This window comes from Pyrus communis, chromosome 7 (genome assembly GCF_041283825.1).
Source record: "Pyrus communis isolate YQ-2024b chromosome 7, ASM4128382v1, whole genome shotgun sequence".
Classification (NCBI taxonomy): domain Eukaryota; kingdom Viridiplantae; phylum Streptophyta; class Magnoliopsida; order Rosales; family Rosaceae; genus Pyrus; species Pyrus communis.
The window spans coordinates 15,509,033-15,653,211 of record NC_142571.1 but is presented as its reverse complement, the minus strand read 5'-3'; the positions used below and the strand labels follow the sequence as shown (position 1 = coordinate 15,653,211).

General features: G+C 38.7%; 1 protein-coding gene across 1 annotated transcript; it reads left to right on the top strand.

The window, feature by feature from the left end:
- The first annotated feature begins 28,786 nt into the window (after window positions 1-28,786).
- Window positions 28,787-105,469, top strand: LOC148695766 (uncharacterized). Its single transcript, XM_088697392.1, has 5 exons — window positions 28,787-29,044; window positions 91,378-91,974; window positions 92,239-92,598; window positions 104,836-105,019; window positions 105,426-105,469. The coding sequence occupies exons 1-5, from the start codon at window positions 28,787-28,789 to the stop codon at window positions 105,467-105,469; spliced, it is 1,443 nt and encodes a 480-aa protein (XP_088553518.1).
- Window positions 105,470-144,179: the final 38,710 nt, after the last annotated feature.

Sequence of the window (144,179 nt, the reverse complement as noted above, 5' to 3'; positions counted from 1 at the left end):
GTTTTAAACATAAATGCACACAAAACACAAGTAAACACACAAACAGCAACTAAACAACATAACATGGCAGATTAGAAACAACAACAAAGATAAGGGTTTGAGGAACGCAAATCTGGAATTTGGGGGATTCTTAGGGCTTCCTTTGTTGAATGGATGGGTTGCCTCCCACATAGCGCTTGCTTTAACGTTGTACAGCCGGACGAAGAACATTTTCACTCCAAGTTGGAACCCACGGCATGCAAGGGAAGTTCTTCCACAACATGCTCCATAAAGTTCTCATAGTATGGCTTCAATCTATGTCCGTTCACCTTGAATTCTTGCCCTGTTCTCAAACTCTTAATTTGGACTGCACCATGCACAAAAAGATTAGTAATAACAAAAGGACCAACCCACTTGGAACGTAACTTACCAGGGAAGAGACGAAGATGGGAGTTGAACAACAACACTTTCTGCCCTATTGTAAAAGTCTTGCCTCTAATCATCTTATCATGGAATGCCTTGGTCTTCTCTTTGTAAATTCTAGCATTCTCATAAGCTTCATGTCGTATTTCATCAAGTTCACATAATTGAAGCTTCCTATGAATTCCAGCTTGGTCCACATTCAAATTGAATGTTTTGATAGCCCAATGAGCTCTATGTTCTAATTCCATAGGGAGATGACATGGTTTACCATAAACAATACAAAAAGGAGACATACCAAGGGGAGTTTTGTATGTTGTTCTATATGCCCAAAGAGCATCATCCAAACGCAAGCTCCAATCTTTTCTATTTGGCCCAACGATCTTCTCCAAAATCTGTTTGATCTCTCTATTGGACACCTCGGCTTGGCCATTGGTTTGGGGATGGTAAGGTGTGGAAACCTTATGCGTCACATGGTACTTCTTGAGTAAGGCTTCAATGGTACGGTTACAAAAGTGAGACCCCGCATCACTGATTAGCACCCTAGGCATCCCAAATCTTGAAAAAATATTAGTTTCCACAAAATCTGCCACAACTTTAGAATCATTAGTTCGAGTGGCTTTCGCTTCCACCCACTTTGAAACATAATCAACGGCAAGTAATATGTAATTGAAACCAAAAGACGAAGGAAACGGACCCATAAAATCAATTCTCCACACATCAAAAATTTCAACAACAACAATGGGTACCTGCGGCAATTGATCTCTTTGGCCTATATTACCTGTCCTTTGGCATCGATCACAAGCTAAACAAAAGGTTCTTGCATCTTTAAACAAAGTAGGCCAATAAAAACCACATTCAAGAACTTTTAAAGCTGTCCTTTGGGTGCCAAAATGACCCCCACTAGCATATGTGTGAGAAAAACTTAAAATTGAATGAAAATCTGATTCATGCACACATCTCCTTATAATCTGATCTGGTGATAGGAGCATATTTAGGCGACTTACTTAGCTTGTTTTCGTGCATTTATATTGTTAATTCATAGTTGTTTTTGGCGTTTAAGCCATTTTCGTGTGTTTTTAGGTTCATGTGGCTAAGGAAGCAAAAAGATGCATTTTGGAGCATTTTGGAGCAAAATTGGAATTGGAAGGGATAACTTATACTTGGAGCAAAAGGAATGGACGAAATTGAAGAGTTGATGTCACAAGGATTCCTACTTGAAGTAGCCACACACCTTCCACATTTCAGCCACATGCACTTGTTCCTCCATCATTGCACCAACAACAACATTGCACATGCACTCCCTTTAATTAATTAACCCACATGCACCCTTTATTCACTTCATCATTGCAGCCACCCACATCCATTTAATTCACATGCTTTCACATGCATTTTCAGCCATGCACATTCATCTTGCATTTGCAGAAAATCCACTTCCTTTGCACATGCATTCATCATCATCACTCTAGCTTTAATCACATGCATAAATCAGCCACATGCATCTCCCATCACCATTTCAGATTTCCACCCACCTCCTAGCTGTCATGTTCCCTCTTATTTACCTATAAATAAGCATGCATTTCAGCCACGACTCATTCACACACTCATTCATACACATTTCATTCACTCCTCCATTTCAGAAATTCATCCATTGTACATACCACAAACACTTCCCCCTTTTGTGCCGTGAGTTTCCCTATTAATCCAAACACCATCCTTCCATTTTCACCACTCCCCAAACCATTCACACCATCAAACTATCCTTAGACCTTGTGCTACAACGAAGAGGAAGAGAAGAGTGCCTAAACGTTCATACAATTCAAGTTTGAGTTGTTGGAATGTTTAGGTGTTTCTTTGATTTCAATGTTAATTTCAATACTCTTTGTTTTGTACGTATGAGGAATGGAAGAGAAGAGTGCCTAAACGTTCATACAATTCAAGTTTGAGTTGTTGGAATGTTTAGGTGTTTCTTTGATTTCAAAGTTATGGGGTGATTCGAAATATATGTTTATGCTTGCATTTTGATTTGATTACTTCTAATTGCGTTTCATAAGTTGTGGATTCAATTCGTTTAACTGTTTGATTGATAACTTATTTATGTATGTTTTATTGAGAGTGCACGCTTAATTTTCATGCATGAATATGACGCTAGAATATAAGTGAGTTTCACCTAATAGTTACGAACTTATATTCACAAGTAGTGGAGGTTGCTTATAAACAATCGCGTTAAACGAATTCTTGGCATAAGTTTCATGCGTATTCCATAGTAACGAATGCCTCGTCAACACTTATAATTTTCATAGAGCGTAATGATTCTTGCTTGTATCTCTATTATGCAATCATGTAGGGGACTTGTGGGGAATGTTTTGAATTGTTGTATGCGCTAACCCATCCAATTCAATAACGTTAGGAAGATTTGAAGGTTAATTAGTGCATCACGGTTAACTTGGGGTGTTGAGAATTCATGGTTTATTAAAATGCAATTGGAAATCATTTTATTATGCAAGTGTAACATGTGTGGAGAAGAACCTTCTAGCTAGCATTCATCCATTCATTTTCATCGCATTCATATTTACATTCTGTCTAGTTTATTAAACTTGTTTCGTTATTTCAATTTTCGTCAAATTAAAATCCCCCTTTACTTTATTGTCTAATTTAGTTAGAAAGTGTCTTAGTTTGTGTTTATAAGAGTTTTGAGTCATTTTGTTACACAAATTCGTCCAGATTTGTGTTTGTGCTCAAATCTGCCCAGAAAGTGGTTTTTAGGCAGATTTGAGTGTGTTTGTGTTGTTTTGAGTCTTTTGGTTTGTTTTAGTGTTTTAAAGTTTAGTTTTGCATTCTTTGAGTCTAGTATAGTGTTTTATATTGTTATTTTACGTTTGAATCAAGCCATAATCTTAAATTCGTCCAACATTGGGTTTAAGGTCAGAAACTGCCTAGTTAGTGTTTTTAGGCAGTTCTGAGTCTTTTGAACTTGTTTTGAGTCCTTTGAGTCTTTGTGAACGTTTTTAACTTTGTTTTTATGTTTTTGAGTCAAATCCAAGTGATTAACAATCCCTCCTAATCCCCGGTCCAGAACGATCCCTACTTATACTTATACTACAATTGACAAAAAGAGGGTTTAATTTGTGTGCGTATAATTCACGCATCATCTGGGCAATGTTTCCACAAGTATGGGTCATCCAAAACATAAAATCTAGCATCCTTTTTAAGTTTATCACGTTGGAATTTGTTTAGGGTGCTAGGAACTTGTCTAGATACCAAATAATTGACCAAATCGGCATACCAAGGGGTACTAACCTGAATGGACAAAAGTTGCTCATCGGGAAACGTTTCTAAAATGGGAATGGGCTCTTCCTCACGCACCATTCTACTTAGGTGGTCAGCCACCACGTTTTCACACCCTTTCTTGTCTCGAATTTCAAGATCGAACTCTTGAAGTAGGAGCATCCAACGAATGAGTCTTGGCTTGGCCTCCTTTTTGGTGAGAAGATACTTCAAGGCTGCATGGTCAGTGAAAACAATTACTTTAGTACCAAGAAGATATGATCTAAACTTATCTAATGCAAATACAATAGCCAAGAGTTCTTTTTCGGTTGTGGAATAATTTAGTTGGGCATCATTCAACGTCCGTGAGGCATAGTAGATGACATGCGGCCTCTTGTCTTTCCTTTGCCCTAAAACAGCCCCTAGAGCATAATCAGAGGCGTCACACATTAACTCAAAAGGGAGGCTCCAATCAGGAGGAACAATGATTGGTGCCGTGGTCAACAACTCCTTGAGTTGATTGAATGAAGCCGTGCATTCCTTGGTGAATTCAAACGCCACTTCTTTTTGTAGGAGACGGCAAAGAGGTTGTGCAACTTTTGAGAAATCTTTGATAAACCTACGATAGAATCCTGCATGGCTAAGAAAAGAACGAACCTCTCTAACCGAAGTTGGAGAGGGTAAGTGACGTACAAGATCTATTTTGGATTTATCAACTTCAATGCCGTTTTCGGAGATGATTTGACCTAAAACTATGCCTTGTCTAACCATGAAGTGACACTTTTCCCAATTAAGAACAAGGTTAGTTTCAACACAACGTTTTAGAATCAAACTAAGATTATGCAAGCAACCATCTAAAGAATCACCAAAGACGCTGAAATCATCCATAAAAACTTCAATGATTTTCTCAACATAATCAGAAAATATGCTCATCATGCATCTTTGAAATGTGGCAGGTGCATTACATAAACCAAAAGGCATGCGACGATATGCAAATGTACCAAAAGGGCATGTGAAAGTTGTTTTTTCTTGGTCCTCGGGTGTTATGACAATTTGATTATAACCAGAGTAACCATCAAGAAAACAATAGAAAGCATAACCCGCTAACCTTTCAAGCATTTGGTCAATGAACGGCAATGGGAAGTGGTCCTTCCTTGTGGTGGCATTTAGCTTCCTATAGTCGATGCACAACCTCTAACCAGTTTGAATGTGCGTAGGAACAAGCTCATTCTCGGCATTTTCAACCACAGTCACTCCGGACTTCTTTGGAACACATTGCACGGGCGAAACCCACCTGCTATCAGAAATAGGATAAATCACTCCACAATCAAGTTATTTGATTACCTCTTTCTTCACTACTTCCATCATCGGAGGGTTGAGACGGCGTTGAGCCTCTTGAGATGTTTTGGACCCCTCCACTAAAAGTATGCGATGCATGCACATAGTAGGGCTGATTCCCTTTATGTCGGCCAAAGTCCATCCAATTGCCGTTTTGTACTCTTTAAGCACTTGTACCAATTTGTTCTCCTCTTAAGCCGTGAGTGAGGATGAGATGATGACGGGCAATGTCTCATCCTCGCCCAAGAACACGTACTTCAAGTGACTAGGTAACGGCTTAAGTTCAAGTGTAGGTGGCTACACAACTGAGGGAAGCATCTTATTAGCCGAAACTGAACTTAAAATAGGGTCCAAAAACTTACTTGAATGTGATGGCAATGACTCGAGGGCAGCCACCATCTCAATCATGTCTTCACTAGGGGGCACGGCCAAGGATTCCTAATGCATGCCGTGGAGGATGGCCTTCCAAGGAGCAGTTTTCATGAATGGCCTTCCAATAAGGATGGGCAATGAAGGGGTATGGTCGGATTCATCCATTTCAAGCACATAGAAATCTGCCGGAAAGATTAAATGATTGACCTGCACTAACACATCTTCCAAAACTCCCTTTGGATAGGCATTAGATCTATCGGCCAATTGTATAATAACACCATCGTTTCTCAATGCTCCTAGATTCATAGATGCATAAATTGAATATGGCATGATGTTTATTGATGCACCTAAATCTAACATGGCAGATTCAAAACGAGTGTTACCAATGACACATGGAATTGTAAAACTACCTGGATCTTTGCATTTTGGGGGTAGTTTTCGTTGCAAGTTGGCGGAGACATTTTCACTTACCTTGACAACCTCCTTGGTCGAAATCCTTTTCCTAGTGGTGCACAACTCCTTCAAAAACTTGGCATAGCGTGGAACTTGCTTGATTGCATCCAAAATGGGTATGTTAACTTGAACTTTCCTAAATGTCTCAAGAATGTCTTTTTCAGCTTCCTCCTTCTTTGTTTGCATGAACCTACTAGGAAAAGGAACATTCGAAGGAAAAACATTAGTAGGAACTGAATTTGACACATTCTTACCTTTATTGGACAGATTGGATGGTGTAGGGTCACTAGAAACTTTCGGCAAAGGGAGTTCCATCCTTGCCGTGGGTTTGGTTGCTTCCCCCTCTTCAAAATGCAGTTTTTCATCCTCTTTGTGACCTGTTTTCGATGAACAACCTGCCCCAACTTCTTTTCCGCTTCTCAACACTATGGCTTTTGCAGATTCGAATCCACGTTTCGGATTCACCTGCGTTGAACTTGGTAACTTACCTTGTTCTCTACTAAATTGCCCCATGAATTCAGCCATTTGTCCCACTTGTCTCTTCAACTCAGTCACCTCTCGAGCTTGATTTTGCACCTCATTGGCGTAATTGTGCATGTCCTTTGCTTGTTTTCCTTGCCCCTGCGCCAATGTAGTTAGCAATTGAATAACTTGAGAATTATCAAAAGACGAACCTGAGTTGTTTTGGGACGATGGTGGTTGGTTGGATTGGTATGGCCGTGGGAACCCAGGGGCATTTTGTTGAAATCCCCTTTGTTGTGCAGATTGTTGGGTCTCTCTCCACTTGAAATTAGGGTGATTGATAGGAGCATATTTAGGCGACTTAGTTGGCTTGTTCTTGTGCATTTACGTTGTTATTTCTAAGTTCTTTAAGTCTTTTAAGTCATTTTCGTATGTTTTCAGGTTCTAAGGGCTAAAGGTGCAAAGAAGTGCATTTTGGAGCCTTTTGGAGCATTTTTGGGCTAAGGATGGATAGCTTATGCTTGGAGCCAAAGCATTGGACGAAATTGAAGACTAAGTGAGCCTAGAATCGAAGGAAGAAGGAGGAATCAAGAATTGGAAACTAGTTTGCATTATGGGGAGTTTCTATTCTTGAAAGGTTTCCAATTATGCAAGTTTCCAAATAATGTGGTTGCCTAAATCACATGTTCTAGAAGCCCTAGACATGTGCCGCACCTTACTTTCGTTAAATCAAAACCCCCCTTTACTTTCTTGTTCTATAGGGTTTAGAATCTGTTTAGTTTGTGTTTTAAAGTGTTTTGAATCAAACCATAACCTTAAATTCGTCCAAAATTGTGTTTAAGGTCAGAAACTGCCTATTTAGTGTTTTTAGGCAGTTTTGAGTCTTTTGAACCTGTTTTGAGTCCTTTGAGTATTTGTGAACGTTTTTAACTTTGGTTTTATGTTTTTGAGTTAGTTTAGAGGTTTTAGCAAGCCCTCCTAATCCCCGGTCCAGAACGATCCCTACTTTCATCCTTACTACAATTTGACAACAAGAGGGTTAATTTGTGTGCTTAACTATTTTCGCATCAGAATGCACTCTATTTTCACACAGATTTTCTAACTTCACACCCTACACTAGGTATATGTGAGAAGATTGATGTAAATATGAAGACTAACACTCACATATGTTAAATCAAAGAAAGCATTTTCTGGATTTACGACAATGACATGAATATGATCTCATGAATGGAATGCTACTACTTAGAACGAGAACCAGTGATTCCATATGCTCACACCAAATTCAAACTCCACATATTGAACACATAACATCAAGATAGAAGTTGAGGGTTGTAACGAGGCTAAGGTATTGGCTAACAAAGAAAGGTAAGGATAAACAAACGTTCTTAAAGCAATAGTAAGCAAAGTAATGAATTTGACACTTAAACTCACTTCTAATGGCAAAAACCAACTTTTAAACACAAGGGAAGATTCATGCAACATTTAGGGTCAAATTCACTCTTTTGGACCCTTCCTTCAACAACCAACACTTGTGAGTTCATTCTCACTTATTTTTCAACTCCTTTTCTTTCTTTTGAACACTTTTCTATTTTCTTTTGATTTTTCTACGAATTTCTCTTCTTTTCTTCTTTTTTCTCTTTCTTTTTTTTTTCTTTTTCTTTCTTTCTTTTTCGTGCCCTATTATCTTCCCCCACACTTGTTTTTCGCCATATATCGACCAAAGGAGTTCACTCTAAGTCGTGCTTCACTATCCTTTAAGAACCGAGGTATGGAAAGTCCTATTCTAGGCTAGGTGAGGATAATGTGGCTAAAAACGAAAATAGGCTTTGAAAAGGCTCAAGAGGGTTAATCCTACAATACATATGAAAAGGGATAGGCTTTTTGGCTCTGGCTTGACTAACAACTTTATCTTATTATATGTTATGCAATCAATACCATGCTTTGAATGAAATGGGCATGAGTTCTAGTATTTGGAACTATAATGAAATGCATTCTAAATAGCAACCAAGCGAAGAATGATGAGATCATGCAACGACTTTAGAAAACAAGAAATCACATATTATACTCTCCAAAGAACGTTATAGGCTCAAGTCTCTAAAGGATGTAGCGTTAGTTTGAGTTTCTTCCTTCAAGCATGTTACAAAAACTGATTTTATCTTTGTAATTACATGTGAATTCATAAATTATAACCATAACCAAGCATAAACCAAAGCATAAATCAACTTTCAGCCATGTTTACAACATTGTTTAATAGTCATGCAATTAAAAACCAAATCCTCATCATTGTTTTGGAAGGTGACCTAAGACACAAACAAACACACAAAAACAACTTAAAAACAACTCTTTTCGGGTTGTTCAAAATTATTTTGTAATTTTTTTGTAAATTTTCGGATTTTCTTATCAAAAGACATAAAAACACTTCAAAACACTCTAAAAACACTTAAAAACAGTGTGAAACAACTTTAGAAATGATGGGTGATAAAATCCCACGAATTTGCATGAAAAACACTTTGTCCCCCCCCCCCCCCCCACACTTAAATCAAACATTGTCCTCAATGTTTCACACAAAGACTCACCTCCAAACAAACAATATAAACGAACTAACATGACAAAATAAAAATAATAAAGAGATAGAGATTGAGGAACGCAAATCTGATTTTGTAGATTGAATTGGTGAATTGCCCACATCCTCTCTCGTTGAATGCATGGGTTGCCTCCCAAGAAGCGCTTTCTTTAACGTCGTGCAGCCGGACGAGCATTCTTCTTATCCTCACTTTGAGCCCACGGCATGGAGTGGGATGTCCTCCACAAGTTGCCCTTCAACACTTTCGTAATATGGCTCTATGAATGGGAGGGGATAGTGATCCTCCCTAATGGTGGTATTTTCGTTCCGGAAGTCCATGTAAATGCTCCCACCACCTTGAAATCGATTTGGAACCTGCACCAAAGAAGGTAACAACCTATTAGTTGAAATGGGAATTGGAATTGGGATTGGAGACTTACTAGGATGTTGTGGCAATGCCCCTAGGGCAGCCACCATCTCGCAAATTTTATCCTTAGGTACAGCCAGATTGGGTGTTTGTAGGGTAGTGGCGTGCTTCTTGTGCTCTCCTTCAATTCCTTCCTCGATGGTGGTTCTAAACGCATCCTTCTTGATTGGTGTTGAACGTTCCTGCCCTATATTTTTAATTGTACCAATGGCAAAACAAGAACGAACATCATTAGGAGTCTCAATGTATTCAGAAACTTTAAAGTTAATCGTATCACCACCAAACTCCATAGTTAAGGCTCCCTTGGCCACATCAATCTTGGTATGGGCTGTTTTCATGAAAGGTCATCCAAGTAAGAATGGCGATGGTGGAGAGTGGGTTGAATCCTCCATGTCAAGCACATAGAAATCTGCAGGAAAAATCAAGTGGTCTACCTGCACCAAAACATCTTCCAAAACTCCTCTCGGGTATGCATTAGATTGATCGGCTAATTGAATAATAACACCATCATTTTTAAGCTCTCCTAGATTCATAGATGCATAAACAGAGTATGGCATGACATTAATTGATGCACCTAAATCTAGCATAGCATGTTCGAACCTTGTATTACCAATTACACAAGGGATAGTGAAACTACCTGGATCTTTGCATTTAGGTGGCAGCTTTCTTTGCAACATTGCAGAGACATTCTCACTTACATGTACCACCTCCTTCTCCCGAATCCGTTTCCTTGTTGTACAAATCTTCCTCAAAAACTTAGCGTACTTCGGAATTTGCTTTATTGCATCTAGGAGCGGGATATTGACATGCACTTTCCTAAACGTCTCCAGGATGTCTTTTTCATCCTCCTCTGTCTTAGATTGCATAAACCTGCTAGGAAAGGGCACATTTGGTGGAACGGGGTTAGAATTAATCGAATTTGAACCCAACTTACCTTTGGTGGCCGAATGGGATGCATTGGATGAAGTAGTGTCCTTAGGTGCTTGCGGCAAAGGGGATTGTGTCCTTGCCGTGGGCTTGCTTGCAGCCTCCTCCTCATGTTGCAACGTCTCGTCTTCATTAGGACTTGTTTTGGGTGGTGTGGATGTGGTGCCAACTTCTTTTCCACTCCTCAAAGTGATTGCTTTGGCAGATTCGAACTCTCCCTTTGGATTGACAATGGTTGAACTTGGAAGCTTGCCTTGGTCTCGGAATTTTCCCACAAACTCCGCAATCTGCCCTATTTGTTTCTCTAAGTGGTCCACCCTTTTGTCTTGGTTTTGCAGCGCCCTTTCTTGATTTTGCAATGCTTTGTTTTGATTCTCTAGCCCCTGAGACAAATTGGTAAGTAACTTAAGAATTGTATCATTGTCCAAAGACATACCTTGATGGATTTGGGCAGATTGGGATTGTGATGCTTCTTGGCCGTGGGTTTTGGTGTAAAACCCCGCGGGTTGCTGCCTAAAGCCTCCTTGTTGGTAAGGTTGTTGAGGCTCCCTCCACTTGAAATTTGGATGGTCTCTCCAACCCGGATTGTATGTATTGGAATATGGATCATTCCTTGGCTGATTTTGGCTTGGAAATCGAATGGCGTTTGCACTCTCCCATCCCCCATTCTCAATCAATTGAGGGCACTTTTCCGAAGGATGACCTTGAATAGAACATACGCCACATACAATTGGACCTTGGATCCTCATTCCTTCGGCCATCTGAGACACAAGAGAAGTAAGATTAGCTAATTGAGTTTGAATGTCGGATTGAGAACTTACCTCATTCACTTGTTGCCGTAAGGGGTCCCTTTGCCCAATTCCTTCGTATTGTTGTGCATTGAGAGCCCGGTTCGCAATGAGGTTCTTGGCTGCCATAGGAGTTTTATCCACCAACGCTCCTCCCGCCGAAGCATCAAGCATTTGCCTTTCAATGGGAAGAAGACCTTCATAGAAGTATTGAAGTAGAAGCTCCTCCTTCATTTGATGTTGAGGACATGATGCAACAAGGGTTTTAAAACGCTCATAGTATGTTGGAAAAGACTCCCCTTGACTTTGTTGAATTCCGCTAATCTTCTTTCTCAAGAGAATGACTCTTGAAGTAGGAAAAAACTTTTCAAGAAACGCCCTCTTCATGCTCTCCCAAGAAGTGACCGTTCCGGGTGCTAACTCATATAACCAATCTTTGGCCTTCTCCAATAGTGAGAACGGGAAAGCCTTCATCTTCAAAATACTACCATCAACGTTGATTGGAGTCATGCTCAAACATACCACCTCGAACTCTTTCAAATGCTTGTTGGGATCCTCCATGGACAATCCATGGAACTTCGGAATGTGGTGCAACAAACTTGACTTGAATTCAAATTCATCGGTTTTGTCTTGAGCTGCCCTTGGGTATTGGATGCATAAGGGTGCGGCATTGTCCATTCCCGAGGCGGAAAGCTCCTTGATTGTACGATTGTCCGCTGCCATGGTTTGGACCTCTTCTTCCTCCCTTGTCGTGGGCTCTTCTTCCTTCTCAAGGTTGGAAGCCGAACTAGAACTTGATGGGTGAAGTTCTGGGTTCTTCTTCTTCTTTCTCAAAGTGCGCTCAAAATCGTCGTCAAAATCCAAGATGTTTGCACTTATAGGTTGAGAACTACGAGTCATAAACTAGTACCTACAAACAAGAAAATAAACTAGGTCAGTAGCTAAAACAAAAAGAAAACAAAAAGAAACAAAAAGAAACAACGGGGGATTAGCAAACTTGCTAATCCTCGGCAACGGCGCCAAAAATTTGATGTGATAAAAGATAGCACTCAAATTAAACCCTCTTTTTGACAATTGTAGTATAGTTATAAGTAGGGATCGTTCTAGGCCGGGGATTAGGAGGGATTGCTAATCTAATGAAAATTGACTCAAAGATGTGAAAATATGCTTTAAAACACTTTAAAGGACCTCACAAGACTCTTACTAACTTATATGACCAAAAACAAACTTTAAAGACTCAAAACAACTTAAAACAACCAAAAAGACTCAATTTAGACTCTAGGACTTAATTTGGACGAAAATACACTTGGTTTTGACTCTAAAGACTCAAAAAGACTCTTTTGGACAGATTTGGAACAAATAAGAAAGGGGGTTTTGATTTTGGACGAATTTAAAAGAAAACAAGTAACTTAAAACTTTAAAACAGATTTTGGACAAATTTAAGAAAAACTAATGGATGATGGGATAGCCAAGGGATACTTCTCCACACATGATACTTTCTCACATAAATTGATTTCCAGTTGCTTTTCCGATAAACCATGAACCTCAACACCCCAGATTAACCGTGACATCACTAATTAACCCTCAAATTTCCCTTAAGTTAGTGGATTGGATGACATCATACGACAACCCAAAGCATTCTTCAAAACGTCCCCTACATGACATCATAATAGAGATACATGATGCAAAAATAGTTAAGCACACAAATTAACCCTCTTGTTGTCAAATTGTAGTAAGGATGGAAGTAGGGATCGTTCTGGACCGGGGATTAGGAGGGCTTGCTAAAACCTCTAAACTAACTCAAAAACATAAAAACAAAGTTAAAAACGTTCACAAATACTCAAAGGACTCAAAACAAGTTCGAAAGACTCAAAACTGCCTAAAAACACTAAATAGGCAGTTTCTGACCTTAAACACAATTTTGGACGAATTTAAGGTTATGGTTTGATTCAAAACACTTTAAAACACAAACTAAACAGATTCTAAACCCTATAGAACAAGAAAGTAAAGGGGGTTTTGATTTGACGAAAATTGAAATAACAAAACAAAGTATAGAACTAGGCAGATTGTAAAACGAATTTTGAAAACAAGATGATGGATGGATTAGTTAGAGGTCCATTCTCCACACATGACACATTTATATATGAATCGATTTTCCAATTGCTTTTCATTAACTATGATGCTCAACACCCCAAGTTAATCGTGATGCACTAATTAACCATCAGATTTCCTTAAGTCATTGAATTGGATGATGCATGTGACAATTCAAATCATTCTCCAACGGTCCTCAACATGAATGCATAGAAGAGATAAAGTGAGAGATCATTATGCTCTATGAGAATCATAAGTGTTGACGAGGCAATTGTAACTATGAATGCATGATACTCTTGCCAAGAATTCAATTAACGCGGTTGTGACTAGCAACCTTTACTACTCATGTTTATAAACTTGTGACGATTAGGTGAAACTCGTTTATAAACTAGCATCGAGTTTATGCATGAAGACTAAGTATGCATCCCTAATCAACATACAAAAACAAGTTTTTAATAAACAGATAATTGAATTGCAATCACAACTTAACAAATCACAATTGGAAGAAATCAATTCATATTTCAAACATGTTCATGGCTTCAAACTTTCCCCTAACCAATTAGGGGTTTAGCCACTCATGATTACAGCAAACTTAGAAAGTAATAGCAAAGTGAACATTGAAAACAAGAACGAAGTACACCTGATAGGAGCATATTAAGGCGACTTACTTAGCTTGTTTTCATGCATTTATGTTATTAATTCATAGTTGTTTTAGTCTTTTAAAGTATTTTCGTGTGTTTTTAGGTTCTAATGGCAAAGGGAGCAATAAAGTGCATTTTGAGGCTATTTGGAGCATTTTTGGGCATGGATTAGATAGCTTAACCATGGAGCAAAGAGGATGGACGAAATTGAAGACTAGAAGAGTTAGGAAAGGCTACAAATCTGGTGGAAGAAGTCCTAATACAATGAAGATAAGGAAGAAGCAAGAAACAAGGAACCTTATCCAACCTTATCTTATCCTATCCTATCTCTAACATTATCCTATTCTATCCTATCCAAATCAGATTGGGACCTAAACCTAGCTACTTAGGGAGAATCAATTACACATTTAAACACCTATTTCAGTTTCTAGAAGACTCATCCATACCAATGCCGCAAATCACCATTCCTTGTAGGTTTAGGAATCACAATCCTTTTCCTACTCCTATATCACATGTCCTAGGCCCTTTAGGATTAGGAAATATGCCTTAAACACAGTTTCTAGAACACCTAATCCTAGCCCTACATGTGTGCCGCACCTAGCCATCTAGAACTCCCTAATTCCTAGCCGAAATTCCTATTCCCTATCCCACTTGATTTCTGCGTTGAGTTAACCTTTTTACAATGGGATTAGGCAATCCTTTTTGATAGGAGCATATTCATGTGACTTAAATGGCTTGTTCTCGTGCATTTACGTTATGTTTCTTTAGTTATTTTAGTCCTTTAAGCTATTTTCGTGTGTTTGGAGGTCCAAAGGGCTAAAGGAGCAAAAAGATGCATTTTGGAGACTTTTGGAGCACTTTTGGGCTAAGGATGGATAGCTTATGCTTGGCGCCAAAATGTTGGACGAAATTGAAGACCAAAGTGTTGGAACTTTGTTCCCTTTAGTTTTAGGACATTTAAACCTTTCCAATTCCCTTATGCCGTGCATCTCCACCTTTCTCCCAAAACCATACACATGCATTCATTATTCATTCCCTCACATGCTCCCATTACTTATCATCACCACTTATCACTTATCATAACCACATATCATATCACTTATCATTCACCACTTATCACTTATCATATCATTCACCACTTATCATTCATTACTTATCATCACCACTTATTACTTATCATCACCACTTATCACTTATCATAACCACATATCATATCACTTATCATTCACCACTTATCACTTATCATATCATTCACCACTTATCATTCATCACTTATCATTCACCACTTATCATTCATCAAACACATGCATTCACATGTTTTCACAATCCAACTCACATGCACATTCATCCACCTTTCTCCCTAAAACCGTGCACATGCAAACACATTCACCCACATGCATTTCCACCCACATGCTATCCCATTTCAGATTGTCATTTCCCCTTTAATCAACACATGCATCCCCTCACCAAGAAATCATTCATTCCACATGCAATCAGAAAATCCACTTCATTGCACATGCATTCCTTTAATCCACATGCATCTCCATAATCAATCAAAAACACCCATGCCGTGGCTCCTCTCCCATTTCCAGATTTCCCCTTTGCATTTCCCCTTCATAAATCAGCCACATGCATTTTAATCATTCAATCACACCAACACACAACCTTTGCCGTGCATTACTCATCAGATTTCCAACATTTCACATGCATTCCATCTTTTAATATTAATCACATGCACATTCACCTTGCATTTGCAGAAAATCCACTTCATAACACATGCATCTTGGCAGATTTCACATGCACTCATGCACATTCACCTTAATCATTCACATAGCTTTAATTCACATGCAAACACATTGCATTACCATTCAAAATCACCATCATTGCCGTGAGTTTCATACACTTTCCAGCCATTCCACATGCCATTGTCATTCCACTTCATTTCACCTTGCATTTTCAGATTATTCCTTCATCATTGCACCACACATTCATTGCACATGCTTTCACATTCAACATTCCAGAAATCCTCTCAAAACCGTGCATTCCCTTTCATTTCTGTCAACACACATGCAATTCCAGATTTCACATGCACACACAAACATTAGCACATGCAACCTAGCTGTCATGTTCCCCCCATTTCACCTATAAATACTCATTCATTCATTCTCATTCATACACAATTCATTTCACAACAGAAATTGGTCCCTTGGGGCCGTGCCCTTCACAAGTCCATCCATTCCATTCATAAACACTCATCCATTGCAGAAATGTAGACCATAAAACTCCCTTGTGCCGTGCCCTCCCTTAGAATCCAAACACCATCCTTCCATATTCCACCACTCCTCTTCCATTCCTCCACCACTCCCCAAACCATTCACACCATGAAACTATCCCTAGACCTTGTGCTACAACGAAGAGGAAGAGAAGAGTGCCTAAACGTTCATACAATTCAAGTTTGAGTTGTTGGAATGTTTAGGTGTTTCTTTGATTTCAATGTTTAATTTCAATGCTCTTTGTTTTGTACGAATGAGGAATGGAAGATAAGAGGGCCTAAACGTTCATACAATTCAAGTTTGAGTTGTTGGAATGTTTAGGTGTTTCTTTGATTCTCTTTGTTTTGTACCATGAGGAACTAAACCCCCCTTGGTTAGGGGGTGATTCGAATATATGTTTATGCTTGCATTTTGATTTGAATACTTCTAATTGTGTTTCATAAGTTGTGGATTCAATTTGTTTAACCGTTTGATTGATAACTTATTTATGTATGTTTATTGAGAATGCGCGCTTAATTTTCATGCATGAATATGACGCTAGAATATAAGGAAGTTTCACCTAATCGTTATGAACTTATATTCACAAGTAGTGGAGATTGCTTATAAACAATCGCGTTAAACAAATTCTTGGCATAAGTTTCATGCAATCCATAGTAACAAATGCCTCGTCAACACTTATAATTTTCATAGAGCGTAATGATTCTTGCTTGTATCTCTTCTATGCATTCATGTTGAGGACTTGTGGGGAATGTTTTGAATTGTTGTATGCGCTAACCCATCCAATTCAATAACGTTAGGAAGATTTGAAGGTTAATTAGTGCATCACGGTTAACCCGGGGTGTTGAGTTTCATGGTTTATTGAAATGCAATTGGAAATCATTTTATTATGCAAGTATAACATGTATGGAGATGAACCCCTTAGCCATTCTATCATCCATTCATTCCATTCCATCAAATTCGTTTTACAATCTGTTTAGTTTATTAACTTGTTTTGTTATTTCAATTCTCGTCAATTTAAAATCCCCCTTTACTTTCTTGTTCTTTAGTGTTTAGAATTTGTTTAGTTTATGTTTTGAAGTGTTTTGATTCAATTTTATTTCCCAATTTCGTCCAAATTCACCAAAGTGCTCAAAACTGCCCAGAAAGTGATTTTAAGGCAGTTTTGAGTGTTTTGGGTGATGTTTGAGTCTTTTGGTTTGTTTTAATGTTTTAAGTGTTTAGTTTTACATTCTTTGAGTTAGTTTAGTGTTTTATATTGTGTTTTTACGTTCTTGAGTCAAGTTATTACTTAATTTCGTCCAAATTTGTGTTTGTGCTCAAATCTGCCCAGAAAGTGGTTTTTAGGCAGATTTGAGTGTGTTTGTGTTGTTTTGAGTCTTTTGGTTTGTCTTAGTGTTTTAAAGTTTAGTTTTGCATTCTTTGAGTCTAGTATAGTGTTTCATATTGTTATTTTACGTTTTTGAGTCAAATCCAAGTGGTTAACAATCCCTCCTAATCCCCGGTCTAGAACGATCCCTACTTGCACCTATACTACAATTGATAAAAAGAGGGTTTAATTTGTGTGCTTATAAATTTCGCATCACTTTTCCTTCACTAAGTGTGCCAAACTAGCCTATATAAACAGCCTTGCCGTGCCATTTAATGACCGCCACCCTTCACACAACAATCATTCATTCATAAACACAACCATCCTTTGTCGTGACCTCACAACCATCCATCCATCATTCCCCTACTTCCACACCTCCATCCCAACCTCCATACATACCTAAATCCATCCAAAAACCCAGAAAATCATCCACAAACCCACCATAGACCCTTTGCCGTGACTTAGCAAGGAGGAGGAGAAGGAAGACCAAGCCTTGGGCGTTTGTGCATTCAAGTTGGAGTGTTGGACGTTTCTAGGTGTAATCTATCCTTTATTGTTAATGTTTAAATCTATGTTGCTTTGTTTTGTCATGAACATGAGAGGCTGATAGGAGCATATTCATGCGACTTAAATGGCTTGTTCTCGTGCATTTACGTTATGTTTCTCTAGTTATTTTAGTCCTTTATGCTTCTTTTGTGTGTTTTCAGGTTCTAAGGGCAAGGTATGCAAAAGGATGCCTTTTGGAGCCTTTTGGAGCAAATTAGAGATTGGAATGGATATCATATGCTTGGAGCCAAGAGGATGGACGAAATTAAAGACTTGAAGTAGGAAAGTTAAATCCTAAAAGACCTCATGTTTAAGCATCATTGAAGACTCCTACGCATTTTAGAACACAAAAACAACATTCCTTGCAACCTTAGGACATTGTCGTGTGTTTCCTTGTGTCTCCCTTCCTTGCCATGCAAGGAAGGGCTTTGTTCCCTATTTTAAACACTTAAAGCATTCACTTATCATATCATTCACTTATCATAGCATTCACTTATCATATCATTCACTTATTATAAGCATTCACTTATCATATCATTCACTTATCAAACCATTCACTTATCACTTCCATTCACTTATCACTTATCACTTCCATTCACTTATCACTCACCACATATCATTCATTTATCACTTAACATATCATTCATTTATCACTTAATACATCATTCACTTATCACTTATCATACTCATAATCATCTGCACATTTCAACCATTTAAACATATGCATGTCAACTCACATGCATCATCATCATGCAACCAACCTTGCCACATGCTTTCCAAGCTTTCCCCCTTCATCATTAAGCCACATTCACTCCCATTTCTCTCCCCTTAACAGCCCTAAACCGTGCATAATTAAAGGACACCATTCAACACACACATGCACCAAAAGACAACATTGGCATGCATCACATGCATTTCCAACACTTCCCCCTTTGTGCCGTGCCTTCCCTTCCACTTTCCAACCACATTCTTTCAATTCCCACTTCATCATTACACCACCTAAGCCACATGCACTCCCATTCTTTAATTCAGCCACTTAATCATTCAACCACAAAACAATCACACAACACACCAACACACATGCATCCTGAAATTCTTTGCCGTGCAATCACATGCATTTCCCTTGACATTTTCAGCCATCATACTTCATCATTACACCACCATTCACTCTTTAACCCACACACACTTCACACAAACAACATTCACATGCATTCACATGCATTTCCAACACAAAACACACTCAAAACCGTGGCCACCTTTGCATTTCAGCATTCCCATTTGCATTTTCAGATTTCCAGCTTTCCAACCTAGCCACATTCACATGCATTCACTCATAATCATTCACCAAACTTGCAGCCACATTTCCACCCACCTCCTAGCTGTCATGTTCCCTCCATTACTCCTACAAATACCCTTGCATTCATTCATTCAAGATCATCTCATTTTCATACACAACACACCACAAACACACCACCAAACTTCCTTTGCGGTGGCTTCCCATCTCTCCCTTATAATCCAAACACCATTCCTCTTCCATTTCAATCATTCCCCAATCCATTCAACACACCAACAACATCCCTTAGACCTTATGTTACAATAAAGAGGAAGAGAAGAGGGCCTAAACGTTCATACAATTCAAGTTTGAGTTGTTGGAATGTTTAGGTGTTTCTTTGATTTCAATGTTTAATTTTAATTCTCTTTGTTTTGTATGAGGAACTAAACCCCCCTTGGCTAGGGGGGGATTCGAAATATATGTTTATGCTTGCATTTTGATTTGATTAATTCTAATTGCGTTTCATAAGTTGTGGATTCAATTTGTTTAACTATTTGATTGATAACTTATTTATGTATGTTTATTAAGAGTGCACACTTAATTTTCATGCATGAATATGACGCTAGAATATAAGTGAGTTTCACCTAATCGTTATGAACTTATATTCACAAGTAGTGGAGGTTGCTTATAAACAATCGCGTTAAACGAATTCTTGGCATAAGTTTCATGCAATCATAGTAACGAATGCCTCGTCAACACTTATAATCTTCATAGAGCGTAATGATTCTTGCTTGTATCTCTATTATGCAATCATGTAGGGGACTTGTGGGGAATGTTTTGGGTTGTTGTATGCAATCATCCAATTCAATAACGTTAGGAAGATTTCAAGGTTAATTAGTGCATCACGGTTAACTTGGGGAGTTGAGAATTAATGATTTATTGAAACGCAATTGGAAATCATTTTATTATGCAAGTATAACATATGTGGAGATGAACCCCGTAGCTAACTTTCCATCCATTTGTTCTTTCTTTTCTTGTTTCTGTTTTCATGTTTAATTTAACTTGTTGTTCAATTATGTTAAACATGTGAAACTAATTTCTTTTTAGTTAGAGGCGAATTTGAAGCCATGGACATATGTTGGTTATGATTTGATTTACTCCAGTTATGAACTCATGAACTTTAGATGTGGTTTACTTTTCTGTTTTGATTAAGAACTTGTTTATGTATGTGGGTTGAGGGTCGACACTTAATTTGCATGCCTAAACTTGATGCTAGGATATAAGGGAATTTCACCTAATCGTTATGAACTTATATTCATGAGTAGTAAAAATCGCTAGTCACGATTGTGTTTAGTAAACCCTAGGCTGGATTAACATGCGTTTTCCATAGTTATGAATGCCTAGTCGATGTTTATGATTTCCGTTGAACTTAATGATCTTTGTTAAATGTCTCTATCATGCGTATTCCATGGTTAGGGACTTTGATTAGGAATGCTTTGGATTGTCGTATGCAATCATCCAATCCAATGAATCTAGGGAAATCTGAAAGTTAATTTAAGCGGACCTAATTAACTTGGAGCATTGTCATTCATCGTTTGTTGAAGTCATAACTGGGAGTCAAATTATATGCTTATGTTCATGTGTGGATAAGGAACCCCCTTAGCTATTCTATCATCCATTCATTCCATTTCATCAATTTCATATTTACATTTTGTCTAGTTTATTAACTTGTTTCGTTATTTTAATTTTCGTCAAATCCTAAATCCCCCTTTACTTTAATGTCCAATTTAGTTAGAAAGTGTATTAGTTTGTGTTTATAAGTGTTTTGATTCAATTTGTTTCACAAATTCGTCCAAATTCACCAAAGTGCTCAAAACTGCCCAGAAAGTGTTTTTAAGGCAGTTTTGAGTGTTTTGGGTGATGTTTGAGTCTTTTGGTTTGTTTTAGTGTTTCAAGCATTTAGTTTCGCATTCTTTGAGTCTAGTTTAGTGTTTTAAACTTTATTTTACGTTTTTCAGTCAGTTTCCAAGTGATTTGCAATCCCTCCTAATCCCCGGTTAAGAACGATCCCTACTTATACATATACTACAATTTGACAAAATGAGGGTTTAATTTGTGTGCGTATAAATCTCGCATCAGAGGCTAAACTCGTTTTAGCCTAGGGATGCTTTGAAACCATGATTACATTTATAATATGAGTTGATTAAGTCCAGTTGTGATTTCATAAATTGTGAACGCAATTTACTTAACCGTTTGACGGATAACTTATTCTTGTATGTTTATTAGGGAGGCCTACTTAATTTGCATGCTTGAATTTGGGGCTAGAATATTAGGGTGTTTCACATAATCGTCACAAAGTAATATTCACAAGTAGTTAAGGTTGTTTTCACAATCATGTTAAGTAAATTCTTGGCATAAGTTTCATGCAATTCATAGTAACGAGTGCTTCGTCAATGCTTATGGTTTTCAAAGAACTTAATGATTCTTGCTTGTATCTCTATTATGCAATTCATGTAGGGAACTTGTGGGGAATGCTTTGAGTTGTCGTATGCAATCATCCAATTCAATAACGTGAGGAAAATCTGAGGGTTAATTAGTGCAATTCACGGTTAATCTGGGGTGTTGAGGTTCATGGTTTATCGGAAAAGCAACTGGAAATCAATTTATGTTAGAACGTATCATGTGTGGAGAAGTATCCCTTGGCTATCCCATCATCCATTAGTTTTTCTTATTTTCGTCCAAAATCTGTTTTAAAGTTTTAAGTCACTTGTTTTCTTTTAAATTCGTCCAAAATCAAAACCCCCTTTCTTATTTGTTCCAAATCTATCCAAAAGAGTCTTTTTGAGTCTTTAGAGTCAAAACCAAGTGTATTTTCGTCCAAATTAAGTCCTAGAGTCTAAATTGAGTCTTTTTGGTTGTTTTGAGTCTTTAAAGTTTGTTTTGAGTCATATAAGTTAGTAAGAGTCTTGTGAGTCTATTTAAAGTGTTTTAAAACATATTTTTACATCTTTGAGTCAAGTTTCATTAGATTAGCAATCCCTCCTAATCCCCGGCCTAGAACGATCCCTACTTATATCTATACTAGAATTGTAAAAAAGAGGGTTTAATTTGAGTGCTATCTTTTATCACATCAACACCTAAAACACTCCAATCTGCAAGAATGAACCGTTTTAGGCCTCCTTCCTCTCCTAGTTGCTGCGGCACAAGGGGTTATGGTGAGTTTTGGGGATTATGGATGATGTAGAATGATGCGTTTAGGATAGGGATGGATGTAGGGGACGGCAAGGGTTGTTTTTGGGCATAAAGTATGAAGAATGGTGAAGTATGGATGTGTTAGAGGGAGGGGATGAATTTCTAGCGTGAATGGTGAATGAATGAATGTTTTGTGGCTGCAACAAGGAGGTTTATTAATAGGATTTCAGGAATTAAAACCCTAGGTTATTTAGGTAATCAGAAATTAAGTCAAAGGCTCTAGAAATAGGAAAGAATCCTCCCCCTTGCACGGCAAGGAAGAGGAAGGGTCCAAGGAAGTGCACGACAAGGGTTTTCAGAAATAGGTAAGTGTTTAATTCCCTAAATCAATTCTAGGAATCAGGAATTAAGTTAAATCCCTTTAGAATAGGTAATTGAAATCAGGAATTAGGGGAAAAAGGCTAAGTCTTGCGGCACAAGGGAGGAAAAGAAGGGGAAAGTGCAAAACTTGCAGATTTTGGGAGAAAAGGAATGTATAGGTTCGGCTAAGGCTTTTAAGAAAGGGATTGTGGCATAATCTTGCAGATTTTGGGAGAGAAGAGGAAGGTAAGGTGCGGCACATGTCTAGGGCTTCTAGAACATGTGATTTAGGCAACCACATTATTTGGAAACTTGCATAATTGGAAACCTTTCAAGAATAGAAACTCCCCTTAATGGAAACTAGTTTCCAATTCTTGATTCCTCCTTCTTCCTTCGATTCTAGGCTCACTTGGTCTTCAATTTCGTCCAATGCTTTGGCTCCAAGCATAAGCTATCCATCCTTAGCCCAAAAATGCTCCAAAAGGCTCCAAAATGCACTTCTTTGCTCCTTTAGCCCTTAGAACCTGAAAACATACGAAAATGACTTAAAAGACTTAAAGAACTTAGAAATAACAACGTAAATGCACAAGAACAAGCCAACTAAGTCGCCTAAATGTGCTCCTATCAATACGGTCAAAGATCATTACGTTCAATGGAAATCATAAGTATTGACAAAGCACTTGTAACTATGACATCATGATACGCATGCTAGGAATTTACTTAACATGATTGTGAAAACAACCTTAACTACTTGTGAATATAAGTTTGTGACGATTATGTGAAACACCCTTATATTCTAGCCCCAAATTCAAGCATGCAAATTAAGTAGGCCTCCCTAATAAACATACAAGAATAAGTTATCCATCAAACGGTTAAGCAAATTGAGTTCACGACTTATGAAATCACAACTGGACTTAATCAACTCATATTATAATTGTAATCATGGTTTCAAAGCATCCCTAGGCTAAAACGAGTTTAGCCTCTCATGTTCATGACAAAACAAAGCAATATAGATTTAAACATTGAAAATAAAAGATAGATTACACCTAAAAACGTCCAACACTCCAACTTGAATGTGATAGGAGCATATTCATGCGACTTAATTAGCTTGTTCTCGTGCATTTATGTTGTGTTTATTTAGTTATTTTAGTGTTTAAGGCCACTTTTGTGTATTTTCAGATTATAAGGTCAAAGTGTGCAAGAAGATGCAAATTGGAGTCTTTTGGAGCGAAAGAGGAATGAATGAGTTGAAGACGTGAAGAAACGACGAATTCCTACTCCAACGATGAATTCTTACCAAAACGAGGAATCCTACTCAAACAAGGTTTCCTACTTGAAGTAGGAAAGTTAATCCTAAGTTTCCCGTTTTGGTAACCTTTCCTAATCTAAACGTCCGTATTTTCTAGCCACTTTGAAGACCTTGTAGTTACTTTAGGACACAAAACGAAGACCCTAGGCTCCTTATCCATCCTTGCCGTGCCCTTTTATTTTCTTCCCTTCCCTTGCCGTGCAAGGGAGGGCAATTTTGTCCTAGGCTTGCACTTAAAACACATGCTTTTAAACCCTAGCCGCACCTTTATATTTCTGTTTTAATTTTCTATTTTCGTAAGCCTTTGATTTAATTTTAAATAAGCTAGGGTTAGTTTTCTGAAATCATACATTTTCCTAATCCTAGCCGCACCCTTCCACAATCTCCCTTGAATCCGTGGCCTTTGATTCATCCAAAATCCATCTCAGCCATTCACTAAAATAAACCCTAAACTACAACCTTGAAACCGTAGCTACCTTCACATCCTAATTCCTTATTAAGCCGTGGCTCCCATTCTTGGGGGATGCACCCTAATCACCCTATTTTCCCTTTTAGCCGTGAAGACCATCCCCCATAATTCATGCTCTCCAAAAGCCGCAAGATTCTCTTCCAAAAAACCTAATAGCAGCAGCCACTATATTCCTTATTCTAATAAAATCTGCCATTCTCTCACATTCCTTCCCATAAGCCGCAGCCACCATCATTCATCTTTTCCATCATCCGTGCATGGCAGAATCATTCAGCCGTGGCCCCCCCATTTAATTATCACCCTAGCTATTCCAGCCGCTGCCACCATATCCCACTCTTTCCCATTCCGCAGCCAACCATCACAAATTCACACACAAAACAAAAAAAAAAACTGCCGCATCCCACCACCCAAAAAACTGAACAGCCGCAACCCTTCTCCACCCTTCCAGCCATTATACCAACCTTCCTCCATCACTCCACCACCTTCCTACACAACCACACTTCCCTAAATCCATCCCCAACCCAAAATAACATCCAAATCATCCATTTAAACTCACTGCCGCAGCAAGGAGAAGAGGAAAGAGGACTTAGACGCGCAGAAATTCAAGTGGATTCGTTGGGCGTTCTAGGTGTAATCAATCCTTTGTGCTTTATGTTTAAATTCAATTTTATTTTTCTTGTTGTGAACATGAGAGGCTAAATTCCTAATTAGCTAGGGGGTGATTCGAAGCCATGTTTATGCTTGCAATATGAATTGATTACTTTTGGTTGGAATTTCATGAATGGTGAATTCAATTTGTTTAACTGCTTGATCGATAACTTATTTATGTATGTTGATTGAGAGTGCACGCTTAATTTTCATGCATGAATATGACGCTAGAATATAAGTGAATTTCACCTAATAGTTATGAACTTATATTCACAAGTAGTGGAGGTTGCTTATAAACAATCGCGTTAAATGAATTCTTGGCACTAGTTTCATGCTCATCATAGTAACGAATGCCTCGTCGACACTTATAGTTTTCATGATGCTTAATGATCTTTGATTGTATCTTTATTGTGCTTTTCACGTAAAGGACTTTTGGAGAATGGTTTGAATTGCGTTGCGCTAACCCAACCAATTCATTAACTTAAGGAAAACTTGACGGTTAATTTAAGCGGACCTAATTAACCCGGGGTGTTGAGTTTCATAATTTATCGAAAGACCAACTGACAATCAAATTGTATGCAAGTGTGACATGTGTGGAGAAGAACCTTCTAGCTAGCATTCATCCATATTTTCATCACATTCATATTTATATTCTGCCTTTAAATTACAATCTGTGTATTTAGTTTAATCTCGTCCAAAACCAATCCCCCTTTACCTTAGTGTCTAATTTAGTTAGAAAGTGTCTTAGTTTGTGTTTATAAGTGTTTTGTATTCTTTGAGTCTTTTGATTTGTTTTAGTATTTTATTGTTTAGTTTTACATTCTTTGAGTCTAGTTTAGTGTTTTTAACGTTTGTTTTACGTTTTTGAGTCAGTTTCCAAGTGATTTAGTAATCCCTCCTAATCCCCGGTCTAGAACGATCCCTACTTGCATCTTTACTACAATTGTCACAAGAGGGTTTTAATTTGTGTGCTTAATTAGTTAGCATCAAATTTTTGGCGCCGTTGCCGGGGATTAGCAACTTTGCTAATCCCTTGGATTGTTATTTTTTTTGTTTAATTTAGTTTTTGTTAAAGATTCTGACCTTGTTTTGTTTTCCTTGTTTTAGGTACTAGTGTATGACTCGGAGTTCTCAACCGATTCGTGAGCATATTTCGAACTTTGACAGCGATTTTGAGAGGACTTTGAGACGGACGAGGAAGCAACACGAACCAAATCCACCAAGCCCGGAATCTGACCTCGAGGAACAAGTCCTAGAGGAGGAGGAGGAACCCACGGCAGGGATTTTTGAGGAACCACAAGTCATGGCCGTGGACACCCGGACACTCAAGCAGCTTGCGGCTTCGGGATTGGGTAATGCAGCACCTTTGTGTATCCAATATCCCCCACCTGCCGAAGGGAAGACAGAGGAGTTCGAGTTGAAGTCAAGCTTGCTCCACCATATTCCGAAATACCATGGGTTGGCCATGGAGGATCCGAACAAGCACCTGAAGGAATTCGAGGTGGTGTGTTCAAGCATGACTCCCGTCAACGTCGACGGAAGCATTTTGAAGATGAAGGCTTTTCCATTCTCTTTAATGGACAAAGCCAAGGATTGGTTGTATGATTTAGCTCCCGGAACCGTCACATCATGGGAGAGCATGAAGAGGGCATTTCTGGAGAAGTTTTTCCCAACTTCTCGAATCATCCTTTTGCGTAAAAGGATAAGTGGCATTCAGCAAGAAGATGGTGAGTCTTTTCCTACGTATTACGAACGTTTTAAATCTCTTGTTGCGTCTTGTCCACAGCATCAGATGAAGGAGGAGTTACTTTTGCAATACTTCTACGAGGGGCTCCTACCAATCGAACGTCAAATGCTCGATGCCTCGGCGGGTGGAGCATTGGTGGACAAGACGCCCATGGATGCCAAGGTCTTGATCGCTAACCGAGCGTTGAACGCTCAACAATACGAAGGAGTAGGCCAAAGAGGACCCCCACGGCAGCAAGTGCATGAGGTAAGTTCCACACCCGATATTCATTCACAGTTAGTTAATCTTACTTCCATTGTGTCTCAGATGGCCGAAGGAATGAGGGTGCAAGGACCGATTGTATGCGGGGTGTGTTCGATCCAAGGACATGCTTCTGAGAAGTGCCCACAACTCATAGGAAATGGTGGATGGGAAAGCGCCAATGCAATTGGATTTCAGGGCCAAAACCAACCAAGGAACGATCCGTACTCGAACACTTATAATCTAGGTTGGAGAGACCACCCGAACTTCAAATGGAGGGAGCCCCAACAACCACCACAACAAGGAGGCTTTAAGCAACAACCCCCGGGCTTCTTCACCAAGCCATTCGCACCCACACAAGCACCTCCACAATCTGCCCAAACAAGTTCAGGTAACACCTTAGATAATGATACACTTCTTAAGTTACTAACTAATTTGTCTCAGGGGCAAGAAAACCAAGCCAAAGCCATGCAAAACCAAGATAAGAGGGTGGATCAATTGGAGAAGCAAATTGGGCAGATTGCGGAGTTTGTAGGGCAATTCCGAGACCAAGGCAAGCTCCCGAGCTCAACCATTCCAAACCCGAAGGGAGGCTTTGAAACCGCCAACGTAATTACCTTGAGAAGTGGCAAGGAAGTTGGAACCACCCCACAACCACCAAAATCAAGCGAAGAAGAGGATGAAAAGCTGCAACATGAAGAAGAGGAGGCAAGCAAGCCCACGGCAAGGGTACAAACACCCTTGCCGCAACTACCTAGGGACATTAATGCACCCAACTCATCCCATTCGGCCACCAAAGGTAAGTTGGGTTCAAAATTGATTAATTCTAACTTTGTTCCACCCGATGTTCCTTTTCCTAGCAGGTTTATGCAAACAAAGAAGGAGGAGCAGGAAAAAGACATTCTGGAGACGTTTCGGAAAGTCCAAGTAAACATTCCTTTACTTGATGCCATTAAGCAAGTGCCCAGGTATGCAAAGTTTTTAAAAGAGTTATGCACAACTAGGAAAAGAATTTCAAACAAAGAAGTTGTGAAAGTAAGTGAAAATGTATCTGCGGTTTTGCAACGAAAGTTACCTCCAAAATGTAAGGATCCAGGGAGTTTTACTATCCCATGCACAATTGGAAACACTAGATTTAAACAATGCATGTTAGATTTAGGTGCTTCTATTAATGTCATGCCATATTCCATTTATGCATCTATGAACCTGGGTGAGTTAAAACAAGATGGCGTTATAATTCAATTGGCCGATCGTTCTAATGTTTATCCCAAGGGAGTCCTTGAGGATGTTTTAGTGCAGGTCAATCATCTCATCTTTCCTGCAGATTTTTATGTCTTAGAAATGGAGGATTCGAGCGATGCTCCATCATTGCCACTCTTGCTAGGCCGTCCGTTCATGAAAACGGCCCAAACAAAGATTGATGTGGCCAAAGGAGCACTAACAATGGAGTTTGGTGGTGATGTAATTAAATTTAATGTTTATGACTCTATTAAGAATCCTAACGATAGCCGTTCTTGCTTTGTCGTAGATGTGCATAAGGACAAAGGGCCGAAAGGATCCACACTTACCACGAAGGATGTATCAAGCACCATCATTGGAGAAGAACTTGGAGTGATTGGTCTACAACCACCCAATATGGCCGAAAGTAGCCATAGTAACATTGTTGAAAGGGCTGCCATTTTTGAGCCCTCACCACACTATGTTTGTAAGTCTTCAATTCCAATCTCAATTCCTATTTCAACTAATAGGTTGTTACCTTCGTTGGTGCAGGAGCCCAATCGATATAAAGGTGGTGGGAGCAGTTATATGGATTATCGGAACCGAAACACCACCATCAGGGAGGATCATTATCCCCACCCATTCAGTGAGCCATACTACGAGAAATTTCAAGAAGTATACCGTGGAGGACATACCCCTCCATGCCGTGAGCCAGAGTGAAGATTAAAAGAAGGTTTCGTCCGGCTGGAAGACGTTAAAGCAAGCGCTACTTGGGAGGCAACCCATGCAATCAACAAAGGAAGAATTTGGGAATCGCTCCACACTCAGATTTGCGTCCCTAAACCCTTTCCTTTGTTGCTTACTTTATGTTATGTGTAATGTGTTTAATTGTGTCTAAAACATTGAGGACAATGTTTAGTTTAAGTGTGGGGGGTAACATTCTGTTTTGAGATATTTTTGCATGAAATCGTAGGGTTTTACCACCTAACATGTCTAAACTTGTTTCCCACTGTTTTTAAGTGTTTTTAGGCTATTTTAGAGTGTTTTAGAGTGTGTTGACTTAAAAATCCGAAAATACCATAAAAATTTGAAAAATTGTTTTGAAAAACCCAAAATGAGTTGTTTTTGTGTGTTTGTTTGTGTCGTAGGTTACCTTCCAACACAATGATGAGGATTTGATTTTTAATTGCATGATGGTTAAGAAAGTTACAAACATGGATGGACGTTTGATAGACTCTTTGGTTTATGCTTGGTTGTAGTTATAGTTTACGAATTCACATGTAATCACAAATGATAAAAATCAGTTTTTGTAACATGCTTGAAGGAAGGAACTCAAACTAACGCTACATCCCTGTGAGACTTGAGCCTAAACGTTTATTTGGAGAGTAATAATCTGTGCATCATTGTTTTCTAAAGTTGTTGCATGATCTCATTATTCTTTTCTTGGTTACTACTTAGAAGGCGTTTCATCACTTAGTTCCAAATGCTAGAACTCATGCCCATTTCATTCAAAGCATGTTATTGATTTGCATACCACATATTCAAGATGAAGTTGTGTAGTGACCACCATCAAAGCCAAACAGTCATGTGCCCTTCACTCATTTAGTGTTTAAGTTTAACCCCATTGAGCCATGTTAACCCATGTTCTTTGTTAACCCACATTATCCTCACCTAGCCTAGATTAGGACCATCCGTACCCTTGTTCTTGAAGCATAGTAAGCAATGAATTCCTTTTGATTAATGTGTTGCAGGAAATAAGTGTGGGGGAAGAATGATAGATGTGAGTTTATGTGCCATAGGCACGGTTAGAAAAAAAAAAAAAAAAAAAAAAAAAAAAAAAAAAAAAAAAAACAAAAAGAAAAAAAAAAAAAAAAAAAAGAGAGAAAAAGAAAGAAAAAAAAGTGAAAAAGAGTTGAAAAGTATTGTTTGTTGAAGTAAGGGCCCAAAACAATGAATTAGGCCCTAAGAGTTGTTTGAATCTCCCCTATTTGTCTAACAGTTGATTTCTGCATTCTAAGTGGATTCTAAGTCTCAATTTCATTTCTTTGCTTGCTATTGCTTAAAGAACTTTTGTTTATCCCTACCTTTCCTTGTTAGCCAATACCCCAAGCCCCGTTACAACCCTTGACTTCTATCTTGAGTGTTGTGCATTTCAATTGTGGAGTTTGAATTTGGTATGAGCATATGGTGTCACTGGTTCTCGCGTTTAAGTAGTAGCATTCCATTCATGAGATCATATCTAAACACGTTTAATTACTCCAGAAATTGTGTTCCTTGTTATAACATATGTGAGTACTAGTCTTTCATGTTTACATCTATCTTCTCACATATAACTAGTGTAGGGTGTGTAGTCAGAAAATCTGAGTGAAAATTGAGTGCATAACTAGTGAGGAATTGAGGGAATTCTCTAAGGCATGTGACTACATTCAAAATGTGTTTTAATTGATTAAATGCGAACTAGTGAATGGTGACTATGATTAAGTATGTGCTCGAGGGGAAGGAAGACTAAAAGCTATGTGAGTAATGATCTTTGATATGTCATGTTTCATTGGAAATCCCTGAGGCAAACGTTGGAAGGTTTAGGTTATGTTTTGTTTGTTTTGTTTCGTTTTGTTTAGTTTAGTTGTTTAGTTTTGCTCGAGGACTAGCAAAAGTTAAGTGTGGGGGAATTTGATAGGAGCATATTCATGCGACTTAATTAGCTTGTTCTCGTGCATTTATGTTGTGTTTATTTAGTTATTTTAGTGTTTAAGGCCACTTTTGTGTATTTTCAGATTATAAGGTCAAAGTGTGCAAGAAGATGCAAATTGGAGTCTTTTGGAGCGAAAGAGGAATGAATGAGTTGAAGACGTGAAGAAACGACTAATTCCTACTCCAACGATGAATTCTTACCAAAACGAGGAATCCTACTCAAACAAGGTTTCCTACTTGAAGTAGGAAAGTTAATCCTAAGTTTCCCGTTTTGGTAACCTTTCCTAATCTAAACGTCCGTATTTTCTAGCCACTTTGAAGACCTTGTAGTTACTTTAGGACACAAAACGAAGACCCTAGGCTCCTTATCCATCCTTGCCGTGCCCTTTTATTTTCTTCCCTTCCCTTGCCGTGCAAGGGAGGGCAATTTTGTCCTAGGCTTGCACTTAAAACACATGCTTTTAAACCCTAGCCGCACCTTTATATTTCTGTTTTAATTTTCTATTTTCGTAAGCCTTTGATTTAATTTTAAATAAGCTAGGGTTAATTTTCTGAAATCATACATTTTCCTAATCCTAGCCGCACCCTTCCACAATCTCCCTTGAATCCGTGGCCTTTGATTCATCCAAAATCCATCTCAGCCATTCACTAAAATAAACCCTAAACTACAACCTTGAAACCGTAGCTACCTTCACATCCTAATTCCTTATTAAGCCGTGGCTCCCATTCTTGGGGGATGCCCCTAATCACCCTATTTTCCCTTTTAGCCGTGAAGACCATCCCCCATAATTCATGCTCTCCAAAAGCCGCAAGATTCTCTTCCAAAAAACCTAATAGCAGCAGCCACTATATTCCTTATTCTAATAAAATCTGCCATTCTCTCACATTCCTTCCCATAAGCCGCAGCCACCATCATTCATCTTTTCCATCATCCGTGCATGGCAGAATCATTCAGCCGTGGCCCCCCCATTTAATTATCACCCTAGCTATTCCAGCCGCTGCCACCATATCCCACTCTTTCCCATTCCGCAGCCAACCATCACAAATTCACACACAAAACAAAAAAAAAAACTGCCGCATCCCACCACCCAAAAAACTGAACAGCCGCAACCCTTCTCCACCCTTCCAGCCATTATACCAACCTTCCTCCATCACTCCACCACCTTCCTACACAACCACACTTCCCTAAATCCATCCCCAACCCAAAATAACATCCAAATCATCCATTTAAACTCACTGCCGCAGCAAGGAGAAGAGGAAAGAGGACTTAGACGCGCAGAAATTCAAGTGGATTCGTTGGGCGTTCTAGGTGTAATCAATCCTTTGTGCTTTATGTTTAAATTCAATTTTATTTTTCTTGTTGTGAACATGAGAGGCTAAATTCCTAATTAGCTAGGGGGTGATTCGAAGCCATGTTTATGCTTGCAATATGAATTGATTACTTTTGGTTGGAATTTCATGAATGGTGAATTCAATTTGTTTAACTGCTTGATCGATAACTTATTTATGTATGTTGATTGAGAGTGCACGCTTAATTTTCATGCATGAATATGACGCTAGAATATAAGTGAATTTCACCTAATAGTTATGAACTTATATTCACAAGTAGTGGAGGTTGCTTATAAACAATCGCGTTAAATGAATTCTTGGCACTAGTTTCATGCTCATCATAGTAACGAATGCCTCGTCGACACTTATAGTTTTCATGATGCTTAATGATCTTTGATTGTATCTTTATTGTGCTTTTCACGTAAAGGACTTTTGGAGAATGTTTTGAATTACGTTGCGCTAACCCAACCAATTCATTAACTTAAGGAAAACTTGACGGTTAATTTAAGCGGACCTAATTAACCCGGGGTGTTGAGTTTCATAATTTATCGAAAGACCAACTGACAATCAAATTGTATGCAAGTGTGACATGTGTGGAGAAGAACCTTCTAGCTAGCATTCATCCATATTTTCATCACATTCATATTTATATTCTGCCTTTAAATTACAATCTGTGTATTTAGTTTAATCTCGTCCAAAACCAATCCCCCTTTACCTTAGTGTCTAATTTAGTTAGAAAGTGTCTTAGTTTGTGTTTATAAGTGTTTTGTATTCTTTGAGTCTTTTGATTTGTTTTAGTATTTTATTGTTTAGTTTTACATTCTTTGAGTCTAGTTTAGTGTTTTTAACGTTTGTTTTACGTTTTTGAGTCAGTTTCCAAGTGATTTAGTAATCCCTCCTAATCCCCGGTCTAGAACGATCCCTACTTGCATCTTTACTACAATTGTCACAAGAGGGTTTTAATTTGTGTGCTTAATTAGTTAGCATCAGAATGCACAAACGCCCAAGGCTTGGTCTTCCTTCTCCTCCTCCTTGCTAAGTCACGGCACAAGGTCTATGGTGGGTTTGTGGATGATTTTCTGGGTTTTGGATGGATTTAGGTATGTATGGTGGTGCGGCAAGGGTTGATGGTGGTGTATGGAAGTAGGGATGGAGGTGTGGAAGTAGGGGAATGATGGATGGGTGGTTGCAAGGTCACGGCAAAGGGTGTTTTCTGAAGGAATGTATGAATGTTGTGTGAAGGGGTGGTGAACTAAATGGTGCGGCAAGGCTGTTTATATAGGCTAGTTTGGCACACTTAGTGTAGGAAAAGGATTGCCTAATCCCATTGGAAAAAGGTTAACTCAAGGCAGAAATCAAGTGGGATTTGGAATAGGGAATTCGGCTAGGATTTAAGGATTCTAGAAGGTTTTGGTGCGGCACATGTATAGGGCTGAGATAAGGTTTCTAGAAGGGAAGGTTTAGGGCAGATTCCTAAACCTAAAGGGCCAAGGATACATGATATTTGTGTAGGAAAAGGCTTCTAGAAACTGAATTATGTGCTTAAATGTGTAGTTAATTCCCTATTATTAGCTAGGAATAAGTCCTAACCTGATTTGGATAGGAGAGAAAAGGATAATGTTAGAGATAGGATAGGATAAGGTTTCTAGGATAGGATAAGATAAGGTTGGATAAGGTTCCTTGTTTCTTGCTTCTTCCTTATCTTCATTGTAGTAGAACTTCTTCCACCAGATTTGTAGCCTTTCCTAGCTCTTCTTGTCTTCAATTTCGTCCATCCTCTTTGCTCCTATGTTAAGCTATCCAATCCATGCCCAAAAATGCTCCAAATAGCCTCAAAATGCACTTTATTGCTCCCTTTGCCATTAGAACCTAAAAACAAACGAAAATGGCTTAAAATACTAAAACAACTATGAATTAACAACATAAATGGATGAAAACAAGCTAAGTAAGTCGCCTAAATATGCTCCTATCAGGGATTGTTCAAAACCGGGGATTAGGAGGGATTGCTAAATCACTTGAAAACTGACTCAAAAACGTAAAACTAAACTAGACTCAAAGAATGCAAAACTAAACACTTAAAACACTAAAACAAACCAAAAGACTCAAAACAGGACCAAAACACTCAAAACTGCCTTAAAAACACAATCTGGGCAGTTTTGAGCACTTACACTAATTTGGACTAATTTGGGTGATAAATTGAATCAAAACACTTAGAAACACAAACTAAGACACTTTCTAACTAAATTGAACACTCAAGTAAAGGGGGATTTAGTTTTTGACGAAATTAAACAAAGTGCACAGATTGTAATTAAAACAGATTGTAAATATGAATTTGATGAAAATATGGATGGAATGCTAGCTAGAAGGTTCTTCTCCACACATGTCACACTTGCATACAAGATGATTTTCAGTTGGTCTTTCGATGAATCATGAAACTCAACACCCTGGGTTAATTAGGTTCGCTTAAATTAACCTTCAAGTTCTCCTTAAGTTAATGAATTGGATAGGACAGCGCATACACAATTCAAAACATTCTCCAAAAGTCCTTTACGTGGAAAGCACAATAAAGATACAATCAAAGATCATTAAGCAATATGAAAACTATAAGTGTTGACGAGGCATTCATTACTATGATGAGCATGAAACTAGTGCCAAGAATTCATTTAACGCGATCGTTTATAAGCGACCTTCACTACTTGTGAATATAAGTTTGTAACTATTAGGTGAAACTCACTTATATTCTAGCATCATATTCATGCATGAAAACTAAGCGTGCACTCTCAATAAACATACACAAATAAGTTATCAATCAAGCAGTTAAACAAATTGAATCCACAACTCATGAAATTTCAACCGAAGGTAATCAATTTATATTGCAAGCATAAACATGGTTTTGAATCACCCCCTAGCTAATTAGGGATTTAGCCCCTCATGTTCACAGAAAGAGAAACAAAATTGAAATTAAACATAGAGAACAAAAGATTGATTACACCTAAAACGCCCAATGATTCCACTTGAATTTCTGCACGTTTAACTCCTCTTTCTTCTTCTCCTTGCTGCGGCAGAGAGGGTTTAGGATGATTTGGGATGTTATTTTGGTTTAGGAATGGTTTTAGGGAGGTGAAGGGTTGCGGCAAGGGTTGTGGAAGGTGTATGGAGGTTTGAATGGTGGCTGCAATGGTGGGAATGGTTGTGGTAGAGAAGGGAAGTGGCTGGAATGGTGAGAAGCTACGGATTGAAGGGAGAAGATGGAGGGGTGGCTGCGGCAGAGAGGGTTTTTGGCTGAATGATGAAAGAATGAATAATAGAGACCACTAGGGTGCGGCTAAGGTTTAAAATATATATGGTTTCAGAAAATAAAACCCTAGCTTATTTTATTAACTAAAATTAAGTCAAAGGCTTCTAGAATTAGGGAATTAAATCAGAAATTAAAAGGGAAGTGGCTGCAAGGTGCGGCTAGGGTTTAGTTTAGGCAGGAGCATGTGTTTTAAGTGCATAAAATGGGACAAAGATGCCCCTCCCTTGCACGGCAAGGGAAGGGAAGAAGGGGAAACCCACGGCAAAGGTTTGAAAGTAGGCTAGGGCCTTTGTTTTGTGTCCTAAAGTGCATACAAAGCCTTCAAAGTGGCTGGAAAATACGAACGTTTAAGATTAGGAAAGGTTACCAAAATGGGAAACCTAGGGTTAACTTTCCTACTTCAAGTAGGAATCCTTGTTGAAGTAGGAATCCTCGTTGAAGTAGGAATCCATCGTTGAAGTAGGAATCCATCATTCTTCAAGTCTTCAACTCATTCATTCCTCTTTTGCTCCAAAAGATTCCAATTTGCATCTTCTTGCACACTTTGGCCTTATAATCTGAAAACACACAAAAGTGACTTTAAACACTAAAATAACTAAGGAAACACAACATAAATGCACGAGAACAAGCCAATTAAGTCGCATGAATATGCTCCTATCAATTTTCACACAGAATTTCTAACTACACACCCTACACTAGGTATATGTGAGAAGATTTATTTAAATATGAAGACTAACACTCACATATGTTATATCAAAGAAAGCATTTTCTGGATTTACGACAATGACATGTATATGATCTCATGAATGGAATGCTACTACTTAGAACGAGAACCAGTGATTCCATATGCTCATACCACTTTCAAACTCCATATATTCAACACATAACATCAAGATAGAAGTTGAGGGTTGTAACAGGGCTAAGGGTATTGGCTAACAAAGAAGGGAAAAGGATAAACAAAGGTTCTTAAAGCAATAAGAAGCAAAGTAATGAAATTGACACTTAAACTCAATTTTGATGGTTGAAATTAAATTTTAAACACAAGGGAAGATTCATGCAACATTTAGGGTCAAATTCAAACTTTGGACTCTTTCTTCAACAACCAACACTTGTGAGTTCATTCTCACTTATTTTTCAACGCTCTTTCTTTCTTTTTACAACTTTTCTCTTCTCTTTTAATTTTTCCACGAATTTTTTCTTTTATTTTCTTCTTTGCCATGCCCTATTACCTTCCCCCACACTTGTTTTCTGCAATGTGTTACTCAAAAGGAATTCATTCTAAGTCATGCTTCACTATCCTTTAAGAACAAGGGTATGGAAAGTCCTAATCTAGGCTAGGTAAGGATAATGTGGTTAACAAAGAAAATAGGCTTGAAAAGGCTCAAAAGGGGTAATCCTACAATACATATGTAGAGGGGTTAGGCTTTTTGGCTTTGGCTTAACTAAACAACTTCATCTTATTGTATGTTATGCAATCAATATCATGCTTTGAATGAAATGGGCATGAGTTCTAGTATTTGGAACTATAATGATGAAATTCATTCTAAGTAGCAACCAAGCAAAGAATAATGAGATCATGCAACGACTTTAGAAAACAAGAAATCACATATTATACTCTCCAAAGAACGTTATAGGCTCAAGTCTCTCAAGGATGTAGCTTAGTTTGAGTTCCTTCCTTCAAGTATGTTCCAAAAACTGATTTTCTCTTTGTAATTACATGTGAATTCGTAAACTATAACCATAACCAAGCATAAACCAAAGCGTAAATCAAACTTCCATCCATGTTTACAACATTCTTTAATAGTCATGCAATTAAAAACCAAATCCTCATCATTGTGTTGGAAGGTACCCTAGGACACAAACAAACACACAAAAACAACTTTAAAACAACTCTTTTGGGGTTTTTCAAAACTATTTTGCAATTTTTTTGTAAATTTTCGTATTTTCTGATCCAAACACATAAAAACACTTCAAAACACACTAAAAACACTTAAAAACAGTGAGAACCAACATTACAAGTGATAGGTGATAAAATCCCACGAAAATCATGCAAAAACAACTTGTTTACCCCCCCCCCCCCACTTAAATCAAACATTGTCCTCAATGTTTCAAACAAAGACTCACATTCAAACAAACAACATAAACTAACTAACATGACCAAATAAAAACAATAAAGAGAAAGAGAGAGTCAGGAACGCAAATCTGATTTTGTGGAATGAATTGTTGAATTGCCCAAATCCTCTCTAGTTGAATGCATGGGTTGCCTCCCAAGAAGCGCTTGCTTTAACGTCTTGCAGCCGGACGAACTCTCTTCTTAGCATCAATTGGAACCCATGGCATGGAATATATCTTTGAATGGAAGGTGATAGTTGAAATGACACGGTAATGGTTTAAATTCAAGATTGGGTGCTTGAATCATCAACAACCTGTTAGTATAAAATGAAATTGAAATTGGAGGAGGTGGCTTACCTATGTGCTCCAACAAGAACTCAATGATAAACACATCTTCTTTCAACGTTTCAGGAACTTTGCACTTGGACAGATTTGGTGTGAGGATTGTTCCTTGTCCTGTGTCATAAAATTTAACTTCATTGGGGTTGTTTGTCTCAAGAACATCCTCTTTGATGAATTCTTGATATTCCCTACTTTGCACCTTTGGAAGGGCTTCCAAGATGTCTTTTTCACTTTCTTCTTCCTTGGAAATCATGAACCTGCAAGAAATAGGGACATTGGGTGGAATGAGGTTAGAATTAATCAAATTTGAAACAACCTTACCTAAATTGGATGGCGTAGGAGTAATAGGTGCCTGCGGCAAAGGTGTTTCCACCCTTGCCGTGGGTTGGGTGTACTCCTCTTCCTCAAATTGCAATCTTTCATCTTCCTTATGATTTGATTTTGATGGTTGAGGGTCCGTTCCAACCTCCTTGCCACTTCTCAAGATGATTTCCTTGGCAGTTTCAAATCTTACATTTGGATTTGCAATGGTTGAACTAAGCAGTTTGCCTTGGTCTTGAAACTGTCCTACGAACTCCGCGATCTACCCAATTTGCTTTTCCAAGTGGTCCAACCTTTTGTCTTGATTCTCTTGCCCCTGAGACAAATTGGTAAGTAACTTAAGAAACGTATCATTATACAAAGACTAACTTGAATTTGTTTGGGCAGGTTTTGGTGGCTGCATAGGGCTTGAATAGAACTCCTCATATGGCTGCCAATATCCTTCTTGTTGAACTTGTTGAGATTCCCACCACATAGAGTTTGAATGATCACTCCAATCTGAATTGTAAGTATTGGACAACACGTTGTTCCTTGATTGATTATGATCAAATGTACCAACTCTTTGCATTTGTGACAAAAGAAAAGTAAGATTCGCTATTTGAGCTTGAATATTAGCAAGTACCATGTCTTGCTTCTCTAGTACCTAAAATCAACAAAAACAAAATAAAAATCAGAAACTAAAACTAAAATACATAAACAGAAACAAAGGGAAACAACGGGGGATTAGCAAAGTTGCTAATCCCCGGCAACGGCGCCAAAAATTTGATGTGATATATAATAGCACACAAATTAAACCTTCTTTTTGACAATTGTTGTATAGATATAAGTAGGGATCGTTCTAGGCCGGGGATTAGGAGGGACTGCTAATCTAATGAAAATTGACTCAACGATATAAAAATATGCTTCAAAACACTAAAACAAACTCAAAAGACTCTTAACTAAACTTATATGACTCAAAACAAACTTAAAAGACTCAAAACAACACAAAACAATCAAAAAGACTCAAACTAGACTCTAGGACTCAATTCGGATGAAAATAGAAGTGGTTTTGACTCAAAAGACTCAAAAACACTAATTAGGACAGATTCGACACAACTAAATAAAAGGGATTGGGTTTTTGACGAATTTGAATTAAAACAAAACAGAAACTAAACTAGACAAAGTTATGAACGAATTTGGGTATATGGATGGGTGATTAGCTAGCTAGAGGGTCCTTCTCCACACATGACACACTTGCATACAAATTGATTTCCAGTTGCTTTTCGATAAACCATGAACCTGAACACCCCAGATTAACCGTGACATCACTAATTAACCCTCAGATTTTCCTTAAGTTATTGGATTGGAAGACATCATACGACAACCCAAAGCATTCTTCAAAAGTCCCCTACATGACATCATAATAGAGATACAATCAAAGATCATTACGTTCTATGAAAATCATAAGTATTGACAAAGCACTTGTAACTATGACATCATGATACTCATGCTAGGAATTTACTTAACATGATTGTGAAAACAACCTTAACTACTTGTGAATATAAGTTTGTAACGATTATGTGAAACTCCCTTATATTCTAGCCCCAAATTCATGCATCCAAACTAAGTGTGCACCCTTAATCAACAAACAAGAATAAGTTATCCATCAAACGGTTAAGTAAATTGCATTAACAATTTATGAAATCCTAACTGAAATTAATCAATTCATATTGCAAATATAATCATGGTTTCAAAGTCTCCTCTAGCCAAAACAAGTTTAGCTCCTCATGTTTACAACAAAACAAGGAGAATATAAATTAAACATTGAAAACAAAGATTGAATACACCTAGAAACGCTCCAACAATCCAAGCTTGAATGGCCAAAACGTCCAAGGCTTCTCCTCTCTTCTTTCTCCTTCTCTGTTGCGGCACAAGGGTGTTTGGGTATGAATTATGGTGATGGATGGATAGGTTGGATGGTGGTAGAGGGTGGATGATGGCTGAATGAATGGGGAGAATGAGGAATAATTCGTATGGATGTGTATGGCTGTCTAGAATCTCCAATATGTGCAGCAGATTATGTATATATAGAGGGAGAAAGGTTAAGGCAATAAGTAATTAATTTGGGAAGGTTTTTAGCTCCAAATCCTCAAGGAAAAAGGGTAACAAATCAGAATTCTAAGAGGAAAAGGAAAGGAAAGTTGCGATATTGACTAGAATAAAAGGGGACAGAAGATATATGGCAGATTTTGGAAGAAAAGGGTAAGAAAGGTGCGGCTCCATCTTGGACTGGGATTAGAGGTTTTAGGACATATATTTAAGTGTCCTAAATTGATTAGGAACCCCTTTTGATAGCTGGAAATTAAGTAGGAAAGATTAGGATTAGGAAAGGTCAAACAAAAATAGGAAACCTTGGCTTAACTTTCCTACTTCAAGTAGGAAACTGATAGGAGCATATTCATGCGACTTAATTAGTTTGTTCTCGTGCATTTATGTTGTGTTTCCTTAGGTATTTTATTGTTTAAAGTCACTTTTGTGTATTTTCAGATTATAAGGCCAAAGTGTGCAAGAAGATGCAAATTGGAGTCTTTTGGAGCAAAAGAGGAATGAATGAGTTGAAGACGTGAAGAAACGATGAATTCCTACTCCAACGATGCTTGTTGCAGTAGGATTCATCGTTGGAGTAGGAATTCATCGTTTCTTCACGTCTTCAACTCATTCATTCCTCTTTTGCTCCAAAAGACTCCAATTTGCATCTTCTTGCACACTTTGGCCTTATAATATGAAAATACACAAAAGTGACTTTAAACAATAAAATACCTAAGGAAACACAACATAAATGCACGAGAACAAACTAATTAAGTCGCATGAATATGCTTTTATCAAATTCCCCCACACTTAGCGTTTGCTAGTCCTCGAGCAAAACAAAACAACTAAAGAAAACAAGACGAAACAAATTAAACAAAACATAACCTAAACCTTCCAATGTTTGCCTCAAGGATTTCCAATTAACAAGACATGTCAAAGATCATTACTCACATAGCTTTTAGTCTTCCTTCTCCTCAAGCACATACTTAATCATAGTCACCATTCACTAGTTCGCATTTAATCAATTAAAACACATTTTGAATGTAGTAACATGCCTTAGAGAATTCCCTCAATTCCTCACCAGTTATGCACTCAATTTTGACCCAGATTTTCTGACTACACACCCTACAATAGTTATATGTGAGAAGATTGATGTAAACATGAAAGACTAGTACTCACATACGTTATAACAAAGAAAGCAATTTCTGGAGTAATTAAACATGTTTAGATATGATCTCATGAATGGAATGCTACTACTTAGATACGAGAACCAGTGACACCATATGCTCATACCAAATTCAAACTCCACAAATTGAAATACACAACACTCAAGATAGAAGTCAAGGGTTGTAACGGGGCTTGCGGTATTGGCTAACACGGAAAAATAGGGATAAACAAAAGTTCTTTAAGCAATAGTGAGCAAAGTAACGAATTAGACACTTAGAATTCCCTTAGAATGCAAAAATCAACTTTTAGACAAATAGGGGAGATTCAAACAACTCTTAGGGCCTAATTCATTGTTTTGGGCCCTTACTTCAACAAACCATACTTTGGAACTCTTTTTCACCTCTTTTCTTTCTTTTTTTTTTTCTTTTTCTTTCTTTTTTTTTTCACAACTTTTCTTTTTTTTTTCTTCTTCTAGCCGTGCCTATGGCACATAAAATCAATAATCCTTCCCCCACACTTAGTTTCTGCAACATCTTAATCAAAAAGGAATTCATTTTCAGTCATGCTTACTATGCTTCAAGAACAAGGGTATGGGTGGTCCTAATCTAGGCTAGGTGAGGATGATATGGGTTAACAAAGAACATGGGCTAACACGGCTCAATGGGGTTAAACTTAAACACAAAATGAGTGAAGGGCACACGACTATTTGGCTTTGATAGTGGTCACTACACAACTTCATCTTGAATATGTGTTATGCAAATCAATAACATGCTTTGAATGAAATGGGCATGAGTTCTAGCATTTGGCACTAAGTGATGAAACGCCTTCTAAGTAGTAACCAAGCAAAGAATAATGAGATCATGCAACGACTTTAGAAAACAATGATGCACAGATTATTACTCTCCAAATAAACGTTTAGGCTCAAGTCTCACAGGGATGTAGCGTTAGTTTGAGTTCATTCCTTCAAGCATGTTACAAAAACTAATTTTCCTTTGTGATTACATGTGAATTCGTAAACTATAACTACAACCAAGCATAAACCAAAGAGTATATCAAACGTCCATCCATGTTTGTAACTTTCTTTAACCATCATGCAATTAAAAACCAAATCCTCATCATTGTGTTGGAAGGTAACCTACGACACAAACAAACACACAAAAACAACTCTTTTTGGGTTTTTCAAAACAATTTTTCAAATTTTTATGGGATTTTCGGATTTTTAAGTCAACACACACTAAAACACTCTAAAATAGCTTAAAAACACTTAAAAACAGCAAGGAACAACATTGGAAGTTATGGGTGATAAAATCCCACGAATTTGCATCAACAACATTAGTTACCCCCCCACACTTAAATCAAACATTGTCCTCAATGTTTTAAAGCCTAAAATCACACCACACAAAAGTAAACACACAAACAGCAACTAAACACACTAAACATGGTAGAATGTAAATAACAAAGATAAGAGGTTAGGGACGCAAATCTGGTTATGGAGTGTAGATTCCATCTTCTCCTTGGTGATTGCATGGGTTGCCTCCCACGAAGCGCTTGCTTTAACGTCGTGTAGCCGGACGATGGTGTGCTCATTCCCCATTGGAGGCCACGGCATGCAATGGAATCTCCTCCACAACATGCTCAACAAAGTTCTCGTAGTAGGGTTTCAACCTATGGCCATTCACCTTGAATTCTTGTCTAGTTTTCAAACTTTGTATTTGGACTGCACCATGCACAAAAACATTAGTGATAACAAATGGACCAACCCACTTAGAATGTAACTTACCAGGGAATAACCGAAGACGGGAATTGAATAACAACACTTTCTGCCCGATTGAGAAGGTTTTGCCTCTAATCATCTTGTCATGGACGGCCTTGGTCTTCTCTTTGTAAATCCAGGCATTCTCATACGCCTCATGTCTAATCTCGTCAAGCTCGCTCAATTGTAGCTTCCTATGGTTTCCAGCCGCGTCCACATCCATATTAAAGGTCTTGACCGCCCAATGTGCCTTGTGTTCAAGCTCCACGGGTAGATGGCATGGCTTGCCATAGACTAGCCGAAATGGTGACATACCAATGGGCGTTTTGTAAGCCGTTCGATAGGCCCACAGTGCATCCTCCAAACGCAAGCTCCAATCTTTTGTATTCGGCCTAACGGTCTTTTCCAGGATTTGCTTTATTTCTCGATTTGAAACTTCGGCTTGGCCACTTGTTTGGGGGTGATAAGGTGTGGAAACCTTATGCATCACGTTGTACTTCATGAGCAACGCCGCAATGGTGCGGTTGCAAAAATGAGACCCACCGTCGCTTATGAGCACTCGAGGCATCCCAAATCTAGAGAAAATGTTAGATTTTACAAAATCTGCAACAACTCTAGAATCGTTAGTTCGGGTGGCTTTAGCTTTCACCCACTTTGACACATAATCAACGGCAAGTAAAATGTAAGTAAAACCAAAAGACATAGGGAAATGACCCATAAAATCAATACCCCAAACATCAAAGATTTCAACAACAAGGATTGAGGTTTGCAGCATTTGGTCTCTTTGGCCTAAACTTCCGGTCTTTTGACATCGATCACATGTTAAGCAAAAAGCCCTAGCATCTTTAAACAATGTAGGCCAATAAAACCCACTTTCAAGAACCTTAAACGATGTGCGTTGTGTGCCAAAGTGTCCACCACATGCATATGTATGGCAAAAACTCAAAATGGAATTAAACTCAGTTTCATGAACACAACGACGCACAATCTGATCCGCGCATATTTTCCACAAATAAGGCTCGTCCCAAACATAAAAACGTGCATCTTTTTTTAGTTTATCCTGTTGGGCCTCGCTTAAGGTGTTAGGAACTTGCTTAGACACCAAAAAATTAACCAAATCGGCATACCAAGGGGTACTTACCTCAACGGACAGAAGTTGTTCATCCGGAAACGTTTCTACAATGGGAAGGTCCTCTTCTTCATGCACCATTCGACTTAGGTGGTCAGCCACCACGTTTTCACATCCCTTCTTTTCCCTAATTTCAATGTCGAATTCTTGAAGTAGGAGCATCCAACGAATGAGCCTTGGTTTGGCCTCCTTTTTGTTGAGAAGATACTTCAAGGCTACATGGTCAGTGAAAACAATTACTTTAGTACCGATGAGATATGATCTAAACTTATCTAATGCAAATACAACGGCCAAAAGTTCTTTTTCGGTTGTAGAATAATTCAACTGACCATCATTTAAAGTGCGTGAAGCATAATAAATAACATGTGGCTGTTTGTTTTTCCTTTGGCCCAAAACAGCTCCAAGGGCATAATCCGATGCATCACACATCAACTCAAAGGGAATGGACCAATCTGGTGGAGTGATGATTGGTGCCGTGGTGAGGAGGTCCTTGAGGTGGTTGAATGCTTTCTCACACGTCTCGTTGAACTCGAAAACCACCTCTTTTTGGAGCAATCGGCATAGTGGCTGCGTAATCTTGGAGAAATCCTTTATGAAACGCCTATAAAAACCTGCGTGACCAAGAAACGAACGAACCTCTTTAACCGAAGTTGGAGAAGGTAAGGGACGAACAAGGTCTACCTTAGATTTATCTACTTCAATGCCTTTTTCAGAAATAATATGTCCTAGAACAATACCTTGCTTAACCATGAAGTGACATTTTTCCCAATTAAGCACAAGATTTGTTTCAACACAACGTTTCAAAATTAAGGTCAGATTATTTAAACAATGATCAAAGCAATCACCAAACACACTAAAGTCATCCATGAATATTTCAATAATCCTCTCAACATAATCAAAAAATATGCTAACCATACACCTTTGAAACGTGGCAGGAGCATTGCACAAACCGAATGGCATGCGTCGATATGCAAACGTTCCAAAGGGACAAGTAAAAGTGGTTTTTTCTTGATCATCCGGGGCAATAACAATTTGATTATAACCAGAATATCCATCAAGAAAACAATAAAATGAATGACCCGCTAACCTCTCAAGCATTTGATCTAGGAATGGCAATGGGAAGTGGTCCTTCCTTGTGGTGGCGTTTATCTTCCTATAATCAATGCATACGCGCCAACCGGTTTAGATTCGGGTGGGCACAAGCTCATTCTCCGCATTCTCCACAATCGTCACTCCAGATTTCTTGGGAACACATTGGATAGGTGAAACCCAACGACTATCGGAGATGGGGTAAATCAGTCCACAATGAAGAAGTTTGATTATCTCCTTTTTCACCACTTCCATCATCGGAGGGTTGAGACGGCGTTGAGCCTCTCTCGTTGGTTTGGCCCCCTCCTCAAGAAATATGTGATGCATACATATGGCGGGACTAATACCTTTGATATCGGCCAAGGTCCAACCTAGGGCAGATTTGAACTCCTTCAAAACACGCACTAGTTTCTCTTCTTCTTGTGCCGTGAGTGATGAAGAAATAATGACAGGTAAGGTCTCCTCTTCCCCCAAGAAAATGTACTTCAAATGGCTAGGTAGTGGTTTGAGATCAAGGGTAGGTGCCTGAACTATAGATGGAAGCAACTTGTTAGTGGAAATGGGAATTGACTCAAAGTTAGGAAACTTACCCTCGTGCTTAGGCAATGACTCGAGGGCAGCAACCAACTCAAGGAACTCCTTCCTAGGATGCACGGCATGCAATGGAGTGTGTGCGCCGTGGGTTATCAACAATCCTCCTCCCTTGGTTTTGAGTTCCATGCTTCGTGTAATGACGTTTTCAAGTGCATCAGCGTTCAAATCTTGAAGGTATCCCTGCGCCAAAGAGTCAATTATGTCAATGGAGAAACATGAATGATCCTCACTAGGATACTTAATAGAATCAGAAAGATTAAAATTAACAACTTCCCCATCAAATTCCATGGACAAAGTTCCATTAAACACATCGATTTTCGTCCGAGCCGTCTTCATGAATGGCCGTCCAAGGAGGATGGGCAACGTAGGGGCATGGTCAGATTCATCCATCTCGAGCACATAGAAGTCCACCGGAAAGATTAAATGATTGACCTGCATTAACACATCTTCCAAAACTCCCTTTGGATAGGCGTTAGATCTATCGGCCAATTGTATGATTACACCATCATTTTTCAATACTCCTAGGTTCATAGATGCATAAATTGAATATGGCATGACATTTATAGAAGCACCTAGGTCTAGCATGGCAGATTCAAAACGAGTGTTACCTATGACACAAGGAATGGTAAAACTACCCGGATATTTGCATTTGGGGGGTAGTTTGCGTTGCAAGATGGCGGAGACATTTTCACCCACCTTTACCACCTCTTTGGTCGACATCCTCTTCCTAGTGGTGCAAAGCTCCTTTAAAAAATTGGCGTACCTCGGGACTTGCTTGATTGCATCCAAAAGGGGTATGTTTACTTGAACTTTCCGAAATGTTTCAAGTATGTCCTTCTCGGCTTCTTCTTTCTTTGTTTGCATGAACCTACTAGGAAAAGGCACATTCGAAGGAAAAACATTAGTAGGAACTGAATTTGACACATTCTTACCCTTTTTGGACAAATTGGACAATTTGGAGTCACTTAAAGCTTGCGGCAAAGGTGTTTCCACCTTTGCCGTGGGTTGGCTTGATTCCTCCTCTTCAATTCTCAGTTTTTCGTCCTCGTTAGGACCTGATGGTGATGGTGTAGGACCTGCCCCGACTTCTTTTCCACTTCTCAAGAGTATGGCCTTTGCACTTTCGAAACCTCCCTTTGGGTTTGGAATGGTAGAACTAGGAAGTTGGCCTTGCTCACGAAACTTCCCTACAAAATCCACAATCTGCCCAATTTGTTTCTCCAATTGCTCCACCCTCTTGTCTAAAGTGTTACCTGAACTTGTTTAGGCAGATTGTGGAGGTGCTTGTGCGGGTGCGTATGGCTTGTTGTAGAAGCCTGGGGGTTGTTGCCTAAAGCCTCCTTGTTGTTGGGGTTGTTGTGGCTCCCTTCACTTGAAGTTTGGGTGGTCTCTCCAACCTGGATTATAGGTGTTAGAATACGGATCGTTCCTTGGTTGGTTTTGGCCTTGAAATCCAATTGCATTTGCGCTTTCCCATCCACCATTTTAAATGAGTTGTGGGCACTTCTCAGAAGCATGTCCTTGGATAGAACACACTCCGCATACAATTGGTCCTTGCATCCTCATTCCTTCGGCCATCTGAGACACAATGGAAGTAAGATTAGCTAATTGTGAATGAATGTCGGGCGTGGAACTTACCTCATTAACTTGCTGCCGTGGGGGTCCTCTTTGGCCTACTCCTTCGTATTGTTGAGCATTCAACACTCGATTAGCAATCAAGACCTTGGCAGCCATGGTAGGAGCCCCTCGTAGAAGTATTGTAGAAGTAACTCCTCCTTCATCTGATGTTGTGGACAAGAAGCAACAAGGGATTTAAAACGTTCATAATACGTAGGAAAAGACTCACCTTCTTCTTGCTGAATTCCACTTATCCTTTTACGTAAAAGGATGATTCGAGAAGTTGGGAAAAACTTCTCCAGAAATGCCCTCTTCATACTCTCCCATGATGTGACGGTTCCGGGAGCTAATTCGTACAACCAATCTTTTGCTTTGTCCATTAAAGAGAATGGAAAAGCCTTCATCTTCAAAATACTTCCATCGACGTTGACGGGAGTCATGCTTGAACACACCACCTCGAATTCCTTCAGATGCTTGTTCGGATCCTCCATGGACAACCCATGGTATTTTGGAATGTGGTGGAGCAAACTTGACTTCAACTCGAACTCTTCGGTCTTCCGTTGGGCAGGCGGGGGATATTGGATACACAAAGGTGCGGCATTATCCAATCCCGAAGCAGAAAGCTCCTTGACTGTCCGGTTGTCCATGGCCATGCCTTGTGGTTCTTCAAAAATCCTTGCCTTAGCCTCTCCTTCCTCTTCTAGAACTTGTTCTTCAAGGTCAAGTTCCGGGCTTGGTGGATTTGATTCATGTTGCTTTCTCTTTCGTCTCAAAGTCCTCTCAAAATCGCTGTTAAAGTCCAAGATATGCTCACGAATCGATTGAGAACTCCGAGTCATACACTAGTACCTAAAACAATAAAACAAAACAAGGTCAGAATCTTTAACAAACTAAACAAAACAGAAAGTAACAATCCAAGGGATTAGCAAAGTTGCTAATCCCCGGCAACGGCACCAAAAATTTGATGCGAAATATATAAGCACACAAATTAAAACCCTCTTTTGACAATTGTAGTATATGAATAAGTAGGGATCGTTCTAGACCGGGGATTAGGAGGGATTGCTAAATCACTTGAAAACTGACTCAAAAACGTAAAACAAAAGTTAAAACACTAAACTAGACTCAAAGAATGCAAAACTGATAGAAGCATATTTAGGCGACTTAGTTGGCTTGTTCTTGTGCATTTACGTTGTTATTTCTAAGTTCTTTAAGTCTTTTAAGTCATTTTCGTATGTTTTCAGGTTCTAAAGGCTAAAGGAGCAAAAAAGTGCATTTTGGAGCCTTTTGGAGCATTTTTGGGCTAAGGATGGATAGCTTATGCTTGGAGCCAAAGCATTAGACGAAATTGAAGACCAAGTGAGCCTAGAATCGAAGGAAGAAGGAGGAATCAAGAATTGGAAACTAGTTTCCATTAAGGGGAGTTTCTATTCTTGAAAGGTTTCCAATTATGCAAGTTTCCAAATAATGTGGTTGCCTAAATCACATGTTCTAGAAGCCCTAGACACGTGCCGCACCTTACCTTCCTCTTCTCTCCCAAAATCTGCAAGATTATGCCACAATCCCTTTCTTAAAAGCCTTAGCCGAACCTATACATTCCTTTTCTCCCAAAATCTGCAAGTTTTGCACTTTCCCCTTCTTTTCCTCCCTTGTGCCGAAAGACTTAGCCTTTTTCCCCTAATTCCTGATTTCAATTACCTATTCTAAAGGGATTTAACTTAATTCCTGATTCCTAGAATTGATTTAGGGAATTAAACACTTACCTATTTCTGAAAACCCTTGCCGTGCACTTCCTTGGACCCTTCCTCTTCCTTGCCGTGCAAGGGGGAGGATTCTTTCCTATTTCTAGAGTCTTTGACTTAATTTCTGTTTACCTAAATAACCTAGGGTTTTAATTCCTGAAATCCTATTAATAAACCTCCTTGTTGCAGCCACAAAACATTCATTCATTCATCATTCACGCCAGAAATTCATCCCCTCCATCTAACACATCCATACTTCACCATTCTTCATACTTTCTGCCCAAAAACAACCCTTGCCGTCCCCTACATCCATCCCTATCCTAAACACATCATTCTACATCATCCATAATCCCCAAAACTCACCATAACCCCTTGTGCCGCAGCAACTAGGAGAGGAAGGAGGCCTAAAACGGTTCATGCTTGCAGATTGGAGTGTTTTAGGTGTACTTCGTTCTTGTTTTCAATGTTTACTTTGCTATTACTTTCTAAGTTTGCTGTAATCATGAGTGGCTAAACCCCTAATTGGTTAGGGGAAAGTTTGAAGCCATGAACATGTTTGAAATATGAATTGATTTCTTTCAATTGTGATTTGTTAAGTTGTGATTGCAATTCAATTATCTGTTTATTAAAAACTTGTTTTTGTATGTTGATTAGGGATGCATACTTAGTCTTCATGCATAAACTTGATGCTAGTTTATAAACGAGTTTCACCTAATCGTCACAAGTTTATAAACATGAGTAGTGAAGGTTGCTAGTCACAACCGCGTTAATTGAATTCTTGGCAAGAGTATCATGCATTCATAGTTACAATTGCCTCGTCAACACTTATGATTCTCATAGAGCATAATGATCTCTCACTGTATCTCTTCTATGCATTCATGTTGAGGACCGTTGGAGAATGATTTGAATTGTCGCATGCATCATCCAATTTAATGACTTAAGGAAATCTGATGGTTAATTAGTGCATCACGATTAACTTGGGGTGTTGAGCATCATAGTTAATGAAAAGCAATTGGAAAATCGATTCATATATAAATGTGTCATGTGTGGAGAATGGACCTCTAACTAATCCATCCATCATCTTGTTTTCAAAATTCGTTTTACAATCTGCCTAGTTCTACACTTTGTTTTGTTATTTCAATTTTCGTCAAATCAAAACCCCCTTTACTTTCTTGTTCTATAGGGTTTAGAATCTGTTTAGTTTGTGTTTTAAAGTGTTTTGAATCAAACCATAACCTTAAATTCGTCCAAAATTGTGTTTAAGGTCAAAAACTGGCTATTTATTTTTTTTAGGCAGTTTTGAGTCTTTTGAACCTGTTTTGAGTCCTTTGAGTATTTGTGAACGTTTTTAACTTTTTTTTTATGTTTTTGAGTTGGTTTAGAGGTTTTAGCAAGCCCTCCTAATCCCGGTCCAGAACGATCCCTACTTGCATCCTTACTACAATTTGACAACAAGAGGGTTAATTTGTGTGCTTAACTATTTTCGCATCAAAAACTAAACAATAGAACACTAAAACAAACCAAAAGACTCAAAACAGCCCCAAAACACTCAAAACTGCCTTAAAAACACAATCTGGGCAGTTTTGAGCACTTACACTATTTTGGACGAATTTGGGTAATAACTTGAATCAAAACACTTAGAAATACAAACTAAGACACTTTCTAACTAAATTGGACACTAAAGTAAAGGGGGATTTAGATTTTGACGAAATTAAATAAAATGCACAGATTGTAAAGATGAATTTGACGAAAATATGGATGGAATGCTAGCTAGAAGGTTCCTCTCCACACATGTCACACTTGCATACAAGATGATTTTCAGTTGGTCTTTCGATGAATCATGAAACTCAACACCCCGGGTTAATTAGGTTCGCTTAAATTAACCTTCAAGTTTTCCTTAAGTTAATGAATTGGATGGGACAGCGCATACACAATTCAAAACATTCTCCAAAAGTCCTTTACGTGAAAAGCACAATAAAGATACAATCAAAGATCATTAAGCAACATGAAAACTATAAGTGTTGACGAGGCATTCGTTACTATGATGAGCATGAAACTAGTGCCAAGAATTCATTTAACGCGATTGTTTATTGATAGGAGGATATTCATGCGACTTAATTAGTTTGTTCTCGTGTATTTATGTTGTGTTTCCCTAGTTATTTTAGTGTTTAAAGTCACTTTTGTGTATTTTCAGATTATAAGGCCAAAGTGTGCAAGAAGTTGCAAATTGGAGTCTTTTGGAGCAAAAGAGGAAGGAATGAGTTGAAGACTTGAAGAAACGATGAATTCCTACTCCAATGATGAATTCCTACTCCAACGAGGATTCCTACTCAAACGAGGTTTTCTACTTGAAGTAGGAAAGTTAACCCTAGGTTTCCCGTTTTGGTAACCTTTCCTAATCTAAACGTTCGTATTTTCTAGCCACTTTGAAGGCCTTGTAGGCACTTTAGGACACAAAACAAAGGCCCTAGCCCATCCAAACCCCTTTGTCATGCCTTAACCCTAATCCCCTTCCCTTGCCGTGCAAGGGGGGGTAGTTTTGTCCTAGGTTGTGCAAATAAACACATGTTCCTCTCCTAATTTAAAACCCTAGCCGCACCTTGCAGCCATTCCCTCTCTAATTTCTGATTTTATTTCCTTTTTCTAGAAGCCTTTGATTTAATTTTAATTAACCAAAATAAGCTAGGGTTTGTGATAGGAGCATATTCATGCGACTTAATTAGCTTGTTCTCATGTATTTATGTTGTGTTTCCTTAGTTATTTTAGTGTTTAAAGTCATTTTTGTGTATTTTCAGATTATAAGGCCAAAGTGTGCAAGAAGATGCAAATTGGAGCCTTTTGGAGCAAAAGAGGAATGAATGAGTTGAAGACTTGAAGAAACGATGAGTTCCTACTCCAACGATGAATTCCTACCAAAACGAGGATTCCTACTCAAACAAGGATTCCTACTTGAAGTAGGAAAGTTAACCCTAGGTTTCCCGTTTTGGTAACCTTTCCTAATCTTAAACGTCCGTATTTTCTAGCCACTTTGAAGGCCTTGTAGGCACTTTAGGACACAAAACGAAGGCCCTAAGCCCACTTACACAACCTTGCCGTGCATTAACCCTAATCCCCTTCCCTTGCCGTGCAAGGGGTGGCATTTTTGTCCAATGTTGTGCACTTAAATCCTATTTCCCTCTCCTAACCTAAACCCTAGCCGCACCTTGCAGCCAGCCCCTTTAATTTCTGATTTAATTCCCTAATTCTAGCAGCCTTTAACTTAATTTTAATTAACCAAAATAAACTAGGGTTTGAATTTCTAAAACCCTAGGTTTTACACCACCTAGCCGCACCCCATATTCTCTTCTTTGATTCATTCTTTTCATCTTGCAGCCACCATTTCATACTCGTTCTAAGCCGTAGCCTCCCATTTTAATTATTCACCCTAATAACTCAAAAATCCATCTCAGCCGCACCTAATATTCACCCTAAAGCCTTTCCATTCATTGACACTTTTGATTCATTCACCAAACCCTATGAGCCGCAACTCCCATCCCTTTTCTCTCATCATTCAGCCACCATAACCCTAGTTCCCATATCAGCCGCACCCTATTATTCTACCCTAGTCTCTCTTGATTCATTCATTATTCATTCTCTCAAATCAGCCAAATTCTTTCTTTTGCCGTAGCAATCCATTCATCTTCTCCCTTTGCCGCAGCCGTCCCTCACCAATTCCAGCCACTTCCCAACCTTGCCGCAGCCATCCCCACCCTTCCAGCCACCATACAAACCTTCCTCCATTATCCCATCACCTTGCCGCACCACCAAATCCCCATAAACCTATCTACAACCCAGAAATCAAACCAAATCATCCATAAACCTTCTCTGCCGCAGCAAGAAGAAAGGAGAAAGAGGACTTTAAAACATGCAGAAATTCAAGTGGATTCCTTGGGCGTTTTAGGTGTAATCCATCTTTTGTTCTTTATGTTTAATTTCAATTTTATTTCTCATTCTGTGAACATGAGAGGCTAAATCCCTAGATAGCTAGGGGGTGATTCGAAACCATGTTTATGCTTGCAATATGAATTGATTAGCTTTGGTTGGAATTTCATGAGTTGTGGATTCAATTCGTTTAACTGTTTGATTGATAACTTATTTGTGTATGTTTATTGAGAGTGCACGCTTAATTTCCATGCATGAATATGACGCTAGAATATAAGTGAGTTTCACCTAATAGTTACGAACTTATATTCACAAGTAGTGGAGAATGCTTATAAACAATCGCGTTAAATGAATTCTTGGCACTCGTTTCATGCTCATCATAGTAACGAATGCCTCGTCAACACTTATAGTTTTCATGTTGCTTAATGATCTTTGATTGTATCTTTATTGTGCTTTTCATGTAAAGGACTTTTGGAGAATGTTTTGAATTGTGTATGCGCTGTCCCCATCCAATTCACTAACTTAAGGAGAACTTGAAGGTTAATTTAAGCGGACCTAATTAACCCGGGGTGTTGAGTTTCATAATTCATCGAAAGACCAACTGAAAATCAAATTGTATGCAAGTGTGACATGTATGGAGAAGAACCTTCTAGCTAGCATTCCATCCATATTTTCATCAATTTCATCTTTACAATCTTTTTTAATTAGAATCTGTGCATTTTAGTTAATTTCGTCAAAAACTAAATCCCCCTTTACTTTAGTGTCCAATTTAGTTTGAAAGTGTCTTAATTTGTGTTTCTAAGTGTTTTGATTCAATTTATTACCCAAATTCGTCCAAAGTAGTGTAAGTACTCAAAACTGCCCAGAAAGTGTTTTTAAGGCAGTTTTGAGTGTTTTGGGGCTGTTTTGAGTCTTTTGGTTTGTTTTAGTGTTTTATTGTTTAGTTTTGCATTCTTTGAGTCTAGTTTAGTGTTTTAACCTTTGTTTTACGTTTTTGAGTCAGTTTCCAAGTGATTAAGCAATCCCTCCTAATCCCCGGTCTAGAACGATCCCTACTTATTCATATACTATAATTTTCAAAAGAGGGTTTTAATTTGTGTGCTTAATTAGTTCGCATCAGTTTTTTTTCTAAAACCATTTATATTGTAAACCTTAGCCGCACCTTATATTGATTATTATTGATTCGTCCATAAGGCAGCCACAAAAATCCTTTTTAGCCGCACCCTAGATTCATAATTTTCATTGATTCATCATCTCATCTCAGCCGCACCGTTTAATTCATCCCTAGAACCTGATTCATTCATTCATTATTTTCATTCAGCCACCACAAACCCTAATTCCCTCTCTTAGCCGTAGCCTCCCATTAATCATTCACCCTAAAAACCCTAAGCCGCAGCCTCCATCCCATTTATTCTTCTCTGCCGCAGTCTATTCCCTCCATTTCCAGCCACTATCCACACCTCCATACATCATCCAACCACCTTGCCGCACCACCATATCACCCTAAACCCATCTATAACCCAGAAAACCATCCAAAAACACCATAAAACCTCTCTGCCGCAGCAAGAAGAAAGGAGAAAGAGGAGCTTAAACGCGCATAAATTCAAGTGGATTCGTTGGGCGTTCTAGGTGTAATCAATCTTTTGTGCTTTATGTTTAATTTCAATTTTATTTCTCTTTCTGTGAACATGAGAGGCTAAATCCCTAGTTAGCTAGGGGGTGATTCGAAACTATGTTTATGCTTGCAATATGAATTGATTACCTTTGGTTGGAATTTCATGAGTTTTGGATTCAATTCGTTTAACTGCTTGATTGATAACTTATTTGTGTATGTTTATTGAGAGTGCACGCTTAATTTTCATGCATGAATATGATGCTAGAATATAAGTGAGTTTCACCTAATAGTTACAAACTTATATTCACAAGTAGTGGAGGTTGCTTATAAACAATAGCGTTAAATGAATTCTTGGCACTAGTTTCATGCTCATCATAGTAACGAATGCCTCGTCAACACTTATAGTTTTCATGTTGCTTAATGATCGTTGATTGTATCTTTATTATGCTTTTTACGTAAAGGACTTTTGGAGAATGTTTTGAATTGTGTATGCGCTTCATAGGAGCATATTTATGCGACTTAATTGGCTTGTTCTCGTGCATTTACGTTGTGTTTCCTTAGTTAGTTTGGTCCTTTATGCTTCTTTTGTGTGCTTTCAGGTTCTAAGGGCTATAGGAGCAAAGAAGTGCATTTTGGAGCCTTTCGGAGCACTTTTGGGCTAAGGATGGATAGCTTATGCTTGGAGCCAAAGCATTGGACGAAATTGAAGACCAAGTGAGCCTAGAATCGTAGGAAGAAGGAGGAATCAAGAATTGGAAACTAGTTTCCATTATGGGGAGTTTCTATTCTTGAAAGGTTTCCAATTATGCAAGTTTCCAAATAATGTGGTTGCCTAAATCACATGTTCTAGAAGCCCTAGACATGTGCCCCACCTTACCTTCCTCTTCTCTCCCAAAATCTGCAAGATTATGTCACAATCCCTTTCCTAAAAGCCTTAGCCGAACCTATACATTCCTTTTCTCCCAAAATCTGCAAGTTTGGCACTTTCCCCTTCTTTTCCTCCCTTGTGCCGCAAGACTTAGCCTTTTCCCCCTAATTCCTGATTTCAATTACCTATTCTAAAGGGATTTAACTTAATTCCTGATTCTTAGAATTGATTTAGGGAATTAAACACTTACCTGTTTCTGAAAACCCTTGCCGTGCACTTCCTTGGACCCTTCCTCTTCCTTGCCGTGCAAGGGGGAGGATTCTTTCCTATTTCTAGAGTCTTTGACTTAATTTATGATTACCTAAATAACCTAGGGTTTTAATTCCTGAAATCCTATTAATAAACCTCCTTGTTGCAGCCACAAAACATTCATTCATTCACCATTCACGCCAGAAATTCATCCCCTCCCTCTAACACATCCATACTTCACCATTCTTCATACTTTCTGCCCAAAAACAACCCTTGCCGTCCCCTACATCCATCCCTATCCTAAACACATCATTCTATATCATCCATAACCCCCAAAACTCACCAAAAACCCTTGTGCCGCAGCAACTAGGAGAGGAAGGAGGCCTAAAACGGTTCATGCTTGCAGATTTGAGCGTTCTTAGGTGTACTTCGTTCTTGTTTTCAATGTTTACTTTGTTATTAATCTCTGAGTTTGCTGTAATCATGAGGGCTAAACCCCTAATTAGTTATGGGAAAGTTTGAAGCCATGAACATGTTTGAAATATGAATTGATTTCTTCCAATTGTGATTTGTTAAGTTGTGATTGCAATTCAATTATCTGTTTATTAAAAACTTGTTTTTGTATGTTGATTAAGGATGCATACTTAGTTTTCATGCATGAACTTGATGCTAGTTTATAAACGAGTTTCACCTAATCGTCACAAGTTTATAAACATGAGTAGTGAAGGTTGCTAGTCACAATCGCGTTAATTGAATTCTTGGCAAGAGTATCATGCATTCATAGTAACAATTGCCTCGTCAATACTTAGTTTTCATTAAACTTAATGATCTTTGATTGTACCTTTATTGTGCTTTTCAGGTAAGGGACTTTTAGAGAATGTTTTGAGTTGTTGTATGCGCATTCCCATCCAATTCAATAACTTAAGGAAAACTTGAAAGTTAGAAAAGTGCTGTCCACGGCTAACTTGGGGTGTTGAGCATCATAGTTAATGAAAAGCAATTGGAAAATCGATTCATATATAAATGTGTCATGTGTGGAGAATGGACCTCTAACTAATCCATCCATCATCTTGTTTTCAAAATTCGTTTTACAATCTGCCTAGTTCTATACTTTGTTTTGTTATTTCAATTTTCGTCAAATCAAAACCCCCCTTTACTTTCTTGTTCTATATTGTTTAGAATCTGTTTAATTTGTGTTTTAAAGTGTTTTGAATCAAACCATAACCTTAAATTCGTCCAAAATTGTGTTTAAGGTCAGAAACTGCCTATTTAGTGTTTTTAGGCAGTTTTGAGTCTTTTGAACCTGTTTTGAGTCCTTTGAGTGTTTGTGAACATTTTTAACTTTGTTTTTATATTTTTGAGTAAGTTTAGAGGTTTTAGCAAGCCCTCCTAATCCCCGGTCTAGAACGATCCCTACTTGCATCCTTACTACAATTTGACAACAAGAGGGTTAATTTGTGTGCTTAACTATTTTCGCATCAGCGCTGTCCCATCCAATTCATTAACTTAAGGAAAACTTGAAGGTTAATTTAAGCGGACCTAATTAACCCGGAGTGTTGAGTTTCATAATTCATCGAAAGACCAACTAAAAATCATCTTGTATGCAAGTGTGACATGTGTGGAGAAGAACCTTCTAGCTAGCATTCTGATAGGAGCATATTTAGGCGACTTAGCTAGCTTATTCTTGTGCATTTGTGCTATTATTTCTTAGTTAATGTCGTATTACAACTCATTTTCGTGTGTTTGCAGGTCCAAAGGGTTAAAGTACCAAGAAAGTGCATTTTGGTGCATTTTGGAGCAGTTTTAGGCGCTATGTGGATACCTTGTATATGGGCTAACATGGATGGACGAATTTGGAGTTCAAGAGGCTAGAAATATGATAAGAAGATGAAGAAATTACACTCAAGACAAAGTGGATAAGGAATCAGCTCAAAAGAGGAAACATTATCCAAAACCTTATCTAACCTTATCTAACCTTATCCAACCTTATCCTATCTTATCCTAACCTAATCTTGTTCCACTTTAATCCTAGCTGCAAGTGGACCTAAAAACCTAATTTCTAGAAGCCTTATCTGACCCTAAAAGGGTGCCACACCCTTACCCCTTTTATTTCTTCTAGAAAACCCAAAATCAGCCACAAAACACTTAGTTTCTAGAAGGCCCAATTTTGGACGAATTTCCTAAACCTTTTTCCTTTTGGATTCTGATTTGTTAGGCTTTAATCCTTGTGGATTTGGGTATACAAATCCTTTTATGAAACTAATTGGGCCAAACCCTATCCTAAGTGGATTTAACTTACTTGTGCCAAACCCTAGGGCCCTAATCCATAAAATCTGCTAAGTGTAACCCTAATCTAATTAACCCTAGGACTATATAAACATACTTTCAGCCATAAATTCGAACACCCCCTTATGCTATTCAAAAACCCTTGCGCCGCACCTCTATTCTCCATTCTAGACCTCCATACACCTCCCTACACATCCATAAACATCTGCCGCACCCTTCCCACAATAATCAACCATCCTCCATCCCTCCAAACAAGGAAACACCATCCAAAACCCCCAATTCCACCACACACAACTTGTGCCATAGCAAGGAGGAGGAGGAGGAACCAAATCGTGCATCAATTCCATCTTGGAATTGCTGAGCGTTTAGGTGTAATCTTTCTCATGATTTCAATGTTTAAATTCAATACTTTTTGTTGTGCAAGCATGAGGAACTAATCCCCTTTTGGCTAGGGTGGAATTTCGAAACCATGGTTATATTTGCATGATGATTTGATTACTTTCAGTTGTGATTTCATTAATGATGAATTCAATTTACTTATCTGTTTTAATTAAAACTTGTTTATGTATATGAATTGAGAGTGCACACTTAATTTGCATGCATAAATATGATGCTAGGGTATAAGGAAACTTCACCTAATCGTTGGGAACTTATATTCATGAGTAGTTAAGATTGTTGGTCACAATTATGTTAAGTAAATTCTTGGCATAAGTATCATGCGCTTTCATAGTTACGAATGCCTCGTCAACACCTATGATTTCCATAGAACCTAATGATCTTTGATTGTCTTTCTTTTTTGCGCTTTCATATAGAAAACTTTTAAGGAATAATTTGATTGCAATGCGCTAATTCCATTCAATTCAATGGCCTAAGGGAAATCTGAGAGTTAATTTAAGCGTACCTAATTAACTTGGGGTGTTGAGGTTCATAAATTCATTGAATAAGCAACTGAAGATTGTGTTGTATGCAAGTATGCCATGTGTGGAGAAAAACCTCCTAGCCATCTCACCATCCACTTAATTTTATCAATTTCGTCCAAATCTGCCTAGTTTACATATTTGTTTCGTTTGTTTGATTTTCATCCAAAACCAAATCCCCAATTGTCTTAGAGTGTCTAATTGGTCCAAATATGTTTTAGATTGTGTTTTTAAGAGTTTTGAGTGAAGTTAGAACCAATTTTCGTCCAAGTTTGTGTTTAGGCTCAAAACTGCCCAGATTGTGTTTTTAAGGCAGTTTTGAGTGTTTTTAGCCTATTTTGAGTTTTGTGAACGTGTTTGAGTCTTTTTAAGTGAGTTAAGTATTTTAAAGGTCAGTTTTATTTATTTGAGTCAGTTTTGAGTGTTTAGCAATCCCTCCTAATCCCCGGTGTAAGAACGATCCCTACTTATTTATATGCTACAATTGTCAAAAGAGGGTTAATTTGTGTGTTAAGTTAATTTTCACATCACATTCCATCCATATTTTCATCAAATTCATCTTTACAATCTGTTTTAATTACAATCTGTGCATTTTATTTAATTTCGTCCAAATTAGTGAAAGTGCTCAAAACTGCCCAGAAAGTGTTTTTTAAGGCAGTTTTGAGTGTTTTGGTGCTGTTTTGAGTCTTTTGGTTTGTTTTAGTGCTTTTATTGTTTAGTTTTGCATTCTTTGAGTCTAGTTTAGAGTTTTTACTTTTGTTTTACGTTTTTGAGTCAGTTTTCAAGTGATTTAGCAATCCCTCCTAATCCCCGGTCTAGAACGATCCCTACTTATTCATATACTACAATTGTCAAAAGAGGGTTTTAATTTGTGTGCTTATATATTTTGCATCAAATTTTTGGTGATGTGAAAATTAACTTGACACACAAATTAAACCCTATTTGTGACAATTGTAGTAGATATGTAAGTAGGGATCGTTCTAGGCCGGGGATTAACTAGGGATGCTAATCTATGTAAATAAGACTCAAAAACACTAAACTAGACTCTATGGACTCAAAACTAACTTTAGACACTTAAAACAGCAACCAATACTCAAAAAGACTCACTTTTAGACTCAATAAAGGTTTTGGACGAAAATAGGACTTGACTTGACTCAAAAGACTGAAGGAAAACAAGTTTTGACTCAAATATGAAACTAAATAACATGGGGATTGTTTTTGACGAATTTTAGACTCAAAACAAAAACTTAGTAGAAAACACTTTTGAAAAACGAATTTAGGTAAAATAAATGGGTAAAAGGCTAGTTAGAGGGTCCTTCTCCACACATGATATATGCATACAAACCAATGTCCAGTTATTACTCCTTTAGACTATGAATGACAACGCCCCAAATTATTTCATTATTTCATTGAATTAGATGGAATATGCATCTAAACCAAATTATCGTTTTCAAGTTCTTTATATGAGACGCATAATAAAGATACATATCAAAAGTCATTAAGTTTTGTGAAAACTATAAGCGTTGACAAGGCATTCATCACTATGAAACACATGAGACTCATACCAAGGATTTACTTAACGCGATTGTGACTAGCAACCTCCACTACTTGTGAATATAAGTGAATAACAATTACGTGAAACCCCCCTATACTCTAGCATCAAGTTTATGCATGCAAATTAAGTGTTAACCCCCAACCCACATACATAAACCAGTTTTAATAACTTAGATAAGCAAATCACATTCATGCCTTAAGAAATAATAACCGGACGTAATCAATTCATATAAAACATATAATCATGGCTTCAAATTCTCCTCTAACTAAAAAGAAGTTAGTTCCTCATGTTCGCAAAACAAAGATAATTAAATTTAAACATTGAACTAAGACTAAGGATAGAATACACCTAGAAACTCTCCACACTCCAATGGCAGATTTCGAACCCTCCTTGGATGGCAGATTGCACAAGTCCTCCTCTCCTTGCTTCCTTGCTTGCGGCACTAGGGTGGTGTAGAATGGATTGTGGTGTTTTATGGATGAAAGTATGAATGAATGAATGAGTAAGTGGATGGATTAAATGGTGAGGCATTGGCTGTTTATATAGGCCAATTATGCACACTTAGTGAAGGACAAGGATTGCACAATCCCATGGAAAAAGGGTTAAGTCTTTGTAGAAACCAAAAGGGAAAGGGATAGGGAATTTTCGCTAGAAATTAAGGGCTTCTAGGAACTAGGTATTTTTTGGTAGAATTTAGACTTCTAGAAGGGGTAAAGGGTAGATTTCTGGACCTAAATGGATAAGGACTCATGATATAGGTGTAGAGGAAGGATTGCAACTCCTAAACCTACAAGGAATGGTCCACATGCGGCAAACAAATGGATAAGGCTTCTAGAAACTGAAATAGGTGTTTAAATGTGTAATTAATCCCCTCTAATTAGCTAGATTTAAGTCCTAACCTGATTTGGATAGGATAGAATAGGATAATGTTAGAGTTAGGATAGGATAAGGTTTCTAGGATAGGATAAGATAAGGTTGGATAAGGTTCCTTGTTTCTTGCTTCTTCCTTATCTTCATTGCATTAGGACTTCTTCCACCAGATTTGTAGCCTTTCCTAGCCCTTCTTGACTTCAATTTTGTCCATCCTCTTTACTCCATGGTTAAGCTATCCAATCCATGCCCAAAAATGCTCCAAATAGCCTCAAATTGCACTTTCTTGCTCCTTTTTCCATTAGGACCTAAAAACATACGAAAATAACTTAAAAGACTGAAATAAATAGTAATTAACTCACTAAATGCAAGGAAACAACATAACTAAGTAGCATAAATATGCTCCTATCATTTGGCACCGTTGCCGGGGGTTAGCAACTTTGCTAATCCCTTGGATTGTTATTTTCTGTTTATTTTAGTTTGTTAAAGTTTCTGACCTTGTTTTGTTTTTCTTATTTTAGGTACTAGTGTATGACTCGGAGTTCTCAATTGATTCGTGAGCATATCTTGGACTTTGACAGCGATTTTGAGAGGACTTTGAGATGAAAGAGGAAGCAACACGAACCAAATCCACAAAGCCCGAAACCTGACCTTGAAGAACAAGTTCTAGAAGAGGAGGAGGAACCACGGCAAGGGTTTTTGAAGAACCACAAGTCATGGCCATGGACAATCGGACACTCAAGGAGCTTTCTGGCTCGGGATTGGATAATGTCGCACCTTTGTGTATCCAATATCCCCCGCCTGTCCAAGGGAAGACCGAAGAGTTCGAGTTGAAGTCAAGTTTGCTCCACCATATTCCGAAATACCATGGGTTGTCTATGGAGGATCCGAACAAGCATCTGAAGGAATTCGAGGTGGTGTGTTCAAGCATGACTCCCGTCAACGTCGATGGAAGTATTCTGAAGATGAAGGCTTTTCCATTCTCTTTAATGGACAAAGCCAAAGATTGGTTGTACGAGTTAGCTCCCGGAACCGTCACATCATGGGAGAGTATGAAGAGGGCATTTCTGGAGAAGTTTTTCCCAACTTCTCGAATCATCCTTTTACGTAAAAGGATAAGTGGAATCCAGCAAGAAGAAGGTGAGTTTTTCTCTACGTATTATGAACGTTTTAAATCCCTTGTTGCTTCTTGTCCACAGCATCAGATGAAGGAGGAGTTACTTCTGCAATACTTCTACGAGGGGCTCCTACCAATTGAAAGTCAAATGCTCGATGCCTCGGCGGGTGGAGCATTGGTGGACAAGACACCCATGGCTGCCAAGGTCTTGATTGCTAACCGAGCGTTCAACGCTCAACAATACGAAGGAGTAGGCCAAAGAGGACCCCCACGACAGCAAGTTAATGAGGTAAGTTCCACACCCGACATTCATTCACAAATCTTACTTCCATTGTGTCTCAGATGGCCGAAGGAATGACGATGCAAGGACCAATTGTATGCGGAGTGTGTTCTATCCAAGGACATGCTTCTGAGAAGTGCCCATAACTCATCGAAAATGGTGGATGGGAAAGCGCAAATGCAATTAGATTTCAAGGCCAAAACCAACCAAGGAACGATCCGTATTCTAACATCTATAATCTAGGTTGGAGAGACCACCCGAACTTCAAGTGGAGGGAGCCCCAACAACCACCACAAAAAGGAGGCTTTAGACAACAACCCCCGGGTTTCTTCACTAAGCCATACGCACCCACACAAGCACCTCCACAATCTGCCCAAACAAGTTCAGGTACATCCCTAGACAATGATACACTTCTTAAGTTACTAACTAATTTGTCTCAGGGGCAAGAGAATCAAGCCAAGGCAATGCAAAATCAAGAAAAAAGGGTGGATCAATTGAAGAAACAAATTGGGCAGATTGCGGAGTTTGTAGGGCAATTCCGAGACCAAGGCAAGCTCCCAAGCTCAACTATTCCAAACCCAAAGGGAGGGTTCGAAACAGCCAATGCAATCATCTTGAGAAGTGGAAAAGAAGTTGGGGCAGGTCCTAAACCATCCAAAACAGGTCCTAATGACGAAGGGAAGCTGCAACATGAAGAGGAGGATGTAAGCAAGCCCACGGCAAGGGTACAAACACCCTTGCCGCAACTACCTAGGCACCCTAATGCATTCAGCTCATCCAATTCGGCCACCAAGGGTAAGTTGGTATCAAATTCGATTAATTCTAATCCCGTTCCACCCAATGTTCCTTTTCCTCAGAGATTTTTGCAAACAAAGAAGGCGGAGCAGGAGAAAGACATTCTTGAGACGTTTAGGAAGGTCCAAGTAAACATTCCTTTACTTGATGCCATTAAGCAAGTGCCCAGGTATGCAAAGTTTTTAAAAGAGTTATGCACAACTAGGAAAAGAATTTCAAACAAAGAAGTTGTGAAAGTAAGTGAAAATGTATCCGCGGTTTTGCAGCCAAAGTTACCTCCAAAATGTAAGGATCCAGGGAGCTTTACTATCCCATGCATAATTGGAAACACTAGATTTGAACAATGCATGTTAGATTTAGGTGCTTCTATTAATGTCATGCCATATTCCATTTATGCATCTATGAACCTTGGTGAGTTAAAACAAGATGGCTTTATAATTCAATTGGCCGATCGTTCTAATGTTTATCCCAAGGGAGTCCTTGAGGATGTTTTAGTGCAGGTCAATCATCTTATCTTTCCTGCAGATTTTTATGTCTTAGAAATGGAGGATTCGAGCCATGCTCCATCATTGCCACACTTGCTAGGCCGTCCGTTCAAGAAAACAGCCCAAACAAAGATTGATGTGGCCAAGGGAGCACTAACAATGGAGTTTGGTGGTGATATAATTAAATTCAATGTTTATGACTCTATTAAGAATCCTAACGATAGTCATTCTTGTTTTGTCATAGATGTGCATAGGGACATAGGCCCGAAAGGATCCACACTTATCACGAAGGATGTATCAAGAACCACCGTTGGAGAAGAACTTGGAGTGATTGCCCTACAACCACCCAATATGGCCGAAAGTAGCCATGGGGACATTGTTGATAGGGCTACCGATTTTGAACCTTCACTACAATATGTTTGTAAGTCGTCGATCCTAATGTCAATTCCCATTTCAACTAATAGGTTGTTACCTTCTTTGGTGCAGGTGCCCAACCGATTTCAAGGTGGTGGGAACATGTACATGGACTTTCGGAACCAAAACAACACCATCAGGGAGGATCACTATCCCCTCCCATTCATTGAGCCATATGATGAAAGTGTTGAAGGGCAGGTTGTGGAGGACATCACCCTCCATGCCGTGGATTCTAAGTAATGGGGAATGAGCATACCATCGTCCGGCTGCAAGACGTTAAAGCAAGCGCTTCGTGGGAGGCAACCCATGCAATCACCAAGGAGAGGATGGCATTTACACTCCATAACCAGATTTGCGTCCCTAACCTCTTCTCTTTGTTAGTTACTTTCTGCCATGTTTAGTGTGTTTAGTTGCTATTTGTGTGTTTGCTTTTGTGTGGTGTGATTTTAGGCTTCAAAAAATTAAGGACAATGTTTGATTTAAGTGTGGGGGGGTAACTAATGTTGTTGATGCAAATTTGTGGGATTTTATCACCCATAACTTCCAATGTTGTTCCTTGCTGTTTTTAAGTGTTTTTAAGCCATTTCAGAGTGTTTTAGTGTGTGTTGACTTAAAAATCCGAAAAACCCATAAAAATTTGAAAAATTGTTTTGAAAGCCCTTGGCCGAACCCTAGAGTATCATTCACCACAGAAAATCGTCCATTCACTCACACACACATCCATTCATCCCAAAACACCAATCTGCACTCCAGAAACACAACCAGCCGCACCACCTTCTTCCACCCTCTTTGCCGAGTTCTCCACCACCTTCCAACCATCAAACACTCATCCACACCCAACCTACACCCCTTGCCGTGCCTCTAACCACCCCAAAATCCATTCTACATCATCAAAATAGCCCAGAAACAACCACCATCCAATCTGCCGCAAGCAAGGGAAAGGAGACAGATTCGCTCAATTGTTTGGCTCTTCATTCTGAGTTGTTGAACAATTTTAGGTGTATTCTATCTTATATTTCAATGTCTAATTCATGTAATCTTTGTTTTGCTTTGAGAATGATTGGCTAAATTCGTTTTGGCTAAGGGTGTATTCAAAACCATGATTATATATATGAAATAAGTTGATTACTTCCAGTTACCGTTGCATAAGTCATGAATACAATTTGCTTAAGCGTTTAATTTAGAACTTATTCTTGTATGTTGATTGAGAGTGCACGCTTAATTTGCATGCTTGAATTTGGTGCTAGGGTATAAGTTTGTTTCACCTAATCGTTATGAATTTATATTCACAAGTAGTGAAGGTTGCTAGTCACGATCGTGTTAAGTAGATTCCTCGCAGGAGTATCATGGTTTTCATAGTTACAAATTGATGCGAAATATATAAGCACACAAATTAAAACCCTCTTTTGACAATTGTAGTATATGTATAAGTAGGGATCGTTCTTAACCGGGGATTAGGAGGGATTGCTAAATCACTTGAAAACTGACTCAAAAACGTAAAACAAAGGTTAAAACACTAAATTAGACTCAAAGAATGCAAAACTAAACACTTAAAACACTAAAACAAACCAAAAGACTCAAAACAGCACCAAAACACTCAAAACTGCCTTAAAAACACAATCTAGGCAGTTTTGAGCACTTACACTAATTTGGACGAATTTGGGTGATAAATTGAATCAAAACACTTAGAAACACAAACTAAGACACTTTCTAACTAAATTGAACACTAAAGTAAAGGGGGATTGAGTTTTTGACGAAATTAAATAAAATGCACAGATTGTAATTAAAACAGATTGTAAAGATGAATTTGATGAAAATATGGATGGAATGCTAGCTAGAAGGTTCTTCTCCACACATGTCACACTTGCATACAAGATGATTCTCAGTTGGTCTTTCAATGAATCATGAAACTCAACACCCCGGGTTAATTAGGTTCGCTTAAATTAACCTTCAAGTTCTCCTTAAGTTAATGAATTGGATGGGAAAACGCATACAACAATTCAAAACATTCTCCAAAAGTCCTTTACCTGAAAAGCACAATAAAGATACAATCAAAGATCATTAAGCAACATGAAAACTATAAGTGTTGACGAGGCATTCATTACTGTGATGAGCATGAAACTAGTGCCAAGAATTCATTTAACGCGATCGTTTATAAGCGACCTCTACTACTTGTAAATATAAGTTTGTAACTATTAGGTGAAACTCACTTATATTCTAGCATCTAATCATGCATGAAAACTAAGCGTACACTCTCAATAAACATACACAAATAAGTTATCAATCAAGCAGTTAAACGAATTGAATCCACAACTCATGAAATTCCAACCAAAGGTAATCAATTCATATTGCAAGCATAAACATGGTTTTGAATCACCCCCTAGCTAACTAGGGATTTAGCCTCTCATGTTCACAGAAAGAGAAACAAAATTGAAATTAAACATAAAGAACAAAAGATTGATTACACCTAGAACGCCCAACGAATCCACTTGAATTTCTGCGCGTTTAAGCTCCTCTTTCTTCTTCTCCGTGCTGCGGCATAGATGTTTTTGGATGATTTGGGATGATTTTCTGGGTTGTAGATGGGTTTATGGGGATATGGTGGTGCGGCAAGGGGTGTGAGTGGTGGAGGAAGGTTGGGAATGGTGGCTGGACTAGTAGAGTGGCTGCGGATTGAAGGAGAAGGAGGATGGTGGTTGCGGCAAAGGGAGAGAATTAGGGTGATGGTGGCTGAATGATGAAAGAATGAATGAAAAGTATTGGCTCTAGGGTGAAATAAAGGGTACGGCTAAGATGTGGAATTAGAGGGCTTAGGGTTTATGGATGGGAGTTGCAGCTGAGATGCTTTTGTGGCTAAGTGGTGGAATACCTAGGGTTTTCAGAAAATCCAACCCTAGCTTATTTTTATTAACTAAAATTAATTCAAAGTGGCTAGAAAATACGGACGTTTAAGATTAGGAAAGGTTACCAAAACGGGAAACCTAGGGTTAACTTCCCTACTTCAAGTAGGAATCCTTGTTGAAGTAGGAATCCTCGTTGAAGTAGGAATTCATCGTTTCTTGAAGTCTTCAACTCATTCATTCCTCTTTTGCTCCAAAAGACTTCAATTTGCATCTTCTTGCACACTTTGGCTTTATAATCTGAAAATGCACAAAAGTGACTTTAAACACTAAAATAACTAAGGAAACACAACATAAATGCACGAGAACAGGCTAATTAAGTCGCATGAATATGCTCCTATCAAATTCCCCCACACTTAGCTTTTGCTAGTCCTCGAGCAAAGCAAAACAACTAAAGAAAACAAGACGAAACAAAACAAACAAAACATAACCTAAACCTTCCAACGTTTGCCTCAGGGATTTCCAATGAAACATGACATGTCAAAGATCATTACTCACATAGCTTTTAGTCTTCCTTCTCCTCAAGCACATACTTAATCATAGTCACCATTCACTAGTTCGCATTTAATCAATTAAAACACATTTTGAATGTAGTAACATGCCTTAGAGAATTCCCTCAATTCCTCACTAGTTATGCACTCAATTTTCACTCAGATTTTCTGACTACACACCCTACAATAGTTATATGTGAGAAGATTGATGTAAACATGACGACCAGTACTCACATACGTTATAACAAAGAAAGCAATTTCTGGAGTAATTAAACATGTTTAGATATGATCTCATGAATGGAATGCTACTACTTAGATGCGAGAACCAGTGACACCATATGCTTATACCAAATTCAAACTCCACAATTGAAATGCACAACACTCAAGATAGAAGTCAAGGGTTGTAACGGGGCTTGGGGTATTGGCTAAAAAGAAAAGATAGGGATAAACGAAAGTTCTTTAAGCAATAGTGAGCAAAGTAATGAATTAGACACTTAGAATTCCCTTTAGAACGCAAAAATCAACTTTGAACACCCAAGGGGAAGTCACACAAAACTTAGGGCCATATTCATTTTTTGGACCCTTTCTTCAACAACCAACACTTGTGAGTTCATTCTCACTTATTTTCAACTCCTTTTCTTTTTTTTTCTTTTTTTTTTCTTCTTTTTTTTTTTTTTTTTCTAGCCGTGCACAAACTCACATCAATAATCCTTCCCCCACACTTAGTTTCTGCAACACCTTAATCAACAAGGGTATGGGTGATCCTAATCTAGGCTAGGTGAGGATAATATGGGTTAACAACGAACATGGGCTAACACGGCTCAATGGGGTTAAACTTAAACACAAAATGAGTGAAGGGCACACGGCTTATTTGGCTTTGATGGTGGTCACTACACAACTTCATCTTGAATACGTGTTATGCAAATCAATAACATGCTTTGAATGAAATGGGCATGAGTTCTAGCATTTGGAACTAAGTGATGAAACGCCTTCTAAGTAGTAACCAAGCAATGAATAATGAGATCATGCAACGACTTTAGAAAACAATGATGCACAAATTATTACTCTCCAAATAACGTTTAGGCTCAAGTCTCACCGGGATGTAGCGTTAGTTTGAGTTCATTCCTTCAAGCATGTTACACAAACTAATTTTCCTTTGTGATTACATGTGAATTCTTAAACTATAACTACAAACAAGCATAAACCAAAGAGTATATCAAACGTCCATCCATGTTTGTAACTTTCTTTAACCATCATGCAATTAAAAACCAAATCCTCATCATTGTGTTGGAAGGTGACCTACGACACAAACAAACACACAAAAACAACTCTTTTTGGGTTTTTCAAAACAATTTTTGAAATTTTTATGGGATTTTCGGATTTTTAAGTCAACACACACTAAAACACTCTAAAATAGATTAAAAACACTTAAAAAACAGCAAGGAACAACATTGGAAGTTATGGGTGATAAAATCCCACGAATTTGCATCAACAACATTAGTTACCCCCCCCCCCCCCCCCACACTTAAATCAAACATTGTCCTCAATGTTTCAAGCCTAAAATCACACCAAACAAAAGTAAACACACAAACAGCAACTAAACACACTAAGCATGGCAGAATGTAAATAACAAAGAGAAGAGGTTAGGGACGCAAATCTGGGTATGGAGTGTAGATTCCATCTTCTCCTTGGTGATTGCATAGGTTGCCTCCCACGAAGCGCTTGCTTTAACGTTGTGCAGCCGGACGATGGTGTGCTCATTCCCCATTGGAGGCCACAGCATGCAATGGGATCTCCTCCACAACATGCTCAACAAAGTTCTCGTAGTAGGGTTTCAACCTATGGCCATTCACCTTGAATTCTTGTCCAGTTTTCAAACTTTGTATTTGGATTGCACCATGCACAAAAACATTAGTGATAACAAATGGACCAACCCACTTAGAACGTAACTTATCGGGGAATAACCGAAGACGGGAATTGAATAACAACATTTTCTGCCCAATTGAGAAGGTTTTGCCTCTAATCATCTTGTCATGGACGGCCTTGGTCTTCTCTTTGTAAATCCGGGCATTCTCGTACGCCTCATGTCTAATCTCTTCAAGCTCGCTCAATTGTAGCTTCCTATGGTTTCCAGCAGCGTCCACATCCATATTAAAGGTCTTGACCGCCCAATGTGCCTTGTGTTCAAGCTCCACGGGTAGATGGCATGGCTTGCCATAGACTAGCCGAAATGGGGACATACCAATGGGCGTCTTGTAAGCCGTTCGATAGGCCCACATTGCATCCTCCAAACACAAGCTCCAATCTTTTCTATTCGGCCCAATGGTCTTTTCCAGGATTTGCTTTATTTCTCGATTTGAAGCTTCGGCTTGGCCACTTGTTTGGGGGTGATAAGGTGTGGAAACCTTATGCATCACGTTATACTTCTTGAGCAACGCCGCAATGGTGCGGTTGCAAAAATGAGACCCACCATCGCTTATGAGCACTCGAGGCATCCCAAATCTAGAGAAAATGTTAGATTTTACAAAATCTGCAACAACTCTAGAATCGTTAGTTCGGGTGGCTTTAGCTTCCACCCACTTTGACACATAATCAACGGCAAGTAAAATGTAAGTATAACCAAACGACATAGGGAAAGGACCCATAAAATCAATACCCCAAACATCAAAGATTTCAACAACAAGGATTGGGGTTTGCGGCATTTGGTCTCTTTGGCCTAAACTTCCGGTCTTTTGACATCGATCACATGTTAAGCAAAAAGCCCTAGCATCTCTAAACAATGTAGGCCAATAAAAACCACTTTCAAGAACCTTAAATGCTGTGCGTTGTGTGCCAAAGTGTCCACCACATGCATATGTATGGCAAAAACTCAAAATGGAATTAAACTCAAATTCATGAACACAACAACGCACAATTTGATCCGGGCATATTTTCCACAAATAAGGGTCGTCCCAAACATAAAAACGTGCATCCTTTTTTAGTTTATCACGTTGGGCCTTGCTTAAGGTGTTAGGAACTTGCTTAGACACCAAAAATTTGACTAAATCGGCATACCAAGGGGTACTTACCTCAACGGACAGAAGTTGTTCATCCGGAAACGTTTCTAAAATGGGGAGGGCCTCTTCTTCACGCACCATTCGACTTAGGTGGTCAGCCACCACGTTTTCACATCCCTTCTTGTCCCTAATTTCAATGTCGAATTCTTGAAGTAGGAGCATCCAACGAATGAGCCTTGGTTTGGCCTCATTTTTGGTGAGAAGATACTTCAAGGCTGCATGGTCAGTGAAAACAATTACTTTAGTACCGATGAGATATGATCTAAACTTATCTAATGCAAATACAACCGCCAAAAGTTCTTTTTCGGTTGTAGAATAATTCAACTGAGCATCATTTAAAGTGCGTGAAGCATAATAAATAACATGTGGCTGTTTGTTTTTCCTTTGGCCCAAAACAGCTCCAAGGGCATAATCCGATGCATCACACATCAACTCAAAGGGAATGGACCAATCTGGTGGAGTGATGATTGGTGTCGTGGTGAGGAGGTCCTTGAGGTGGTTGAATGCTTTCTCACACGCCTCGTTGAACTCAAAAACCACCTCTTTTTGAAGCAATCGGCAGAGTGGCTGCGCAATCTTGGAGAAATCCTTTATGAAACGCCTATAAAAACATGCGTGACCAAGAAACGAACGAACCTCTCTAACCGAAGTTGGAGAGGGTAAGTGACGAACAAGGTCTACCTTAGATTTATCCACTTCAATGCCTTTTTCAGAAATAATATGTCTTAGAACAATTCCTTGCTTAACCATGAAGTGACATTTTTCCCAATTAAGCACAAGATTTGTTTCAACACAACGTTTCAAAATTAAGGTCAGATTATTTAAACAATGATCAAAGGAATCACCAAACACACTAAAGTCATCCATGAATATCTCAATAATCCTCTCAACATAATCAGAAAATATGCTAACCATATACCTTTGAAACGTGGCAGGAGCATTGCACAAACCGAATGGCATGCGTCGATATGCAAACGTTTCAAAGGGACAAGTAAAAGTTGTCTTTTCTTGATCATCCGGGGCAATAACAATTTGATTATAACCAGAATATCCATCAAGAAAACAATAAAATAAATGACCCGCTAACCTCTCAAGCATTTGATCTAGGAACGGCAATGGGAAGTGGTCCTTCCTTGTGGTGGCGTTTATCTTCCTATAATCAATGCATACACGCCAACCGGTTTGGATTCGGGTGGGCACAAGCTCGTTCTCCGCATTCTCCACTACCGTCACTCCAGATTTCTTGGGAACACATTAGATAGGTGAAACCCAACGGCTATCGGAGATGGGGTAAATCACTCCATAATAAAGGAGTTTGATTATCTCCTTTTTCACTACTTCCATCATCGGAGGGTTGAGACGGCGTTGAGCCTCTCTAGTTGGTTTGGCCCCCTCCTCAAGAAATATGTGATGCATACATGTGGCGGGACTAATACCTTTGATATCGGCCAAGGTCCAACCTAAGGCAGATTTGTACTCCTTCAAAACACGCACTAGTTTCTCTTCTTCTTGTGCCGTGAGTGATGAAGAAATAATGCCCGGTAAGGTCTCATCTTCCCCCAAGAAAATGTACTTCAAATAGCTAGGTAGTGGTTTGAGATGAAGGGTAGGTGCCTGAACTATGGATGGAAGCAACTTGTTAGTCGAAATGGGAATTGACTCAAAGTTAGAAAACTTACCATTGTGCTTAGGCAATGACTCAAGGGCAGCAACCAACTCAATACATTCCTCACTAGGATGCACGGCATGCAATGGAGTGTGTGTGTCGTGGGCTAGCAACTGTCCTCCTCCCTTAGTTTTGAGTTCCATGCTTCTTGTAATGACGTTTTCAAGTGCATCGGCGTTCAAATCTTCAAGGTATCCCTGCGCCAACGAGTCAATTATGTCAATGGAGAAACATGAATAATCCTCACTAGGATACTTAATAGAATCAGAAAGACTAAAATTAACAACTTCCCCATCAAATTCCATGGACAAAGTTCCATTAAACACATCAATCTTCGTCCGAGCCGTCTTCATGAATGGTCGTCCAAGGAGGATTGGCAAGGAAGGGGCATGGTCAGATTCATCCATCTCGAGCACATAGAAGTCCGCCGGAAAGATTAAATGATTTACCTGCACTAACACATCTTCCAAAACTCCCTTTGGATAGGTATTAGATCTATCGGCCAATTGTATGATTACACCATCATTTTTCAATACTCCTAGGTTCATAGATGCATAAATTGAATATGGCATGACATTTATAGAAGCACCTAAGTCTAGCATGGTACATTCAAAACGAGTGTTACCTATGACACAAGGAATGGTAAAACTACCCGGATCTTTGCATTTGGGGGGTAGTTTGCGTTGCAAGATGGCGGAGACATTTTCACCCACCTTTACCACCTCTTTGGTCGACATCCTCTTCCTAGTGGTGCAAAGCTCCTTTAAGAACTTGGCGTACCTCGGGACTTGCTTGATTGCGTCCAAAAGGGGTATGTTTACTTGAACTTTCCGAAATGTCTCAAGGATGTCCTTCTCGGCTTCTTCTTTCTTTGTTTGCATGAACCTACTAGGAAAATGCACATTCGAAGGAAAAACATTAGTAGGAACCGAATTTGACACATTCTTACCCTTTTTGGACAAATTGGATAATTTGGGGTCACTTAAGGCTTGCGGCAAAGGTGTTTCCACCTTTGCCGTGGGTTGGCTTGATTCCTTCTCTTCAATTCTCAGTTTTTCGTCCTCTTTAGGACCTGATGGTGATGGTGTAGGACCTGCCCCAACTTCTTTTCCACTTCTCAAGAGTATGGCCTTTGCACTTTCGAAGCCTCCCTTTGGGTTTGGAATGGTAGAACTAGGAAGTTGGCCTTGCTCACGAAACTTCCCTACAAAATCTGCAATCTGCCCAATTTGTTTCTCCAATTGCTCCACCCTCTTGTCTTGGTTTTGCATGGCTTTGGCTTGATTTTCTTGCCCCTGAGACAAATTAGTTAGTAACTTAAGAAGTGTATCATTGTCTAAAGTGTTACCTGAACTTGTTTGGGCAGATTGTGGAGGTGCTTGTGTGGGTGCGTATGGCTTGTTGTAGAAGCCCGGGGGTTGTTGCCTAAAGCCTCCTTGTGATTGGGGTTGTTGTGGTGATAGGAGCATATTCATGTGACTTAATTAGCTTGTTCTCATGCATTTATGTTGTGTTTCCTTAGTTATTTTAGTGTTTAAAGTCATTTTTGTGTATTTTCAGATTATAAGGCCAAAGTGTGCAAGAAGATGCAAATTGATAGGAGCATATTCATGCGACTTAATTAGCTTGTTCTCGTGCATTTAGGTTGTGTTTCCTTAGCTATTCTAGTGTTTAAAGTCACTTTTGTGCATTTTCAAATTATAAAGCCAAAGTGTGCAAGAAGATGCAAATTGGAGCCTTTTGGAGCAAAAGAGGAATGAATGAGTTGAAGACTTGAAGAAACGATGAATTTCTACTCCAACGATTAATTTCTACCAAAACGAGGATTCCTACTCAAACAAGGATTCCTACTTGAAGTAGGAAAGTTAACCCTAAGTTTCCCGTTTTGGTAACCTTTCCTAATCTTAAACGTCCGTATTTTCTAGCCACTTTGAAGGCCTTGTATGCACTTTAGAACACAAAAACAAGGCCCTGGCCCAATTACATAACCTTGCCGTGGGTTTTTCCCTTCTCCCCTTCCCTTGCCGTTCAAGGGAGGGCATTTTTGGCCCATTTTATTCACTTAAACCCTATTTCCCTCTCCTAACCTAACCCTAGCCGCACCTTGCCTTTTTAATTTCTGATTTTCTCCTAATTCTAGCAGCCTTTAAATTAATTTTAGTTAATAAAAGTTAGCTAGGGTTTTGTTTTCGGAAAATATATAAACTAAACCTATTAGCCGCACCTTATTCTCTCCCAATCATTCATTCTTTTCATCTTGCAGCCACCTTTCCATATTTTTCTTCTTGAATCCGTAACTCCCATCCAGAAAACCCTAAGCTTCTAAATCCCATCTCAGCCGCACCCTTTAATTGACCCTAGAATCTTATTCATTCAATCTATCATTCAGCCACCATAAACCTAATTCACTCCCCTAGCCGCACCTTAGTCTCTATTCTGTAATTAATTCTATTCAGCCATTCACTCATAAACCCTAAGCTCTAAGCCGTAGCCACCCATTCATTCTCTCCCATATTCTCCCCATTCAATCCGCAGCCTTCCCCCTTCATTCCAGCCATCTTCCACACCTTTCCCACCATTGTCGCAGCCATCTCCACCATTCCAGCCATCTTCCACACCTCCACACACCTTCCACCAACCTTGCCGCACCACCAAACCTCCCTAAATCCATCTCCACCCCAAAATAACATCCAAAACACCCTTAGACCATCTCTGCTGCAGCAAGGAGAAGAAGAAAGAGGAGCTTGGACGCGCATAAATTCAAGTGGATTCGTTGTGCGTTCTAGGTGTAATCAATCTTTTGTTCGTTATGTTTAAATTCAATTTTATTTCTCTTTCTGTGAACATGAGAGGCTAAACCCCTATTTAGCTAGGGGGTAATTCGAAACCATGTTTATGCTTGCAATATGATTTGATTACCTTTGGTTGGAATTTCATGTATTGTGGATTCAATTTGTTTAACTGTTTGATTGACAACTTATTTATGTATGTTTATTGAGAGTGCACGCTTGATGTTCATGCATGAATATGACGCTAGAATATAAGTGAGTTTCACCTAATAGTTATGAACTTATATTCACAAGTAGTGGAGGTTGCTAATAAACAATCGCGTTAAATGAATTCTTGGCACTAGTTTCATGCTCATCATAGTAACGAATGCCTCGTCAACACTTAATAGTTTTCATGATGCTTAATGATCTTTGATTGTATCTTTATTGTGCTTTTCACGTAAAGGACTTTTGGAGAATGTTTTGAATTGTGTATGCGCTAACTGATAGGAGCATATTCATGCGACTTAAATGGCTTGTTCTCGTGCATTTAAGTTATGTTTCTTTAGTTGTTTTAGTACTTTAAGCTATTTTCGTGTGTTTGTAGGTCCAAAGGGCTAAAGGAGCAAAAATATGCATTTTGGAGACTTTTGGAGCACTTTTGGGCTTAGGATGGATAGCTTATGCTTGGAGCCAAAGTGTTGGACGAAATTGAAGACCTAATTGAAGACCAAAGTGTTGGAACCTTGTTCCCTTTAGTTTTAGGACATTTAAACCTTTCCTATATCCTTAGCCGTGCATAACATTCCAACATTCCACTCCTTCATTTCAGCCACACTCCCACATATCATTACATATCATTCACCACTTATCATATCATCCACTTATCATATCATCCACTTATCTTATCATTCACTTATCATATCATTCACTTATCATAACCATACACTTATCACTTATCACAACAACAACCTTGCACATGCACATTCATCCACATGCACCCATAATCATTCACTCATCTTTAATCCACATGCATCTTCCATAAATCAAATCAGCCACGTCCACATGCACTTATTCCACTTCATCATTACACCACATTCTCTCTCTTTAATCCACATGCATTCATAATCATTCACTCTAGTTTTAATTCCACATGCATTTCCACCCACATGCAACCATAATCATTCATACCTATCAGCCACATGCATTCACTCTTCATAAATCAGCCACATGCATTCAATCATTCACTCCACACTCATTGCACATGCATTCCCTTTCATTTCTGTCAAAGCACATGCATTCCCACCCTTTAATCACATGCATAAATCAGCCACATGCATCTCCCATTACCATTTCAGATTTCCACCAAGTTCCTAGCTGTCACGTTCCCTCTCTTTCTCCCTATAAATACCATACACACTTCACACAACATTCATTCATTCTCATTCATTCTTCCACATTTCAGAAAATCATCCATTCACACCAAGAAACATCCCCTTGGCCGTGAGTTTCCCTACAAATCCAAACACCACTCCTCTTCCATTTCCATCACTCCCCAAACCATTCACACCATCAAACTATCCTTAGACCTTGTGCTACAATAAAGAGGAAGAGAAGAGGGCCTAAACGTTCATACAATTCAAGTTTGAGTTGTTGGAATGTTTAGGTGTTTCTTTGATTTCAATGTTTAAATTCAATTCTCTTTGTTTTGTATGTTTGAGGAATGGAAGAAAAGAGTGCTTAAACGTTCATACAATTCACGTTTGAGTTGTTGGAATGTTTAGGTGTTTCTTTGATTTCAATGTTATGAAGAACTAAACCCCCCTTAGCTAGGGGGTGATTCGAAATATATGTTTATACTTGCATTTTGATTTGATTACTTCTAATTACGTTTCATAAGTTGTGAATTCAATTTGTTTAACTGTTTTATTGATAACCTATTTATGTATGTTTATTGAGAGTGCACGCTTAATTTTCATGCATGAATATGACGCTAGAATATAAGTGAGTTTCACCTAATAGTTATGAACTTATATTCACAAGTAGTGGAGGTTGCTTATAAACAATCGCGTTAAATAAATTCTTGGCATAAGTTTCATGCAATCATAGTAACGAATGCCTCGTCAACACTTATAGTTTTCAAAGAACTTAATGATTCTTGCTTGTATCTCTATTATGTAATTCATGTAGGGAACTTGTGGGGAATGCTTTGGGTTGTCGTATGCAATCATCCAATTCATTAACTTAAGGAAAACTTGACGGTTAATTTAAGCGGACCTAATTAACCCGGGGTGATGAGTTTCATGGTTTATTGAAACGCAATTGGAAATCGTTTTATTATGCAAGTATAACATATGTGGAGATGAACCCCGTAGCTAACTTTCCATCCATTCTATTTCATCACATTCATATTTACATTTTGCTTTAAATTACAATTTGTTCATTTAGTTTAATTTCGTCCAAATTTCAATCCCCCTTTACTTTATTGTCCAAATTAGTTAGAAAGTGTCTTAGTTTGTGTTTATAAGTGTTTTGATTCAATTTGTTGCACAAATTCGTCCAAATTCACCAAAGTGCTCAAAACTGCCCAGAAAGTGTTTTTAAGGCAGTTTTGAGTGTTTTGGGTGATGTTTGAGTCTTTTGGTTTGTTTTAGTGTTTTAAAGTTTAGTTTTACATTCTTTGAGTCTAGTTTAGTATTTTATATTGTGTTTTTACATTTTTGAGTCAAATCCAAGTGATTAACAATCCCTCCTAATCCCCGGTCCAGAACGATCCCTACTTATACTTATACTACAATTGACAAAAAGAGGGTTTTAATTTGTGTGCGTATAAATCCCGCATCACTAACCCATCCAATTCATTAACTTAAGGAGAACTTGACGGTTAATTTAAGCGGACCTAATTAACTCGGGGTGTTGAGTTTCATAATTCATCGAAAGACCAACTGAAAATCATCTTGTATGCAAGTGTGACATGTGTGGAGAAGAACCCTCTAGCTAGCATTCCATCCATATTTTCATCACATTCATCTTTACTATCTGTTTTAAATTAGAATCTGTGCATTTTAGTTAATTTCGTCAAAAACCAAATCCCCCTTTACTTTAGTGTCCAATTTAGTTAGAAAGTGTCTTAGTTTGTGTTTCTAAGTGTTTTGAATCAATTTATTTCCCAAATTTTTCCAAAGTAGTCAAAGTGCTCAAAACTGCCCAGAAAGTGTTTTTAAGGCAGTTTTGAGTGTTTTGGTGCTGTTTTGAGTCTTTTGATTTGTTTTAGTGCTTTAAGTGTTTAGTTTTGCATTCTTTGAGTCTAGTTTAGTGTTTTAACCTTTGTTTTAAGTTTTTGAGTCAGTTTCCAAGTGATTTAGTAATCCCTCCTAATCCTCGGTTTAGAACGATCCCTACTTATTCATATACTACAATTGTCAAAAGAGGGTTTTAATTTGTGTGCTTATTTAGTTCGCATCAAATTTTTGGCACCGTTGCCGGGGATTAGCAAATTTGCTAATCCCTTGGATTGTTCATTTCTGTTATGTATTTTAGTTTTAGTTTCTGATTTGTGTTTTGTTTGTTGATTTTAGGTACTAGAGAAGCACAACATGGCACTTGATAATGCTTCTCTTTTGTCACAGCTCATGGAAAGGTCCCAAATGCAAAGCGTTGGTACATTTGATCTTCAATCAAGGAATAACGTGTTTTCCAATACTTACAATTCAGATTGGAGTGATCATTCAAACTCTATGTGGTGGGAACCTCAACATGTTCAAGAAGAAGGATATTGGCCGCCATATGAGGAGTTCTATTCAAGACCTATGCAGCCACCACAACCTGCCCAAATAAATTCAGGTACATCTTTCTATAATGATATGCTTACTAAGTTACTCACCAATTTGTCTCAGGGGCAAGAGAATCAAGAAAAAGCAATGCACAATCAAGACAAAAGGTTGGACCACTTGGAAAAGCAAATTGGGCAGATAGCGGAGTTTGTAGGACAATTTTGCGACCAAGGCAAACTCCCTAGTTCAACCATTGTAAATCCGAAGGGAGGATTTGAAACCACCAATGCTATCATGTTAAGAAGTGGCGAAGAGGTTGGAACAGACCCTCAACCATCAAAATCAAATCACAAGGAAGATGAAATATTGCAATTTGAGGAAGAGGAGTTGGACAAAGCCACGGCAAGGGTGGAAACACCTTTGCCGCAGCCACCTCAAGACCCCAATTCGTCCACCATAGGTAAGGTTGCTCCAAATTTAATTCTTTCTAACCCCATTCCACCCAATGTCCCTATTCCTTGCAGGTTCATGATTTCCAAGGAAGAAGAAAGTGAAAAAGACACCTTGGAAGCCCTTCCAAAGGTGAAAAGTAGGGAATATCATGAATTCATCAAAGAGGACGTTCTTGAGACAAACAACCCCAAAGAAGTTGAATTTTATGACCCAGGACAAGGAAGAATCCTCATACCAAATCTGTCCAAGGGCAAAGTTCCTGAAACGTTCAAAGAAGATGTGTTTATCCTTGAGTTCTTATTGGAGCACATAAGTAAGCCACCTCCTCCAATTTCAATTTTCTTTTATACTAACATGTTGTTGATGATTCAGGCACCCAATCTTGAATTTAAACCATTACCGAATCATTTCAAGTATCACCTTCCATTCAAAGATCAATTCCATGCCGTGGGTTCCAATTGAGCCTAAGAAGAGAGTTCGTCCGGCTGCAAGATGTTAAAGCAAGCGCTTCGTCGGAGGCAACCCATGCAATCACCAAGGAGAAGATGGAATCTACACTCCATAACCAGATTTGCGTCCCTAACCTCTTCTCTTTGTTATTTACATTCTGCCATGTTTAGTGTGTTTAGTTGCTGTTTGTGAGTTTACTTTTGTTTGGTGTGATTTTAGGCTTGAAACATTGAGGACAATGTTTGATTTAAGTGTGGGGCGGTAACTAATGTTGTTGATGCAAATTCGTGGGATTTTATCACCCATAACTTCCAATGTTGTTCCTTGCTGTTTTTAAGCGTTTTAAGCCATTTTAGAGTGTTTTAGTGTGTGTTGACTTAAAAATCCGAAAATCCCCTAAAAATTTGAAAATTTGTTTTGAAAACCCCAAAAAGAGTTGTTTTTGTGTGTTTGTTTGTGTCGTAGGTTACCTTCCAACACAATGATGAGGATTTGGTTTTTAATTGCATGATGGTTAAAGAAAGTTACAAACATGGATGGACGTTGGATATACTCTTTGGTTTATGCTTGTTTGTAGTTATAGTTTACGAATTCACACGTAATCACAAAAGAAAAAAAAATTAGTTTTTGTAACATGCTTGAAGGAAGGAACTTAAACAAACGCTTCATCCCTGTGAGACTTGAGCCTAAACGTTATTTGGAGAGTTAAAATCTGTGCATTATTGTTTTCTAAAGTCGTTGCATGATCTCATTATTCTTTGCTTGGTTACTACTTAGAGGGCGTTTCATCACTTAGTTCCAAATGCTAGAACTCATGCCCATTTCATTCAAAGCATGTTATTGAATTGCATACCGCATATTCAAGATGAAGTTGTGTCGTGACCACCATCAAAGCCAAATAAGCCGTGTGCCCTTCACTCATTTTGTGTTTAAGTTAACCCCATTGAGCCGTGTTAGCCATGTTCTTTGTTAACCCATATCATCCTCACCTAGCCTAGATTAGGACCATCCGTACCCTTGTTCTTGAAGCATAGTAAGCATGAATGAATTCCTTAATGTGTTGCAGAAAATAAGTTGGGGGAAGGATTATTGATGTGAGTTATGTGCCATAGGCACGGCTAAAAAAAAAAAATAGAAAAAAAAAAAAAAGAAAGAAAAGAAAAGAAAAAAAGAAGTGAAAAAGAGTTGAAAAGAGGTAAAAAAGAGTTCCAAAGTATTGGGTGTTGAAGTAAGGGCCCAAAACAATGAATTAGGCCCTAAGAGTTGTTTGAATCTCCCCTATTTGCTGCATTCTCAGTGAATTCTAAGTCTTAATTTCATTACTTTGCTTGCTATTGCTTAAAGAACTTTTGTTTATCCCTATCTTTCCTTGTTAGCCAATACCCCAAGCCCCGTTACAACCCTTGACTTCTATCTTGAGTGTTGTGCATTTCAATTGTGGAGTTTGAATTTGGTATGAGCATATGGTGTCAATGGTTCTTGATAGGAGCATATTTAGGCGACTTAGTTGGCTTGTTCTTGTGCATTTACGTTGTTATTTCTTAGTTCTTTAAGTCTTTTAAGCCATTTTCGTATGTTTTCAGGTTCTAAGGGCTAAAGGAGCAAAGAAGTGCATTTTGGAGCATTTTTGGGCTAAGGATGGATAGCTTATGCTTGGAGCCAAAACATTGGACGAAATTGAAGACCAAGTGAGCCTAGAATCGAAGGAAGAAGGAGGAATCAAGAATTGGAAACTAGTTTCCATTATGGGGAGTTTCTATTCTTGAAAGGTTTCCAATTATGCAAGTTTCCAAATAATGTGGTTGCCTAAATCACATGTTCTAGAAGCCCTACACATGTGCCGCACCTTACCTTCCTCTTCTCTCCCAAAATCTGCAAGATTATGTCACAATCCCTTTCTTAAAAGCCTTAGCCGAACCTATACATTCCTTTTCTCCCAAAATCTGCAAGTTTGGCACTTTCCCCTTCTTTTCCTCCCTTGTGCCGCAAGACTTAGCCTTTTTCCCTTAATTCCTAATTTCAATTACCTATTCTAAAGGGATTTAACTTAATTCCTGATGCTTCGAATTGATTTAGGGAATTAAACACTTACTTATTTCATGCAAGCCTTGCCGTGCACTTCCTTTGACCCTTCCTCCTCCTTGCCGTGCAAGGGGGAGGATTCTTTCCTATTTCTAGAGTCTTTGACTTAATTTCTGATGACCTAAATAACCTAGGGTTTTATTTCCTGAAATCCTATTAATAAACCTCCTTGTTGCAGCCACAAAACATTCATTCATTTACCATTCACGCCAGAAATTCATCCCCTCCCTCTAACATATCCATACTTCACCATTCTTCATACTTTCTGCCCAAAAACAACCCTTGCCGTCCCCTACATCCATCCCAACCTTAAACCTATCGTTCTACATCATTCATAATCCCCAAAACTCACCATAACCCCTTGTGTCGCAGCAACTAGGAGAGGAAGGAAGCTTAGAACGGTTCATGCTTGCAGATTGGAGCGTTTTAGGTGTACTTCGTTCTTGTTTTCAATGTTTACTTTGTTATTTTCTGAGTTTGCTGTAATCATGAGTGGCAAAACCCCTAATTAGTTAGGGGAAAGTTTGAAGCCATGAACACGTTTGAAATATGAATTGATTTCTTCCAATTGTGATTTGTTAAGTTGTGATTGCAATTCAATTATCTGTTTATTAAAAACTTGTTTTTGTATGTTGATTAGGGATGCATACTTAGTCTTCATGCATAAACTCGATGCTAGTTTATAAATGAGTTTCACCTAATCGTCACAAGTTTATAAACATGAGTAGTGAAGGTTGCTAGTCACAACCGTGTTAATTGAATTCTTGGCAAGAGTATCATGCATTCATAGTTACAATTGCCTCGTCAACACTTATCCAATTCAATAACATAAGGAAAATTTGAGGGTTAATTAGTGCATCACGGTTAACTTGGGGTGTTGAGCATCATAGTTAATGAAAAGCAATTGGAGAATCGATTCATATACAAATATGTCATGCGTGGAGAATGGACCTCTAACTAATCCATCCATCATCTTGTTTTCAAAATTCGTTTTACAATCTGCCTAGTTTTACAACTTGTTTTGTTATTTCAATTTTCGTCAAATCAAAACCCCCCTTTACTTTCTTATTCTATAGGGTTTAGAATCTGTTTAGTTTATGTTTTAAAGTGTTTTGGATCAAACCATAACCTTAATTTCGTCAAAAATTGTGTTTAAGGTCAGAAACTGCCTATTTAGTGTTTTTAGGCAGTTTTGAGTCTTTTGAACCTGTTTTGAGTCCTTTGAGTCTTTGTGAACGTTTTTAACTTTGTTTTTATGTTTTTGAGTCAGTTTAGAGGTTTTAGCAAGCCCTCCTAATCCCCGGTCCAGAACGATCCCTACTTGCATCCTTACTACAATTTGACAACAAGAGGGTTAATTTGTGTGCTTAACTATTTTCGCATCACTTAGTTCCTCATGTTCACAAAACAAAGGAAAACAGATTTATACATTGTAAATATAAGAAAGAGAACACCTAAATACTCCAACGATCCAACGTTGAATAGCTAGAATCTTTAAGCACTCTTCTTCCTCTCCTTTGCTACGGCACAAGAGGTTCTGTGAGTTTAGGGGGTTATGGATGATGTAGAATGATGGACTTAGGTTGATGGATGTAGGGGACGGCAAGGGTTGGTTTTTGGGCAGAAAATATGGAGAATGGTGAAGTATGGATGTGTTAGAGGGATGGGATCAATTTCTGGCGTGAATGGTGAATGAATGAATCCGTTTGTGGCTGCAACAAGGAGGTTTTATTATAGGATTTCAGGAATTAAAACCCTAGGTTATTTAGGTAATCAGAATTTAAGTCAAAAGCCTTTAGAAATAGGAAATCAAATCAGAAATTGAAAGGAACCTACCTAAAAGCTGCGGCAATGCATAAAACACAAAAGGAATGTGTTTTAATGCAATGAAATAGGAAAGAACCCTCTCCCTTGCACGGCAAGGAAGAGGAAAGGTCAAGGGAGGTGCACGGCAAGGCTTGCATAGGAAATAAGTAAGTGTTTAATTCCCCAAATCCATTCTAAGAATCAGGAATTAAGTTAAATCCCTTTAGAATAGGTAATTGAAATCAGGAATAAGGGGAAAAGGGCTAAGTCTTGCGGCAAAGGGAGGAAAGGAAGGGGAAAGTGCAAAACTTGCAGATTTTGAGTGAAAGGGAATGTATAGGTGCGGCTAAGACTTTTAAGAAAGGGATTGTGACATAATCTTGCAGATTTTGGGAGAGAAAAGGAAGGTAAGGTGCGGCACAATTTAGGACATGTCTAGGGCATCTAGAACATGTGATTTAGGCAACCAACATTATTTGGAAACTTGCACAATTGGAAACCTTTCAAGAATAGAAACTCCCCATAATGGAAACTGGTTTCCAATTCTTGATTCCTCCTTCTTCCTTCGATTCTAGGCTCACTTGGTCTTCAATTTCGTCCAACACTTTGGCTCCAAGCATAAGCTATCCATCCTTAGCCCAAAAGTGCTCCAAAAGGCTCCAAAATGCACTTATTTGCTCCTTTAGCCCTTAGAACCTGAAAACATACGAAAATGGCTTAAAAGACTTAAAGAACTAAGAAATAACAACGTAAATGCACAAGAACAAGCCAACTAAGTCGCCTAAATATGCTCCTATCAAATTCCCCCACACTTAGCTTTTGCTAGTCCTCGAGCAAAACAAAACAAACCAAAGAACACGAAACTAGACAAAACGAGCAAAACACAACCTAAACCTTCCAACATTTACCTCAGGGATTTCCAATGCACATGACATGTTAAAATTCATTATCTCCACAGATTTTAGTCATCTTCCCACTTAAGTACATTCTTAATCATAGTCACCACATACTAGTTTCACAATTAAGCATTTAAAACCATGTTTTGAATGTAGTAACATGCCTTAGAGAATTTGCTCAATTCCTTACAAGATATGCACTCAATTTTCACTCAGATTTTCTAACTACACACCCTAATCTAGTTATATGTGAGAAGATTGATGTAAACATGAAAACAAACACTCACATATATGTATCTCAAAGAAAGCAATTTCTGGAGTTAATAAGCATGTTTAGATATGATCTCATGAATGGAATGCTACTACTTAGATGCGAGAACCAGTGACACCATATGCTCATACCAAGTTCAAACTCCACAAATTGAAACACATAACACTCAAGATTGAAGTCAAGGGTTGTAATGGGGCTTGGGGTGTTTGGCTAGCAAAGAAGGGATATGGAAAACAAAGGTTCTTAAAGAAATAGTGAGCAAAGCATTTGAATCAACTTAGAATTCACTTTTGAATGAAAACTCAACGTTTGAACAAAAAGGGAGAATTTAGACAATTTAGGCCCAGAGTTGGTGTTTTGGACCCTTTCTTCAACATTCAACACTTCATCACTCATTCTTACATCTTTTCAAGCTCTTTTTCCTTTCTTTCTTTCTTTTCTTTTCTGTTTTGCTTTTTCATACGTTTTTCACAACTTTTTCTTTTCTTTTGAATCTCAAAACATACATATAAACTTAAGAACAAACATTCCCTCCCCCACACTCATTTTCTTGCATAATGTAACTCAAAAGGAATTCATTTAAGTCATGCTCACCATCTTTTAAGAACAAAGGTGTGGACTGTCCTAAACTAGGCTAGGTGAGGATAATGTGGGTTAACAAAGAATAAAGGCTAAACAAGGCTCAACGGGGTTAACTTAAACATAAAATGAAGTAGGATACACGGCAATTTGGCTCTGGTGGTGGTCACTACACAACTTCTTCTTGAATATGTGTTATGCAAATCAATAACATGCTTCGAATGAAATGGGCATGAGTTCCTTCCTTCAAGCATGTTACAAAAACGAATTTTTCTTTTATGATTGCATGTGAAGTCATACATTATAACCATAACCAAGCATATACCAAGCGTAAATCAAACTTTTCTCCATGTTTATAACTTTTTTTAACAGTCATGCAATTACAAACCAAATCCTCATCATTGTGTTGGAAGGTACCCTAAGACACAAACACATAAAAACGACTCACAACACTCTTTTTAGGCTTTTCAAAACATGGTTTTCAAATTTTTATGTGATTTTCGGAGTTATAAAACACTTCCAAAACAGCTTAAAAACACTTTAAAATAGCAAGGAACAACACTTGAAGTTATGGGTGATAAAATCCCACGAATTTTCATCAAATATACTTAGTTACCCCCCCCCCCCCCACACACTTAAATCAAACATTGTCCTCAATGTTTTAAACATAAATGCACACAAAACACAAGTAAACACACAAACAGCAACTAAACAACATAACATGGCAGATTAGAAACAACAACAAAGATAAGGGTTTGAGGAACGCAAATCTGGAATTTGGGGGATTCTTAGGGCTTCCTTTGTTGAATGGATGGGTTGCCTCCCACATAGCGCTTGCTTTAACGTCGTACAGCCGGACGAAGAACATTTTCACTCCAAGTTGGAACCCACGGCATGCAAGGGAAGTTCTTCCACAACATGCTCCATAAAGTTCTCATAGTATGGCTTCAATCTATGTCCGTTCACCTTGAATTCTTGCCCTGTTCTCAAACTCTTAATTTGGACTGCACCATGCACAAAAAGATTAGTAATAACAAAAGGACCAACCCACTTGGAACGTAACTTACCAGGGAAGAGACGAAGACGGGAGTTGAACAACAACACTTTCTGCCCTATTGTAAAAGTCTTGCCTCTAATCATCTTATCATGGAATGCCTTGGTCTTCTCTTTGTAAATTCTAGCATTTGATAGGAGCATATTCATGCGACTTAAATGGCTTGTTCTCGTACATTTACGTTATGTTTCTTTAGTTATTTTAGTCCTTTATGCTTCTTTTGTGTGTTTTCAGGATAATAGGACGTGTTTGACGAAAGGTTGCATTGTGGAGCGTTTTGGGGCTTTTTGGAGCACTATTGGGCTAAGGATGGATAGCTTATGCTTGGAGCCCAAGTGTTGGATGAAATTGAAGGCCTTGTATGCACTTGAAGACACAAAACAATGGCCCTAACCCAATCACATAACACCTTGCCATGGGCTTAACACAAACACCATTCCTTGCCATGCAAGGATGAGCAATTTGGGTCCATTTCATGTACTTAAACTCTAGCCCAATCCACAATCACTTCAAAGCCATGCAAAACCTTTCAACACCCTTTAATCATCCCCCTTTAAGTTATGATTTTATTTCCTAACCCTACATGCATTATTTATTAGCATCTTCACATGCATTCACACACACTTTACACATTCAAACTCAACCCTTTTTTCCATCCTTTGTGCCGTGCATTCCCAATCCCTTTCCATCAATTCACATGCATTTCCCCCTAATTCCAACTCACCACAAACAAGCCACATGCATTTATGTCCCTTTAATCATTCAACCATAAAACCACATGCACTCCCATTTCTCTTCCCATTCACCCTTTGCCGTGCATAACCTTGACATTTCTAATCTAATCCACAACTTTTCCTAGCTGTTTGCATGTGCATTCCCCATTCAAACTTCCAGCTTTCATTCTACATTATTGCAGCTGCATCCTCTCACCCTTTAATCATTAAGCACATGCAAAACTTCATCATTCATCACGCATTCCTTGGCATACAAAACAGCACCATTTAAACCCCAAAACAACTCTTTGCCGTGCCTTTCCATCATTTCCAGCATCCACACACATTGCTGCAGCTTTCCAACTTTCATTCTTCATCATTGCATCCATTCCACATGCATTCTTCATCATTGCAGCACAATTCAATTAATCCAACACTCCATGCCGTGGCCTATTCTCATTTCAGCACACTCCACATGCAATTCCAGCTTTTCTCCTTCTCTTTGCAGCCACAAGTCACATGCATTCACTCATAATCATTCACCAAACATGCAGCCACATTTCCACCCACCTCCTAGCTGTTATGTTCCCTCCATTACTCCTATAAATACCCTTGCATTCATTCATTCAAGGAGGATCTCATCTCATTCACAACACAACACACCACACAAATACACATCCATTGCCGTCCATATCCTTCCAATCTGTGCAGTTTTTATCCTCCATTGCAGCCACTATCCAACCACTTCCCATCCCTCCAAAACACTTCACATAATCCCCAAAGCTCACCTTAGACCTTAATGCTACAACAACGAGGAAGAAAAGAGTGCCTAAACGTTCATACAATTCAAGTTTGAGTTGTTGGAATGTTTAGGTGTTTCTTTGATTTCAAAGTTTAAATTGAATTCTCTTTGTTTTGTACGTATGAGAATGGAAGAGAAGAGTGCCTAAACGTTCATACAATTCAAGTTTGAGTTGTTGGAATGTTTAGGGGCTTCTTTGATTTCAAAGTTATGAGGAACTAAACCCCCCTTTAGCTAGGGGGTGATTCAAAATACATGTTTATGCTTACAATATGAATTGATTACTTTTGGTTGGAATTTCATAAGTTGTGGATTCAATTCGTTTAACTGTTTGATTGATAACTTATTTATGTATGTTCGTTGAGATTGCAAGCTTAATTTTCATGCATGAATATGACGCTAGAATATAAGTGAGTTTCACCTAATCGTTATGAACTTATATTCACAAGTAGTGGAGGTTGCTTATAAACAATCGCGTTAAACGAATTCTTGGCATAAGTTTCATGCGTATTCCATAGTAACGAATGCCTCGTCAACACTTATAATTTTCATTGAACTTAATGATCTTTGTTGAATGTCTCTATCATGCGTATTCCATAGTTAGGGACTTTGATTAAGAATAATTTGGTTGTAATGCGTATTCCATTCAATCCAACGAATCTAGGGAAATCTGAAAGTTAATTTAAGCGGACCTAATTAACTTGGAGCATTGAGTTTCATAATTTATCGAAAGACCAACCGAAAATCAATCTTGTATGCAAGTGTAACATGTGTGGAGAAGAACCCCTTAGCTATTCCATCATCCATATTTTCATCACATTCATCTTTACTATCTGTTTTAAATTATAATCTTTCCGTTTAATTTAATCTCGTCCAACCACAATCCCCCCCCCTATTTTGTTAAGTCTTAATCATTTGATTTGTCTTATTTTATGTTTTTAAGTATTTGGAGTCTTTTGAACTTGTTTTGAGTCTTTTAGTTTGTCTTAGTGTTTTAAAAGTTAGTTTTATTTATTTGAGTCAAGTGTTTAGCATCCCTAGTTAATCCCCGGTTAGAAGGATCCCTACTTACATCATTACTACAATTGTCACAAATAGGGTTTAGTTTGTGTGCGTATAAATATCGCATCAAATTTTGGCGCCGTTGCCGGGGATTAGCAAAGTTGCTAATCCTTTGTCTTTAGTCTTGTTTAAATTGTTTAGTTTCTGTTTTGTTTTAATTTTGTTTTTTTTTTTTTGCACCGTGTGTATGTGTTTTTGTGCCGTGTGTGGCAACTTGTTTTCTTACTTGTGCCAAGTCTATTAAGTTGGTTACTTATCTTGTTTACTTTTGTGTGTAGGTACTAGTTTATGACCCGTAGCTCACAACCTGTTCGTGAGCAAATCTCCGACTTTGACGGTGATTTCGAGAGGACTTTGAGAAGGAACAAGAAATTGCAAGAGTCTAATCCTCCTAGTCCCGAACCTGAAGTAGAAGAGGAAGCCACGAATTGGGTTAAAGAGGAAGTACCAACCATGGCCGTGGATAATCGAACCATTAAAGAGCTTTCTGCCTCAGGTTTGGCCAATGCAGCCCCTCTTTGCATTCAATACCCCGCGGCTGCCCAAGACAAGACCGATGAATTCGAATTGAAGTCAAGCTTGTTGCACCACATTCTGAAGTACCATGGGCTTTCCATGGAAGATCCCAACAAGCATCTCAAGGAGTTCGAGGTTGTTTGTTCGAGCATGACACCCATAAATGTCGATGGGAACATTCTGATGATGAAGGCTTTTCCATTCTCTCTTGTGGAAAAGGCTAAGGATTGGCTTTATGAATTGGCACCCGGGACCGTTACTTCTTGGGAGAGCATGAAGAGAGCCTTTTTGGAGAAGTTCTTCCCTACTTCAAAAGTCATTCTCTTGAGGAAGAAAATTAGCGGAATCCAACAAAGTCAAGGAGAATCTTTTCCGGCATACTACGAGCCATGTCCTCAACATCAAATGAAGGAGGAGCTTCTCCTTCAATACTTCTATGAGGGCCTTCTTCCCATTGAAAGGCAAATGCTCGATGCTTCGGCGGGAGGTGCATTGGTGGACAAAACACCTATGGCAGCCAAGACCCTAATTGCAAACCGTGCTCTAAATGCACAACAATATGAAGGTGTTGGACAAAGAGAAGGGCCACGACAACAAAGTGTGAATGAGGTAAGTGCAATTTCTGATATTCAGTCACAATTGGCTAATCTTACTTCTCTCGTGTCTCAGGTTGTCAAGGGGTCAAAATCACAAGAAAACCAAGTGTGTGGCGTGTGTACAATGCAAGGGCATCCATCCGAGACATGCCCTCAATTAATAGAGAATGGGGGATGGGAATCTGCCAATGCCATAGGCTATGGGAATCAAAACCAACCGAGGAACGATCCATATTCTAACACATATAATCCAGGTTGGAGAGACCACCCAAATTTCAGATGGAGAGATGCACAACAACCTGCCCAACAATCTGCACCACAAAGGGGATTTCAACAAAACCCACCTGGATTCCCGCGACCATACCAATCCAACCAACCACCATCATCCCAAAACAACTCAGGTTCGTCTTTTGATAATTCTCAAGTTATTCAATTGCTAACTACATTGGCGCAGGGGCAAGAAAAACAAACAAATGACATTCCCAATTACGCCAATGAGGTGCAGAATCAAGCTCAAGAGGTGAAGGAGTTGAAGAGACAACTGGGACAAATGGCTGAATTCATGGGGCAATTTAATAGAGAACAAGGCAAGTTACCAAGTTCAACGCAGGTGACTCCGAAAGGAGGATTCGAATCTGCCAAGGCCATCATGTTGAGAAGTGGTAAGGAAGTCGGAACCACCTCAAGGCCATCCAAAACAAGTCAAGAAGAGGACATGTTGCTGCAAGAAGAGGAGGAACAAGCAAAGAAGGCCACGGCAAGGGTGAAAGAAACTTTGCCGCAATCCCCTGTTGTGCCAAAATCGTCCAACACGCCTAAGGTAAGTCCAAATTCGACTTTGTCAAGTTCTATTCCACTAAACGTGCCCTTTCCTGGCAGGTTTAGGCAAACAAAGAAGGAGGAGCATGAGAAGGACATTCTTGAGACGTTTAGGAAAGTTCAGGTCAATATCCCGCTCCTAGATGCCATAAAGCAAGTGCCCAAATACGCTAAGTTCTTGAAGGAATTGTGCACTACAAGGAAGAGGGCGTCACATAAAGAGATAGTAAGGGTAAGTGAGAACGTTTCCGCTATTTTACAAAGAAAGTTACCACCAAAGTGCAAAGATCCAGGTAGCTTTACAATCCCTTGTATTATTGGTCAAACTAAGTTCGAACATGCTATGTTAGACTTAGGAGCTTCAATTAACGTCATGCCATACTCTATTTATGCTTCAATGAACCTTGGTGAATTGAAAAATGATGGTGTGATTATTCAGTTGGCCGATAGATCTAATGCCTATCCAAAGGGCGTATTGGAAGATGTCTTAGTGCAGGTGAATAATTTGATCTTCCCGGCGGATTTCTATGTCCTTGAAATGGAGGAAACCACCCATGCTCCATCCTTGCCGATTCTTCTTGGGAGGCCATTCATAAAGACGGCCCGAACTAAGATAGACGTGTTTAAAGGCTCTTTAACAATGGAATTTGATGGGGAAGTCATTGATTTCAATCTTTCTGAAAGTATTAAATTTCCTAAGGACGATCATTCTTGTTTTTCTATTGATATAATTGATGATTTGGCGCAGGAATTTCTCGATTCTTTGGAGAGGGATACACTTGAAACAACAATTGCACAAGGAATTGGGCAAAAATCTGGTTTTGCCGTGCCTAGAAGTGAAGATGAGGCCGAGATGGTCGCTGCACTTGAGTCATTGCCACAACACTTTAGTAAGCCTTCCAACCCAATTTCAATTTCAGTTTCCACTAATAAGTTGTTACCCTCAGTGATTCAGGCACCCGTACTTGAGCTTAAACCGTTGCCCAATCATTTAAAGTACGTCTTCTTGGGAGACAACGAGACATTGCCCGTCATTGTCTCCTCATCACTCACGGCCATAGAGGAGGAGAAGTTGATCCGAGTGTTGAAAGAGCACAAGACGGCCATTGGATGGACTTTGGCCGATATTAGGGGAATTAGCCCGACTACGTGCCTGCATCGCATACTTCTAGAGGAGGGGGCTAAACCAACTCGAGAGGCTCAGTGCCGTCTCAACCCTCCAATGATGGAAGTTGTGAAAAAGGAGATTATCAAACTTCTTGATTGTGGAGTGATTTATCCGATCTCTGATAGTCGTTGGGTGTCACCGGTGCAATGTGTTCCAAAGAAGTCCGGAGTGACAGTGGTGAAGAATGCTGAGAATGAGCTTGTGCCAACCCGTATCCAAACAGGTTGGCGAGTGTGCATTGATTATAGGAAGCTCAACGCCACCACAAGGAAGGACCACTTCCCTTTGCCGTTCATTGATCAAATGCTTGAAAGGTTAGCCAGTCATTCTTTTTATTGTTTCCTTGATGGTTATTCTGGATATAATCAGATTGTCATAGCGCCAGATGACCAAGAAAAGACAACTTTCACATGCCCCTTTGGTACTTTTGCTTATCGTCGCATGCCTTTTGGTTTATGCAATGCTCCGGCCACGTTTCAAAGGTGTATGGTAAGTATCTTTTCAGATTTTGTGGAAAAGATTATTGAGGTATTTATGGATGATTTCAGTGTGTTTGGTGATTCATTTGATGGTTGTTTGGAAAATCTCACAATGATTTTGAAACGATGTGTAGAAACTAACCTTGTGCTTAATTGGGAAAAATGTCACTTTATGGTTAGACAAGGCATATTGTTTCAGAAAGAGGAATTGAAGTGGATAAATCGAAAATAGATCTTATACGCTACTTACCCTCTCCTACTTCGGTTCGAGAGGTTCGTTTGTTTCTTGGTCATGCAGGATTTTATAGGCGATTTATCAAGGACTTCTCCAAAATCTCAAACCCTCTTTGCCGTCTCCTCCAGAAAGATGTGGCGTTTGACTTCAACGAGGAGTGTGAGAAGGCGTTCAATCACCTCAAAGAAACACTAACTTCGGCCCCTATCATAGTTCCACCGGATTGGAGCCTTCCTTTTGAGCTTATGTGCGATGCTTCCGATTATGCATTAGGAGCTGTTTTGGGGCAAAGGAAGGAAAAGAGGCCGCATGTTATCTATTATGCCTCTCGGACTTTAAATGATGCACAATTGAATTATTCTACCACTGAAAAAGAACTTCTTGCTGTTGTATTTGCTTTAGATAAATTTCGTTCTTATTTGCTTGGTACTAAAGTTATTATTTATACTGACCATGCAGCATTGAAGTATTTGTTCACCAAGAAGGAGGCCAAACCACGACTTATTCGTTGGATGCTTCTTCTCCAAGAGTTCGATATCGAAATCCGGGACAAGAAAGGAAGTGAAAACGTGGTGGCTGACCACTTAAGCCGTATGGTGCATGAGGAGGATGCCGTGCCTATCATAGAGACATTCCCAGATGAGCAACTGATGTCCGTCAAGGTAAGTGAACCGTGGTATGCTGATTTGGTGAATTATTTGGTGTCTAAACATGTTCCTAGTGAATTACTTAAACACCAATGTGATAAATTGAAGAAAGAGGCACAGTTTTATGTGTGGGATGACCCGTATTTATGGAAATATTGCCCTGACCAAGTTATACGTAGGTGTGTGCACGATTCTGAGTTTAATGCTATTCTAACCTTTTGTCACACTTATGCTTGTGGGGGACACTTTGGCACTCAAAGAACAGCACTTAAGGTGTTAGAATGTGGTTTCTATTGGCCTACCATCTTTAGGGATGCTAGAACATTTTGCATGTCTTGTGATAGATGCCAAAGAACGGGCAATATTGGTCCTAAACAGCAAATGCCACAAACCCCCATTTTTAGTGTTGAAATCTTTGATGTTTGGGGTATTGATTTTATGGGTCCCTTTCCTTCGTCACATGGGTTTATTTATATATTGCTTGCTGTGGACTATGTGTCGAAATGGGTGGAAGCAAAAGCCACCCGAACTAATGATTCTCGAGTGGTTGCAGATTTTGTGAAAACTAACATTTTTGCAAGGTTTGGAATGCCATGAGTGCTAATCAGTGATGGAGGTTCCCATTTTTGTAATCGAACCATCGAGGCGTTGCTCAAGAAATACAATGTCACACATAAGGTGGCCACACCTTATCATCCTCAAACGAGCGGGCAAGCCGAGGTTTCGAATAGGGAAATCAAGCAGATTCTTGAGAAGACCGTGGGGCCTACAAGGAAGGATTGGAGTTTGCGCTTAAACGATGCATTGTGGGCGTATCGCACTGCCTACAAAACCCCCATTGGGATGTCACCTTTTCGGCTCATCTATGGGAAGCCATGCCATCTTCCCGTCGAACTAGAGCATCGTGCACATTGGGCCGTCAAAACGTTCAATATGGACCTTGATGCCGCAGGTTTACATAGGAAGCTTCAATTATGTGAGCTTGATGAAATCCGAAATGAAGCATATGAGAATGCCCTGATTTACAAGGAGAAAACAAAGGCATTTCATGACAAGATGATTCGTGCCAAGACGTTCTCTATTGGGCAGAAAGTGTTGTTGTTCAATTCTCGCCTTCGGTTGTTTCCGGGTAAGTTGCGTTCCAAATGGGTTGGTCCTTTTATTGTCACTAATGTTTTCCCTCATGGTGCAGTGCAAATCAAAAGTTCAAGGACGCAGCAAGAATTCAAAGTGAATGGGCATCGATTGAAGCCCTATTACGAGATGTTTGAGGAGCATGTCGTGGAGGAGGTACCCCTCCATGCCGTGGAACCTAGTCAAGCTTAAACGGAGGTACCGTCCGGCTGCAAGACGTAAAAGCAAGCGCTACTTGGAAGGCAACCCATGCATTCAACAAAGGAAGACTTTGAAAGCACTCCAATTCCAGATTCCTAAAAAAAAAAAAAAAACTCTTCTCTTTGTTGCTATTTCGTTTCTGCCTTGTTAGGTTGTTTATTTATTGTTGTTTGTTTATTAATTGTGTGAGTCTATGATTGTAACATTGAGAAAATGTTTGATTTATCGATAGGCACTGCTAAACAAAGAAAGATGGAGCCTTCACAAAGGGCGTTTACTTGAAGCCCCACTACGAGGCGTCGAAGCAGAAGGCATAGAAGCGGGAGGCATAGGGGCAGAAGACATCGGAGCAGAAGGCATCGGAGCTAGAGCATTCCAGGCCTCAATACTTGGCCAAGCGCTGGATGACCCAGGAAAAAGGTGCATCTGGAGATAAGTAGCAAGCTTTTGACGGTCACTTTGAATCCGACCTTCAGATTCTTGCAGCTCATCAAGCTTCCTCTTCATGCCCGCCGAATAGTTATTTGCAAGCACATGCAAACTTCTATTCTCGTACTTAAGCTGCTGGATCTCCTGCTTGAGACTTTCCACCTCTGCCATCAATGATTCCACCTGACGGGAGCGGGCAAGCAGGCGTTGGCCCATGTTGGACACAGAACTCGCACACTGAACACTAAGTGCGAGGGACTCTTGAACGGCCAACTCATCGGACCGTCCTGACAGCAGCCTACTATCTTTTGGAGTGAGGAGGTTCCTAGCTACTATTGTAGCTGTTGTGGCGTCCTGCATCACGGAGTCTTCACCTGTAAGAAGACCGTTAGAAGATAAGAAAGAAGGGCGCCATACGTTACCTTGACGCGGCGCGCCCGTATCACTCCTAAGGCTCAATTCCAAGCTAAGGTTCGATGAGTTTGCCATTTTTAAAAGTGTTCAAAGAGAAGGGGAGGATGAAGTTAAAATTTCAAAGGGTCGGAGACGATGTTCAAGAATGGGAAATCTTCAGAGTGTGTATGTTGGCGGTGATCGATACCTCTATAAGAAGCCAAGGCGACGCGTCCACTGATTCAAAGAGCCGGATTTTCCGGCGTAAGTTAGGCGACGCTCCCTCGGCTTTTCAGAAAACGCGTTCAACTTTGTCAAAAGATTTCTGACAAAGCTGAAAACACGTGGACGCCATCATCGCAACTACACATCTTTAGCCGACAAGCGCAAAGTTCGGCGACGCTTTCTCTGCTTTTCAGAAGACGCGTGCAGCTTTGTCAAAAGGAGCCGCATCTGCACTACCACGTGTCGTTCAGAAATCGAAGGGGCGCCTGCTCAGAAATCGAAGAGGCGTATTCAAAGATCGAAGAGGCGCCACTATTTCAAAAAGCCGGAGTTGCGGGATCAAAACGTTTGTCGACAAAGGTAAAAAATACTAAAGTACCACCACTTGCTATTATCTCTATATATGTCGACCTTCGTCTTTTATGGCAGGGCAAACCTGAAGAAAATGCCCAACTCTCCCTCACCTCTGAGGGCGCACTCCCAGCAAAGCCTTTCGAAATACTCAATTCTTTCTTCTTCCCCAAAGATGATACCAGATGTCTGGAGTACAGATGACCCAGGAGGAAACAGCACAACAAATACATGTGCTGATTCATTCACCGCTTCTTCAAAAGCAAAGGTATCTCATATCATCAAGGTCAAAAGCAAAAGTATCTCATATCATGCTCTTTCCCTGTCTTTTTCTTTGTCCTTGTTCTTACTCGCATGGCAAAGTAAAAGAAGCAATCAGCCGGCACTTGGAGTCAGTCTTCCGTTCTGGAGCCAACTGCCTGGAATCTATTCCTGATTGCTTACCTAGCGTTGCTCTCGAGTAGTCATCTTCAACGGTTGATACACTTCCGGAGAAGGGACCACTTCTGCAAAGGGGAGCGAGTAAGGCAAGTGAAAATGATACATTGAAGCATGTGGAGACAAACATAGGCTGAGTTATCCTCCAACCCTTTTCATTACGAATTGGAAAGATTGAACAAAGAAACAGACCAAAGGGGTAAGCTCAGACCTTCGGGGAAGACCAAAAGAATCCTCCAGCCCAGTAGCACAAAGGAAAATCAATGATGGGCGGAAACCAGTTCGAGAGTAAGCCTGTGGAATCATCAAGATCAAGCCTCAATGCAATCAACAAAGAGAAGAGGGAATTTACACTCCATAACCAGATTTGCGTCCCTAAACTCTTCTCTTTGTTAATTACATTCTGCCATGTTTAGTATGTTTAGTTGTTGTTTGTGTGTTTACTTATGTTTTGTGTGAATCTATGCTTAAAACATTGAGGACAATGTTTGATTTAAGTGTGGGGGGGTAACTAAGTATATTTAATGCAAATTCGTGGGATTTTATCACCCACATAACTTCAAATGTTGTTCCTTGCTATTTTAAGGTGTTTTTAAATTGTTTTAGAGTGTTTTAGAGTGTTTTGTTTTATAACTCCGAAAATCACATAAAAATTTGAAAAAAAAAAAAAAATGTTTTGAAAAGCCTAAAAAGAGTGTTTTGAGTCGTTTTTGTGTGTTTATGTCTTAGGGTACCTTCCAACACAATGATAAGGATTTGGTTTGTAATTGCATGACGGTTAAAAAGAGTTATAAACATAGAAAAAAGTTTGATTTACTCTTGGTATATGCTTGGTTATGGTTATAATGTATGACTTCACATGCAATCATAAAAGAAAAATTCGTTTTTGTAACATGCTTGAAGGAAGGAACTCAAACAAACGCTACATCCCTGTGAGATTCGAGCCATTACTTTCTTTGGAGAGTTATTTTCTGTGATTCTTTATTCCTTGCATGATCTCATTATTCCTTGCTTGGTTACTACTTAGAATGCAATTGTATCATGATAGAACTAAATGCTAGAACTTATATCCGTTTCATTCAAAGCATGATATTGATTGCATAACATACAATAAGATGAAGTTGTTAGTCAAGCCAAAGCCAAAAAGCCTATCCCTTTTCACATGTATTGTAGGATTACCCCTTTTTAGCCTTTTCAAGCTTATTTTCTTTGTTAACCCCTTGTTCTTAAAGGATAGTGAAGCATGACTTAGAATGAACTCCTTTTGATCAATATACTGTAGAAAATAAGTGTGGGGGAAGATAATAGGGCACGGCCAAAGAATGAAATAAAGAAAAAAATTGTTGAAAAGAAAGAAAAAAAAAAGAGTTGAAAAATAAGTGAGAATGATCTCACAAGCATTGGTTATTGAAACTAGGGTCCAAAAGAGTGAATTTGACCCTAGTTGTTGCATGAATCTTCCCTTGTGTTTAAAAGTTGATTTCTGCCATTAAAAGTGAGTTTAAGTGTCAATTTCATTACTTCGCTTCCTATTACCTGTGTTTCACTTTACCTTTCTTTGTTAAAACATTACCCTTAGCCCCGTTACAACCCTCAACTTCTATCTTGATGTTATGTATTCAATATGTGGAGTTTGGAATTGATATGAGCTTATGGAATCACTGGTTCTCATTCTAAGTAGTAGCATTCCATTCATGAGATCATATTCATGTCATTGTCGTAAATCCAGAAAATGCTTTCTTTAATATAACATATGTGAGTGTTAGAATTCATATTTACATCAATCTTCTCACATATAGCTAGTGTAGGGTGTGTAGTCAGAAAATCTGTGTGAAAAATGAGTGCATATCTTGTAAGGATTTGAGCAAATTCTCTAAGGCATGTTACTACATTCAAAACATGGTTTTAAATGCTTAATTGTGAAATAATATGTGGTGACTATGATGAAGAATGTATTTAAGTGTGAAGATGATTAAAATCTATGGGACTAATGATTTTTAACTTGTCATGCGCATTGGAAATCCTTGAGACAATTGTTGGAAGGTGTAGGTTGTGTTTTGTTCGTTTTGTTTTGTTTTTGGTTTCTTTTGTTTTGTTTTGCTCGAGGACTAGCAAAAGCTAAGTGTGGGGGTATTTGATAGGAGCATATTCATGCGACTTAAATGGCTTGTTCTCGTACATTTACGTTATGTTTCTTTAGTTATTTTAGTCCTTTATGCTTCTTTTGTGTGTTTTCAGGATAATAGGACGTGTTTGACGAAAGGTTGCATTGTGGAGCGTTTTGGGGCTTTTTGGAGCACTATTGGGCTAAGGATGGATAGATTATGCTTGGAGCCCAAGTGTTGGATGAAATTGAAGGCCTTGTATGCACTTGAGGACACAAAACAATCGCCCTAACCCAATCACATAACACCTTGCCATGGGCTTAACACAAACACCATTCCTTGCCATGCAAGGATGAGCAATTTGGGTCCATTTCATGTACTTAAACTCTAGCCCAATCCACAATCACTTCAAAGCCATGCAAAACCTTTCAACACCCTTTAATCATCCCCCTTTAAGTTATGATTTTATTTCCTAACCCTACATGCATTATTTATTAGCATCTTCACATGCATTCACACACACTTTACACATTCAAACTCAACCCTTTTTTCCATCCTTTGTGCCGTGCATTCCCAATCCCTTTCCATCAATTCACATGCATTTCCCCCTAATTCCAACTCACCACAAACAAGCCACATGCATTTATGTCCCTTTAATCATTCAACCATAAAACCACATGCACTCCCATTTCTCTTCCCATTCACCCTTTGCCGTGCATAACCTTGACATTTCTAATCTAATCCACAACTTTTCCTAGCTGTTTGCATGTGCATTCCCCATTCAAACTTCCAGCTTTCATTCTACATTATTGCAGCTGCATCCTCTCACCCTTTAATCATTAAGCACATGCAAAACTTCATCATTCATCACGCATTCCTTGGCATACAAAACAGCACCATTTAAACCCCAAAACAACTCTTTGCCGTGCCTTTCCATCATTTCCAGCATCCACACACATTGCTGCAGCTTTCCAACTTTCATTCTTCATCATTGCATCCATTCCACATGCATTCTTCATCATTGCAGCACAATTCAATTAATCCAACACTCCATGCCGTGGCCTATTCTCATTTCAGCACACTCCACATGCAATTCCAGCTTTTCTCCTTCTCTTTGCAGCCACAAGTCACATGCATTCACTCATAATCATTCACCAAACATGCAGCCACATTTCCACCCACCTCCTAGCTGTTATGTTCCCTCCATTACTCCTATAAATACCCTTGCATTCATTCATTCAAGGAGGATCTCATCTCATTCACAACACAACACACCACACAAATACACATCCATTGCCGTGCATATCCTTCCAATCTGTGCAGTTTTTATCCTCCATTGCAGCCACTATCCAACCACTTCCCATCCCTCCAAAACACTTCACATAATCCCCAAAGCTCACCTTAGACCTTAATGCTACAACAACGAGGAAGAAAAGAGTGCCTAAACGTTCATACAATTCAAGTTTGAGTTGTTGGAATGTTTAGGTGTTTCTTTGATTTCAAAGTTTAAATTGAATTCTCTTTGTTTTGTACGTATGAGAATGGAAGAGAAGAGTGCCTAAACGTTCATACAATTCAAGTTTGAGTTGTTGGAATGTTTAGGGGCTTCTTTGATTTCAAAGTTATGAGGAACTAAACCCCCCTTTAGCTAGGGGGTGATTCAAAATACATGTTTATGCTTACAATATGAATTGATTACTTTTGGTTGGAATTTCATAAGTTGTGGATTCAATTCGTTTAACTGTTTGATTGATAACTTATTTATGTATGTTCGTTGAGATTGCAAGCTTAATTTTCATGCATGAATATGACGCTAGAATATAAGTGAGTTTCACCTAATCGTTATGAACTTATATTCACAAGTAGTGGAGGTTGCTTATAAACAATCGCGTTAAACGAATTCTTGGCATAAGTTTCATGCGTATTCCATAGTAACGAATGCCTCGTCAACACTTATAATTTTCATTGAACTTAATGATCTTTGTTGAATGTCTCTATCATGCGTATTCCATAGTTAGGGACTTTGATTAAGAATAATTTGGTTGTAATGCGTATTCCATTCAATCCAACGAATCTAGGGAAATCTGAAAGTTAATTTAAGCGGACCTAATTAACTTGGAGCATTGAGTTTCATAATTTATCGAAAGACCAACCGAAAATCAATTTTGTATGCAAGTGTAACATGTGTGGAGAAGAACCCCTTAGCTATTCCATCATCCATATTTTCATCACATTCATCTTTACTATCTGTTTTAAATTATAATCTTTCCGTTTAATTTAATCTCGTCCAACCACAATCCCCCCCTATTTTGTTAAGTCTTAATCATTTGATTTGTCTTATTTTATGTTTTTAAGTATTTGGAGTCTTTTGAACTTGTTTTGAGTCTTTTAGTTTGTCTTAGTGTTTTAAAAGTTAGTTTTATTTATTTGAGTCAAGTGTTTAGCATCCCTAGTTAATCCCCGGTTAGAACGATCCCTACTTACATCATTACTACAATTGTCACAAATAGGGTTTAGTTTGTGTGCGTATAAATATCGCATTAGCATTCTCATAAGCTTCATGTCGTATTTCATCAAGTTCACATAATTGAAGCTTCTGTTGGAAATATGCCCTGAAAGTCAATCTTTGGAAGAAACCTTTCAGGACAATGAATTGATGTATAGATGATTCTTATACATCGGAAGGCAAAGATACTAATTAGGACTATCTCAATAAACGAAATATGTCCTAAATAGTGAATCCATGGACAATGGATCGATGGAAGAAGTAACCTAATGATGTTAGATTACAGAGACCTTCTTCTCATAACCATCATGTCCAAAAAGGTTCCTGGTCATAGGATTGTCGGAGGAATACTGACAATCCATAGACCGGTATATACTATGTCCGTTTCAATTGGAAGGATGGAAAGTCTCATCCCATTCGTGTAGTGACACTAAGACAAGTATGTAGGTGCTCATTAAGGGAATGAGTTCACTGAACACAATCGAACGAGAGTACTTGCATGGAGGTCTACTCACATGTCAAGCAAGTAACTCTAATGGTTGGCATAATGTAAGTAATCCTTTGACCCGAGGCATCATCGTTGTCTTGTGGTTAAGTACTTAATCTTTGATTATGTTAAGTCATTCCGTTCGCGAGTGTCCAAGGCATCGTTGGGGTTAAGCCACTTAGCCATGAAGGCAAGTGAATGCGCAACAAGGAATCTCTAATCCTCGATAAGAGAGGATGAATACTCTAAGATATGATTCGGGAATCTTCGGCCGAAGTATCGAGCGTAATAAAGGAAAGCGTTCCTATACGTCTCAAATGAATCATATAAGAAGGAATAATCACATTAGGGGTTTGACATTATAAATCCATACCCTAGTAATGTGATTGAGAGTATTGTTTTAGAGAAGGATCGAATTACATTGTAATTCCAACTGAATAGGTTCTTCGAATAACTTCTACATTAGCTTGGGTAGCCATGATATATGGTTAGATGTCACTCATGGCTTGTGAGTTCTTCTAGATGATTAAATGTAGTCATCAAAAGGAAGGTGAATTAAAAGTAAGTTTTAATTCACTAAGTGATTGGATAATCAATTGGATTGGTTCCAATCACCTCACTGCCTTGCTAATTAGAACCTAAAAGATTGTTCACCAATACACTCTTGTAGTGAGTAACTAATGGATGAAGGAAATAATTAATTGGATTAATTAAGTGTTTTGATTAATTTAGAAAATCTAAAGAAATCATAAAAGCGATAAAGATCGTTTTGGGCTTAAAGAAACGTTCGGGTTTAATTAGGCCCATTGGGCCAAAACCCATTAGGCTTTTATTCAAGCATTCGATGACTTGAAATAATTAAAAGCCCAAAGCCCAAACCAAACACATATGGCCGGCCACCAAGGGAGAGATAGGTCAAAATGTTGACTTGTTTCTTTTGTCTATAAAAGGAACTTTATAACACAAAGTTCATAAGGGTTTTATGTGTTCTAAAAACAACAAAAGAGAAAAGAAAAGCTCTCTCTCTTGAACACAAAGGGCCGGCCACCAAGGGGGTGATTTAACTAATCATCTATACACCCTTTTGGTTATTCCTTCATCTTTCTCATTACAAAGTGGGTGAGGATCTTTAGAGGTTTTCATATCTTTGGAAACTTGAAGAGAACCTAGGAGCACTTACTTTACAAAGTGGAGGAAGCAAGGAGGGAGGCTAGGCTCAAGGAGTTTGAGGAGCAAAGATCTTGAAGGTGGTCCATCCTTGGTCTAAGATCTAGATCAAGAGGTATAAAACTAAACCTCTAGTTTGTTCTTCTTCTAAATTTTGTTTTGATGCATCTTATATAAACCTATGCATCTTGAAGGGGATTTGCATAACTATAGCTTTGATAAAATGTATGACATGCTTCCGTTGCTTTCGTATATAAATTTTGAATTGTATATGCATGCTAGTCACTAGAAATCCCACATGAATCTCATAGATTTCCCTTCAGCTTCCTATGAATTCCAGCTTGGTCCACATTCAAATTGAATGTTTTGATAGCCCAATGAGCTCTATGTTCTAATTCCACAGGGATATGACATGGTTTACCATAAACAATACAAAAAGGAGACATACCAAGGGGAGTTTTGTATGTTGTTCTATATGCCCAAAGAGCATCATCCAAACGCAAGCTCCAATCTTTTCTATTTGGCCCAACGATCTTCTCCAAAATCTGTTTGATCTCTCTATTGGAGCTTTGCACCACTAGGAAGAGGATGTCGACCAAAGAGGTGGTAAAGGTGGGTGAAAATGTCTCCGCCATCTTGCAACGCAAACTACCCCCCAAATGCAAAGATCCGGGTAGTTTTACCATTCCTTGTGTCATAGGTAACACTCGTTTTGAATGTACCATGCTAGACTTAGGTGCTTCTATAAATGTCATGCCATATTCAATTTATGCATCTATGAATCTAGGAGCATTGAAAAATGATGGTGTTATTATCCAATTGGCCGATAGATCTAATGCCTATCCAAAGTGAGTTTTGGAAGATGTGTTAGTGCAGGTCAATCACTTAGTCTTTCCGGCGGATTTCTATGTGCTCGAAATGGATGAATCCGAACATACCCCCTCATTGCCCATCCTCCTTGGAAGGCCATTCATGAAAACGGCTCGGACGAAGATTGACGTATTTAATGGCAATTTGACCATGGAATTTGATGGGGAAGTTATTAATTTCAATCTTTCTGATTCTATGAAGTACCCTAGTGAGAATCATTCATGTTTTGCTATTGATATAATTGACTCTTTGGCGCAGGACTATTTATACAATTTGAAGGACGATGCACTTGAATTGGTCATTGCACAAGGGAGGGACATGCAAAACATTGAAATAACCACCAAGGAACCCCACGGCATGCATGGGGAATCCTTGGCCGTGCCCCCTATTGAAGATATGATTGAGATGGTGTCTGCCCTCGAGTCATTGCCATCACATTCAGGTAAGTTTTTGGACTCTATTTTAAGTTCAGTTTCGACTAATAAAATGCTTCCCTCAGTTGTGCAGCCACCTACACTTGAACTCAAGCCGTTGCCTAGTCATTTGAAGTACGTTTTCTTGGGAGAAGATGAGACATTGCCCGTCATCATCTCATCCTCACTCACGGCACAAGAGGAGATCAAATTGGTGCGAGTGCTTAAAGAGTACAAAACGGCAATTGGATGGACTTTGGCCGACATAAAGGGAATTAGCCCTACTATGTGCATGCATCGCATACTTCTAGAGGAGGGGTCCAAAACATCTCGAGAGGCTCAACGTCGTCTCAACCCTCCGATGATGGAAGTAGTGAAGAAAGAGGTAATCAAATTACTTGATTGTGGAGTGATTTATCCTATTTCTGATAGTAGGTGGGTTTCGCCCGTGCAATGCGTTCCAAAGAAATCTGGAGTGACTGTGGTTGAAAATGCGGAGAATGAGCTTGTTCCTACGCGTATTCAAACTGGTTGGAGGGTGTGCATCGACTACAGGAAGCTAAACGCCACCACAAGGAAGGACCATTTCCCATTGCCGTTCATTGACCAAATGCTCGAAAGGTTGGCGGGTTATGTTTTCTATTGTTTTCTTGATGGTTACTCTGGTTATAATCAAATTGTCATAGCACCCGAGGACCAAGAAAAAACCACTTTCACATGCCCGTTTGGTACATTTGCATATCGTCGCATGCCTTTTGGTTTATGTAATGCACCTGCTACATTTCAAAGATGGATGATGAGTATATTTTCTGATTATGTTGAGAAAATCATTGAAGTTTTTATGGATGATTTTAGTGTCTTTGGTGATTCTTTTGATGGTTGCTTGCATAATCTGAGTTTGATTCTAAAACGTTGTGTTGAAACTAACCTTGTTCTTAATTGGGAAAAGTGTCATTTCATGGTTAAACAAGGCATAGTTTTAGGTCACATCATCTCTGAAAACGGCATTGAAGTAGACAAATCTAAAATAGATCTTGTACGTCACTTACCCTCTCCAACTTCGGTTAGAGAGGTTCGTTCTTTTCTTGGCCATGCAGGATTCTATCGTAGGTTTATCAAAGACTTCTCAAAAGTGGCACAACCTCTTTGCCGTCTCCTACAAAAAGAAGTGGCATTTGAATTCACCAAGGAGTGTGCGGCTTCCTTCAATCAACTCAAGGAGTTGTTGACCACGGCACCAATCATTGATCCCCCTGATTGGAGTCTCCCGTTTGAATTGATGTGTGACGCCTCTGATTATGCTTTAGGGGCTGTTTTAGGGCAAAGGAAGGACAAAAGGCCGTATGTCATATACTATGCCTCACGGACATTGAATGATGCACAACTAAATTATTCTACAACCGAAAAAGAACTCTTGGCTATTGTTTTTGCATTAGATAAGTTTAGATCATATCTTCTTGGTACTAAAGTCATTGTTTTCACTGACCATGTAGCTTTGAGGTATCTTTTCACCAAGAAGGAGGCCAAGCCAAGACTCATTCGGTGGATGCTCCTACTCCAAGAGTTTGATCTTGAAATTCGAGATAAGAAAGGATGTGAAAACGTGGTGGCTGACCACCTTAGCCGAATGGTGGGTAAGGAGGAGTCCATTCCCATCTTAGAAACATTCCCGGATGAGCAACTTCTGTCCATTGAGGTAAGAACCCCTTGGTATGCCGATTTGGTCAATTTCTTGGTGTCTAGGCAAGTTCCTAGTACCCTAAACAAGTTCCAACGTGATAAACTTGTATGATGCACGTTTTTATGTTTTGGATGATCCATATTTGTGGAAATTCTGCCCAGATCAGATTGTGCGTAGATGTGTGCCCGAATCTGAATTTAATTCCATTCTTACATTCTGCCATACTTATGCATGTGGGGGACATTTTGGCACCCAAAGGACAGCCCTAAAGGTGTTACAATCTGGATTTTATTGGCCTAATCTCTTTAAAGATGCTAAAATGTTTTGTTTAACATGTGATAAGTGTCAAAGAACAGGTAACATAGGGCCTAAGGACCAAATGCCGCAGCAATCTCTCTCCTTTGTGGGAATTTTTGATGTTTGGGGTATTGATTTCATGGGTCCCTTTCCTCCATCTTTTGGTTTCACTTACATATTGCTAGTTGTTGATTATGTTTCCAAATGGGTGGAAGCCAAAGCCACCCGTACTAACAATTCTAAGGTTGTTGCAGATTTTGTGAAATCTAATATTTTTGCTAGGTTTGGGATGCCACGAGTTTTAATTAGTGATGGGGGTTCTCACTTTTGTAACCGCACCATTGAAGCTTTGCTCAAGAAGTACAATGTTACGCATAAGGTTTCCACACCTTATCACCCTCAAACTAATGGGCAAGCTGAGGTTTCAAATAGGGAGATCAAACAAGTCCTAGAGAAAACCGTGGGACCCTCAAGAAGAGATTGGAGTTTGCGCTTGGACGATGCATTGTGGGCTTATCGTACGGCTTACAAAACTCCCCTTGGCATGTCACCTTTTCGGCTTATCTATGGTAAGCCATGTCATTTGCCCGTTGAGTTAGAGCACAAGGCGCATTGGGCTGTGAAAACCTTCAATATGGACATAGACGCTGCTGGAGTTCATAGGAAGCTCCAAATTAGATGAACTTGAGGAGATTAGGAACGAAGCTTACGAGAATGCTCGCATCTACAAGGACAAGACGAAGGCTTATCATGATAAGATGCTTCGTACCAAAACGTTCTCCAAGGGGCAGAAAGTGTTGCTTTTTTATTCAAGACTTCGGTTATTCCCTGGTAAGTTACGTTCTAAATGGATTGGACCTCTTGTTGTTACTAATGTTTTTCCTCATGGTGCAGTCCAAGTCCAAAGTTTAAAAAGTGGCCACGAATTCAAGGTGAACGGACATAGATTGAAGCCATACTATGAGAACTTCGTGGAGCATGTTGTGGAAGAGCTTCCCTTGCATGCCGTGGGTTCCATCTTGGAGTGAAAGTGTTCTTCGTCCGGCTGTACGATGTTAAAGCAAGCGCTATGTGGGAGGCAACCCATCCATTCAACAAAGGAAGCCCTAGGAATCCCCCAAATTCCAGATTTGCGTTCCTAAAACCCTTCTCTTTGTTGTTGTTTCTAATCTGCCATGTTATGTTGTTTAGTTGCTGTTTGCATATTTACTTGTGTTTTGTGTGAATTTATGTTTAAAACATTGAGGACAATGTTTGATTTAAGTGTTGGGGGGGGGGGGTGGGGTAACTAAGTATATTTGATGCAAATTCGTGGGATTTTATCACCCATAACTTCAAGTGTTGTTCCTTGCTGTTTTAAAGTGTTTTTAAGCTGTTTTAGAGTGTTTTAGTGTGTTTTGTTTTTTAACTCCGAAAATCACATAAAAATTTGAAAAACATGTTTTGAAAAGCCTAAAAAGAGTGTTTTGAATCGTTTTTGTGTGTTTGTGTCTTAGGATACCTTCCAACACAATGATGAGGATTTGGTTTGTAATTGCATGACTGTTAAAAAGAGTTATAAACATGAAGAAAAGTTTTATTTACTCTTGGTATATGCTTGGTTATGGTTATAATGTATGACTTCACATGCAATCATAAAAGAAAAATTCGTTTTTGTAACATGCTTGATGGAAGGAACTCAAACAAACGCTACAACCTTGTGAGACTTGAGCCTAAACGTTATTTGGAGAGTTAAAATCTGTGCATTATTGTTTTCTAAAGTCGTTGCATGGTCTCATTATTCTTTGCTTGGTTACTACTTAGAAGGCGTTTCATCATATAGTTCCAATTGCTAGAACTCATGCCCATTTCATTCAAAGCATGTTATTGATTTGCATAACACATATTCAAGAAGAAGTTGTGTAGTGACCACCACCAAAGCCAAATTGCCGTGTATCCTACTTCATTATATGTTTAAGTTAACCCCGTTGAGCCTTGTTTAGCCTTTATTCTTTGTTAACCCACATTATCCTCACCTAGCCTAGTTTAGGACATTCCACACCCTTGTTCTTAAAAGATAGTGAGCATGACTTAAATGAATTCCTTTTGAGTTACATTATGCAAGAAAATGAGTGTGGGGGAGAGAATGTGTGTTCTTAAGTATATATGTATGTTTTGAGATTCAAAAGAAAAGAAAAAGTTGTGAAAAACGTATGAAAAAGAAAAACAGAAAAGAAAAGAAAGAAAAAAAGGAAAAAGGAGCTTGAAAAGATGAAAGAATGAGTGATTAAGTGTTGAATGTCGAAGAAAGGGTCCAAAACACCAAATCTGGCCCTAAATGATCTAAATTCTCCCTTGTTGTTCAAACGTTGAGTTTTCATTCAAAAGTGAATTCTAAGTTGATTCAATTGCTTTGCTCACTATTTCTTTAAGAACCTTTGTTTTCCATATCACTTCTTTGTTAGCCAAACACCCCAAGCCCCATCACAGCCCGTGACTTCAATCTTGAGTGTTATGTGTTTCAATTTGTGGAGTTTGAATTTGGTATGAGCATATGGTGTCACTGGTTCTCGCATCTAAGTAGTAGCATTCCATTCTTGAGATCATATCTAAACATGCTTATTAACTCCAGAAATTGCTTTCTTTGTGATACATATATGTGAGTGTTCGTTTTCATATTTACATCAATTTTCTCACATATAACTAGATTAGGGTGTGTAGTTAGAAAATCTGAGTGAAAATTGAGTGCATATCTTGTAAGGAATTGAGCAAATTCTCTAAGGCATGTTGCTACATTCAAAACATGGTTTTAAATGCTTAATTGTGAACTAGTATGTGGTGACTATGATTAAGAATGTACTTAAGTGGGAAGATGACTACAACCTGTGGAGTTAATGAATTTTAACATGTCATGTGCATTGGAAATCCTTGAGGCAAATGTTGGAAGGTTTAGGTTGTGTTTTGCTCGTTTTGTCTAGTTCGTGTACTTTTGTTTGTTTTGTTTTGCTCGAGGACTAGCAAAAGCTAAGTGTGGGGGAATTTGATAGGAGCATATTTAGGCGACTTAGTTGGCTTGTTCTTGTGCATTTACGTTGTTATTTCTAAGTTCTTTAAGTCTTTTAAGTCATTTTCGTATGTTTTCAGGTTCTAAGGGCTAAAGGAGCAAAGAAGTGCATTTTGGAGCCTTTTGGAGCATTTTTGGGCTAAGGATGGATAGCTTATGCTTGGAGCCAAAGCATTTTTGGGCTAAGGATGGATAGCTTCTGCCTTTTGGAGCATCAGAATGCACTCTATTTTCACACAGATTTTCTAACTTCACACCCTACACTAGGTATATGTGAGAAGATTGATGTAAATATGAAGACTAACACTCACATATGTTAAATCAAAGAAAGCATTTTCTGGATTTATGACAATGACATGAATATGATCTCATGAATGGAATGCTACTACTTAGAACGAGAACCAATGATTCCATATGCTCACACCAAATTCAAACTCCACATATTGAACACATAACATCAAGATAGAAGTTGAGGGTTGTAACGAGGCTAAGGTATTGGCTAACAAAGAAAGGTAAGGATAAACAAACGTTCTTAAAGCAATAGTAAGCAAAGTAATGAATTTGACACTTAAACTCACTTCTAATGGCAAAAACCAACTTTTAAACACAAGGGAAGATTCATGCAACATTTAGGGTCAAATTCACTCTTTTGGACCCTTCCTTCAACAACCAACACTTGTGAGTTCATTCTTACTTATTTTTCAACTCCTTTTCTTTCTTTTGAACACTTTCCTATTTTCTTTTGATTTTTCTACGAATTTCTCTTCTTTTCTTCTTTTTTCTCTTTCTTTTTTTTTTCTTTTTCTTTCTTTCTTTTTCGTGCCCTATTATCTTCCCCCACACTTGTTTTTTGCCATATATCGACCAAAGGAGTTCACTCTAAGTCGTGCTTCACTATCCTTTAAGAACCGAGGTATGGAAAGTCCTATTCTAGGCTAGGTGAGGATAATGTGGCTAAAAACGAAAATAGGCTTTGAAAAGGCTCAAGAGGGTTACTCCTACAATACATATGAAAAGGGATAGGCTTTTTGGCTCTGGCTTGACTAACAACTTTATCTTATTATATGTTATGCAATCAATACCATGCTTTGAATGAAATGGGCATGAGTTCTAGTATTTGGAACTATAATGAAATGCATTCTAAATAGCAACCAAGCAAAGAATGATGAGATCATGCAACGACTTTAGAAAACAAGAAATCACATATTATACTCTCCAAAGAACGTTATAGGCTCAAGTCTCTCAAGGATGTAGCGTTAGTTTGAGTTTCTTCCTTCAAGCATGTTACAAAAACTGATTTTATCTTTGTAATTACATGTGAATTCATAAATTATAACCATAACCAAGCATAAACCAAAGCATAAATCAACTTCCAGCCATGTTTACAACATTGTTTAATAGTCATGCAATTAAAAACCAAATCCTCATCATTGTTTTGGAAGGTGACCTAAGACACAAACAAACATTCAAAAACAACTCTTTTCGGGTTGTTCAAAACTATTTTGTAATTTTTTTGTAAATTTTCGGATTTTCTTATCAAAAGACATAAAAACACTTCAAAACACTCTAAAAACACTCTAAAAACACTTAAAAAACAGTGTGAAACAACTTTAGAAATGATGGGTGATAAAATTCCACGAATTTGCATGAAAAACACTTTGTTTACCCCCCCCCCCACACTTAAATCAAACATTGTCCTCAATGTTTCACACAAAGACTCACCTCCAAACAAACAATATAAACGAACTAACATGACAAAATAAAAATAATAAAGAGATAGAGATTGAGGAACGCAAATCTGATTTTGTAGATTGAATTGGTGAATTGCTCACATCCTCTCTCGTTGAATGCATGGGTTGCCTCCCAAGAAGCGCTTTCTTTAATGTCGTGCAGCCGGACGAGCATTCTTCTTATCCTCACTTTGAGCCCACGGCATGGAGTGGGATGTCCTCCACAACTTGCCCTTCAACACTTTCGTAATATGGCTCTATGAATGGGAGGGGATAGTGATCCTCCCTAATGGTGGTATTTTTGTTCCGGAAGTCCATGTAAATGCTCCCACCACCTTGAAATCGATTTGGAACCTGCACCAAAGAAGGTAACAACCTATTAGTTGAAATGGGAATTGGAATTGGGATTGGAGACTTACTAGGATGTTGTGGCAATGCCCCTAGGGCAGCCACCATCTCGCAAATTTTATCCTTAGGTACGGCCAGATTGGGTGTTTGTAGGGTAGTGGCGTGCTCCTTGTGCTCTCCTTCAATTCCTTCCTCGATGGTGGTTCTAAACGCATCCTTCTTGATTGGTGTTGAACGTTCCTGCCCTATATTTTTAATTGTACCAATGGCAAAACAAGAACGAACATCATTAGGAGTCTCAATGTATTCAGAAACTTTAAAGTTAATCGTATCACCACCAAACTCCATAGTTAAGGCTCCCTTGGCCACGTCAATCTTGGTATGGGCTATTTTCATGAAAGGTCGTCCAAGTAAGAGTGGCGATGGTGGAGAGTGGGTTGAATCCTCCATGTTAAGCACATAGAAATCTGCAGGAAAAATCAAGTGGTCTACCTGCACCAAAACATCTTCCAAAACTCCTCTCGGGTATGCATTAGATCGATCGGCTAATTGAATAATAACACCATCATTTTTAAGCTCTCCTAGATTCATAGATGCATAAACAGAGTATGGCATGATATTAATTGATGCACCTAAATCTAGCATAGCATGTTCGAACCATGTATTACCAATTACACAAGGGATAGTGAAACTACCTGGATCTTTGCATTTAGGTGGCAGCTTTCTTTGCAACATTGCAGAGACATTCTCACTTACATGTACCACCTCTTTCTCCCGAATCCGTTTCCTTGTTGTACATATCTTCCTCAAAAACTTAGTGTACTTCGGAATTTGCTTTATTGCATCTAGGAGCGGGATATTGACATGCACTTTCCTAAACATCTCCAGGATGTCTTTTTCATCCTCCTTTGTCTTAGATTGCATAAACCTGCTAGGAAAGGGCACATTTGGTGGAACAAGGTTAGAATTAATCGAATTTGAACCCAACTTACATTTGGTGGCCGAATGGGATGCATTGGATGAAGTAGTGTCCTTAGGTGCTTGCGTCAAAGGGGATTGTGTCCTTGCCGTGAGCTTGCTTGCAGCCTCCTCCTCATGTTGCAACGTCTCATCTTCATTAGGACTTGTTTTGGGTGGTGTGGATGTGGTGCCAACTTCTTTTCCACTCCTCAAAGTGATTGCTTTGGCAGATTCGAACCCTCCCTTTGGATTGACAATGGTTGAACTTGGAAGCTTGCTTGGTCTCGGAATTGTCCCACAAACTCCGCAATATGCCCTATTTGTTTCTCTAAGTGGTCCACCCTTTTGTCTTGGTTTTGCAGCGCCCTTTCTTGATTTTGCAATGCTTTGTTTTGATTCTCTAGCCCCTGAGACAAATTGGTAAGTAACTTAAGAATTGTATCATTGTCCAAAGACATACCTTGATGGTTTTGGGCAGATTGGGATTGTGATGCTTCTTGGCCGTGGGTTTTGGTGTAAAACCCCGCGGGTTGCTGCCTAAAGCCTCCTTGTTGGTAAGGTTGTTGAGGCTCCCTCCACTTGAAATTTGGATGGTCTCTCCAACCCGGATTGTATGTATTGGAATATGGATCATTCCTTGGCTAATTTTGTCTTGGAAATCGAATGGCGTTTGCACTCTCCCATCCCCCATTCTCAATCAATTGAGGGCACTTTTCCGAAGGATGACCTTGAATAGAACATACGCCACATATAATTGGACCTTGGATCCTCATTCCTTCGGCCATCTGAGACACAAGAGAAGTAAGATTAGCTAATTGAGTTTGAATGTCGGATTGAGAACTTACCTCATTCACTTGTTGCCGTGGGGGGTCCCTTTGCCCAATTCCTTCGTATTGTTGTGCATTGAGAGCCTGGTTCGCAATGACGTTCTTGGCTGCCATAGGGGTTTTATCCACCAACGCTCCTCCCGCCGAAGCATCAAGCATTTGCCTTTCAATGGGAAGAAGACCTTCATAGAAGTATTGAAGTAGAAGCTCCTCCTTCATTTGATGTTGAGGACATGATGCAACAAGGGTTTTAAAACGCTCATAGTATGTTGGAAAAGACTCCCCTTGACTTTGTTGAATTCCGCTAATCTTCTTTCTCAAGAGAATGACTCTTGAAGTAGGAAAAAACTTTTCAAGAAACGCCCTCTTCATGCTCTCCCAAGAAGTGACCGTTCCGGGTGCTAACTCATATAACCAATCTTTGGCCTTCTCCAATAGTGAGAACGGGAAAGCCTTCATCTTCAAAATACTACCATCAACGTTGATTGGAGTCATGCTCGAACATACCACCTCGAACTCTTTCAAATGCTTGTTGGGATCCTCCATGGACAATCCATGGAACTTCGGAATGTGGTGCAACAAACTTGACTTCAATTCAAATTCATCGGTTTTGTCTTGAGCTGCCCTTGGGTATTGGATGCATAAGGGTGCGGCATTGTCCATTCCCGAGGCGGAAAGCTCCTTGATTGTACGATTGTCCGCTGCCATGGTTTGGACCTCTTCTTCCTCCCTTGCCGTGGGCTCTTCTTCCTTCTCAAGGTTGGAAGCCGAACTAGAACTTAATGGGTGAAGTTCTGGGTTCTTCTTCTTCTTTCTCAAAGTGCGCTCAAAATCGTCGTCAAAATCCAAGATGTTTGCACTTATAGGTTGAGAACTACGAGTCATAAACTAGTACCTACAAACAAGAAAATAAACTAGGTCAGTAGCTAAAACAAAAAGAAAACAAAAAGAAACAAAAAGAAACAACAGGGGATTAGCAAACTTGCTAATCCTTGGCAACGGCGCCAAAAATTTGATGTGATAAAAGATAGCACTCAAATTAAACCCTCTTTTTGACAATTGTAGTATAGTTATAAGTAGGGATCGTTCTAGGCCGGGGATTAGGAGGGATTGCTAATCTAATGAAAATTGACTCAAAGATGTGAAAATATGCTTTAAAACACTTTAAAGGACCTCACAAGACTCTTACTAACTTATATGACCAAAAACAAACTTTAAAGACTCAAAACAACTTAAAACAACCAAAAAGACTCAATTTAGACTCTAGGACTTAATTTGGACGAAAATACACTTGGTTTTGACTCTAAAGACTCAAAAAGACTCTTTTGAACAGATTTGGAACAAATAAGAAAGGGGGTTTTGATTTTGGACGAATTTAAAAGAAAACAAGTAACTTAAAACTTTAAAATAGATTTTGGACGAATTTAAGAAAAACTAATGGATGATGGGATAGCCAAGGGATACTTCTCCACACATGATACTTTCTAACATAAATTGATTTCCAGTTGCTTTTCCGATAAACCATGAACCTCAACACCCCAGATTAACCGTGACATCACTAATTAACCCTCAGATTTCCCTTAAGTTAGTGGATTGGATGACATCATACGACAACCCAAAGCATTCTTCAAAACGTCCCCTACATGACATCATAATAGAGATACGTGATGCGAAAATAGTTAAGCACACAAATTAACCCTCTTGTTGTCAAATTGTAGTAAGGATGGAAGTAGGGATCGTTCTGGACCGGGGATTAGGAGGGCTTGCTAAAACCTCTAAACTAACTCAAAAACATAAAAACAAAGTTAAAAACGTTCACAAATACTCAAAGGACTCAAAACAGGTTCAAAAGAGTCAAAACTGCCTAAAAACACTAAATAGGCAGTTTCTGACCTTAAACACAATTTTGGACGAATTTAAGGTTATGGTTTGATTCAAAACACTTTAAAACACAAACTAAACAGATTCTAAACCCTATAGAACAAGAAAGTAAAGGGGGGTTTTGATTTGACGAAAATTGAAATAACAAAACAAAGTATAGAATTAGGCAGATTGTAAAACGAATTTTGAAAACAAGATGATGGATGGATTAGTTAGAGGTCCATTCTCCACACATGACACATTTATATATGAATCGATTTTCCAATTGCTTTTCATTAACTATGATGCTCAACACCCCAAGTTAATCGTGATGCACTAATTAACCATCAGATTTCCTTAAGTCATTGAATTGGATGATGCATGCGACAATTCAAATCATTCTCCAACGGTCCTCAACATGAATGCATAGAAGAGATACAGTGAGAGATCATTATGCTCTATGAGAATCATAAGTGTTGACGAGGCAATTGTAACTATGAATGCATGATACTCTTGCCAAGAATTCAATTAACGCGGTTGTGACTAGCAACCTTCACTACTCATGTTTATAAACTTGTGACGATTAGGTGAAACTCGTTTATAAACTAGCATCGAGTTTATGCATGAAGACTAAGTATGCATCCCTAATCAACATACAAAAACAAGTTTTTAATAAACAGATAATTGAATTGCAATCACAACTTAACAAATCACAATTGGAAGAAATCAATTCATATTTCAAACATGTTCATGGCTTCAAACTTTCCCCTAACCAATTAGGGGTTTAGCCACTCATGATTATTGCAAACTTAGAAAGTAATAGCAAAGTAAACATTGAAAACAAGAACGAAGTACACCTGATAGGAGCATATTTAGGCGACTTACTTAGCTTGTTTTCATGCATTTATGTTATTAATTCATAGTTGTTTTAGTCTTTTAAAGTATTTTCGTGTGTTTTTAGGTTCTAATGGCAAAGGGAGCAATAAAGTGCATTTTGAGGCTATTTGGAGCATTTTTGGGCATGGATTGGATAGCTTAACCATGGAGCAAAGAGGATGGACGAAATTGAAGACTAGAAGAGTTAGGAAAGGCTACAAATCTGGTGGAAGAAGTCCTAATACAATGAAGATAAGGAAGAAGCAAGAAACAAGGAACCTTATCCAACCTTATCTTATCCTATCCTATCTCTAACATTATCCTATTCTATCCTATCCAAATCAGATTGGGACCTAAACCTAGCTACTTAAGGAGAATCAATTACACATTTAAACACCTATTTCAGTTTCTAGAAGACTCATCCATACCAATGCCGCAAATCACCATTCCTTGTAGGTTTAGGAACCACAATCCTTTTCCTACTCCTATATCACATGTCCTAGGCCCTTTAGGATTAGGAAATATGCCTTAAACACAGTTTCTAGAACACCTAATCCTAGCCCTACATGTGTGCCGCACCTAGCCTTCTAGAACTCCCTAATTCCTAGCCGAAATTCCTATTCCCTATCCCACTTGATTTCTGCGTTGAGTTAACCTTTTTACAATGGGATTAGGCAATCCTTTTCCTTCACTAAGTGTGCCAAACTAGCCTATAGAAACAGCCTTGCCGTGCCATTTAATGACCACCACCCTTCACACAACAATCATTCATTCATAAACACAACCATCCTTTGCCGTGACCTTACAACCACCCATCCATCATTCCCCTACTTCCACACCTCCATCCCAACCTCCATACATACCTAAATCCATCCAAAAACCCAGAAAATCATCCACAAACCCACCATAGACCCTTTGCCGTGACTTAGCAAGGAGGAGGAGAAGGAAGACCAAGCTTTGGGCGTTTGTGCATTCAAGTTGGAGTGTTGGACGTTTCTAGGTGTAATCTATCCTTTATTGTTAATGTTTAAATCTATGTTGCTTTGTTTTGTCATGAACATGAGAGGCTAAACTCGTTTTAGCCTAGGGATGCTTTGAAACCATGATTACATTTATAATATGAGTTCATTAAGTCCAGTTGTGATTTCATAAATTGTGAACGCAATTTACTTAACCGTTTGACGGATAACTTATTCTTGTATGTTTATTAGGGAGGCCTACTTAATTTGCATGCTTGAATTTGGGGCTAGAATATTAGGGTGTTTCACATAATCGTCACAAACTAATATTCACAAGTAGTTAAGGTTGTTTTCACAATCATGTTAATTAAATTCTTGGCATAAGTTTCATGCAATTCATAGTAACTAGTGCTTCGTCAATGCTTATGGTTTTCAAAGAACTTAATGATTCTTGCTTGTATCTCTATTATGCAATTCATGTAGGGAACTTGTGGGGAATGCTTTGAGTTGTCGTATGCAATCATCCAATTCAATAACGTGAGGAAAATCTGAGGGTTAATTAGTGCAATTCACGGTTAATCTGGGGTGTTGAGGTTCATGGTTTATCGGAAAAGCAACTGGAAATCAATTTATGTTAGAACGTATCATGTGTGGAGAAGTATCCCTTGGCTATCCCATCATCCATTAGTTTTTCTTATTTTCGTCCAAAATCGGTTTTAAAGTTTTAAGTCACTTGTTTTCTTTTAAATTCGTCAAAAATCAAAACCCCCTTTCTTATTTGTTCCAAATCTGTCCAAAAGAGTCTTTTTGAGTCTTTAGAGTCAAAACCAAGTGTATTTTCGTCCAAATTAAGTCCTAGAGTCTAAATTGAGTCTTTTTAAAGTTTGTTTTGAGTCATATAAGTTAGTAAGAGTCTTGGGAGTCTATTTAAAGTGTTTTAAAACATATTTTTACATCTTTGAGTCAATTTTCATTAGATTAGCAATCCCTCCTAATCCCTGGCCTAGAACGATCCCTACTTATATCTATACTACAATTGTAAAAAAGAGGGTTTAATTTGAGTGCTATCTTTTATCACATCAACACCTAAAACACTCCAATCTGCAAGCATGAACCGTTTTAGGCCTCCTTCCTCTCCTAGTTGCTGCGGCACAAGGGGTTATGGTGAGTTTTGGGGATTATGGATGATGTAGAATGATGTGTTTAGGATAGGGATGGATGTAGGGGACGGCAAGGGTTGTTTTTGGGCAGAAAGTATGAAGAATGGTGAAGTATGGATGTGTTAGAGGGATGGGATGAATTTCTAGCGTGAATGGTGAATGAATGAATGTTTTGTGGCTGCAACAAGGAGGTTTATTAATAGGATTTCAGGAATTAAAACCCTAGGTTATTTAGGTAATCAGAAATTAAGTCAAAGGCTCTAGAAATAGGAAAGAATCCTCCCCCTTGCACGGCAAGGAAGAGGAAGGGTCCAAGGAAGTGCACGGCAAGGGTTTTCAGAAATAGGTAAGTGTTTAATTCCCTAAATCAATTCTAGGAATCAGGAATTAAGTTAAATCCCTTTAGAATAGGTAATTGAAATCAAGAATTAGGGGGAAAAGGCTAAGTCTTGCGGCACAAGGGAGGAAAAGAAGGGGAAAGTGCAAAACTTGTAGATTTTGGGAGAAAAGGACTGTATAGGTTCGGCTAAGGCTTTTAAGAAAGGGATTGTGGCATAATCTTGCAGATTTTGGAAGAGAAGAGGAAGGTAAGGTGCGGCACATGTCTAGGGCTTCTAGAACATGTGATTTAGGCAACCACATTATTTGGAAACTTGCATAATTGGAAACCTTTCAAGAATAGAAACTCCCCATAATGGAAACTAGTTTCCAATTCTTGATTCCTCCTTCTTCCTTCGATTCTAGGCTCACTTGGTCTTCAATTTCGTCCAATGCTTTGGCTCCAAGCATAAGCTATCCATCCTTAGCCCAAAAATGCTCCAAAAGGCTCCAAAATGCACTTCTTTGCTCCTTTAGCCCTTAGAACCTGAAAACATACGAAAATGACTTAAAAGACTTAAAGAACTTAGAAATAACAACGTAAATGCACAAGAACAAGCCAACTAAGTCGCCTAAATGTGCTCCTATCAATACGGTCAAAGATCATTACGTTCAATGGAAATCATAAGTATTGACAAAACACTTGTAACTATGACATCATGATACGCATGCTAGGAATTTACTTAACATGATTGTGAAAACAACCTTAACTACTTGTGAATATAAGTTTGTGACGATTATGTGAAACACCCTTATATTCTAGCCCCCAAATTCAAGCATGCAAATTAAGTAGGCCTCCCTAATAAACATACAAAAATAAGTTATCCATCAAACGGTTAAGCAAATTGCGTTCACGACTTATGAAATTACAACTGGACTTAATCAACTCATATTATAATTGTAATCATGGTTTCAAAGCATCCCTAGGCTAAAATGAGTTTAGCCTCTCATGTTCATGACAAAACAAAGCAATATAGATTTAAACATTGAAAATAAAAGATAGATTACACCTAAAAACGTCCAACACTCCAACTTGAATGCACAAACGCCCAAGGCTTGGTCTTCCTTCTCCTCCTCCTTGCTAAGTCACGGCACAAGGTCTATGGTGGGTTTGTGGATGATTTTCTGGGTTTTGGATGGATTTAGGTATGTATGGTGGTGCGGCAAGGGTTGATGGTGGTGTATGGAAGTAGGGATGGAGGTGTGGAAGTAGGGGAATGATGGATGGGTGGTTGCAAGGTCACGGCAAAGGGTGTTTTCTGAAGGAATGTATGAATGTTGTGTGAAGGGGTGGTGAACTAAATGGTGCGGCAAGGCTATTTATATAGGCTAGTTTGGCACACTTAGTGTAGGAAAAGGATTGCCTAATCCCATTGGAAAAAGGTTAACTCAAGGCAGAAATCAAGTGGGATTTGGAATAGGGAATTCGGCTAGGATTTAAGGATTCTAGAAGGTTTTAGTGCGGCACATGTATAGGGCTGAGATAAGGTTTCTAGAAGGGAAGGTTTAGGGCAGATTCCTAAACCTAAAGGGCCAAGGATACATGATATTTGTGTAGGAAAAGGATTGCAATTCCTAAACCTACAAGGAATGGAGTTCTTGCGGCAATTGAGTGGATAAGGCTTCTAGAAACTGAATTATGTGCTTAAATGTGTAGTTAATTCCCTATTATTAGCTAGGAATAAGTCCTAACCTGATTTGGATAGGAGAGAAAAGGATAATGTTAGAGATAGGATAGGATAAGGTTTCTAGGATAGGATAAGATAAGGTTTGGATAAGGTTGGATAAGGTTCCTTGTTTCTTGCTTCTTCCTTATCTTCATTGTAGTAGAACTTCTTCCACCAGATTTGTAGCCTTTCCTAGCTCTTCTTGTCTTCAATTTCGTCCATCCTCTTTGCTCCTATGTTAAGCTATCCAATCCATGCCCAAAAATGCTCCAAATAGCCTCAAAATGCACTTTATTGCTCCCTTTGCCATTAGAACGTAAAAACAAACGAAAATGGCTTAAAATACTAAAACAACTATGAATTAACAACATAAATGCATGAAAATAAGCTAAGTAAGTCGCCTAAATATGCTCCTATCAGGGATCGTTCAAAACCGGGGATTAGGAGGGATTGTTAAATCACTTGAAAACTGACTCAAAAACGTAAAACAAAGGTTAAAATACTAAACTAGACTCAAAGAATGCAAAACTAAACACTTAAAACACTAAAACAAACCAAAAGACTCAAAACAGGACCAAAACACTCAAAACTGCCTTAAAAACACAATCTGGGCAGTTTTGAGCACTTACACTAATTTGGACGAATTTGGGTGATAAATTGAATCAAAACACTTAGAAACACAAACTAAGACACTTTCTAACTAAATTGAACACTAAAGTAAAGGGGGATTTAGTTTTTGATGAAATTAAACAAAGTGCACAGATTGTAATTAAAACAGATTGTAAATATGAATTTGATGAAAATATGGATGGAATGCTAGCTAGAAGGTTCTTCTCCACACATGTCACACTTGCATACAAGATGATTTTCAGTTGGTCTTTCGATGAATCATGAAACTCAACACCCCGGGTTAATTAGGTTCGCTTAAATTAACCTTCAAGTTCTCCTTAAGTTAATGAATTGGATGGGACAGCGCATACACAATTCAAAACATTCTCCAAAAGTCCTTTACGTGGAAAGCACAATAAAGATACAGTCAAAGATCATTAAGCAATATGAAAACTATAAGTGTTGACGAGGCATTCATTACTATGATGAGCATGAAACTAGTGCCAAGAATTCATTTAACACGATCGTTTATAAGCGACCTCCACTACTTGTGAATATAAGTTTGTAACTATTAGGTGAAACTCACTTATATTCTAGCATCATATTCATGCATGAAAACTAAGCGTGCACTCTCAATAAACATACACAAATAAGTTATCAATCAAGCAGTTAAACAAATTGAATCCATAACTCATGAAATTTCAACCGAAGGTAATCAATTTATATTGCAAGCATAAACATGGTTTTGAATCACCCCCTAGCTAATTAGGGATTTAGCCTCTCATGTTCACAGAAAGAGAAACAAAATTGAAATTAAACATAGAGAACAAAAGATTGATTACACCTAAAGCGCCCAATGATTCCACTTGAATTTCTGCATGTTTAAGCTCCTCTTTCTTCTTCTCCTTGCTGCGGCAGAGAGGGTTTAGGATGATTTGGGATGTTATTTTGGTTTAGGAATGGTTTTAGGGAGGTGAAGGGTTGCGGCAAGGGTTGTGGAAGGTTTATGGAGGTTTGAATGGTGGCTGCAATGGTGGGAATGGTTGCGGCAGAGAAGGGAAGTGGCTGGAATGGTGAGAAGCTACGGATTGAAGGGAGAAGATGGAGGGGTGGTTGCGGCAGAGAGGGTTTTTGGCTGAATGATGAAAGAATGAATAATAGAGACTACTAGGGTGTGGCTAAGGTTTAAAATATATATGGTTTCAGAAAATAAAACCCTAGCTTATTTTTATTAACTAAAATTAAGTCAAAGGCTTCTAGAATTAGGGAATTAAATCAGAAATTAAAAGGGAAGTGGCTGCAAGGTGCGGCTAGGGTTTAGTTTAGGCAGGAGCATGTGTTTTAAGTGCATAAAATGGGACAAAGATGCCCCCCCTTGCACGGCAAGGGAAGGGAAGAAGGGGAAACCCACGGCAAAGGTTTGAAAGTGGGCTAGTGCCTTTGTTTTGTGTCCTAAAGTGCATACAAAGCCTTCAACGTGGCTGGAAAATACGAACGTTTAAGATTAGGAAAGGTTACCAAAATGGGAAACCTAGGGTTAACTTTCCTACTTCAAGTAGGAATCGTTGTTGAAGTAGGAATCCTCGTTGAAGTAGGAATCCATCGTTGAAGTAGGAATCCATCATTCTTCAAGTCTTCAACTCATTCATTCCTTTTTTGCTCCAAAAGATTCCAATTTGCATCTTCTTGCACACTTTGGCCTTATAATCTGAAAACACACAAAAGTGACTTTAAACACTAAAATAACTAAGGAAACACAACATAAATGCGCGAGAACAAGCCAATTAAGTCGCATGAATATGCTCCTATCAATTTTCACACAGAATATCTAACTACACACCCTACACTAGGTATATGTGAGAAGATTTATTTAAATATGAAGACTAACACTCACATATGTTATATCAAAGAAAGCATTTTCTGGATTTACGACAATGACATGTATATGATCTCATGAATGGAATGCTACTACTTAGAACGAGAACCAGTGATTCCATATGCTCATACCACTTTCAAACTCCACATATTGAACACATAACATCAAGATAGAAGTTGAGGGTTGTAACGGGGCTAAGGGTATTGGCTAACAAAGAAGGGAAAAGGATAAACAAAGGTTCTTAAAGCAATAAGAAGCAAAGTAATGAAATTGACACTTAAACTCACTTTTGATGGTAGAAATTAAATTTTAAACACAAGGGAAGATTCATGCAACATTTAGGGTCAAATTCAAACTTTGGACTCTTTCTTCAACAACCAACACTTGTGAGTTCATTCTCACTTATTTTTCAACGCTTTTTCTTTCTTTTTACAACTTTTCTCTTCTCTTTTAATTTTTCCACGAATTTTTTCTTTTATTTTCTTCTTTGCCGTGCCCTATTACCTTCCCCCACACTTGTTTTCTGCAATGTGTTACTCAAAAGGAATTCATTCTAAGTCATGCTTCACTATCCTTTAAGAACAAGGGTATGGAAAGTCCTAATCTAGGCTAGGTAAGGATAATGTGGTTAACAAAGAAAATAGGCTTGAAAAGGCTCAAAAGGGGTAATCCTACAATACATATGCAGAAGGGTTAGGCTTTTTGGCTTTGGCTTAACTAAACAACTTCATCTTATTGTATGTTATGCAATCAATATCATGCTTTGAATGAAATGGGCATGAGTTCTAGTATTTGGAACTATAATGATGAAATTCATTCTAAGTAGCAACCAAGCAAAGAATAATGAGATCATGCAACGACTTTAGAAAGCAAGAAATCACAGATTATACTCTCCAAAGAACGTTATAGGCTCAAGTCTCTCAAGGATGTAGCTTAGTTTGAGTTCCTTCCTTCAAGCATGTTCCAAAAACTGATTTCCTCTTTGTAATTACATGTGAATTCGTAAACTATAACCATAACCAAGGATAAACCAAAGCGTAAATCAAACTTCCATCCATGTTTACAACATTCTTTAATAGTCATGCAATTAAAAACCAAATCCTCATCATTGTGTTGGAAGGTACCCTAGGACACAAACAAACACACAAAAACAACTTTAAAACAACTCTTTTGGGGTTTTTCAAAACTATTTTGCAATTTTTTTGTAAATTTTCGTATTTTCTGATCCAAACACATAAAAACACTTCAAAACACACTAAAAACACTTAAAAACAGTGAGAAACAACATTAGAAGTGATAGGTGATAAAATCCCACGAAAATCATGCAAAAACAACTTGTTTACCCCCCCCCCCCCACTTAAATCAAACATTGTCCTCAATGTTTCAAACAAAGACTCACATTCAAACAAACAACATAAACTAACTAACATGACCAAATAAAAACAATAAAGAGAAAGAGAGAGTCAGGAACGCAAATCTGATTTTGTGGAATGAATTGTTGAATTGCCCAAATCCTCTAGTTGAATGCATGGGTTGCTTCCCAAGAAGAGCTTGCTTTAACGTCTTGCAGCCGGACGAACTCTCTTCTTAGCATCAATTGGAACCCACGGCATGGAATATATCTTTGAATGGAAGGTGATACTTGAAATGATCCGGTAATGGTTTAAATTCAAGATTGGGTGCTTGAATCATCAACAACCTGTTAGTATAAAATGAAATTGAAATTGGAGGAGGTGGCTTACCTATGTGCTCCAACAAGAACTCAATGATAAACACATCTTCTTTCAACGTTTCAGGAACTTTGCACTTGGACAGATTTGGTGTGAGGATTGTTCCTTGTCCTGTGTCATAAAATTTAACTTCATTGGGGTTGTTTGTCTCAAGAACATCCTCTTTGATGAATTCTTGATATTCCCTACTTTGCACCTTTGGAAGGGCTTCCAAGATGTCTTTTTCACTTTCTTCTTCCTTGGAAATCATGAACCTGCAAGAAATAGGGACATTGGGTGGAAAAATTTGATGCGGGATTTATACGCGCACAAATTAAACCCTCTTTTTGACAATTGTAGTATAAGTATAAGTAGGGATCGTTCTGGACCGGGGATTAGGAGGGATTGTTAATCACTTGGATTTGACTCAAAAACGTAAAAACACAATATAAAACACTAAACTAGACTCAAAGAATGTAAAACTAAACTTTAAAACACTAAGACAAACCAAAGACTCAAAATGCTTTTAAAAACACAAACTAAAATGATTTCTAACTAAATTGACATTAAAGTAAAGGGGGATTTAAGTTTATACGAAAATTGAAATAACGAAACAAGTTAAATAAACTAGACAGAATAAAAAATATGTAAATATGAATATGATGAAAGTATGGATGAATGGATGCTAGCCAAGGGGTTCATCTCCACACATGTTACACTTGCATAATAAAAAGATTTCCAATTACATTTCAATAAATTATGAAACTCATCACCCCGGGTTAATTAGGTCCGCTTAAATTAACCGTCAAGTTTTCCTTAAGTTAATGAATTGGATGGGTTAGCGCAACGCAATTCACAACATTCTCCAAAAGTCCTTTACGTGAACAGCACAATAAAGATACAATCAAAGATCATTAAGCATTATGAAAACTATAAGTGTTGACGAGACATTCGTTACTATGATGAGCATGAAACTCGTGCCAAGAATTCATTTAACGCGATTGTTTATAAGCAACCTCCACTACTTGTGAATATAAGTTCATAACGATTAGGTGAAAATCACTTATATTCTAGCGTCATATTCATGCATGAAAATTAAGCGCGCATTCTTAATAAACATACATAAATAAGTTATCAATCAAACGGTTAAACAAATTGAATCAACAACTTATGAAATGCAATTAGAAGTAATCAAATCAAAATGCAAACATAAACATATATTTCGAATCACCCCCTAGCTAAAGGGGGTTTAGTTTATTATAACTTTGAAATCAAAGAAATACCTAAACATTCCAACAACTCAAACTTGAATTGTATGAACGTTTAGGCACTCTTCTCTTCCATTCCTCATACGTACAAACAAAGAGAATTGAATTTAAACATTGAAATCAAAGAAACACCTAAACATTCCAACAACTCAAACTTGAATTGTATGAACGTTTAGGCACTCTTCTCTTCCTCGTTGTTGTAGCACAAGGTCTAAGGATAGTTTGAGGGTGTGAATGGTTTGGGGAGTGGTGTTTGGATTAATAGGGAAATGGAAAAATGGTGTTTGGATTACAAGGGAAATGGAAAAATGGTGTGTTGTGTATGAAAATGAGATGTCCATGAATGAATGAATGCAAGGGTATTTATAGGAGTAGTGGAGGGAACATATGGCTATGTCATTTGTAGGTGAAGTAGGTGGATGTTGTAGGTGAAGTAGGTGGATGTTGTAGGTGAAGTGGATGTTGTAGGTGAAGTGGGTGGATGTTGTAGGTGAAGTGGGTGGATGTTGTAGGTGAAGTGGGTGGATGTTGTAGGTGAAGTAGGTGGATGTTGTAGGTGAAGTAGGTGGATGTTATGTTAAGTGATAAGTGATAAGTGATATGATATGTGGTTATGATATGATAAGTGGTTAAGTGGTGATGATAAGTGATAAGTGCATGTGGGTTAACTAATGAAGGAAATGCATGTGCAATGACAATGTGTTAGAATGGATGTGTGTTATGCATGGCATGATTGGGATTAGGAAAGGTTTAAATGTCCTAAAACTAAAGAGAACAAGGTTCCAACACTTTGGCTCCAATTAGGTCTTCAATTTCGTCCAACACTTTGGCTTCAAGCATAAGCTATCCGTCCTTAGCCCAAAAGTGCTCCAAAAGTCTCCAAAATGCATCTTTTTGCTCCTTTAGCCCTTTGGACCTACAAACACACGAAAATAGCTTAAAGTACTAAAATAACTAAAGAAACATAACGTAAATGTACGAGAACAAGCCATTTAAGTCGCATAAATATGCTCCTATCAAATACCCCCACACTTAGCTTTTGCTAGTCCTCGAGCAAAACAAAAAAAACAAAACAAAAAGAACAAAACACAACCTACACCTTCCAACAATCGTATCAGGGACTTCCAATGCACATGACAAGTTAAAAATCATTATTCTCACAGATTTGAGCCATCTTTACACTTAAGTACATTCTTAATCATAGTCACCACATACTAGTTCACAATTAAGCAATTAAAACACATTTCAAATGTAGTAACATGCCTTTAGAGAAATCCCTCAATTTCTTACTAGATGTACTCTCGTTTTTCACACAGATTTTCTGACTACACACCCTACACTAGGTATATGTGAGAAGATTGATGTAAACATGTAGACGAACACTCACATATGTTATAATAAGGAAAGCATTTTCTGGAGTTAATAAGCATGTTTAGATATGATCTCATGAATGGAATGCTACTACTTAGACGCGAGAACCAGTGACACCATAAGCTCATACCAAGTTCAAACTCCACAATTGAAATACATAACACTCAATATAGAAGTCAAAGGGTAGTAACGGGGCTAGGGTATTGGCTAACAATGAAAGGTGAAGGATAAACAAACATTCTTAAAGCAATAGTGAGCAAAGTATTGAATTAGGCACTTAGAATTCCCTTAAGAACGCAGAAGTCAACTTTGAACACCCAAGGGAAAATCACACAAAACTTAGGGCCATATTCAACTTTTTGGACCCTTTCTTCAACCATCAACGCTCGTGAGTTCATTCTTACTTATTTTCACTCCCTTTTTTTTTTTTTTTTTTTTTTTTTTTTCTTTTCTTCTTTTTCTTTTGAATCTCAAAACATACATATAAACGTAAGAACAAACTTTTACTCCCCCACACTCATTTTCTTGCATAATGTAACTCAAAAGGAATTCATTTAAGTCATGCTCACTAAACTTTAAGAACAAGGGTATAGGAAAGTCCTACTCTAAGCTAGGTAAGGGGTGATGTGGGTAAACAAGGAATAAAGGCAAAACAAGGCTCAACGGGGTTAAAACTTACAACATATACGAAGTATGGGAAGTAAGGCTATTTGGCTATGGTGGTGGTCACTACACAACTTCTTCTTGAATATGTGTTATGCAAATCAATAACATGCTTTGAATGAAATGGGCATGAGTTCTAGCATTTGGAACTATATGATGAAACGCCTTCTAAGTAGTAACCAAGCAAAGAATAATGAGATCATGCAACGACTTTAGAAAACAAGAAATCACAGATTATACTCTCCAAAGAACGTTATAGGCTCAAGTCTCTCAGGGTTGTAGCGTTTGTTTGAGTTTCTTCCTTCAAGCATGTTACAAAAACGAATTTTTTTCTTTTATGATTGCATGTGAAGTCATACATTATAACCATAACCAAGCGTATACCAAGAGTAAATCAAACTTTTCTCTATGTTTATAACTCTTTCTAACCGTCATGCAATTATAAACCAAATCCTTATCATTGTGTTGGAAGGTACCCTAAGACACAAACACACAAAAACGACTCTTAAAAAAACTCTTTTTGGGTTTTTCAAAACAATTTTTCAAATTTTTATGGGATTTTCGAATTATAAAACAAAACACACTAAAACACTCTAAAACAACTTAAAAACACCTTAAAACAGCAAGGAACAACATTTGAAGTTATGGGTGATAAAATCCCACGAATTTAAATTAACAACATTAGTTACCCCCCCCACACTTAAATCAAACATTGTCCTCAATGTTTTAAGCATAGATTCACACAAAGCATAAGTAAATACACAAAAAGCACTTAAACATACTAAACATGGCAGAATGTAATTAACAAAGAGAAGAGTTTAGGGACGCAAATCTGGTTATGGAGTGTAAATTCCCTCTTCTCCTTGGTAATTGCATTGAGGCTTTGATCTTTGTGATTCCACAGGCTTACTCTTGAACTGGTTTCCGCCCATCGTTGATTTTCCTTTGTGCTACTCTTGAACTGGGCAGCAGGATTCCCTTTAGTGTCTCCCCCGAAGGTCTGAGCTTCCTCCTGTTATCTGTTTCTTTGTTCAATCTTTGCAGGAGTGGTCCCTTCTTTGGAAGTGTATCAACCGTTGAAGATGACTACTCGAGAGCAACGCTAGGTAAGTAATCAGGAATAGATTCCAGGCAGTTGGCTCCAGATCGGAAGACTGACTCCAAGTGCCGGCTGATTGCTTCTTTTACTTTGCCATGCAAGTAAGAACAAGGACAAAGAAAAAGACAGGGAAAGAGCATGATATGAGATACTTTTGCTTTTGACCTTGATGATATGAGATACCTTTGCTTTGAAGAAGCGGTGAATGAATCAGCACATGCTTCAATCCGCCGTTTCCTCCTGGGTCATATGTACTCCAGGCATCTGGTATCATCTTTGGGGAAGAAGAAAGAATTGAGTATTTTGAAAGGCTTTGCTGGGAGTGCGCCCTCAGAGGTGAGGGAGAGTTGGGCATTTTCTTCAGGTTTGCCCTGCCATAAAAGCAAAGGTCGACATATATAGAGATAATATCAAGTGATGGTACTTTTACCCTTGTCGACAAACGTTTTGATCCCGCAAATCCGGCTCTTTGAAATAGTGGCGCCTCTTCGATCTTTGAATACGCCTCTTCGATTTCTGAGCAGGCGCCCCTTCGATTTCTGAACGACGCCCCTTCTCTTTCTAAACGACACGTGGTAGTGCAGATGCGGCTCCTTTGACAAAGCTGCACACGTCTTCTGAAAAGCAGAGAAAGCGTCGCCGAACTTTGCGCTTGTCGGCTAAAGATGTGTAGATGCGATGATGGCCTCCACGTGTTTTCAGCTTTGTCAGAAATCTTTTGACAAAGTTGAACGCGTTTTCTTGAAAAGCCGAGGGGGCGTCGCCTAAATTACGCCGGAAAATCCGGCTCTTTGAATCGGTGGACGCGTCGTCTTGGCTTTTTATAGAGCTATCAATCACCCCAACACACACACTCTGAAGATTTCCCATTCCTGAAACTCGACTCCGGCCCTTTGTGAAATTTTAACTCCATCCACCCCTTCTCTTTGAACATCGTTGAAAAAAAAATGGCGAACTCATCGAACCTTAGCTTAGATTTGAGTCTCAGCAGCGATCCGGTTGTGCCCCGTCAAGGTAATGTATGGCGCCCTTCTTTTTTATCTTCTAACGGTCCTCTTTCAGGTGAAGACTCTGTGATGCAGGACGCCACAACAGCTACAATAGTAGCTAAAAACCTCCTCACTCCAAAAGATAGTAGGCTGCTGTCAGGACGGTCCGATGAGTTGGCCGTTCAAGAGTCCCTCGCACTTAGTGTTCAGTGTGCGAGTTCTGTGTCCAACATGGGCCAACGCCTGCTTGCTCGGTCCCGCCAAGTGGAATCGTTGATGGCAGAGGTGGAAAGACTTAAGCAAGAGATCCAGCAGCTTAAGTACGAGAATAGAAGTTTGCATGTGCTTGCAAATAACTATTCGTCGGGGATGAAGAAGAAGCTTGATGAGCTGCAAGAATCTGAGGGTCGAATTCACAGTGACCGTCAAAGGCTTGCGTCTTATCTCCAGAGGCACCTTTTTCCTGGGTCATCCAGCGCTTGGCCAAGTATTGAGGCTTGGAATGCTCTAGCTCCGATGCCTCCCGCTCCGATGGCTTCCGCTCCGATGCCTCCCGCTTCTATGCCTCCCGCTTCTATGCCTTCCGCTTCTGCGCCTCGTAGTGGGGCTTCACGCAAACAACCTTTGTGAAGCTCCACCTTTCTCCACATTTAGTATCTTTTTTTTTTTTCTTTTTTTTTTTTTTCTTTTTTTTTTTTTTTTTTTTATTAACATAAATAAAATCAAACGGCATGGAATTGGTCCTTGAATGGAAGGTGATACTTGAAGTGAACCGGCAGTGGTTTGAATTCTAGTGTAGGTGCCTGATTCAAAAAAAATAGCAAGTTAGTATAAAATCTAATGGAATTTGGAAAAAAAAACTTACTTGTTTTGTCCGATAAGAACTCAATGACAAACACCACTCCTTTGAAAGTTTCAGGGATATTGGATTTGGCCAGATTACAAGTGATGGTTATGACTTGTCCAATGTCATCAAATTTAACTTCTTTGGATTTTGTGGTTTCAAGAACGTCCTCTTTGATGAATTCATGACATTCCTTACTTGTCACCTTTGGAAGGGCTTCCAAGATGTCTTTTTCACCTTCTTCTTCCTTGGAAGTCATGAATCTTGGAACAGGGTTAAAAATAATGAAATTTGGAACAACCATACCTGTATTAGATGGCATAGGAGCAATAGGTGCCTCCGGTAAAGGTGTTTCCACCCTTTCCGTGGGTTGGGTGTATTCCTCTTCCTTGTGATTTGATTTTGATGGTTGAGGGTCCGTTCCAACCTCCTTGTCACTTCTCAACATGATTTCCTTGGCAGTTTCAAATTCTCCATTCGGATTTGCAATGGTTGAACTAGGGAGTTCGCCTTGGTCTCGAAACTGTCCTACGAACTCCGCGATCTGCCCAATTTGCTTATCCAAGTGGTCCAACCTTTGTGGTGGCTGCATAGGCGTTGAATAGAACTCCTCATATGGCTGCCAATATCCTTCTTGTTGAGCCTCATTGTCTTGAATTTGTGAGCCCTGCACCAAACAAATTAATTCATTAAGCTTTTGATTATAATCCATTGACGAACTTGAGTTTGGTTGGGCATATTGAATATGAGGTTGTGGTGGTTGCCAATATCCTCCTTGTTGAGCATTTTGAGGTTCCCACCACATAGAGTTTGAATGATCACTCCAATCCGAATTGTAAGTATTGGAAAACACGTTATTCCTTGATTGAAGATTAGATATATCAACTCTTTGCATTTGGGACCTTTCCATGAGCTGTGACAAAAGAGAAGCGTTATCAAGTGCCATGTTGTTCTTAACAAACAAAACACAAATAAAAACTAAATCTAAAAGACAATACAGAAACAAACAATCCAAGGGATTAGCAAATTTTCTAATCCCCGGCAACGGCGCCAAAATTTGATGCGGGATTTATACGCGCACAAATTAAACCCTCTTTTTGACAATTGTAGTATAAGTATAAGTAGGGATCGTTCTGGACCGGGGATTAGGAGGGATTGTTAATCACTTGGATTTGACTCAAAAACGTAAAAACACAATATAAAACACTAAACTAGACTCAAAGAATGTAAAACTAAACTTTAAAACACTAAGACAAACCAAAGACTCAAAATGCTTTTAAAAACACAAACTAAAATGATTTCTAACTAAATTGACATTAAAGTAAAGGGGGATTTAAGTTTATACGAAAATTGAAATAACGAAACAAGTTAAATAAACTAGACAGAATAAAAAATATGTAAATATGAATATGATGAAAGTATGGATGAATGGATGCTAGCCAAGGGGTTCATCTCCACACATGTTACACTTGCATAATAAAAAGATTTCCAATTACATTTCAATAAATTATGAAACTCATCACCCCGGGTTAATTAGGTCCGCTTAAATTAACCGTCAAGTTTTCCTTAAGTTAATGAATTGGATGGGTTAGCGCAACGCAATTCACAACATTCTCCAAAAGTCCTTTACGTGAACAGCACAATAAAGATACAATCAAAGATCATTAAGCATTATGAAAACTATAAGTGTTGACGAGGCATTCGTTACTATGATGAGCATGAAACTCGTGCCAAGAATTCATTTAACGCGATTGTTTATAAGCAACCTCCACTACTTGTGAATATAAGTTCATAACGATTAGGTGAAAATCACTTATATTCTAGCGTCATATTCATGCATGAAAATTAAGCGCGCATTCTTAATAAACATACATAAATAAGTTATCAATCAAACGGTTAAACAAATTGAATCAACAACTTATGAAATGCAATTAGAAGTAATCAAATCAAAATGCAAACATAAACATATATTTCGAATCACCCCCTAGCTAAAGGGGGTTTAGTTTATTATAACTTTGAAATCAAAGAAATACCTAAACATTCCAACAACTCAAACTTGAATTGTATGAACGTTTAGGCACTCTTCTCTTCCATTCCTCATACGTACAAACAAAGAGAATTGAATTTAAACATTGAAATCAAAGAAACACCTAAACATTCCAACAACTCAAACTTGAATTGTATGAACGTTTAGGCACTCTTCTCTTCCTCGTTGTTGTAGCACAAGGTCTAAGGATAGTTTGAGGGTGTGAATGGTTTGGGGAGTGGTGTTTGGATTAATAGGGAAATGGAAAAATGGTGTTTGGATTACAAGGGAAATGGAAAAATGGTGTGTTGTGTATGAAAATGAGATGTCCATGAATGAATGAATGCAAGGGTATTTATAGGAGTAGTGGAGGGAACATATGGCTATGTCATTTGTAGGTGAAGTAGGTGGATGTTGTAGGTGAAGTAGGTGGATGTTGTAGGTGAAGTGGGTGGATGTTGTAGGTGAAGTGGGTGGATGTTGTAGGTGAAGTAGGTGGATGTTGTAGGTGAAGTAGGTGGATGTTATGTTAAGTGATAAGTGATAAGTGATATGATATGTGGTTATGATATGATAAGTGGTTAAGTGGTGATGATAAGTGATAAGTGCATGTGGGTTAACTAATGAAGGAAATGCATGTGCAATGACAATGTGTTAGAATGGATGTGTGTTATGCATGGCATGATTGGGATTAGGAAAGGTTTAAATGTCCTAAAACTAAAGAGAACAAGGTTCCAACACTTTGGCTCCAATTAGGTCTTCAATTTCGTCCAACACTTTGGCTTCAAGCATAAGCTATCCGTCCTTAGCCCAAAAGTGCTCCAAAAGTCTCCAAAATGCATCTTTTTGCTCCTTTAGCCCTTTGGACCTACAAACACACGAAAATAGCTTAAAGTACTAAAATAACTAAAGAAACATAACGTAAATGTACGAGAACAAGCCATTTAAGTCGCATAAATATGCTCCTATCAGTGGCTTACCTATGTGCTCCAACAAGAACTCAATGATAAACACATCTTCTTTCAACGTTTCAGGAACTTTGCACTTGGACAGATTTGGTGTGAGGATTGTTCCTTGTCCTGTGTCATAAAATTTAACTTCATTGGGGTTGTTTGTCTCAAGAACATCCTCTTTGATGAATTCTTGATATTCCCTACTTTGCACCTTTGGAAGGGCTTCCAAGATGTCTTTTTCACTTTCTTCTTCCTTGGAAATCATGAACCTGCAAGAAATAGGGACATTGGGTGGAATGAGGTTAGAATTAATCAAATTTGAAACAACCTTACCTAAATTGGATGGCGTAGGAGCAATAGGTGCCTGCGGCAAAGGTGTTTCCACCCTTGCCGTGGGTTGGGTGTACTCCTCTTCCTCAAATTACAATCTTTCATCTTCCTTATGATTTGATTTTGATGGTTGAGGGTCCGTTCCAACCTCCTTGCCACTTCTCAAGATGATTTCCTTGGCAGTTTCAAATCTTACATTTGGATTTGCAATGGTTGAACTAAGCAGTTTGCCTTGGTCTTGAAACTGTCCTACGAACTCTGCGATCTACCCAATTTGCTTTTCCAAGTGGTCCAACCTTTTGTCTTGATTCTCTTGCCCCTGAGACAAATTGGTAAGTAACTTAAGAAACGTATCATTATACAAAGACGAACTTGAATTTGTTTGGGCAGGTTTTGGTGGCTGCATAGGGCTTGAATAGAACTCCTCATATGGCTGCCAATATCCTTCTTGTTGAACTTGTTGAGATTCCCACCACATAGAGTTTGAATGATCACTCCAATCTGAATTGTAAGTATTGGACAACACGCCGTTCCTTGATTGATTATGATCAAATGTACCAACTCTTTGCATTTGTGACAAAAGAAAAGTAAAATTCGCTATTTGAGCTTGAATATTAGCAAGTACCATGTCTTGCTTCTCTAGTACCTAAAATCAACAAAAACAAAATAAAAATCAGAAACTAAAACTAAAATACATAAACAGAAACAAAGGGAAATAACGGGGGATTAGCAAAGTTGCTAATCCCCGGCAACGGCGCCAAACATTTGATGTGATATATAATAGCACACAAATTAAACCCTCTTTTTGACAATTGTTGTATAGATATAAGTAGGGATCGTTCTAGGCCAGGGATTAGGAGGGATTGCTAATCTAATGAAAATTGACTCAACGATATAAAAATATGCTTCAAAACACTAAAACAAACTCAAAAGACTCTTAACTAAACTTATATGACTCAAAACAAACTTAAAAGACTCAAAACAACACAAAACAATCAAAAAGACTCAAACTAGACTCTAGGACTCAATTCGGACGAAAATAGAAGTGGTTTTGACTCAAAAGACTCAAAAACACTAATTAGGACAGATTCGACACAACTAAATAAAAGGGATTGGGTTTTTGACGAATTTGAATTAAAACAAAACAGAAACTAAACTAGACAAAGTTATGAACGAATTTGGGTATATGGATGGGTGATTAGCTAGCTAGAGGGTGCTCCACACATGACACACTTGCATACAAATTGATTTCCAGTTGCTTTTCGATAAACCATGAACATGAACACCCCAGATTAACCGTGACATCACTAATTAACCCTCAGATTTTCCTTAAGTTATTGGATTGGAAGACATCATACGACAACCCAAAGCATTCTTCAAAAGTCCCCTACATGACATCATAATAGAGATACAATCAAAGATCATTACGTTCTATGAAAATCATAAGTATTGACAAAGCACTTGTAACTATGACATCATGATACTCATGCTAGGAATTTACTTAACATGATTGTGAAAACAACCTTAACTACTTGTGAATATAAGTTTGTAACGATTATGTGAAACTCCCTTATATTCTAGCCCCAAATTCATGCATGCAAACTAACTGTGCACCCTTAATCAACAAACAAGAATAAGTTATCCATCAAACGGTTAAGTAAATTGCATTCACAATTTATGAAATCCCAACTGAAATTAATCAATTCATATTGCAAATATAATCATGGTTTCGAAGTCTCCTCTAGCCAAAACAAGTTTAGCTCCTCATGTTTACAACAAAACAAAGAGAATATAAATTAAACATTGAAAACAAAGATTGAATACACCTAGAAACGCTCCAACAATCCAAGCTTGAATGGCCAAAACGTCCAAGGCTTCTCCTCTCTTCTTTCTCCTTCTCTGTTGCGGCACAAGGGTGTTTGGGTATGAATTATGGTGATGGATGGATAGGTTGGATGGTGGTAGAGGGTGGATGGTGGCTGAATGAATGGGGAGAATGAGGAATAATTCGTATGGATGTGTATGGCTGTCTAGAATCTCCAATATGTGCAGCAGATTATGTATATATAGAGGGAGAAAGGTTAAGGCAATAAGTAATTAATTTGGGAAGGTTTTTAGCTCTAAATCCTCAAGGAAAAAGGGTAACAAATCAGAATTCTAAGAGGAAAAGGAAAGGAAAGTTGCGATATTGACTAGAATAAAAGGGGAAAGAAGATATATGGCAGATTTTGGAAGAAAAGGGTAAGAAAGGTGCGGCTCCATCTTGGACTGGGATTAGAGGTTTTAGGACATATATTTAAGTGTCCTAAATTGATTAGGAACCCCTTTTGATAGCTAGAAATTAAGTAGGAAAGATTAGGATTAGGAAAGGTCAAACAAAAATAGGAAACCTTGGCTTAACTTTCCTACTTCAAGTAGGAAACTGATAGGAGCATATTCATGCGACTTAATTAGTTTGTTCTCGTGCATTTATGTTGTGTTTCCTTAGGTATTTTATTGTTTAAAGTCACTTTTGTGTATTTTCAGATTATAAGGCCAAAGTGTGCAAGAAGATGCAAATTGGAGTCTTTTGGAGCAAAAGAGGAATGAATGAGTTGAAGACTTGAAGAAACGATGAATTCCTACTCCAACGATGAATCCTACTTCAACAAGGATTCCTCATTTGAGTAGGAATTCATCGTTGGAGTAGGAATTCATCGTTTCTTCAAGTCTTCAACTCATTCATTCCTCTTTTGCTCCAAAAGACTCCAATTTGCATCTTCTTGCACACTTTGGCCTTATAATCTGAAAATACACAAAAGTGACTTTAAACACTAAAATACCTAAGGAAACACAACATAAATGCACGAGAACAAGCTAATTAAGTCGCATGAATATGCTTTTATCAAATTCCCCCACACTTAGCTTTTGCTAGTCCTCGAGCAAAACAAAACAACTAAAGAAAACAAGACGAAACAAATTAAACAAAACATAACCTAAACCTTCCAACGTTTGCCTCAAGGATTTCCAATTAACATGACATGTCAAAAATCATTACTCACATAGCTTTTAGTCTTCCTTCTCCTCAAGCACATACTTAATCATAGTCACCATTCACTAGTTCGCATTTAATCAATTAAAACACATTTTGAATGTAGTAACATGCCTTAGAGAATTCCCTCAATTCCTTACTAGTTATGCACTCAATTTTGACTCAGATTTTCTGACTACACACCCTACAATAGTTATATGTGAGAAGATTGATGTAAACATGAAAGACTAGTACTCACATACGTTATAACAAAGAAAGCGATTTCTGGAGTAATTAAACATGTTTAGATATGATCTCATGAATGGAATGCTACTACTTAGATGCGAGAACCAGTGACACCATATGCTCATACCAAATTCAAACTCCACAAATTGAAATACACAACACTCAAGATAGAAGTCAAGGGTTGTAACGGGGCTTGGGGTATTGGCTAACACGGAAAGATAGGGATAAACAAAAGTTCTTTAAGGAATAGTGAGCAAAGTAATGAATTAGACACTTAGAATTCCCTTAGAATGCAGAAATCAACTTTTAGACAAATAGGGGAGATTCAAACACCTCTTAGGGCCTAATTCATTGTTTTGGGCCCTTACTTCAACAAACCATACTTTGGAACTCTTTTTCACCTCTTTTCTTTCTTTCTTTTTTTTCTTTTTCTTTCTTTTTTTTTTTCACAACTTTTCTTTTTTTTTTTTCTTCTTCTAGCCATGCCTATGGCACATAAACTCACATCAATAATCCTTCCCCCACACTTAGTTTCTGCAACACCTTAATCAAAAAGGAATTCATTTTCAGTCATGCTTACTATGCTTCAAGAACAAGGGTATGGGTGGTCCGAATCTAGGCTAGGTGAGGATGATATGGGTTAACAAAGAACATGGGCTAACACGGCTCAATGGGGTTAAACTTAAACACAAAATGAGTGAAGGGCACACGGCTATTTGGCTTTGATGGTGGTCACTACACAACTTCATCTTGAATATGTGTTATGCAAATCAATAACATGCTTTGAATGAAATAGGCATGAGTTCTAGCATTTGGCACTAAGTGATGAAACGCCTTCTAAGTAGTAACCAAGCAAAGAATAATGAGATCATGTAACGACTTTAGAAAACAATGATGCACAGATTATTACTCTCCAAATAAACGTTTAGGCTCAAGTCTCACAGGGATGTAGCGTTAGTTTGAGTTCATTCCTTCAAGCATGTTACAAAAACTAATTTTCCTTTGTGATTACATGTGAATTCGTAAACTATAACTACAACCAAGCATAAACCAAAGAGTATATCAAACGTCCATCCATGTTTGTAACTTTCTTTAACCATCATGCAATTAAAAACCAAATCCTCATCATTGTGTTGGAAGGTAACCTACGACACAAACAAACACACAAAAACAACTCTTTTTGGGTTTTTCAAAACAATTTTTCAAATTTTTATGGGATTTTCGGATTTTTAAGTCAACACACACTAAAACACTCTAAAATAGCTCAAAAACACTTAAAAACAGCAAGGAACAACATTGGAAGTTATGGGTGATAAAATCCCACGAATTTGCATCAACAACATTAGTTACCCCCCCACACTTAAATCAAACATTGTCCTCAATGTTTTAAAGCCTAAAATCACACCACACAAAAGTAAACACACAAACAGCAACTAAACACACTAAACATGGTAGAATGTAAATAACAAAGAGAAGAGGTTAGGGACGCAAATCTGGTTATGGAGTGTAGATTCCATCTTCTCCTTGGTGATTGCATGGGTTGCCTCCCACGAAGCGCTTGCTTTAACGTCGTGCAGCCGGACGATGGTGTGCTCATTCCCCATTGGAGGCCACGGCATGCAATGGAATCACCTCCACGACATGCTCAACAAAGTTCTCGTAGTAGGGTTTCAACCTGTGGCCATTCACCTTGAATTCTTGTCCAGTTTTCAAACTTTGTATTTGGACTGCACCATGCACAAAAACATTAGTGATAACAAATGGACCAACCCACTTAGAACATAACTTACCAGGGAATAACCGAAGACGGGAATTGAATAACAACCCTTTCTGCCCGATTGAGAAGGTTTTGCCTCTAATCATCTTGTCATGGACGGCCTTGGTCTTCTCTTTGTAAATCCGGGCATTCTCATACGCCTCATGTCTAATCTCGTCAAGCTCGCTCAATTGTAGCTTCCTATGGTTTCCAGCCGCGTCCACATCCATATTGAAGGTCTTGACCGCCCAATGTGCCTTGTGTTCAAGCTCCACGGGTAGATGGCATGGCTTGCCATAGACTAGCCAAAATGGTGACATACCAATAGGCGTTTTGTAAGCCGTTCGATAGGCCCACAGTGCATCCTCCAAACGCAAGCTCCAATCTTTTCTATTCGGCCCAACGGTCTTTTCCAGGATTTGCTTTATTTCTCGATTTGAAACTTCGGCTTGGCCACTTGTTTGGGGGTGATAAGGTGTGGAAACCTTATGCATCACGTTGTACTTCATGAGCAACGCCGCAATGGTGCGGTTGCAAAAATGAGATCCACCGTCGCTTATGAGCACTCGAGGAATCCCAAATCTAGAGAAAATGTTAGATTTTACAAAATCTGCAACAACTCTAGAATCGTTAGTTCGGGTGGCTTTAGCTTCCACCCACTTTGACACATAATCAACGGCAAGTAAAATGTAAGTAAAACCAAAAGACATAGGGAAAGGACCCATAAAATCAATACCCCAAACATCAAAGATTTCAACAACAAGGATTGGGGTTTGCAGCATTTGGTCTCTTTGGCCTAAACTTCCGGTCTTTTGGCATCGATCCCATGTTAAGCAAAAAGCCCTAGCATCTCTAAACAATGTAGGCCAATAAAAACCACTTTCAAGAACCTTAAATGCTGTGCGTTGTGTGCCAAAGTGTCCACCACATGCATATGTATGGCAAAAACTCAAAATGGAATTAAACTCAGTTTCATGAACACAACGACGCACAATCTGATCCGCGCATATTTTCCACAAATAAGGGTCGTCCCAAACATAAAAACGTGCATCCTTTTTTAGTTTATCCTGTTGGGCCTTGCTTAAGGTGTTAGGAACTTGCTTAGACACCAAAAAATTAACCAAATCGGCATACCAAGGGGTACTTACCTCAACGGACAGAAGTTGTTCATCCAGAAACGTTTCTACAATGGGAAGGTCCTATTCTTCACGCACCATTCGACTTAGGTGGTCAGCCACCACGTTTTCACATCCCTTCTTTTCCCTAATTTCAATGTCGAATTCTTGAAGTAGGAGCATCCAACGAATGAGCCTTGGTTTGGCCTCCTTTTTGTTGAGAAGATACTTCAAGGCTGCATGGTCAGTGAAAACAATTACTTTAGTACCGATGAGATATGATCTAAACTTATCTAATGCAAATACAACCGCCAAAAGTTCTTTTTCGGTTGTAGAATAATTCATGAGCATCATTTAAAGTGCGTGAAGCATAATAAATAACATGTGGCTATTTGTTTTTCCTTTGGCCCAAAACAGCTCCAAGGGCATAATCCGATGCATCACACATCAACTCAAAGGGAATGGACCAATCTGGTGGAGTGATGATTGGTGCCGTGGTGAGGAGGTCCTTGAGGTGGTTGAATGCTTTCTCACACGTCTCGTTGAACTCGAAAACCACCTCTTTTTGGAGCAATCGGCATAGTGGCTGCGCAATCTTGGAGAAATCCTTTATGAAACGCCTATAAAAACCTGCGTGACCAAGAAACGAACGAACCTCTTTAACCGAAGTTGGAGAGGGTAAGGGACGAACAAGGTCTACCTTAGATTTATCTACTTCAATGCCTTTTTCAGAAATAATATGTCCTAGAACAATACCTTGCTTAACCATGAGGTGACATTTTTCCCAATTAAGCAAAAGATTTGTTTCAACACAACGTTTCAAAATTAAGGTCAGATTATTTAAACAATGATCAAAGCAATCACCAAACACACTAAAGTCATCCATGAATATTTCAGTAATACTCTCAACATAATCAGAAAATATGCTAACCATACACCTTTGAAACGTGGCAGGAGCATTGCACAAACCGAATGGCATGTGTCGATATGCAAACGTTCCAAAGGGACAAGTAAAAGTGGTCTTTTCTTGATCATCCGGGGCAATAACAATTTGATTATAACCAGAATATCCATCAAGAAAACAATAAAATGAATGACCCGCTAACCTCTCAAGCATTTGATCTAGGAACGGCAATGGGAAGTGGTCCTTCCTTGTGGTGGCGTTTATCTTCCTATAATCAATGCATACGCGCCAATCGGTTTGGATTCGGGTAGGCACAAGCTCATTCTCCGCATTCTTCACAACCGTCACTCCAGATTTCTTGGGAACACATTGGATAGGTGAAACCAACGACTATCGGAGATGGGGTAAATCACTCCACAATCAAGGAGTTTGATTATCTCATTTTTCACCACTTCCATCATCGGAGGGTTGAGACGGCGTTGAGCCTCTCTCGTTGGTTTGGCCCCCTCCTCAAGAAATATGTGATGCATACATGTGGTGGGACTAATACCTTTGATATCGGCCAAGGTCCAACCTAGGGCAGATTTGAACTCCTTCAAAACACGCACTAGTTTCTCTTCTTCTTGTGCCGTGAGTGATGAAGAAATAATGACAGGTAAGGTCTCCTCTTCCCCCAAGAAAATGTACTTCAAATGGCTAGGTAGTGGTTTGAGATCAAGGGTAGGTGTCTGAACTATAGATGGAAGCAACTTGTTAGTCGAAATGGGAATTGACTCAAAGTTAGGAAACTTACCCTCGTGCTTAGGCAATGACTCGAGGGCAGCAACCAACTCAAGGAACTCCTCCCTAGGATGCACGGCATGCAATGGAGTGTGTGCGCCGTGGGTTATCAACAATCCTCCTCCCTTGGTTTTGAGTTCCATGCTTCGTGTAATGACGTTTTCAAGTGCATCGGCGTTCAAATCTTCAAGGTATCCCTGCGCCAAAGAGTCAATTATGTCAATGAAGAAACATGAATGATCCTCACTAGGATACTTAATAGAATCAGAAAGATTAAAATTAACAACTTCCCCATCAAATTCCATGGACAAGGTTCCATTAAACACATCGATTTTCGTCCGAGCCGTCTTCATGAATGGCCGTCCAAGGAGGATTGGCAATGTAGGGGCATGGTCAGATTCATCCATCTCGAGCACATAGAAGTCCGCCGGAAAGATTAAATGATTGACCTGCACTAACACATCTTCCAAAACTCCCTTTGGATAGGCGTTAGATCTATCAGCCAATTGTATGATTACACCATCATTTTTCAATACTCCTAGGTTCATAGATGCATAAATTGAATATGGCATGACATTTATAGAAGCACCTAGGTCTAGCATGGCAGATTCAAAACGAGTGTTACCTATGACACAAGGAATGGTAAAACTACCTGGATCTTTGCATTTGGGGGGTAGTTTGTGTTGCAAGATGGCGGAGACATTTTCACCCACCTTTACCACCTCTTTGGTCGACATCCTCTTCCTAGTGGTGCAAAGCTCCTTTAAAAAATTGGCGTACCTCGGGACTTGCTTGATTGCATCCAAAAGGAGTATGTTTACTTGAACTTTCTTAAATGTTTCAAGTATGTCCTTCTCGGCTTCTTCTTTCTTTGTTTGCATGAACCTACTAGGAAAAGGCACATTCGAAGGAAAAACATTAGTAGGAACTGAATTTGACACATTCTTACCCTTTTTGGACAAATTGGACAATTTGGAGTCACTTAAAGCTTGCGGCAAAGGTGTTTCCACCTTTGCCGTGGGTTGGCTTGATTCCTCCTCTTCAATTCTCAGTTTTTCGTCCTCGTTAGGACCTGATGGTGATGGTGTAGGACCTGCCCCGACTTCTTTTCCACTTCTCAAGAGTATGGCCTTTGCACTTTCGAAACCTCCCTTTGGGTTTGGAATGGTAGAACTAGGAAGTTGGCCTTGCTCACGAAACTTCCCTACAAAATCTACAATCTGCCCAATTTGTTTCTCCAATTGCTCCACCCTCTTGTCTTGGTTTTGCATGGCTTTGGCTTGATTTTCTTGCCCCTGAGACAAATTAGTTAGTAACTTAAGAAGTGTATCATTGTCTAAAGTGTTACCTGAACTTGTTTAGGCAGATTGTGGAGGTGCTTGTGTGGGTGCGTATGGCTTGTTGTAGAAGCCCGGGGGTTGTTGCCTAAAGCCTCCTTGTTGTTGGGGTTGTTGTGGCTCCCTTCACTTGAAGTTTGGGTGGTCTCTCCAACCTGGATTATAGGTGTTAGAATACGGATCGTTCCTTGGTTGGTTTTGGCCTTGAAATCCAATTGCATTTGCGCTTTCCCATCCACCATTTTAAATGAGTTGTGGGCACTTCTCAGAAGCATGTCATTGGATAGAACACACTCCGCATACAATTGGTCCTTGCATCCTCATTCCTTCGGCCATCTGAGACACAATGGAAGTAAGATTAGCTAATTGTGAATGAATGTCGGGCGTGGAACTTACCTTATTAACTTGCTGCCGTGGGGGTCCTCTTTGGCCTACTCCTTCGTATTGTTGAGCGTTCAACGCTCGATTAGCAATCAAGACCTTGGCTGCCATGGGTGTCTTGTCCACCAATGCTCCAC

Coding starts and splice junctions, on each gene's coding strand:
- LOC148695766 (XM_088697392.1), top strand. CDS start 28,787: ATGGCCGAAAGTAGCCATAGTAACATTGTTGAAAGGGCTGCCATTTTT. Junction 92,599..104,835: donor GTGAAGATGAGGCCGAGATG/GTCGCTGCACTT, acceptor TCTTTGGCGCAG/GACTATTTATACAATTTGAA. Junction 105,020..105,425: donor GTCATTGCCATCACATTCAG/GTAAGTTTTTGG, acceptor TTCTGATAGTAG/GTGGGTTTCGCCCGTGCAAT.